Source organism: Mixophyes fleayi, chromosome 1 (genome assembly GCF_038048845.1).
Source record: "Mixophyes fleayi isolate aMixFle1 chromosome 1, aMixFle1.hap1, whole genome shotgun sequence".
NCBI lineage: Eukaryota > Metazoa > Chordata > Amphibia > Anura > Limnodynastidae > Mixophyes > Mixophyes fleayi.
In genome coordinates, this window is record NC_134402.1 from 197993732 (window position 1) to 198115627 (window position 121896).

Consider the following 121896-nt stretch of genomic DNA (forward strand, 5'->3'; position numbering starts at 1 on the left):
ATTAGCGAATTGTGTGTAAGCAGAGAGGGACAGCTAGCAAGATCGGGCTTGCAGTTAGTCCACCACCCAACAGTGGCTAAGACCCTCATCTTCAAAGAATAGAGATAAGTAAAATGAAACACACCAAACACTGTGACACTATTAATGCTGCACATATATCAGAGACTGTGTTACCGGTCAGAGATATAGTGAAAGCTACCAACGTTTCAACAAGTGCACCATCTTAAATTAGTTAACTTCACAAACTATTTAACATTGTCAGGATTGTAATTATTGTTGATTTATATTTTCACACTGTGTGGGTGCATTGTGGGAGAGTTTGGGGCATCAGTGAATAAATGTGTGGCGGACATCTTGTCATTTAGTTATTACTGAACTGTTGCCTTTGATTACTATCTTACCCGATGTCCCATTTATCCCGTTCATAATTTCTTTCATTTATTTCCCCCCAAAACCAAGCCCACCAGAACTTAGCCGATCCGAGTAGTGAGCCTAGCCATCTCGGTACTTTTGCGTGCCCTCTGACTGAAAACGAGGCAAAACGTTATTGTCACTTCGTCAGATCTTGTGAGTTTTGGATTCTATAAGTACCGCTCTCCACAGAGATTCTGCACCATTTCACAGAGAGACACAGAAGGGGCAGCAGGGTTGTTGGCAGTCTCCAGTGTACTTGGGTAGCGTCATAGCTTAAACAGAAAAAGGAGGGGTGGCAGTGTTCTTTAAAGTCTCCAGTGACATTCTACAGAGATATAGCTCACACAGAAATAGAAGAGGTGGCATTGTTCAGTGCTGAAACAGAAATTCAAATAAAAGGGCTGGCAGTGTTTTTAAAAGTCTCAGTGCCGTTGGTCACATAGAAACAGGGGTAGCAGTGTTCTTGTCACTCTCCAGTCTCAGTCATGATGATACTAATCCCTCTACTTTATGTGGTAAAGCCAATGTTCAAGCGTATAGTGGTTTTAAGTCAGGGAAACAAAAAATGTAAAAAATAGCTTGTACCTTTTTAAAGAAAAAAACACCTCTCTAATAATAGTGAAAGTTTACTGTAGAAAAACATAAAATTGCCAACATGCCATTCTACCCAAAATATTAACAAGCATACCAGCATCAGCTAGCTCCCTTCTCTCAGCTAGATCCCAGCCCCTGCAGCCTACGCTGTCATCATCCTCACCTTCATCAGTGTGTACAGCATCCTCACACAATACTAATTCATCCCGCTGGAATCCATCATTACAGAAGTCTCTGTACTTTGATGTAATTTCCGGTAATGGCCTTCCCAGTGGAATTTGTAGTTCATTTTGCGACAGAGCTGTCACGATTTTTGGGCAATTCGTTTACACCAGACCAAATGTCGAAATGTTGTGCTAACTCATCTGCATCACCACTGGGTGTCTTGGGAAAGCTTAGTTTTTTCCTATAAGCAGTTGCCAAAGAAACTGGGAGGGAGGGAGGATGAGTCTTCGTGTCAAGTACCAGTTGAGTTGTCAGCTTGCTAACCAGGAGCTCATTGCTCTCTTGAGCTCTGGGTCAGTTGGAAAGAAAAAGAAGACTTAGCTCTTAAACTGGGATCAAGCACAGTTGCCAAAATGTAGTCATTTGATTTCAAGATGTTGATAATTCTTGGATCCTGACGAATAAATACTTGATCTACAAGTCTGACATAGTTAGCGGAATTGCTTAGTTTCATCTCCTCCTTCAATTTCTCTAGCTGCTTTTCCAAAATTTCTAATTAGGGGAATCACTTGCATCAAGCTTACAGTGTCTAAACTCAATTCAGAGGTGACTACTTCGACTGGTTTTAGCACCTTGCCCAACACGGAAAGTATTCTCCACTGTGCTGGACTAAAGTACATTCCTTCTCAATTTCAATTCTTCCCTGCAGCAGCTGCAATTTCCTACATGCCGTTGCAGAATGCTAAAAATGTCCCAAATTATACAGCTGAGTGAAATCCATCACATTCCCTGTTTTGTTCACACAATCTACTTGGTAGTACAGAGCTTTTTGAAAAATGACAGGGACATGTAGCAGATGCTGTCTGTGGCCCGGGACATTTCGGCATTCTGCAACAGCATGTAGGAAATTGCAGGAGCTGGAAGAACAAATTATTTTGCCCTGCCACCAACTGAAGCAAGAGGTGGTAACAAGGTGGATTTCCACCCTGTATATGCTTGTGAGGATGAAAGAACAACGAAAAGCCATCCACGCTTAATCCACAAGCCATGACATTAGGAAAGATGGGGGAAAATTTTATTCCAGTACAGTGGAGAATAATTTCCGTGTTGTGCAAGGTGCTGAAATGATTCAAAGTAGTCACCTTGAAGGGAGTTCAGACACTGCTAGCTTGAGCAAAGTGATTCCCTTAATTAGACTTTTGGAAAAGCACCTTGAAAAATTGAAGGTAGAGATGATACAGAAGAATTACACTAAGTATGTTGGACTTGTAGATGAAGTACTTTAATCGCTTCGCCAGGATCGAAGAGTTATTAGCTTCTGGAAATCTGATCACTACATTTTGGCGACTAGGTCTAATTGCTATGTCTTCTCTTTATTTCCAACTGTCCCAGATTACAAGAGATGCAATGAGCTCTTTATGAGCAAGCTGACAGCTGAAGCGGTACGTGACACGACGGTGTCCCCTCCTTCAGTTTCTCAGGCTACTGTTGCTAGGAAAAAACTAAGCTTTTCTAAGGGACCCAGGGATAATGTAGATGATTCAGCATAACATTTTGACAGCTAGTCTGGTCTAAAAGAAAAGCCCAAAAATCGTGGCACCTCTGCCTTAACGCCAACTGATCCTACTATCCTACCATCAACATCCAAAGATTGGTGGAGGATTATTTTAACGACAGCATAGAAATAGACATACATACTGGGAGGAAAAAAAGGCAATTTGGAGACCCAAGTACAAACTCACTTTGCAATACCTAAGCTGCCCACCCTCCAGTGTGTACTCAGAAAATTTTCAGCACAGCCGGAAAACCTTGTCGGCGATTGGCGTAGGAGGCTACTTCCTAAAAATGAGGAAAAGATGATGTTCACCAAAATGAACTACAAATTCCACGAGGAAGGCCTTTACTGGCATTTATATCAAAGTACAGAGACTTCTGTAATGGTGGACTCCAGCGGGGATAAATTAGTATTGTGTGAGGATGATGACAGTGTAGATTGCAGGTGCTGGGATCTAACTGAGAGAAGGAAGCTATCGGATGCTGGAATGCTTATTAATACTTGGGTAACATGATATGTTGGCAATTTTGTGTTTTTCTACAGTAAAGTTTCACCTTTATTAAAGATGTGTTTTTTCTTTAAAAAAGATAAAAACTTTTTCTTTACAATTTTATTTTTTTACATTTATGTTACAGAGACTTCTGTAATGGTGGTTTTCTGCGGGATTGAATTAATATTGTGTTAGAATGATGTACACACTGATGAGGGTCAGGATGAGGCTGAAGATGATGACAACAACATCTGTCACTGTAGAGTTCATTGACAGTACTGTTACCTTAGCTGCCTTAAGCCCATTGTTACATTGTTAGCTTTTTTTATTGGGGGCCCAAACAAACCAAGCACTACAGCCAAACAAGTGGCACTCCTTATTGCTGAAGTGCTCTGTTTGTTAAAGTGTGCATGTCCTTTTTAAGATCCATTATAAGGGTGGGTAGGAGGGTCCCAAGGACAATTTTATCTTGCACCAGTTTTCCTTTTAGCTAACACTGTGTGCCAATGTTACCTACAGGTGCTATAAGTGCTGAAGTTTGTTTTCAATCATTCTTTCAATTGCTTCTCTCTCGTACATGTGATGACATACTTTGTATCTCTTGTGTACAAGCTCTCTTAAATCTGGGATCTTATACGGTGGGTCACATTTTAAGTTAAGTACGGTCTCCTCAACTGCGTCTATATATTGGTTTAAATCTCTGTTCAACGCAGCGTATTCCAACATAACAGATTCCATGCTGCCCACATGTTCCATGTCACAGTCTGTCTGAAGAAGATCTAATGCCACTCCAGTTGTAATGTCCATTCCTATGTCTACATAAGTTTGGCAGTTCTTCAGGGATAAGAGGGAGGTATCCAGAGAGGAGAAGGAGATTAAAGATGCAGTATGAGCAGACATGGTTTAATAATGTAGAGTTCATTGACAGCACTGTTGGGCTTAAGGCAGCTAAGCTATTAGTAGCTTGTTTTGTGGGGGCCCAAACAAACCTAGCACTTCATCCACAAAAGTGGCACTCCTTGTCGCCATAGTGCTTGTTTGTTAAACTGTACACGTCCTTTTCAATACCTTACATAAGGGTGGGAGGGAGGGCCCAAGGACAATTCCATCTTGCACCAGTTTTCTTTTCTGCCACTGCTGTGTGGCAATGTTTCAGAGATGTGCTATGAACTGCCATGTGTTTGTGTCGCTTAGCATCCAGCCAGCTTGCTGCAGTCTTGTCCAAAAGTGACCGAAAATAATATTGTGACCTGTGAGGTGGTCAAACTGACTGGAAATGAGTGTTATTGAGGTTAATAATAATGTAGGAAGAAAAAAAAGAGCAAAATTTTGTGATTTTAGCACATTTTAGCAATTTTTCTAAAAAAATACAGATCCAAAACCAAAACACGAACTTAATCCAGATCCAAAACCAAAACCAAAACACGGGGGTCAGTGAACATCTGTAATTACTGCTCACCAGTGTCAGATTATAATAGAAGCTGGTGAGGCAATTGTCCATGGTGAACACACACCGCCACTTCATTTCTTTTTTCTGAGGTGCTGTGATGAAGAAGGTTAAGATCTGCAGGTATAGCTCTCCCTCATCCACTGGACAGGGGGCTACACAGCAGCAATTCAAGCTGCTGCCCAATGATGTGGGCAATGTGTCCCCATATTAGAGATGGTTACTGACCCCCGTGTTTTGGTTTTGTATTCGGTTTTGGATCTGGATTACCTTTGTATTTTGGTTTTGGTTTTGCAAAATCGCCCTTGCGTGTTTTGGTTTTGTTTTTGATTTTGTTTGGTTTTGTTTTGCTATTTTTGAAAAAAATAATTTTTTTTTGGTCTAAAATAACCTAATTTAGTGCTCCACCAGTTTCTTAGATAAGTGAGGTAATTCTAAAGCTAATAAATTATGAAAAAACAGTTTAATCCCTGGTAGGCCATCCTTAATGCGAACACTTGTCTGCAAATTATACAGTCAAACCTGGTTGTCTACCTCTTCCATCTTTGATTATTGGCAATGTAGCCATCGTCTTTGGATGTATATTACACCCTCCACTTGTAGTTGAATATTAAAAAAGCAGCCTGCACAGACTGTGGAGCTAGAATGTAAAATTAAATGGACCACGGAACTTTGGTGGCTATCTAAGCCCCCCTGCCCTCCACTTGTAGTTGAATATAAAAAAGCAGCCTGCATAGACTGCAGAACTAGAAATTGGAATATACAAAGAAATGGACAAAGGCAGTTTGGTATCTGTCTGCATCAGATCCCCTCTCCACTAGGAATAAAATAGAAAACTGTTCAGCCATTATATAGTCTAGAATATAAATAGAAATTAAGAAAGGCAATTTGGTATCTGTCTGCATCATAATCATCAACATCCTCATTAGTGTCCTCGTCACCTCCATAAATCTCCCCCTCATCCTCTTCTATTTCCAAAGTGGCATCCTCAATTTGTGTATCACCGGCTACACTCGGGCTGTTCAGGTACACATCAGCAGAACTGCTGAAAGGGCCCTTCTTTATGGGTACACTAACAGAATGCTCACGATTAGACATACCACCAGTGTCGGACTGGGGTATGAAGGGCCCACCGGGGGACTGCAACACTAGGGGCACACCAGAGGGGGTGTGGTCAGTCATCATAGAGGCGGGACCAGACACTAGAGGGGGAGTGAACTAAAAGGTTGTGTACCGCACTGGGTGAAACCCACATTAGACAGTGAAAGTATTGTACAGTCTAGAGTGACTGATTTTTATGATGAATATATAGTATTTCACTGTAGAAGGTGCACCCTTGCATAAGGAACAATATAACAGCAATTAGAGGACAGAGAAATATGCATAGTGGGGCACGCAGGGGCGGTTTCTGAGTCTCTAGAAACCCCCCCCTGCGCTAACTAAGTGGCCACTGTCCTATACAGCAGCCGCGGCGCTGTCAAAGAAGCGTCCGCGGCGGTGCTGTATTGTATACAGCACCGCCGCAGACGCTTCTTAGACAGCGCTGCGGCTGCTGTATAGGACAGCGCTGGCGAAACGGAGCTGCTCTCACTTAGCATACGCAAGTGTTAGCAAACATAGTGCATTTCAATTGCTGAATTATAATGAGACAGAAATCTCCATTGGCGGCAGTAGGGTTAATATTATTAGTCAGACTGTTTACAAAATACCAGACTATCTCTATCATTCATTCACTCGGCAGCACGGAAAGTGTTTTATTGTAGCTGTAGCCATACTCTGTTTGAAGCTCTGTAACGATCACTTATCTATTACTAGTGTCAAGCTGCATATGGTATAAGAATGTGCCTTAAATAGCACCCCCTGCCTCACGTGGCAGAATAACAGCCACTCCTATTAATTGCTATATTATAATGAGACAGAGATCTCGACTATCAGCTGACAGTGTTATAGTGTCCCTGCATAGTTAAGAGATCAGTATTTTGCAGCGGCAGCAGTATTAGTATGACAGTTGGATGATTATTGTGAGAAACAGCAAAACACAGGGGGAGTGGTCAGTCCACAACAGTCCCGTCAATTAGGTGCTCCCTGCAAGCTCCGCCCCAATGCTGGAGGGTGCGGGGCTTAATCACGGCCGGGCCTACCGGTCTATAGCCCGGCTGGCCGGCAGGCCAGTCCGAGGCTGCATACCACTGTTGGATGGACTCTCCACAGGGATTGGTGTCATTTCTGATTCAGAGCAAACATTATCCTCCAATGCCTTACTGTTATCTTGCAGCTCGGCTTTGATGCGTAACAGTAGTTGTGCACCACTTGTAGGCTCGGTAACATTTTTGGATCTGCCACTAATAGCCAAAGGTGAAGGCCTCATTCTCTCTTTGCCACTGCGTGTGTAGAATGGCATGTTTGCAATTTTTTTTTATCGGCACTTAACTTTTGCTCAGTAACACTTCTTTTTCGCTTCAATACAGTAAAAAATTTTTGGGCTTTTGTTTTTTGCACTGATTTGGAAACACTCTGTTGTTTGACATCGCCTTGGCCAGATGACGTACTGGGAACACTAACATCAGGACTGGTGACAGAACCTGGTTGCTCAGTCTGATCATATGTGGACTGCTTTGAATCTATTCTGAGCGCAAAGGACTTGTAGTGGTAAAAATTATTTGGTAGATACTGCTGACAGATATGACTTTTGACAGCCAGAAATATTTATGCATAATTATGTGGGACACCCCAAAAGCATTTGGGAGTGCCAAATATTAACAAAAAAATAATAAACCTCTATCCTCCTCTCTTCTCTAGCGATTTTTGTTAGAGCAATTGCAAGAACAATATTGTATTCTCTGTCCCTGCTCTAATCAGCCTGTGACTACACCCTGCTCTCTCCCTCTGTCAAATGGCGATGGATTGCTGTGGAGGCGTGTATTTATAATGTTGAAGTATCGCGAGAACCGAGCCCCGAGATCCGACGTCATCATGATGACGTTCGGCCTCGATTTCGATTCGGAATGGGTGGGAGAGTACCGAGCTACTTAGCTCAGTACTCGGATACCCAAAGTTCGGGTGGGTTCGGTTCTCGGGGAACCGGGCCCGCCCATCTCTACCCCATATGGAGCTGCAGCTGTTGGAGCTGCTTTGAAGATAGGCAGACCCAACACTGTCCAACACTGGACACAAAAGAAGAGTGGGGGGGAGCATATGTCAGGTGGAGAAGAGCGGTGCATGCGGCAGGACTATGCAAGTCTAAACCACATAATGTACAACACATTTGACATATATATATAGGGGGGTATTCAATTGTCAGCGAGTTGTTTTTTTTGACCGCGTTAAGTCATTTAACACTGTTTTTTATCATTTTTGAGTGGGTTAACTTTACCCGTGATTCAATTTCATTTTTAACGCTCCGTTTTTTTTCATGAAACGGTCCTCTTGCACCCATATTGAAAGTATAGGATGTGCGAGAAGCAGCCGCGCTAAAAGGTTTTCAATTGTTTTTAATGCGGCTCGTTAAACAGGAAAATATGCTATTTTATCTCTCACCTCTTTGGGGTGTGTTAAAAATAAAAAACCTCTGAAAAGTATTTGAAATCATGTAATAATGTGGAAAAAAATTAAACTTATGTTTATCACTAATGCCTAACTTGTGTAAGTTTATTTTCTTGTGAAAAAAGAATGAAATAAAATAAACATAAAAAAAATAAAAAATAAAATCACTAATTAATTATATTTATGTATGTTTTTGGTACAAATATGAATGTAATATTGTGTTTTGACATGGTATAGATGATTGTATGGTAAAAAATAGTTCAATTAAAAATATGCTAAAGAAAGTACTGTAATGTAGATATTATCAATGTGTAATGCAATCTAATGTATGGAAATGTATGCAAAACCTTTTTTTTGTGTTATACATGACCACGTTAAAACTCCCTTTCACTCCCCTAAAATCTCGCAAACACAATGTTTAACTTGCGGGGGCAGCGTTCCCTCTTTTTCAATTGAATTGCACAAGTTTTCCCACTGCACTAACTCAAAACGGTCGCTATTGCCTTCGAAAAAACCCGCGGGAGATTTTTTTTTTTTATGCAGCGGGGAAAAAAAAACTCGCTGACAATTGAATACCCCCCATAGTGAAGACTGTATGGTGTGAGGGCCCTAATTCACTTTAATTCAACACTATGACCAACATATTATGCCCACCATGAAACAATATAACTCAAAATAAGACCATAACCTCAGTATATGCAGCCTAAATAGAGAAATAGCTTTGTGCAGGTGTTCATACATATAGTAATGTATTCTAATACATTACAATTGTCACACTTCTTTATAAAGCACAACAACCACCACCTCCTTATAAGGCACAGTGGCTATGGGAGTTTTTAGATGGTGTATAATCTTATTAGCAACAGAGTCCATAAAATGTGGTTGTTGGGGAATGGGGGAGTCTTGTAATTACAGGTTATGGCAACCAAAGATCTATAATGTGTTGTTGTTACCTGTGTTGTCTTCCTAAGTTATATTTCTCCATTAGTTGTTGTTAAGAGCGTTTTGTCGCTATCCAATAACGATTGTCGAATCTCGGTTTGTGTTTCCAGCGCACAAATATTTATTCTCAAAAAGTAGCAGAATAATTCAAGAGAAATGATAATAAGTACAGCCGTTACTTAACGCAGGCGCTCTGGATCCAGTGAACAGTCATTCAGTCCTGAAGTCTGTGGTCTAGGTTACTGAACTCTGGATGAGGAGCTGCTGCTTATATGCAAAACGAAATACAGTAAAACAATGCAAAGGTGTGGCTTGCTTCTATTGGTCCAGGTTTCAGGAGGGTCCAGGGGGTTGCAGATCATAGGCTAGTTTAAGCTCAGGAATCCAAAGGAGGGGGTCATCTCTCCAGGGGATGGGTTCTGATCTTCCCGCCAAGATTTGTAATCATAATAGTCCGTAATTCTTTAACATTAATAACTTGCATATGCACTCTGCGATTCCTTCGCAGAGTAAACTGGACAGTCACAAATGTGAAGGTGATTAGTATGATACCACACATGACATGATTCCTTCAACGTGTACCATATGTTTTACTGATATGCATATAACTTATAATATTACACATAAACTCTACTATATTTCGGCATAAATAACTATGTGCTGCAACTACCATTAATGTGTACTATTTTACAAATGTGAGTGTTTGTGCGAATGCATGTAAAAGCGTAAATACTGTTTGTGCCACGTGTTGCGGCTGCGTACGCCCTTTCACGCCATAGCGTGCCATACGCATCCTTTAAAACAAAGACAACCAAGTTTGCTCGATTTTAATTGAAATTACTTTATCCAATTAGCTGACTTCGACATTGTTTAAAGGCTATTGCATCTTACACCATTAAAGTAGGAATCCTAACAAACTGGATCAACAAAGTGGAAACCTTACAAAGTTTATTTTGACCTAGTTCTACAGCACAAGCAATCCTCAAAGCCTCAATGACAGCTTCAATGAAGGGTTCTGCTGAGGAAAAATCGAAATCAAATTCTTTCTTCATGGGTCATAAAAGCTTGGACCCAAACTCCCTAGAGGCGGTGGTGGGTAATAAAATAAAATAAAATGGTCTAGAGAGTGTCAACCACAAACAACTATATTATTAATGAAAAAATATAAACCAATGGAGTGGGTCCCTCTCTCTTTACCCCACCCTGCTGTTGAGCTTACCATGTTGCGAAAAATGCTTGATGTTTATAGCACACAAGGTACTTTGTGCCCTCAATGGACCCACTTGACTTCAATTAAAATAAAATTTCTTTGAAACCAACAGCAGCTGTTTTCAAAGAAAGAAAGTACATTAAACAACAAGCAACTATATTATTAATGAAAAAAATATAAACCATGGAGTGAGCTGGATGAGCCGTGTTAGAAAACGTATATGTGAATTCAGGTTCTTTGCAAATTGGAGCAGGCAGGGGAAGAATAAACAGAACAGAGTGACTTGTCTGTAACACATTCAAACTAGGGATGTGCACCGGCGACTTTTGAGGTCTCGTGTTTTGTGTTTTGGATCCGGATTTTCGTTATTTTTGGGGTTCGGATTTGTCTCGCAAAACACTTGACGAAAGGTCTCGGTTCGGATTTAAGGTTTTGGATTCGGATTTTTTTTGAAAAAAACATAAAAAGTTTAAAAATCAAGTTTTTGGGCTTATTTTCACTCCTACGCTATTATTAACCTCAATAACATTCAATAACAAGCATTTCCACTAATTTACAGTGTATTCTGAACACCTCACAATATAGTTATTAGTCCAAAACGTTGCAACAAGGTATCTTTCTGGACTGCGTAGAGGAGTGGGTCACCACAATATATATTAAAAACCCTGAACTTTTATGATTCGCACCAATAAATGTACCTGGACTGCGTAGAGGAGTGGGTCACCACAATATATATTAAAAACCCTGAACTTTTATGAATCGCACCAATAAATGTACCTGGACTGCGTAGAGGAGTGGGTCACCACAATATATATTAAAAACCCTGAACTTTTATGATTCGCACCAATAAATGTACCTGGACTGCCTAGAGGAGTGGGTCACCACAATATATATAATAAGAAAACCATCAACTTGTATGATTCGCACCAATAAATGTACCTGGACTGCGTAGAGGAGTGGGTCACCACAATATATATTAAAAACCCTGAACTTTTATGAATCGCACCAATAAATGTACCTGGATTGCGTAGAGGAGTGAGTCACCACAATATATTAAAAACCCTGAACTTTTATGAATCGCACCAATAAATGTACCTGGACTGCGTAGAGGAGTGGGTCACCACAATATATTAAAAACCCTGAACTTTTATGAATCGCACCAATAAATGTACCTGGACTGCGTAGAGGAGTGGGTCACCACAATATATTAAAAACCCTGAACTTTTATGAATCGCACCAATAAATGTACCTGGACTGCGTAGAGGAGTGGGTCACCACAATATATTAAAAACCCTGAACTTTTATGAATCGCACCAATAAATGTACCTGGACTGCGTAGAGGAGTGGGTCACCACAATATATATTAAAAACCCTGAACTTTTATGAATCGCACCAATAAATGTACCTGGACTGCGTAGAGGAGTGGGTCACCACAATATATTAAAAACCCTGAACTTTTATGAATCGCACCAATAAATGTACCTGGACTGCGTAGAGGAGTGGGTCACCACAATATATATTAAAAACCCTGAACTTTTATGAATCGCACCAATAAATGTACCTGGACTGCGTAGAGGAGTGGGTCACCACAATATATTAAAAACCCTGAACTTTTATGAATCGCACCAATAAATGTACCTGGACTGCGTAGAGGAGTGGGTCACCACAATATATTAAAAACCCTGAACTTTTATGAATCGCACCAATAAATGTACCTGGACTGCGTAGAGGAGTGGGTCACCACAATATATTAAAAACCCTGAACTTTTATGAATCGCACCAATAAATGTACCTGGACTGCGTAGAGGAGTGGGTCACCACAATATATTAAAAACCCTGAACTTTTATGAATCGCACCAATAAATGTACCTGGACTGCGTAGAGGAGTGGGTCACCACAATATATATTAAAAACCCTGAACTTTTATGAATCGCACCAATAAATGTACCTGGACTGCGTAGAGGAGTGGGTCACCACAATATATTAAAAACCCTGAACTTTTATGAATCGCACCAATAAATGTACCTGGACTGCGTAGAGGAGTGGGTCACCACAATATATTAAAAACCCTGAACTTTTATGAATCGCACCAATAAATGTACCTGGACTGCGTAGAGGAGTGGGTCACCACAATATATTAAAAACCCTGAACTTTTATGAATCGCACCAATAAATGTACCTGGACTGCGTAGAGGAGTGGGTCACCACAATATATTAAAAACCCTGAACTTTTATGAATCGCACCAAAAAATGTACCTGGACTGCATAGAGGAGTGGGTCACCACAATATATTAAAAACCCTGAACTTTTATGATTCGCACCAATAAATGTACCTGGACTGCGTAGAGGAGTGGGCACTGGGCACCACAATAAAATATATAAAAAACCTTCAACAGGTCTGCATTACACTACACATACGGCTGCTCCTCCATCCTCTCCATCATATACATGTTGGAGTTTTAGCGTGTGACAACCTCTTGTTTTTGATAATGTCAGTGCATTTTGATTATTTTTCAATTTGCCCCACACCACTGAATGTACTTTATCTATGATACGCATCTATCTATCTTGACTGCGTAGTGTGGTGGCCCCGGTACACAATTTGGTACCGAGGCCACAATATAATTAAAAAACCCTCCACGTGTCAGAATTCCACCAAACAAGTATCTGGACTGCGTAGTGGGGTGGCCCCGGTACCCAATTTGATACCGGGGCCACAATAAAATAAATACACCCTCAACTGGTCTGAATTCCACCAAACAAGTATCTGGACTGCGTAGTGGGGTGGCCCCGGTACCCAATTTGATACCGGGGCCACATTACCTCCTCCAATTTCCAAGTGTAGTGTTTATAACATCTTAACACTACACTAATTCTAGCACGTCAAAACCTCTTGTTTTAAATAATGACAGGGCATTTAACTTTTGATTTAATTTATTGAATTTATTGGCATTTTCTTTTACTTTTTGAACATGGCAAACGACTGTTGAATGGTCACATAATGCCAAAAAAAAAGTTGCAAGATGGAATTGTCCTTGGGCCCTCCCACCCACCCTTATGTTGTTGAAATAGGACATGCACACTTTAACAAACCAATCATTTCAGCGACAGGGCCTACCAAACAACTGTGGCTGAAATGATTGGTTTGTTTGGGCCCCCACACCAATAAAACAATTCATCTCTCCCTGTACAAACTAAACAGGCTCTACTGAGGAAAGATGTCATCCTTATCCTCAACCTCTGATTCCTCTCCCCCTACAGTGTGTACTTCCTCCTCCTCACACATTATCAATTCGTCCCCGCTGGACTCCACAACCACAGTCCCTCTGTATTGTCTGGAGGGCAGTGCTGTACTTCATTGAGGAATTGATTATTCATTTTTATAAACATCATTTTTTCAACGTTGTGAGGAAGCAACCTCCTTCACCGCTCACTGACCAGGTTCCCCGCTGCACTAAAAACTCTTTCCGAGTACACACTGGAGGGGGGACAACTCAGTTAAAAAATAGAGCCAGTTTGTACAGGGGCTTCCAAACTGCCTTTTGGAGTTCTACCACGTCACTACCTCTAGTTAATTTAGATTGCAAGGCTTGTAAATATAAATACTTTGAAGATAAAAAAAAGCAGGCTGCACAGACTGTGGAGCTAGAAAGTGAAATTAAATGGACCACGTTACTTTGGTGGCTATCTATGCCCCCCCCCCCCCCCGCCCTACACTTGTAGTTGAATATAAATAAAGCAGCCTGCATAGACTGTAGAACTAGCAATTCAAATATACAAAGAAATGGACAAAGGCAGTTTGGTATCTGTCTGCATCAGATCCCCTCTCCACTAGGAGTTAAACAGAAAACTTTTCAGCCGTTATATAATCTAGAATATAAATAGAAATTGAGAAATGCAATTTGGTATCTGTCTGCATCATAATCATCAACATCCTCCTCAGCGCCAGCTACATCAATATCCTCCTCCCAGTGTACAACATTCACACCTTCATTAGCCAAATCTGTAACTGGACTGTGGGTGATCCTTCCAGCATATGCAGAGGGCGTGCTGCAAATGCTGGATGGAGTCACCTCTTCCCGTACAGTGATGGGAAGGTCAGGGTTCACAACCAACAACACCCTTGGACTCGCCTTGGGGATTTGTGATGTCATCTGTTTAGAAGGCAGAGTTCTTTGCTGTTTTGTTGTTGTTGCTGACAGCATAACTCTCTTAAATTTTTTGTAGGGGGGGGGGAGGAGGGCTTAGATCCTTGGGTGAAGCTGGACCACTAGTCATGAACACGGGACAGGGCCTAAGCCGTTCCTTGCCACTACTTGTCGTAATTGGCATATTGCCAACTTTACGTTTCTCCTCAGATGATTTTAAGTTTCTTTTTTTGCTGTTTTTTGAGAACTTGGGCTTTTTGGATTTTACATGCCCTGTACTAGGAGATTGGGCATCGTGCTTGCCAGACGACGTTGATGGCATTTCATCATCTATGTCATGACTAGTGGCAGCAGCTTCAGCATTAGGAGGAAGTGGGTCTTGATCTTTCCCTACTTTATCCTCCAAATTTTTGGTCTCCATTATATGTAGCACAAGATACTGCAGAATGTGTGAACTTGGTAATATTGCAGTACCAATGGACTTATACTGCTGGATTGGTTTTGCAAATTTGGTTATAATTATATATTTTTTTTTTAATTTTTAATTTTTAATTTTTTTTTACTTTTTTTTTATTTTTTAAAAACTTGGGAATAATGGGGAAATAACTATGCCCTTAGAAGCACAGAGCACAGGACACAGCACCACTGGACTGAACAGGACACGGCACAGGACCCAGCAGCACTACGGAACTCAGCAGGACAGAGCACAGGACACAGCACCAATGAACTGATACTGCAGAATGTGTGAACTTTGTAATATTGCAGTACCAATGGACTTATACTGCTGGATTGGTTTTGCAAATTTGGTTATAATTATATATATTTTTTTTAATTTTTAATTTTTAATTTTTTTTTACTTTTTTTTTATTTTTTAAAAACTTGGGAATAATGGGGAAATAACTATGCCCTTAGAAGCACAGAGCACAGGACACAGCACCACTGGACTGAACAGGACACGGCACAGGACCCAGCAGCACTACGGAACTCAGCAGGACAGAGCACAGGACACAGCACCACTGGACTGATACTGCAGAATGTGTGAACTTTGTAATATTGCAGTACCACTGGACTTTTACTGCTGAATGTGTGAACTTGGTAATATTGCAGTACCAATGGGCTTATACTGCAGGATTGGTTGTGCAAATTTTGTGGTAATTAAAAAAAATTAAATTAGTTTTTGGTATTTTTTTAAATAACTTTTTTTTAAACACAGGGGAATATTGGGGAAATAACTATGCCCTTAGAAGCACAGAGCACAGGACACAGCACCACTGGACTGAACAGGACACGGCACAGGACCCAGCAGCACTACGGAACTCAGCAGGACAGAGCACAGGACACAGCACCAATGGACTGATACTGCAGAATGTGTGAACTTTGTAATATTGCAGTACCAATGGACTTATACTGCTGGATTGGTTTTGCAAATTTGGTTATAATTATATATATTTTTTTTAATTTTTAATTTTTAATTTTTTTTTACTTTTTTTTTATTTTTTAAAAACTTGGGAATAATGGGGAAATAACTATGCCCTTAGAAGCACAGAGCACAGGACACAGCACCACTGGACTGAACAGGACACGGCACAGGACCCAGCAGCACTACGGAACTCAGCAGGACAGAGCACAGGACACAGCACCACTGGACTGATACTGCAGAATGTGTGAACTTTGTAATATTGCAGTACCACTGGACTTTTACTGCTGAATGTGTGAACTTGGTAATATTGCAGTACCAATGGGCTTATACTGCAGGATTGGTTGTGCAAATTTTGTGGTAATTAAAAAAAATTAAATTAGTTTTTGGTATTTTTTTAAATAACTTTTTTTTATTTTTTTAAACACAGGGGAATATTGGGGAAATAACTATGCCCTTAGAAGCACAGAGCACAGGACACAGCACCACTGGACTGAACAGGACACAGCACAGGACCCAGCAGCACCACTGACCTCAGAAGGACAGAGCACAGCACACAGCACCACTGGACTGATACTGCAGAACACAGCACAGCACAGCACAGCACAGCACAGAACTAAACAGCACAGCACAGAACTAAACAGCACAGCACAGAACTAAACAGCACAGCACGAGATCTACCAGGACAGAGGACCACCTAACACACCCTCCCTCTACCCTGATCAATGCCCGAGTGAAGATGGCGGCGACTAGCGGGGAATTTATAGGATCCGAGTATCGCGAGATCCGACAACGGGATTATGAGTCAGAGCCTCAGTTTCAGATTTGAATTTGGCGCCAATACCCGGATCTGTCTCGGATCCGACTTGGATCGGCAACGTTCGGGTGGGCTCGGATTTCATAAATCCGAGTGCGCTCATCCCTAATTCAAACAAACAGAGGAATAACAAGGAACATAGTACGAGAACAAGAAGGAGAAAAAACAAGGTCACAGGTATTGCCTATAATACATGTTTCCATTGTAACACACACATTACTATGGATCAACTATAATGGATGACTTGCTATGCTCATAAGGTAGCAACACTCTTGAAGCCTTTGCTTTAATTTCAAAAGTGTTTTGTACAGTGATACTGCTTAATCAGAAGTCATGTTTTTTCCAGTAGCTGATTTATTGCACATGGATACCTGTTTCATGGATACTTATTGATTGCATGAATGTCTCCACAAGTAGAGATGGGCAGGCTCGGTTCCTCGAGAACCAAACCCACCCGAACTTTGCCTATCCGAGTACCGAGCCGAGCAGGCTCGGTACTCTCCCGCCCGCTTGGAATCCAAATCGAGGCCGAACATCATTGTGACGTCGTCGGATCTCGGGGCTTGGTTCTCGCGATGCTTGAAAATTATAAATACCTGCCTCCACAGCAATCCATCGCCATTTGACAGAGGGAGAGAGCAGGGTGTAGTCACATGCTGATTAGAGCAGAGACAGAGAATACAATTCTGATTACAATTCTGATAACAATTGATAGAGAAGAGAGGAGGATAAAGGAGTCTTTTTTTTCAATATTTGGCACTACAAGTGCTTTGGGGTGTCCCCCATTCTTTTGCATTAATATTTCTGGCTGTCAACAGTCCTGTTTGTCAGCAATCTGAAAAATAATTTTTAGCACTCCTCAGTGCTTTTTGGGTGTCCCCCATTCTTTTGCATTAATATTTCTGGCTGTCAAAAGTACTATCTGTCAGCAGACTTAAAATATAATATTTAACACTCCTAAGTGCTTTTGGGGTGTCCCCCATTCTTTTGCATTAATATTTCTGGCTGTCAACAGTCCTGTTTGTCAGCAATCTGAAAAAATAATTTTAAGCACTCCTCAGTGCTTTTTGGGTGTCCCCCATTCTTTTGCATTAATATTTCTGGCTGTCAAAAGTACTATCTGTCAGCAGACTTAAAATATAATATTTAACACTCCTAAGTGCTTTTGGGGTGTCCCCCATTCTTTTGCATTAATATTTCTGGCTGCCAAAAGTCATATTTGTCAGCAGTATCTAAAACAATTTGTAGCACTACAAGTGCGTTGGGCTCATAATGGATTCTAAGCAGTCCACATATGAGCAAAATGAGCAACCAGGTTCTGTCACCAGTCCTGATGGTAATGTTCCCAGTACGTCATTTGGGAAAGGCGATGTCAAACTACACTGTCTTTTGAAATCAGCCAAAAAAACACACACCAAAACTTTTTTTTACCGTGTTGAAGCGAAAACGAAGTGTAACTGAGGAAAAGTTAACTGATGCAGACAGATACCAAACTGCCTTTGTCCATTTCTTTTAATATTCTAATTCTACAGTCTATGCAGGCTGCTTCTTTTCTATTTTAATACAAGTGGATGGGGGGGTCTGATGCAGACAGATACCAAACTGTCTTTGTCCATTTCTTTTAATATTCTAATTCTACAGTCTATGCAGGCTGCTTTTTTTCTATTCAACTACAAGTGGAGGTCGGGGGGGGGGGGAGGGGTCATAGACAGCCAGCAAACTACCTTGGTCCATTTATTTTTTATATTGTTCAGTCTATCCAGGCTGCTTTTTTTCTATTTTACTCCTAGTGGAGAGGGGATCTGATGCCGACAGATACCAAACTACCTTGGTCCATTTATGTTTTTTATATTGTACAGTCTATCCAGGCTGCTTTTTTTTAATTCAACTACAAGTGGAGGGGGAGGAAAGGGGGTGACTATAGAGACAGAAACCAGACTGCCTTTGTCCATTTCTTTAGATATTTAACTATAAGACGATGGCTGCATTCCCAATATGCATAGATGGCGAGGAAGACAATCTGGTTTGTGTGTAGAATTAATGAAGGCCTACCTACCAGGAATGAAACTGTTTTTTTGATAATTTATTAGCTTTACAATTACATTACTTATCCAAGAAACAGGTGGAGCACTAAATTTGGTTATTTTATGCCCAAAAACATTGATTTTCCAACAAAATAGCAAAACAAAACCAAACAAAACCAAAACCAAAACACGCAATGGAGGTTTTGCAAAACCAAAACCAAAACACGAAGGTAATCCAGATCCAAAACCAAAAACAAAACCAAAACACGGGGGTCAGTGAGCATCTCTACATACAAGTGACTTCCTGCTGCATTTTCACGTTGAGCTTCCATAGCTGATCATTTATATTTTTCAGCTTCGCCTGATTTAAACTTAAGACAGGTTCAGCTGATATGGTCACATTCTTTTTCTCTCTGTGATGATTTGCAGAATAAGAATACACTAAAGCTGTGAATCAGACAACTAAACTGTTAGAATACTGATTTTATTTTTATGATTGTTTATTTGTGAAGCAACATAGTAATGCACAGCATATGCGAGAACACCTGCAAGATAGCAACAAGATGAGTGCAGATGTGAAATAAGAATGTGGAGAATTCTGCTCCTGAAAGTACAGGTTCTTTATAGAATATGACAGATAAACACACTTGGGCAACAATAAATCAGCTGTATTCAGTGTGCACAGGTTAAAAAGAATGAGAACATGTGAATAACAAGGATAATAACACAAATGAACCGTAAGGAGAAAACACAGGGTTATGTGTAACACATTGAATTCACAATGGTTAGCAACCATTTGTCGTCTCTGCAGTTATCAGTAACCATTACAGGTGCTGTGAAATAATCTCTGTCTGTTGTAACTCTAGTGAATTGGCTTCTATGTATTTATCTCCCATTTGTTAAAGTTAGATATGCTTTACCGCAAGTAATAGCATACATTTTTCTCACTAATTTGATAAAAACTAACCACAATATTCACTAAACTTTTTTCACAAAATATTAATCTATAACAAAATAGAATAGGGCAAATAGGCTTAGGATTTTTAGGGAGAGGAATATTCTAGATAGATATGATGATGATAGTGGATCATTATCTCCTGAACAGGGAATAAATAATTTCCCTTTATGGAGAAGCCTTGCAATTCCTGGAATTGTTCTTATGCACCCAGCATGTTTGTTATAACCTCTTTCCAGAAGGTTGGTAAGATACATTTAGGTTTCACAGGCATATTATCTCAGTATTTGAGGCAGGTTTTGGAAGCCTTAGTAAGATTGCTTGGCACAATTAGGTTACCATCAAGCAGACGAGATAGGTATTCAGTGAAGAATCCTTTCAGCAAGTTACTGTGTTCCCAGATGTCATGGGGGCTATAGATTGTATCCTTATTCCACTCTAGAGAGATGAGTAAAATTATGGCAAAACTTCACCTTATCAAGTTTTGCTGCAGAATGGCCCATTTCACAGGGGTACAAAGTTATGGCAATACGACCTTGAGTTCCGCATTTGCTTCACCCTTCCACAGACATGCCGTTCTCTACTGTATTGGAAAATTTTAATTTTGTGGAATTCATAGTCCATATTATTATTATTGTTATTATCGTAGATTTGTAAGGCGCCACAGTGCTCCGCAGCGCCGTACAGTAGGAAAAACAGTACATATATAAAACAGAGACATACAAGGCAGACAAAACAAATGTAGACATGAAAACAGAGGGTATGAAGGACCCTGCTCATTAGAGAGCTTACATTCTAAGTGAAAGAGGGTACAGCTGAAACAAGGGGAGTATATGTGTCTCAGAGTGAAGATTGGGATAGTTGTTAGGGTGCATTAGTGTGAATAGTGTTATTGAGGATAAGGTCACTTCTAAAAAAGAGATGGGTTTTCAAAGAGCATCTAAAGATTTGAAGGCTGTGGGAAAGTCTGAGCGTGGTAGGGAAGCAGCATAGGAGAAGTCTTGTAGGCGAAAGTGAGAGGTGGTTACCAGAGACAAGACAAGGCGCAGGTCATCTAAGAGGGCGGGAGGCAGACTATTTGATATGAGATTTGATATGTATGCAGGGGTAGTGTTGTTGAGGGCTTTGTAGATAAGGGTTAGTAACTTGAATTTAATTCTGGAGGACACAGAGAGTCAGTGTAGGGATTTGCAAAGTGGTGCAGCAGATGTGGAGAGGTGAGAGAGGAAGATCAGTCTTGCAGCAGCATTTAGGAGGAATTGAAGTTTGGATATATGGGTGCCAGAAATGCCACATAGCAGGAGGTTGCAATAGTCAAGATGGGAGATGATGAGAGAATGCATAAGAGTTTTGGTAGCATGTTAAGTAAGAAAAGGGCGTATTCTGGCAATGTTCTAGAATGTTTTTAAGGTGCAGTCTACAGGCCTGGGAGAGACACAAGGGAAAGAAAAGAAATGATCAAGTGGGGCACTCAAAATGAACCCTAAGTTTGGATTATAATATATGTATATTGATTACTGTAAAATACTTCTTTATTGATATTCTTTAAAACATTCTCATAGCGAAATATAAAAGGTGATAAATGGATGAAACTGGTGAAATACAACAACTGATAAAAAGACAAACTAAGATTTGTCTTGCCGCGTTGCTACTCTCTTATACCACTGGACTATTATAGGTTATAATGTATGTTGTCAATATTACATCTCCGTGGTTAATGTATTCCTGGACATTGAATATACAGTGATACTAAATATCTAACCTCTAATAATGAGAGTATAAATGAATATGATACCCCCTAAATAATAGAACAGATAAATACCAAGAGTTTAAGAAAACTGGTGTGATTGACATATACCAGTTAGTTGAAATAGGTAAAAAACCCGATAGTTATCACATATAAACCATATATTAGGTGTGAATATTGTAATTTAAACCATTGGGACATATAATAAATCTCCTGGGAAGATACCTCCAATCTATGTATAGATTGGGTTATTATACACCATATACTATATTAATTGTGGCTTAAAGATATTGATATGCATTGTATTAAACCTTTTTACAATGCCCTAAATGTAGGTATATTCATAGGTTCTTATCCCCTCTTATTTATGCGGTTTAGAACTACTATATCAGGACCACAATTAGATAGAATCAACTAAACAAATTATATATTAATGATTATAATTCAATCCATGTCCTGCTATCTTCCTTGTTTCCCCATATAGAAGGATCTGTCTATCTAGTATGTAGATGGTACTATGATACTGAATTTGCCACAGCTGTGTCAGGCTGCTGACTTAGTTAACTAGTATGGCCTGGGAGAGAGTCTGGATGTGAGGAATAAAGCAAAAGGTGGAGTCTAGTGTGACACCAAGGCAGCGGGCTTGGGAGACTGAGGAAATTGGGGTATTATTGACAGTGAGGGAGATATGAGTGTAGGTGGTGACTCTGGGAGGAGGGAAGATAATAAGCTCTGTTTTGGACATGTTGAGCTCTAGTTAGCGTTGGGACATCCATGTGGAGATAGTAGAAAGACAGTTGGTTACACGAAATACAGAAGGAGAGAGATCAGAGGAAAAGATAATGATTTGGGTGGTCATCAGCGTAGAGGTGGTATTGTATGCTGAATGAGCAAATTAGTGCCCCAAGAGAAGAGGTGTACAATGAAAAAAGTAAGGGGCCAAGAACAGAGCCTTGTGGGACCCCAACAGATAGTGGGAGTGGTGGGGTGGATGTGAGGTAGAAATACTAATGGACTGGTTCGATAGGTAGAAAGTGAACCAGGAAAGAACTGTGAAGGCCAATGGAGTGAAGGGTATGTAGGAGAAGAGACTGATCAACAGTATCAAAAGCAGCAGAGAGGTCCAGGAGGATGAGTATGGAGAAATTGCAGTTAGATTTTGCAGTAAGTAGATCATTGGTCTCTTTTGTGAGAGCAGTTTCAGTAGAATGTTGGGGGGGTGCCTTATTGGAGATAGTCGAGCATGGAATGAGAGGAGAGAAAGTGAGACAGGCTTTTATACACTAACTGCTCAAGTAGTTTGGAGGCAAAGGGGAGGTGAGAAATAGGGCGGTAGTTGGAGAGAGAGGCTGGATCGAGAGATGGTTTCTTTAGAATAGGTGAAATGAGCGCATGTTTAAAGGAGGATGGAAATGTGCCAGTGGAGAGAGACAGGTTGAATCGGTGAGTTAGAACTGGGCATGCAGTGATGAATAGGGAGCGGAGACGTTGGGAGGGAATAGAGTCGAGTGGACAGGTTGTAGCGTGAGATGATAAGATGAGTGCAGAGACTTTGTCTTTAGTTACTGGATAAAATTAATTAAGGGTGGATTGGGGAGTGTAGGTAAAGGTGAGTAAAGTGAGTGGGTGAGTGGAATTTGGCATGAGGAAAAATCTTGTTGAATGGTGTCAATTTTGTCTTTGAAATAGATGGCAAAATCATGGGCAGTGAGGGAGGAAGGAGGAGGAGGTGCAGGTGGGCAGAGAAGTGAGTTGAAGATGGCAAAGAGGCGACATTGGTTAGAAGACTAAATGAATATTAGAGATTTGAAGAATGTTTGTTTGGCAATTGAAAGGGCAGTGCTATAAGATGAGAGGATTCATTTATAGTGGAGGAAATCAGGATATGAACGAGATTTCCACCAGTGGCGCTCTGCAGTCCCTGCTGTTCCTCCATGAAGGGGGGATGGCGCCCTACGGTTCGGCTGGGGTGTCCTGTTGCTGAGCAACAGGTTTGCAGCATCCCTGGCAATCCATTGCCTAGCAACGGGACAATCATTTCCTTGCTGCCTCTATTTAAACTCGCCTCTGACACCATTAGGGTGCCAGAGTATCAGGTCTCCTGTCTCTAGTATTGTTTGTATGTTCCTGTTTTGGTTTGACCTGTCTTCCTTTGACTACTCTTCTGGATTGTGCCCATTTTGCCTTCTGTTGTGACCCCAGCTTGTCGACCATTCTCCTTGGATTTCGCTATTTGTCCTACCATTGTGACCTCGGCCTGTCTGAATTCTCTGTGTATCTCCCTTCAGTACCATCTTCTCCTGATTGGTTTGACCCAGACCGTCCTGACTGCTCTCTATCACTACACTAGTAACTGTCTAGGAGGACCGTGACCTGTGTACCCTTTGCAGCTAAGTCTAAACCTTCTTGCAGGGGTGCTTGGTGAACACCAGGGGTACGTTAGACTCCTCACCTCCTAGTTCAGTGATGCTAATACCAGTTAGTGGGTTTCAGTGCATCTTGAGTCCATAGCTCTCTCTGAGCCTCACACTGGGGTTTGGATCGTCGGAAACTATGTGTAGTAGCTGGAGCTGCATTGTCTAGGGCTGAAGTGAGTATTTTGTTACAGAAAGAGGCAGCCTGATTAGGACACGACAATGCAGTCATTGGAAAAAAATAGTTGTTTTAGTGAAAATGAGAAGTGGATTGGGTTAAGAGTACTTGAGTTTTGTTGTATACATGTGTATTTTTGTGCAGGGGGAAGGGCATGAGGTAAGATGAGGCTGAAGGAAAGGAGGTTGTGGTCAGAGAGTGGAAAGGCTAAATTGGAGACACTAGAGATGGAGCAGTAGCGGAAGAAGACAAGGTCAAGGGAGTGCCTATTACAGTGGGAGGGAGTTGAGATCCATTGGGAGAGACCAAAGGAGGAAGTAAGTGAAAGAAGTTTAGTGGCAGAAGAGACAGTGGGATTATCAATGGAAATGTTGAAATCGCCTGGTATGAGTGTAGGCAGTTTAAAGGATAGGAAATAAGTGAGCCAGGCTGAAAAGTTGTCAAGGAATTGAGAAACTGGACCTGGGGGGCGATAAATGACAGCAACACAAAGGTGGAGAGGATAAAATAGACAGTTAGTGTGGACTTAAAAGGAAGAGTATGAGAGGGAGGGTTCAGAGGGTATGACTTGGAAGAGAATAGAGTTGGGGTAACAACAGCCTATGCTGTGAACTTTTAAGCCCAAATTCCACCAGTGAAAAGCATGACATTTCATGATCAAATGTGGAATGAAGTAAATATATTTCCTAGAACAGTTTTGAAAATTTTGCTTAACTCTAGGAATAAGAAGTATTTTCAGTCCTTGAATATCCAAATGGTAAATGCAATGCCAATGTGGCCATTGTAGATTTAATAACAGATTTTCTGTGTTCTTTTCCTGATGCCCACAATTATTATTATTATTACCATTTATTTGTATAGCGCCACAAATTCCACAGTGCTGTACAGATAACTCACTCACATCAGTCCCTGCCCCATTGGGGCTTACAGTCTAAATTCCCTAACACACACAGGCAGACCCAGACAGACAGACTAGGGTCAATTTGTTAGCAGCCAATTAACCTACCAGTATGTTTTTGGAATGTGGCAGGAAACCAGAGCACCCAGAGAAAACCCACAATCTTAGGCAGACCAAGTTATTAGCTAACATAGCAGACTATCCAGTGACTGCCAATTAGGTAAGTGAAATTATATGATATGCTCATATTTTATAGTTATTATAATTTATATTTTGTCTATATTATGCAAAACTAAATCCCAATTTGGTGTGCATTATCCATGGTTGATGTCATTTACATTTGTCTTCCATGGCTGTACACTCTGTAGTAGCTCATCCTTCTACACCATCTGGACAGTCCACAATGAAACCCCTATCTGCACAAGATCAGTAGTAGAATCGCAAGTCGTCTAAAAATATTTGAACAAATCTGGGGGCTTCATGCAGTCTACATTAAGCAAAGTCTTGGTCGCTGCCCTTGCTTGTTACATTATGCTACATATCAGGTTACGATCTGGAATGCCTAAAAATTATGCTAATTATAATGAAGAGGTAGAAGATTACTAACCTGAGGTTACACTAGCAGAAAAAGTACTTGGCTTGGATGTTAAGTTCATGACTATTTCATGTTTATTTTTTAGACTCATTTGGTTGGTTTTTTTTTAGTTTCTCTGTATCATGCTTGGTGACATATTTCCAGAAGATGAATTTTCCCCTAGTTTTCGGTTTCATATTTTAGCAGCTGAAGCCTGGATGGTTGCTTTCAACAATTTTCTTATTATTGTGTGTTCTGTGTTTCTTTCACAGCCCACAAAAACTAAATTGTTGTCCTTCCCCTCACATCACTTTTTTCTCTCTATGTGTATTTAGGAAACACAAAGATACTTTTTCTTAATTCCTTCTCTCTCTTTCTCTCTCTCTCTCTCTCTCTCTCTCTCTCTCTCTCTCTCTCTCTCTCTCGCTCTCTCTCTCTCTCACACTCTCACTTACTTTACTCATTTGTCTTATTAAGAAACCTCTGTTAAACCCAGCGTGGGGTCTCGGTTGACTGGTACTTCCCTTCAATTCCCCATTGTTTTCTAATTTCAGGTTTACAAGCATGTTTACTTATTAACACAAATAAAAGCCAAAAACTTGCAGATTGTCTTGGTTTACTTCATTATATTATCCCAAAACATCATTGAACTATCACAAGATGACAATTACATGATTATTTTAATGCCATCGAGACCATCATAGATCCTTCTAGTTTGGTAGGTTGAAAGTAGGGATGAGCGGGCTCAGATTTCCGAAATCCGAGCCCACCCGAACAGTGCGGATCCGACGGGATCCGAGCACTGTTCGGGAACTTATGGGCGCCAAACAGAGCCAAACCGAGGCTATGACATCCAAGTCTCGCGTCGGATCTCGCGAAACTCGGATGTCATAAATTCAGTGCTAGCGGCTGCCATCTTCATTCTGGCTGCGATCACTCGTGAGAGAGGTTGCAGTTAGGGAGCTCCTGTCCTTGTTTTAATCTTAGTGGTACTTTTGTGCTTTGTCCAGTGCTCTGTTCTGCTGAGTCCAGTGGTGCTGTGTCCTGTGCTCTGTCCTGCTGAGTCCAGTGGTGCTGTGTCCTGTGCTCTGTCCTGCTGAGTCCAGTGGTGCTGTGTCCTGTGCTCTGTCCTGCTGAGTCCAGTGGTGCTGCCTGTGTCCTGTGCTCTGTTCTGCTAAAAACTAAATTAAAAAGTTATACAAAAATAATTGTAAAAAAATATAAAAAAAACATTTTTAAAATACTAGGTACTGCTGTATAACTCCAAGACAGTGGTACTCTCCTGTGCCGCAGATAATTTGTAAAGGCTTTGCCGAGTGTGTGTGGTTTAGGAGTACGCTCTCTTGTGATGCATATAATGGAGTACAAAGATTTGGAGGATAATGTAGGGAAAGATCAACACCCACTTCCTCCTCCTAATGCTGAAGCTGCTGCCACTAGTCCTGACATAGACGATGAAATGCCATCAACGTCGTTTGGCAAGGGCGATGCCCAATCTCCTAGAGGGCATGTAAAATCCAAAAAACCAAAGTTCACTAAAATTAGCAAAAAAAGAAAATTGAAAACATCTGAGGAGAAACGTAAACTTGCCAATATGCCATTTACGACACGGAGTGGCAAGGAACGGCTTAGGCCCTGGCCCGTGTTCAGGAATAGTGGTTCAGCTTCACCCAAGGATCTAAGCCCTCCTCCTCCCCCCCTCCCAAAAATTTAAAAGAGTTATGCTGTCAGCAACAACACAGCAAACAACTCTGCCTTCTAAACAGATGACATCACAAATCCCCAAGGCGAGTCCAAGGGTGTTGGTGGTTGCCAAGCCTGACCTTCCCATCACTGTACGGGAAGAGGTGACTCCATCCACCATTTGCAGCACACCCTCTGCATATGCTGGAAGGATGACCCACAGTGTAGATCCAGATTTGGATAATCAAGGTGTCAAGGAGGCTATTGATGTAGCTGGCGTTGTGGAGGAACTTGACGAGGAGGATGCTGATGTGGTTATCATAAATGAGGCACCAGGGGGGGGGAAACAGTTGTTGTCCATGGGATGAAAAAGCCCATCGTCATGCCTGGTTAGAAGCCCAAAAAATCCACCTCTTCTGTCTGGAGTTATTTTTATCCGAATCCGGACAACAAATGTAGGGCCATATGTAGCTTATGTAAAGCTCAAATAAGCAGGGGTAAGGATCTTGGCCACCTAGGCACATCCTATCATTTCAGCCACAGTAGTTTGGTAGGCCCTGTCGCTGAAATGATTGGTTTGTTAAAGTGTGCATGTCCTATTTCAACAACATCAGGGTGGGTGGGAGGGCCCAAGGACAATACCATGTTGCAACTCTTTTTTTGGCGTTATGTGCTCTTTGGGGCCTAGTTCTATCTCCATCAGAGATATTCCTGCAGGCCATGTCACCGGCACAGCTATGTTGGTGTTAGACGTGCGCTGCATACTCTGTCTGATTTAGCAGAAGCTAGCCATTGGCCTTGATAATCAAATAGGCTTTCCGTGATATTACATTGTCAGGGATTAGGCTAAACAGAGTGTCATGGTATTTGAGATCCTTACCTTACCTACACACAGCGTATACAGCGCTGCTATTTCTTCTATCATATTAATGTTTAGATAGGGTCTCTACATATTAGCACACTCCACTTGCTCACATCACCCAGTGAAGCAAGCGCTATATAAGTGCCAACTTTTATACACGTTAGGCAGCGTCTTTAACGAGAATACAGTATCTATATAATTGTGAGTGCTTTAAGATCTTACATGACCTTTAATCAGGCCACTTTAATCGCTGCTCTATTACAGATCTCTGTACAGTGATCATCATGCATATTTTTGCAGAACCAATTTAAATATATAAACAGGGTCTCCTAGAATACGTACTATTTTATTTAAAGGAGTTTTAAGGGGCATTACACTCTAATAGAGGGACTCATCATTTCTGAATAAAAAAAAAAGCTCTAATTCTTGTTAAGTTCCCAAAAAGAGGAACTGCCATTTCTATTACTACTTTCTTTCTTTCTGTATTTCCAAAAAAGAGGAACTGCCATTTCTATTGCTATGTTTTGTTTTTTTGTAGTTCCAAAAAATAATAACTGCGGCCTTAACTGCTATGTTGGTGTTAGACGTGCATCCGGTGTCCGCCATCCGTGCAGTGGTATTCAGACCAGTTGAGGGTTTTATATTGTGGCCCCGGTACCAAATTGGGTACCGGGGCCACTCCACTACGCAGTCCAGATAGATGCGTATCAGATATTAAACTACATTCAATGTTGGGGCCAAATCCAAAATTAATTAAAATGACCTGTCATCGTCAAAAACAAGAGGTATTGACGCGTTAGAACTACACCCTGTATATGCTGCAGAGGATGTAGGATCAGCCATCTGTAGAGTGGAATTGAGACCAGTTAAGGTTTTTTGTTTTTTTTATTGTGGCCCCGGTACCAAATTGGGTACCGGGACCACTACACTACGCAGTCCAGATAGCTGTGCAGTGGAATTGAGACCAGTTAAGGTTTTTTTATTGTGGCCCCCGGTACCAAAATGGGTACCGGGGACACTCCACTACGCAGTCCAGAAAGCTACCTCGGTCCAACGTTTTGGACTAAAAACAATATTGTGAGGTGTGAGGTGTTCCAAATACACTGGAAATTAGTGGAAATGATTGTTATTGAATGTTATTGAGGTTAATAATAGCGTAGGAGTGAAAAACAAACAAAAAACTAGATTTCAGCACTTTTTATGCTTTTTTAAAAATAAATCAGAACCCAAAACCCTAAATCAGAACCAAAACCTTTCGTCAGGTGTTTTGCCAAAACAAATCAGAACCCAAAACCTCAAGCTAATCAGAACCCAAAACCCAAAACACTAAAAGTGCCCGGTGCACACACTTAGTTGAGAGGTGTAACATGAGTGCACATTATTAAAGAAAAATAAATGAATGTTCAATCCAGTTGCTTGAAGGGGAAAATAAATACATTTATTTAATAAAACATTATTTTAAGATTAAATTACGCAGCGCAGCCAACATGTTAGTTTGGATTAGCTTGGACTTTCATTAATGAACCTTCTGACTATAGTCAGTAAGAGGGAAGTTTATATACCATTTGAACAATGGAAACAGTTCACAAATATACATAAATCATTACAGCGTAATACAATGTACATATTGACATCTGGCTTTTTTGGTCAGTTTAAACAGGTAATATCTTAAACAGAAACTTTACGATTTAGTGTTAAATTAATAAGGATTTAACAACAGATATGATAGTGACATTTCCCAAGACTCTATATCTTTTACATAATACTTATCTTATTATTAATAGACTGAACACAGATTTCAGTCTTATCTGAGAATGTTAATCAGAGCCTCCCATAATCATTGTGTCAGGATTCCCTATAAAAACCACAGAGAAAGTGTAGTGAAATTAAGTGTTTTTTATTAACACCGGTTACACAGGTTTCAGGTTGCAGTACGGTAGGGTATGGCATAATTAGATAAAGAACACAGTGGATAACAGATCCAGAATGCAGTGGTCTGCAGGACTTTACCACAAAGTAGTGGAAATGGCACACAAGGTGCGACAGTCTGCAGAGCAAGGAACTGAAGATTGAGAGAACAGGTAGCAATAATCTGCAGAGCGTTACCACAGGATACTGGAGTAGACACAGTAGCTGAGATGATCTGCGAATAGATGTGCTGGAAACTCAGAGAACAGACAGCAAACAGGAGCCAGGGAACAGGCACAGCAACATAGGTAATTGCAACAGATGATCTGGCAAAGGTTGCTTGGGACAGGGAGGCTTATATAGGCCAGAAGCAGAAGCAGGTGTTAAAGCTTCCAGCAATAACAAGACAGGTAAGAGCAGTCTAAGTACCACAGTGGCCCCTTTGATGGACAGTGGTGCTACAGGCAGGATACAAATATATACAAAGATCCAACAAAGTACCTGCAGACAGGAGCTGCAGGATGCAGGTTGTGACAGTAACCCCTCCTTTAAGTGCGGATTCCAGACGCCCAATTTACCAGGAATGGTCAAAAAAGTCAGAGTCATAGTCCAGAATAGGGCATGTAGTAAAGAAGTTTTCGTGAAGGACGGAAAGGGTATAGTAACCACGCCGCAAGGGAGTTGAAATCCAGAAGACCCTTTCTTCTTCTTTGCTTTTTTTTTATGAGTCTTTTTAGGGACACAGGGTTGCTCAAGTTGAATTGAACATGAAGGTAACTCCAAAGATGGGGAGACAAAGAGGATGGCACAGAAGACATGCAGGGAGTACGACTGAGAGGTGCCGGAGCAAATTTCTTGATCACTGCCTCACAAAAAATCTGCAAACCAGAAAGAATGGGATCTCTGGTTTCAATAAAGGGGCTTGCCCATTCCAGAGCTTTTCTTGTAAAGTTGGATAACAGGTAAAACACTTGCCTTCGTTGGGTATCTAGGAGCTCAGGTACTGATGAATAATTAGGCATACAAAATTTTATAAGAGCATTAAATTGCTGAATACCCGCATTGAAGAAAGGTGGTTGGAAGTCTGGAACAGAAGATGAATTTGTTTTAGCACAAGACTTGGTCAGCTTGGGTTAAACATATGTCTCTGGGGACTCGGGCAGGACACCCTTGACAGAAGACTGAGTGGACAACTTGGGAGGAACCCCGGAATGGGCACACAATTTGGCCGAAGACCCAGACTGGGCGGACGACTTGGCAGGAGGCCCAGAGTGGGTGGACAACTTGACAGGAGGCCCAGAGTGGGCGGACGACTTGGCACGAGGCCCGGACTGGGCGGACGACTTGGCAGGAGGCTCGGATTGGGTGGTAGACTTGGCAGGGGGCTCGGATTGGGCAATAGACTTGGCAGGGGGCCTGGACTGGGCACATGGGTTGGAAGGAGGCCCGGACTGGGCACACGACTTGGACAGAGGCCCGGACTGGCAGCACTGTGAGAAGCCTCAGAGCAGACACCACAGTGAGAAGCCTCAAAGCAGACAGCACTGTGAGAAGACTCAGAGCAGACACCTGTCAGACGCCGTCCCCGTTGATTCCCTGTCAGACAGGGACGGACGTCTGACCTCCCGCTGCGGCTTCCGGCTCCTGCTCTGGCTGCTGTGACGGTCGCACGCGCCCTGCTTCTGTCCAAAGGGACGCTTCATCTCCCTATTATTGCCGCCTCCTGAGCCTACCAATCAGCGGCCCCTTACCTCTAATTAAATCTGGCACTGGCGCCATTAGGGTGCCAGAGTAACAGGTTTACTATTCTGTGTTCCTGGTTCCCTTGCTCCGGTTCTTCCGAGTGTGCTTCTACAGTTCCTGCTCTCCTGCTCTCCATTGTGACCTGGCTTAGCGACTATCCCGTTATCTGTGTGACCCATATTGTACTGCGACCTCGGCTTGGCGACTATTCCTTCGTTTTCCCCTTGGCACTGTATATTCCTGATTGGCGTGGCCCGGACCATCTGACCCTTCTACTCTACACCGGCAACTGGCTAGGAGGACTGCGACCTGCGTACCCTGTGCAGCGAAGTCCAAAGCTCCTTGCTGGGGTCCCTGGCGAACACCAGGGGTACGGTAGACTCCGCACCTACTAGTTCAGTAGTGCTAATACCGGTTAGTGTTTGCTCCATTATACTCCTCAGAAGGCCTGCAGCCTGACACCACTGTGAGAAGACTCAGAGCAGACACCACTGTGAGAAGACTCAGAGCAGACTGCACCAAATGGTAACTCGGGCTGAACCACAAACGATGGCAACTCGGGCTGAACCGCATGGATAGGCAATATCTCTGGAGATGACTGGAGGGACAGGACCCTCTCTGGAGATGACTGGAGGGACAGGGCCCTCCTTGGAGATGACTGGAGGGACAGGACCCTCCTTGGAGATGACTGGAGGGACTGGACCCTCCTTGGAGATGACTGGAGGGACGGGTCCCTCTCTGGAACGGAGTGCAAGGGCAGTGCCCCTTCTGGAACGGACTGTAAGGGCAGCGCCCCCTCTGGAACGGGCTGGAGACAGTGGCAGTAGACTCTGCACTGGAGACAATGGCAAGAGACTCTGCACTGGAGACAATGGCAGGAGACTCTGCACTGGAGACAATAGCAGGAGACTCAGGACCGGACACAGTGGATGGCACCTCAGAGCTGAAGACAGAGGCTGGGACTCCAAAATAGGAGGCAGAGGCTGGGACCCCAGAATAGTAGGCAGATGCTGGGACCACGAAACAGGAGGCAGAGGCTGGGACCTCAAAACAGGAGGCAGAAGCTGGTACCTCGGAACAGGAGGCAGAAGCTGAGACCTCGGAACAGGAGGCAGAAGCTGGTACCTCGGAACAGGAGGCAGAAGATGGGACCTCGGAACAGGAGGCAGCAGCTGGGACCTCGGAACAGGAGGCAGAAGCTGGGACCTCGGAACAGGAGGCAGAGGCTGGGACCTTGGAGCTGGAGCCAGGTACTGGCACCTCGGAGCAGGCGGCTGAAACTAGTGTATTAAACCTCAGCCCAGGGAGCAGAACAAGCTGAAGTGTGGAAATGGGAGGTGCTGTGTAAACAAATCCGTAATGAGGAGGAGAGTAAACTGGAGTCAGTTCTGTAGAAAGTCGTGGTCTACGGAGTGGACAGTCTTGTAAAAAATGTACATCACTGGACAAGTAAAGACATAGTTTATTGGTCCTTCTGCGTCATCGCTCCTCCTCGATCAGGTGGGGGAGTGGAGCACCTGAGAACCTGGAGTTCCTACACTGTGCTTTTTAGTTGATTGCAAACTTGTAGAGACATTGAAAGGTGCCGCTTGTACAGATAAATTTAGTTGTTCCCTAAGTGGATCCAGTACTGGGCAAAGTACTCTTGACTCCACATTATTGCAAGATACAGTGTCTGAAGGGTGTACTGCAGTGATAACTTTCTTCCTGGAAAAAGAATTTGTCACTCCAGATTTGGTATCTGAGCAAGAAGTACTTGTAATGGAAACTGGAAGTTGTTTAAGCACCTTAATTAGCAAAGAGGACACTTAAGAAATTTGAGAGCGTAGCTGGAGAATACCCACTTGGAGCTTCTGGAGAAGGGGAATTTCAGAAGAAATAGTAGCCATGGTCTCAGGACGCTGAATGCTGAGTAAAGCCAATACCCTGGGAATCCTCAAAACAAGTGTGGAAAGCATGCAACATCAGGCTTAATTTAAGGCCATACTGTCAGGATTACCAATAAAAACTACAGAGAGAGCGTAGTGAAATGAAGTGGATTTTATTAACAGGTTTTAGGTTGCAGTACGGTAGCGTATGACAGAATTAGCTAAACAACACAGTGGATAACAGATAAAGAATGCGGTGGTCTGCAGGACTTTACCATGAATAGTGGTGATGGCACACAAGGTACGATGGTCTACGGAGCAAGGCACTGAAGATTCAGAGATGAGGTAGAAATAAACTGCAAAGCGTTACCACAGAATAGTGGAGTAGACACGGTGGCTGAGATGATCTGCGAATAGATGTGCTGGAAACTCGGAGAACAGGCACAGCAACACAGGTACTTGCAACAGATGATCTGGCAAGGGTTTCTTGGGACAGGCAGGCTTATATAGGCCAGAAGCAAGTGTTTAAGCTTCCAGCAATAACGTGGCAGTCAAGTGCAGTCTAAGTACCACAGTGGCCCCTTTGGTGGACAGTGGTACTACAGGCAGGATACAAATATATACAAAGGTCCAACAAAGTACCTGCAGATAGGAGCTGCAGAATGCAGGTCGTGACACATTGCAAACAATGTAGGGAAGTTTGATGCTTACTTGTGGGTGTTAGGCTGGGTACACACTACAGTGTTTCCAGCCAATTATCAGGTCAATCACATGATAAACGACCATTTGGGCCGATATTGCAGTAGTGTGTACGCTGCAACGATTAACAATTATCACTCCAAAGCTCATTGTGTCCTTTCATTTGAATTTTAAACTCGACTAAAAATGTTGTTTACCAATGAAACAATATTGCTCTAATCCTGCAATGTGTATGTACTCGCGACCATCTGTCCGACATTTTCTTATATTTTCTCCAACAGCGACATCTTTCTAGGCATGTATATTTAAATTTATGATGTTGTCTCTATGTCTGTTACGTGATGCGCTGTCAAAATGTCAATCAAATGGGAATAGTGTTCTTTTAATGGCGAAGCAATAATAAACCTGTTTTACATGCTCCGTATGTCATTTATGTGTTTCTTTATGCAAGTGTATACAACATGCATTCATAATACATGTGAAAATACATATGCTCATTAATGTATCATTTACTGATGTGACATGTGTCCATTTCTTCAATTCTGTATTACTATGATAACATTAGTACATATGTATTCTTATACCCCTGTCTATTTAAATTTTTGTTTTATATAATGGCAGAGTACAAATATAAATATATAATTATAACTGTACCTATTGTGGCCATTAATACCTCTATGTTTCTTTCATTTTCTTAACATAATGGCACAGTATGAATATGTGTTTATTATATATATATATATATATATATATATATATATATATATATATATACACACACACACACATATATATATATATATATATATATATATATATATATATACACATATATACATACACACACATATACACATACATACATACATACATACAGATATACATATATACCACCTTTTATAATTGCACCCACTCTGCCCATTAACACCTCTGTGTATTTAAAGTTCCCAACATGATGTAAGAATAGGACTACATCTATCGTTGCAGATAGTACCGTTTACTCTATTTTCCCACTGGCTTGTGGCTGATAAAGAGTCTGTAACTTACTATTGCTGCCCAAACATTTTACTCATTATCTAAAAGTTATGACCAGTAAGGATGAATACAACTATCACTTTCTATACAACTCTAGGGATACCATTTCTACTAACAAAAATCCTGAGTATGGCACAGCAATATTAGACACATCTGGTTGAACCTTTACCCAGATATAGATTACATAAGTACACCAGTATATGCTTGAGAATCCTGCAAGGTGGCAATTGGATGAAGTTGATTTGGTTTACCTGGAAAAAGTTAATCTGTAGGAGAGGTATTGGATGGCTCTATTGGTATTGTCTTCCCGACATTTGTCCTCACTCAAGTAATACCGGACATTGCCTTCCTACTAGCCTGAGAAGAAAAGTCTGGTGCACACCAGTATGCTCTTACCAGCTTGCACATACCTTCTTTACCCAGATTAGTCAGACCATGTGCTGGCTCAGCTAGGCCTGGAAGATACACTCTGGGAGCCACAGGCCTACCTCGTCCATCTCTCCAGGATCCAGAGGACTACTGACCACATCTCTTCACCTTCCAGACCGCTTTTTCTGCAGGAAACACAAACTTTACATTTTAACTCATTTTTGTGTGTTTACAATTTAGAAAAAACATTGATTTGTCGGTTGTCATATTTAAACCTGCTGCCCACTTAACAGCTTTGTCCGCCCTGTTATTACAAACATGTGTGTAAGCTTTAACTTAAATAACAGCTACTTTAGTTGGTAACTGTGTCACTGTCAAAAGTCTTTCATGTAATGTCAGTGTGCTACTCATGTACTGCTATTGTCATAAAAGTTGCTCACCTCAACATCGCCCCCTATCCTAGAAAAGTACTTAAAACCAATGTATATCAACTGATTTACCCTCTGCCATTCACATGCCATTCTCGATCTCACAAGTTCAGTTACTTGGCTGACTGAGGAGGGTAAAGGGGACAGTTTTTATAGTACCTTCGTCATTTATAACAATATCCAGTACATGTCTGTCTGTTATGAAAAATATAAAACATGAAAATTTTACATTTTCTAAAGGGCTGTCACTCATGTCAGGTTTTGTGGCAAAAGTCTTATTCAAATGTTCCACACAGTCATGCATATCTGTATGTCTGTCTAATTCACCTTCAACTAGTCTACTATCTCATTCCACCCTTTGGGCATTTAGAGGCACACTTTGTACATTTTACTCAGGATACATATGTAGTGTAGACAGAACTTGGGAGGGCAGATACCAGATGCAATCTATAAAACTTGAATCATATTTTCACATCAAAACTCCTGCTTAAAATCAGCTGCTTCTATAAGCATAAAAACACAACCTTTAGCTACCTTCGTGACTATGTCAGTGTAGTGTGTGTACACCTAATTCTGTCCATTGTCAAAAATGTCTTAGCCCCGTCGGTGAGACAATATCTCAAGTATTGGACCTTTGCCTGGCATGCCTGTGATCCATGCTTTTGCAACCTCATGTCCTGTTACCGAGAAATGAATGAACAAGTCTTTTGTTTTAAACACTGATTATAAACAAATTAGGATACAGCAATAATATAATAATATTTTTCATAATGGTTGAAAAGATTGAAAACGGTCACGCCAGGTCTGTGTCCTGATATTGAGATTGCCCATAACCCTTTAGGACAGTGTGCATGTATTTTGTACCTCTTTATAAGAAAAGACTGAGGTATTGACAGAAGTGTAAAGAATGGGAAATAAGACAACAAAGAATAATACTGTAGTGACTTGCAGAACAATAGAAAAACAGAAAAGAAGATTTACAGCAAGGTGAGAGCTGGATTGGGCACCACAGGGAATTGGCTCTGAACTATTTCACTAATCCCCTTGACTCTTAATTAATCTAAGACATTTCCCCCATTCTTATTAAATTTAACAGGGAGTTACATCACCCATCCAATCCAGTGTCGTCCATGTAAATGTGTGTGTTATTAATCTGTGCGTTTGCGTCATTACACGTGGTGTACTATTTGCAATTGCACAGTAAAACAATATTAATTAATTTAGTTTACTTCTTCCAATTATTTGACTTTCACAATTTTCTGTGTAGCTACGCAGCACACTTCATTGAACATTTTTCTTTCTGTAAATAGATGTCAAAGTTTTGCTAACCATACCAATTGTTGTTACCGTTAACTACTAACACCGTTTACTAACTAGTTTTATAAACTTTCAATACTAACGTTTTTTATGTTCTTTCAGACTCTCTTCCACCTTCTTTGCTCCAAGTTTTTCACATAGCAGATTTAGGAGTTTCTGAATAATTTGTTTCTTTCAGTGATTGATGTTTCGGTATTTCTTCTTTTGACAGTCGTAGTCATGCTGGTCCAGCACTCTCACCATTAACTCCATCTGGACTCATCGGCTTGGCTGTTTTAACCATCTCCAATTGCATCGCTTCTTCTTCTCCATCTCCTTCCACCCCTTCATCACGTCTTTCATGCATCTGTTCATCCTCCATCTTAACATGTACCGCTGGCGAGAGACTGGCTACTCTATAATTTTATAGACGCAGCTGTAATAGCAGAGTGGAGCATTGTGGGTGAACGTTCATTCATCTATAGCCCTTGTTTTTACTGCTGTGTTGGAAGATTTTTTGCTGAAGTTTCCATAGTATACGAATGGATACAATAATTTATTTACCTTATTTAATCGCTTTTATAGCAAGGTAAGTTCTTTATAACATGAGAGTTTGTATAATTTTTTGGGGTGTCTATGTAAATATCAAAGATATGTTATTTATTTTTTAGGAAAACATTAAAGATGGCATCTGACAAAACTGTAGAGCTCATGAAGGACTTCAATGAGGTCTACAGGTCCCATACTTGCTTGTGGAAAACACAATCAAAAGAGTACTGCAACAGGCAGAGGAGGAGCTTGGCTTTGGATGAAATGGTTAAAATGAACCTTCCTCATTATCCAGGGGCAACTGTAGAGTGGGTCAAGGGGAAGATCCAGAACATAAGAACTGTCTTCAAAAAAGGAACTTTATAAGTTGGAGACCTCCAAAAGATCAGGGGCTGAAGATGTGTATGGAGATCAAGGGTAGTTCATTACCTGACGTTCAACAATCAGATGACATACCGGCAAGTGCCATAATAAGTAAACATGAAACATTGTTAATGCGTAAAAAATATTTATTGTCCATGTGATTGACAATGAAAGTTATTGAATGTATCATACATTATGAATGTACATATATTACAAAAAATGTCATTCTGCCAGGACACAGCACCCTCACCATTAAAATATTTTAAATAAGCCTCCCTGTTTAACTTTGTTAGCCCAACCACTTCACAACCTCAAAGAGGTGTAGTACTCAATAGTGATGGGTAGTTCACGAATGATTAGTTCAATGAACTAATCTTCAAAGTGAACTAAATCATTTAGTTCACAGCTCTGACAAAGATTAGTTCACCAGGAACTAAAACAAGTGGGAGGAGTTAGAGATAAAGCCGAGCAGCTCCAGCAGCCTCACTCACTGTCTCATTCACACTGGCTCTTTTGTTTCTATTCAGCTCTCTCATTTAATACTCATGAGTCAGTACCTCTAAACTACCAAAGGTGGCACTGCTGTGCTCAGACATTGTGTGAGACTCTGGAGCTGATCACTGAGCTATGAGTCATGAGTCATTCTCCTCACTCAGGAGTTCAATAGTTCATCTAGTTCATTTTACTTTTCGAATCTTTCAAATCATTCCACTCTTCAAATCTTTCCACTCACCGAATCTTTTTAATCATTCAGATCATTTAGCTCATGAGTCACAGGATACATTCCCTTCCCTGTCAGCTCAAGACACACTGCACTGCTGAGTGCTGCATGTTATATACTGTAGTTCTGTTTACTGCACCATATATACAGGGGAGATGTATTAAACCTTCAAGAGAGATAAAGTGGAAGCGTTGCCCATAGCAACTAATCAGTTTCTGTCATTTTATAGACTCTGCTAGATAAATGACAGAAGCTAATTAGTCATAATTGCCAACATTATGTTGGTTACGTCTAGGAGTTCCTGGAGCGGGGTATTGGCCTAGGGGGTGGGGCTTCACAAATTGCGTAGTTTTGGCCCCGCCCCCAGTGACATCATTTGGGGTCTTTTTACAGCTGTAAAAATTCCCCTCTAAGGTTTGATACATCTCCCCTATATCCTGATTGCACTGATCTCAATTTTAAAAGCAAAAAAGTGACACTTTTTTTTTATAATACTCTGAATTTGGGTCTTTTTCATTTGCATATTATGGAAATAAAAAATAAAAATGAAAATGTAATTAACTTTGCAGAGCTCAACATGTCACTACTAGTTTTTGTATAAGTGATTGCCCTTTTTAAAATATTAAAAATGATCTGACATATTAAACTTATCTAAACATTTTAACAGGACTATAACTCATCTAATGAGATGTAGTATATATGCCTACAATATATGTAATAGACTAGATCTACGTCTCCAATCACTTCTCTCAGCAGTGTTCCAGAGCCAGTGATCTAACTGAACTAACTGAGCTAAATGAACTAAATGAACTACTGAGTGAAATGAGTGAAATGAACTACTGAGTGAAATGAGTGAAATGAACTACTGAGTCAAATGAGTGAAATTAACTAATCTTTTGAACTAATCTTTTGTGTGAACTAGATCAGAATGAACTAATCTTCAAAATGAACTAGAATTCCCATCACTAGTACTCAACGACAAAATTATTGCAATACTGAAGAGAGCGACATGTAAGAAAGACCTACTTAGCTGTAAACAGACACAGGGCAGATCCGATATGAGGAGAGGGCGACACTTCCAAATTACGTCACTTCCAAACGCGACTTGGACATTTCATTTTTTTAAAGCGGCAATGCACGAACCCATGAAAGTAGTACCTTCACTTTATGGGTCCGTGCATAGCTGCTTTAAAAAGAAAAAGAAATCCAAGTCGTTGGAAGTGACGTAATTTGGAAGTATCGCCCTCTCCTCATATCAGATCTGCCCTGTCTGTTTATAGGTAAGTAGGTCTTTCTTACATGTCGCTCTCTTCGGTATCGAAATAATTCTCTAGGTGTAAGCACTGGCACTAAGGGGAAAAAAGGACACATGACCATGAACAAAGCAACACGCTTACTAGAAAAAAATTATAGAGTCTGCGAACCAGTTAATGAGAAAAGGACCAGTTGAATGTGACCTGCTTTGAGCAACACTGGCAAAATAATGAGAAAGATGCCAGCGGAAATGCGAATGGAGATAGAATGTTTGGTAAATTATATGATTTATAGGGCATGGATCACTTACAAGACACTATTTTGATTCAATCACCCCACACACAGGAGCATGGGCATTTCCGGCTGGTCCAATCTCATACATTCCATCTACTGCCACTCCACAGGCAACATCGCATCATAAGAAGCCAAACAAGTATCCCTCTTGCCTACAGGACTTCTATGAGAAGCACAAGTATGCTACAGTATATAGGGAGTCCGTTATACTTGGAAAGTAATGAACATACCATTATGAATAGCTGGGACAACTGTGATGCATTTTGTTAAACTAAAGTTTTTTTAAAAAAAGTTTTTATATGTTTTAGGTGTGCCCTATTTTACTTAAAATATTCATTTTGCTTTCTCCTCTTTAGTCCAGCTTCAGTCTGCACACCAGGTGGTAATCGTTTACCCAATTAAGATAACCCCGACACACAGCACACCTACATGAGAAAACAAATGAATGAAAAAACGACAGGTATATTGAAATACTTACCTTAAAAACGACTGTGCACATCTCCGATCGCAGCAGAAGCCTGACAGGACCTTCTTCCGACTGCCCAGCTCTCCAACAGTACTGTGTGACGTCGGTGCACCCTTCATGCCTTAAAATTTAAAATGGCAATGTCGGGACCCTGCATGGACACTATTTAAACAGTGTCCCGACATTGCCGCTTTTTTTTCATTCGTTTTTTTATTGTAGGTGTGCTGTGTGTTGGGGTTATCGTCATCGGCGACCCGTACCCCACCCCACCAGAGATGAGTCTGACCCCTCTGACATACAGGACCAATCAGTCTGCCATACGTGGAAGCGCAAGGTTGCCCTAGTTCTCATAAATATTCTTTTTGCTATCCCATCTTTAATCCATCTCTAATGTGCAGAAATAGGATCCATACCTCTCCTGCTATAGGCCCAATTTAGCACGTCTACTATATGCTGGCAATGTTTTTGTTTGTGTGACTTTTAATATGTTGATATGTTTAGTTTCTATTTTAATAAAAAAAAGTTTGTCTTAAATCAGACTACTTATTTCACCAACCTTCAGATATTGTCCATTCGGAAATTGTACAATAGCCTTACAGGTCTCAGGTATGCTCAAACCCATAGCTTGAGGTGATATTGCTGTGCTGTATTTGAGATCAGCCAGTGTCCTTCCTGTGGCCAAAAATCTCAGGGTAGCAACCAGTCTCTGCTCTGCAGATATTGGTCTCTGTAAATGGGTGTCCTCCGTCTAGATGAGTGGAGCAGCTCCTGGAATGTGGGATCAGTCATCCGCTGAAAATTCCTGAAGTCATCTGGATGATTCTTCCATGTCTCCTGTAGCAGGGGCATATGTGAAAAGGAGTCTCTCATCAGGAACCACACTATGGTCCAACAAGTCCGATTCTTTCTTCGTTCCCTCTGGGTCTGTGTTTGCAGTTTTCTTGCCATAGCAAGAAGCAACAAGCCACAAGCTTTTTGTTGGTTTATTGTGCTCCAGGGCCGGACTGGCCATCTGGCTCTTCTGGCAAATTCCAGAAGGGCCGATGGCCAGATGGGCCGGTTGCTAGCTGGCCGACCCCATTGCTCAGTGCACAGACTGTCATGCCGGAATTCGTCATGACAGTCTGTGCGCTGAGCGATGGGGTCGGCCCTACACTTACTGATTGCCGCGCGTACCCTCCTCCCCTCCGATGAATGGATCTGCCGATGACTGTCACATGGGACGTGCACCATGTGATAGGTGCCGTCCCATGTGATAGAAGACACTACAGAGCGCGCCGCGGAGCGCACAAGGTAAGGGGGGGGGTAGTTTGTGTACAGGGGATCTATGATAGGTTTTGTGAGTGTGACAGCGAATCTATGATAGGTTTTGTGAGTGTAACAGGGGATCTATGGTATGTTTTGTGTGTGTGACAGGGGATCTATGGTATGTTTTGTGTGTGTGACAGGGGATCTATGGTATGTTTTGTGTGCGACAGGGGATCTATAGTATGTGTGCGACAGGGGATCTATAGTATGTGTGTGAGGGTATGATTACAGTGTGTATGCAGGGCCATCTTAACAACATTATGGGCCCCTGGGCAAAGCAGTGCACCGGGGCCCCTACATATATATATATACATATATATATATATATATATATATATATATATAGATGTATAGAGATACAGAGATAGAGATAGACAGATGTACTTGCTCAGTGACTCTTGAAGGTTTTTTTGCAGGTTTTTTTTTTCAGGATTATTTATTCTAATTAAGAGCCCTGCCTATGGGGCCCCCTTGACCATGGGACCCCCGGGCACCTGCCCATCGTGCCCAATGGAAAAGATGGCCCTGTGTGTATGTGTGTGACAGGGTATCTATAGTATGTGTGTGTGTGGGCCAGTGTATGACTATAGTGTGTGTGTGTTACAGTGTAACTGTCACTCACCGGACTGTGAGTGCCTCTTCACTGGTGCGTGGCTCTCCAGTATTCCTGCCAGCACCTATCCTGAACCGTGGCCGCCCGCCATCCTGATGGTCTGCGCATGCGCAGTTCCTAAGAACTCTTCTGACCTTTGCTTTTAGTTAATTGGTTGATCAGGCAACGCTCCCTATTTAAAGCACCTGTGTTCATTACCTCGTTGCCTGATCTTGGAGTCTCATTCCCTGTGAGTCTCTGAAGGTGTTCCTGTGTACTTCTCCGTGTCTTCAGCTTCCTGCTGATTCCTGCTCAACTCATTGCCGGTTTCCAGACGGCTTCAAGTCTCCTGTGTTCTACTATGTCTTCAGTTCCCTGCTGATTCCTGCCGGTTTCCAGACCGCTACAAGTCTCCCGTGTTCTACTATGTCTTCAGTTCCCTGCTGATTCTTGCTCTAATCATCTGCGGCTTCCAGTCCGCTATTTCCTCCAGTGTTCTACTCGTGTTCGCTATCTCCAGTGATTCCTGCATTGCTCATCGTTGTTCTACCCATGTCAAGTTCTCTGCCTGTGTGCTGACCCGGACCCTGATTACCGCTACCACTCACCTGTGGTTTCTTTACTTGTGCTGGCGTGCAGCCGCTCAGCTGTTCCTGTATCCTCTCATGGACAGCCTGCTCAACTGAACCGCGGTATGCTTACTTTCTATTGACTGTATTCGTTTACTGCATATCCGCTTGGACTGTTCTCCACTTACCCACGGAATCCGCTATCTCCCTGAGACTGTGTTATTACTCCGCATATCTGCTGGGAAGTTTACCTCTTTGTTCAGTCGTGAGATACATACGCTAATTGACCTTCTGCTATTAGCCTGGATTCCAGTAGTGAATTCGTCTCTGTCAAACAGCGCCTGCCACACCTCTCAGTGTCTACATTCTATGTTTCCACTCATCGACACCTGTACCTATCCCCACCTATAGCAGTGGAACAACTAGCTGTATGCAGACCACTGACTTCCAGTTACCTACCTGCACCAGTAACAAGTCCTCTCACTATAAGCAGTGGTACAACTTGCTGTACGCAGACCACTGACTTCCCCGTTACCTACCTGCACCTGGAACAAGTCCTCTCACTACAAGCAGTGGTACAACTTGCTGTACGCAGACCACTGACTTCCCCGTTACCTACCTACACCTGGACAAGTCTTCTCACTATAGCAGTGGTACAACTTGCTGTCCGCAGACCACTGACTTCCCCGTTACCTTCCTGCACTTCTTCACGTCCATCAAGATCCTCGTGTTCATATCTACCTAATCATTAACCAGATTGCTGCTAGTCATTGACTTTTCTATTTGCATCCTCTCACCATCTGCTGAGTCATATGTTCCGCTAGTCACCCTGCTACCAGAGAACCACTGTGTAACCCACACTACTCTGGTAAGATCATCATCTGGTGATATCCTGGGCAAAGACTCCTAGTGCCCGTGACAGTAACTATAGTATGTTTTGTGTGTGACAGGGTATGACTATAGAGTGTGTATGTGTGTGACAGGGTATGACTACTGTATGTGTGTGGGGGCCGGTGTATGACTATAATGTGTGAGGGGGAGGGTCTTAATATAATGTGGGAGGTAGGCTATTAATCTAATGGTGAATTGCAGGCAGGGGCTAATTATTGGGTGCTATTTTATTTGTGGGGTGATGGTGGGGCAATTTAATAATGGGGCCTAACAATTTGAGAAGGGGTGATTGGATTTTTAATTTAATGCTGGGGTTGTTTGGGAGCTATTAATTGAATGTGGGCTGTTTGGGGAAAATGAGGTCTATTTATTAAATGTGATTATGAGTTAATGCCTGGGGTGGTTGTGGGAAATGGATATATTTATTAAACGTAAATGCTATTTAATTTCTTGCTGGAGTTGTTTGGATAGAGGTAAATAGTTTTATTTATTAAATGGTAATACTATTTAATGTCAGGGCTAGTTGGAGGGAAATTGATGTATTTATCAAATGTGAATACTAGTATTTTAATGTTGGGGCAGGAGTGAGGCCTAATTTTAAAACGTGGATGCTATATTGATTTAACACCAGGGCTAAATCTCATGTACTCATTTTTTTTCCAAATAGGGCATCCAACATTCCAGGATCCAGACAAGCAGCAACTGATCTAAAGACACCAGCAGCCACAAGTGGTGACAATGACAAGATAGGTAGGAGAGACCAGGACAGTCTGCCAACTGTTCTGAATTTGGTGGGTGACTGTCCCGCTTAGTCAGGATTTGGTCTGACTACAAGAACAGTTGGGAGATATGTCCTGCTTCACACTGTACTGCTTGTTAAGGCAGAACTGCGCGCACCTAACAGTAGTGCACACAGTATTGCCTGTGTATTTGTCAAAAATGTGTCTAATAGCCAAATTACATCATAGGAGCCCCCCTGACTTAAGTGCCCGGGCCCCCCGAGCCTTAATCCAGTTCTAGTCAGCAGGAGGAATCTGTGCTTCCACTCCAGGGCAGGACACAGCCTGCAGAGCAAGCCGAGGAGCTCTAAGTTGCATGAGATTTATTAATCTCGTGAGACTAAGAGCTTCCCTGCTCACTCAACAGGAATGTCAGCAGCATTAGAAGCATTGATAAGTACAGTGGGCTAGGGGTGTCATAATGTGTCTGGGGGGGTGACGTAATGTGGATGGGAAGGGCCTGATAAATGTAATATTTTATTATAATGTATGTAACAACGCACCATTTTGACCACGCCCCCAACATAATGTAGCCACGCCCTTGGCGGCGCACCAAATGCGCTGTGGCACGTGTTTTTTTTCTGCTCATCAACAGAGGTGGGCCAGTGTGCTTTAAATGCCATTGCTGATTTTTAGTCCCAGTACGGCCCTGTTGTGCTCATTATATTAAAATAAATTGTAATAATTGTGCAGTTAACACACATATATTGTACACAAAAATGTACAATAGAATGAATGGTGATGGTGTATTTCCTTTTCTGGATTCTTTGTTTGTGGGTGTTGTGTGCACTGAGGTTTAGCCTTTTATTTAAATGTATTTGCCATATTTGCCATATTGCTGTTGAGAGATCATATATCTGTACAGTGTGTGCAGAGTCAAGATCGTTTGAGATGATGGTTATGACAGACAAAAATCACAGCTAAATCGTGTAAAATCATTTAAAAGTCTATAGTGTGTATGCGGCATGCTGAGCAGAACTTCAGTCGTTGGTAAATTACAGAAATTATCTGTAGTGTGTACCCAGCCGTAACTGAATATGGAAATCTATTCAGTATTGTATTTGTACCTTACTTGTGTTTGTACTAACCATATGTGGAAATTTGGGTTTAACCCAGACTGTCTGAAAGAAATGTAATTCTTTCAATATAGGAATCTTGTTTTTATCCTATATATTAATGGCTGATATAGCATCATAATAAAATACCATGAATTGACAATTAAAAATACAAATATATATATCGATTTATTAAAAAATCCACCTTCAACAACATATATATTTTAGGGCACACTCCTGATATAACTAGTATATGCGACAACATTTTGGCATAGATAAAATCTATTATAATGCAACCAAAATTTGCCACTGAAAAATGTAATTAATTATGTATATTTTAAAGTTACAGCTTAATGTTTAATTTATTAACTCACTGTTTTCTCTATACCTTGGGATTGGGAATATCTTCATATAAACATACATAGAATTTGATGGCAGATAAGAACAACTTGGCTTATTTAGTCTGCCCATTGTTAACCTATGGTAACCTCCAACCATGCTTGAGTCTTAGTTCTTTATAAGCAAATCCTTATGTCTATCCCAGGAATGTTTACACTGCTCTACTGTATTTGCCTCTGCCACCTCTGGTAGGAGGCTATTCCACTAATCTACTACCCTTTCTGTGAAGTAATTTTTCCTCAAATTTCCTCTGAACCTACTTTCCTCCAGTTTCAGTGCATGTCCTCATGTTCTAATACTTCTCTTTCTTTGAACCTGTTCCTTTGATTCTGTACCTTGATAATCTATTTGAAAGCTCCTATCATGTCTACACTTTCCCTTCTCTGCTTCAAACTACATATTAAGATCTTTAAGTCTTTCCTGGTAAGTTTTGTGCTGTAGGCCATGCACCATTTTAGTTGCCCTTCTTTGTACTCTAATGTATTTATATCCTTCTGGAGATATGGCCTACAGAGCGGAACACAATATTCTAGATGAGGCTGTAAAATGACCTATACAGTAGCATTATTACTTTTATCTGCTATTGATTCCTGCCCCTGTGCAACCAAGCATCTGACTTGCCCTTCTTATTGCTTTGTTGCATTGCTTACTTGCCATTAAGTCACCTGAAATTGTGACTCGGACACTTAGATCCCTTTGCTACTGAGTAGTTTCCATTAAAATGCCGTCAATACTATATTTAGCCTTTGGGTTTTTGAGACCCAAGTGCATGATTTTGTATTTTTTTGGCATAAACCTGTAGTTGCCACACCCTTGACAATTTCTCTAGTCTACCTAGATCATCAATCATTTGTTTTATTCTCCCTAGTGTGTCTATCCACATCTTTGTGTCATCTGCAAAAGGAATACCTTCCTGTCCATGGCATTTGCTATGTTACCAATAAAAATATTACAAATCACTGGTCCAAGTACATATGCCTGGAGTACTCCGAGACTGGTAACCTTTCACTCCTGTGAATGCACTTCATTTACTACAACTCTCTGTTTTCTGTCCTGCAAACAAGATCTTATCCATTCTACTATCTTAGAATCCAATCCCAAGCTTTAAAAAATCATTTAATAGTCTGTTGTGGGAGAGTGTCAAATATCTTACTAAAGTCTGTTAGGACTCTGATTCTAGTATGTATTTGGCCTGTAGTACCTCTATGCCATCAGAGGTGCTGCTTTTTTGCCTTTGGATATTTCCACCTCACCTGCAGGAGTTAACCCCTTCCCTGATCATCACCTGCACCTATTTCACTGCCTTATATGTCTGCCTCAAACATTGCTCCTTGAGGTTCATAAATTGTTTGCTGCTTCTGGTCCCTATCAGTAATTCTGTGAATTGTGCCTGTTGTTCTTCCGATTATCTGATTTTTACCTGTTCCACCGTTTTGCACCTTTGCCTATGACCCAGATTCCGGCTTCATTTGACTTTGCTCCTGTCTACTCCCTGGTATTATTTGGGGATCTTTCGGCTCCTGGTGCCTCCAGACATCCAATATCTCCAGTCCACTGTCTAACTTGGTAAACTAGAGTCTCCAGCTTCTCATCTTAATCTGGCAATTCAGACGTCCTGCCTTCAGCCCTTAAGTTCTGCTTAACAGCTGAAGAGAGAGAGAGAGAGAGATTTTAACTTACGAGAGTTCGATGCTTCAGCCGCTAAGTACCGCCGTGGAACGCATGTGCGTTCCACTGACAGGAAGTTCGGCATTTGGAACGCAGAACGCATCTGCGTTCCACGGCGGAACTTAACAGCTGAAGCATCAAACTCTGGTAAGTTAAAATCTCTCTCTCCTCCTACCTCACTCCCCCCACCCCCCTCCTTAGATGGGGGGCGCCAGTGCCCTGTCTCGCCCAGGGCACCAAAATGTATAGTTACGGCACTGACTTAAGGCATAATACTGAGCAAATTGTCAAATTCATAAGGGTCACATAAAACAATAGTAAAGGCTTTACAAGCAACTGGTTCAATTAGGAAGTACTTCACAGTGAGGTAGTCTCTTGTCTGGATATCCTACTACCAGCTGTGGTAGCAGTTCAGCCCAGGTGTTACCTTGCTTTTGGCAGGCATGCACCACCTGCAGACAAGTGCAGACTGTACTGTCATAGAATAAACTCTTCCAGGCTACTTTTATACACTATGGGGCTCCCACTCTACGGCGTCCTGGGAGAGGGTGTTAGCTTACCATGGAAGGGATGCAATTGGACATATTTAAAACAGGAGGATCACTTGTACTATATATATGACCTCAGCACTACCCGTCTTGGCTCCACTGTGACTGACCCCACTAAGGCTGACACAGGGCTAATTGTGAAAATACAGGCAAACACAGGAAACAATACTATAATAAGATTTTGGTGTAGCGCATTGCTTTAATCTCCTGGGTCATTGAAGCCAACCTTTCACCCTCCCCTTACTTCTAGTGACCTGTCCCATATATACTGTGTCCAGCAATATATTTAGATACACTATATATTTATACAAGATGAGAGAGCTGAATGCCTGAAATTATTAAGTTTTAAACAATCATAATTTCCCAAATGGACATTGTATATAGTTTGGAGCAGTTTGTAAATGTTCTATTTTCCTCAGGACCTCATGCAGAGACATAGAGTGACTGAGGGGAAGGGTATGTCTCACAGTGTGATTTTTCAATCTGCTACTAAAATCTGCTACTAAAAATACATATTTTTGTGCAGTTTGCAAACTGTGGAATTTATCTACGTAAAAATTGCACATCAAGCAACATTTTAAATAAAAATACAATTTTGTGACCTGAGACGCATACAAATGGTGCAATGTATCATTTCCGGCGGTTTGAAAAGATCACAAGGTAACCCACACATAAAGATAAATCACATGTGTTTTGTTAGAGATCGCGGCGGCCGCGGGCACCGCCGTGACTCTCCTGTGGCTGCTGGTGACGTCCCGGCAGTTGCTACGGCAACCGGGACATCACTTCGGGTTTCCACATCCCGGTTGTCTGGGCAACAACCGGGACACTACAGGCTCCCTGGCATGGCGCCCGGCCAGCTGGCCAATAGGCGGGCGCACACGCGCAGGGTCTCTTAGGTGGTAGCCAATCATGGCTATCTGGAGGTTCAGGAGGCAGGGTCTTTTGGTGGTATGTTTTGCAGCTGAACTACATCGCTATTGGTCACCTGGTAATCAGCTGTTAGGTCACGCCTCTGGACACTTCTAGGGCTCTTCCCTGATTGGCTACCTGGACTATTTAAGGCAATGAGGACTGAGCCTCATTGCCGGTTATAGCGTCCTGTCCTCAGTTCTGCTGCCTGCTTGTTCTCACTCTGCTTGGTTATTATTACCTTTTGATTGACCTCCCGTGTATGACCTTTGCTTGTTCCTGGACCACTGAACCTACGCTTCTGACCCTGACCATTTGCCTAAAAACCGGATTCTGCTCCTCCGCTAATGCACCTGACCTTTCGCTTGTCCCTGGATTTCGAACCTGTGCTTGTGACCTCTGACCTTGGTTTTCCTGGCCGCTACTGTCTGCCAATCACTCCACACCTGGGTTCTCCTTAAGTCAGTATTCGTTACCCGACCCCCTCTCGGCCTGCGGCCAAGTCTGTCCCCACCACTAGGGGCTCCAGTGAACACTGGGCCTTCAGGGCAGACCCCGAGTTTCATTGTACTGGCTTGGGAGTTCCTAACATGTTTTCAGTATAAAAAGGTGTCTGATTTACAGTTAAAAAGGACAAAAAAGGAACCGCACCGGTGCCTGTGAGTTCCACTCGAAAACCGGAAGTTCGGCATTTGAAATGCACAGTGCGTTCCAACTGCCGAACCAAGAAACCGCTCGGCCAAGCTACCGCATCCCCTCCCTACCTGTCGGAGACAGACAGAGGACTTAATCCACCCGCACCTCAACAGCACCAGCCTACTAAGGCATCTAACCAAACTGCTCTTATAAGAGCAAACTATAAGTGCACTCACAGCACCCCGAAATCGCCAACACCGCATCCCACCAAAACACTGGCAAAGCTAGAAATTACACATATATTTATTTTCCCAACATCAGACACCCACAATAACATTAAGCATTGACAACACATTAAATAGAGGAGAACTACTTATCCCCTTTTTGCACAGAGCTATAAACTAGATATTACACCATAATTAAATATCAATCTACACAATTTCACTACACAGTCCCTAGGACAACCAACCCCTTCAGCCTTTAATTATATGGTATAACCCTAAGAGAGTCTAAATTAACAGAGCTACATAGGGTACCACCAATACCATATACTCTCAGAGCTATAAACGTAAGCATTCTTGTAATTACCCCAATTACAAGGCTATAAACACAGAGCTATAAACGATCACAATACCACCCTATAATCCCCAGGGCTATAAACTAGTGATATAAGCAATCAGCGGTACACAAAACCACGCACAATATATACTGCATCAGAGCTATAAACATAAAGCAAAAGAGCTATAACATCCAAAACTGCAAAAAAAAGCTATAATCATCTGCTAAATTCACTAGCACTGAAGTATATTGTCTGTACTGCATATATTGCTACTCCCCACCTCTTCTCCCTCTCCCACACCCTTCTTCTCTCCACCCCAGGTTGCGCCACGGCAGAAACAACGAAACAACAAATAGCTAAAATGCAACCAAAAAAGTAACGAGCACAATTCCACCTCAAATCCAAGCTTATCTCAAGATTTCCATTTGAATCTGGTTGTAAGTACACTCTGCCTACACAGTACTTGCACTATGTGGTCAGAAAGAACAAACTACAGTATATGTACAAGCATATGCGCACTAAAAGGTCACTTCAAAACGCATTAAAATAATGAGAGATTAATATACATGAACAACTCTTAGATTTTTTTTAACATTGAATAGATAAATATGCGTTTAATGCATACTGTACAAATAATGTTTTCTTTTAGTCTATCTTACTGGATTACATGTGTTCTGTAATAGCTAGTGGCACGCAAGCATGTCATTTTTAAAATAATGACTATACCATTGTCAGTCATCCATATCAGCAGCGTCTGACCTATATCAGTTGCAAATGACACGGGTGAAACAAAGCATAGTTACGAGAAACCCAGGACTTAAATTGTACGTATCTGTGTAGGAACGCCCTCTTACAGTACATTGCCTATGTTAGTCCGCCCTTTTCCTGCCCTATTCTGCCTCGCAAGTCCTAGTGGCAAGTGCGTTCTGTAGGGTAAGGTCTGTTTCTGAGCATGTGCAGGATATTTCATGATGTAAGATACTCTATGCAAAAACATCTAAACATGAATCAGGCCCTTTAAATTTTACTTAAATACTTCACATAAAAATATTCCTTTTTAGTTTTGGCTGGTGTATTGCTTTAATATATACATTAACCGTGTTATGATGAACAATATAGTAAGTGCTGAAATATCTCTTTTTTATTACACTTGGGGCTAAATTTATTAAAGGGCATTTTTCTAAATTTACTAAAGGGCAAAACTTGCCCTTAAATACAGAGCCGTAACTAGACATTTTAGTGCCCTGGGCGAAACAGAACACCAGCCCCAAAATCAAATTATGGCTTACAAATTTTCCCATATTTAATAGTAATTATTATTATAAAATTAATATTTTACTGATTTTTTTATATTACTTATGCTATACTATGCATCATATATTTATGTACTCCAAACCCCTGCATCTCCCTCTATTCTCTCCAGACCCCCCCCCCCCCACCCCACCTCCAGACTCCCTTCACTCCAGACCCATCACTCCTTCTCTCCATACACCCATTCACTCCAGACACCTTTCTTTCCAGACCTCTCTCAGCCCTCTCACCAGACCTCTCTCAGAGCCCCCTCTCACAGCCCCCTCTCTCCAGACCTCTCTCTCTCCAGACCTCTCACCAGCCCCCTCTCACCAGACCCCTCTCTCCAGACCCCTCTCACAGCGACCTCTCTCACAGCCCCCTCTCTCCAGACCTCTCTCACAGACCCTTCTCTCCAGCCCCCTCTCTTCAGACCTCTCTCACAGCCCCTTCTCTCCAGACCTCTCTCTCCAGACCTCTCTCTCCAGACCTCTCTCACAGCCCCCTCTCTCCAGACTTCTATCTCCAGACCTTTCACCAGCCCCCTCTCACAGACCCCTCTTTCCAGACCCCTCTCATAGCGACCTCTCTCACAGCCCCCTCTCTCCAGACCTCTCTCACAGCCCCCTCGCTCCGCTTCTCTCCTCTCCTGCCCCCTCTTCTCACCAGCACAGCAGTGTTTTAAATATAAATAAAGAAAGGTAAGCGCTCTCTGATGTGTGTGCAGCACTTTTTAAATAACAATATAAATATGGAAAAGAGAGAGAGCGCAGAGGAGTTGAAATGAACGTAGATAATGTTTATAGCTCCTCCGTGATTGTATCACAAAGAACTGTGTAGATGCACAGAAGCAGTATTCGATTTTGCAGAAAAACAGTGTAACGAAAATCAAAAAGAGATTTCTTACCCTACCTTTAGCCTGTTACACAATTTCACACAAGACAACTACCCCCGGACCAACATTATTGTGTGACAGGATCATTTAGCTTATGAGTCACCCTACCTTTGCAGTCTGGCTGGGCCAAGATGCAAAATGTATACTTAACCTCATGTGTCAATCTCCCATTGTCCCATAGATTGTAAGCTTGCGAGCAGGGCCTTCTCACCTCTTTGTCTGTTTTACCCAGTTTGTTTATTAGTTTATTACATTTGTCCCCAATTGTAAAGCGCTACGGAATATGTTGGCGCTATATAAATAACTGATGATGATGATGATGATGATGGATGTCCCGGGACTCTGTGCATCAATTTGCACTGAGTCCCAGGACTTCCATAGGGAAATATAGGGTAAGAAACCTCTTTTTGATTTTTGTTACACCGTTTTTCTGCAAAATCGAATATTGCTTCTGTGCATTTACACAATTCTACGTGATACTATCACGGATGAACTATAAACATTATCTACGTTCATTTCAACTCCTCTGCGCTCTCTCTCTTTTCCTTATTTATACTAGGGATGAGCGCACTCGGATTTATAAAATCCGAGCCCACCCGAACGTTGCGGATCCGAGTCGGATCCGGGTATTGGCGCCAAATTCAAATGTGAAACTGAGGCTCTGACTCATAATCCCGTTGTCGGATCTCGCGATACTCGGATCCTATAAATTCCCCGCTAGTCACCGCCATCTTCACTCGGGCATTGATCAGGGTAGAGGGAGGGTGTGTTAGGTGGTCCTCTGTCCTGGTAGATCTCGTGCTGTGCTGTTTAGTTCTGTGCTGTGCTGTTTAGTTCTGTGCTGTGCTGTGCTGTGCTGTGCTGTGCTGTGCTGTGTTCTGCAGTATCAGTCCAGTGTTGCTGTGTGCTGTGCTCTGTCCTTCTGAGGTCAGTGGTGCTGCTGGGTCCTGTGCTGTGTCCTGTTCAGTCCAGTGGTGCTGTGTCCTGTGCTCTGTGCTTCTAAGGGCATAGTTATTTCCCCAATATTCCCCTGTGTTTAAAAAAATAAAAAAAGTTTTTTTAAAAAATACCAAAAACTACTTTAATTTTTTTTAATTACCACAAAATTTGCACAACCAATCCTGCAGTATAAGCCCATTGGTACTGCAATATTACCAAGTTCACACATTCAGCAGTAAAAGTCCAGTGGTACTGCAATATTACAAAGCTTACACATTCTGCAGTATCAGTCCAGTGGTGCTGTGTCCTGTGCTCTGTCCTGCTGAGTTCCGTAGTGCTGCTGGGTCCTGTGCCGTGTCCTGTTCAGTCCAGTGGTGCTGTGTCCTGTGCTCTGTGCTTCTAAGGGCATAGTTATTTCCCCAATATTCCCCTGTGTTTAAAAAAATAAAAAAAAGTTTTTTTTAAAAAATACCAAAAACTACTTTAATTTTTTTTAATTACCACAAAATTTGCACAACCAATCCTGCAGTATAAGCCCATTGGTACTGCAATATTACCAAGTTCACACATTCAGCAGTAAAAGTCCAGTGGTACTGCAATATTACAAAGTTTACACATTCTGCAGTATCAGTCCAGTGGTGCTGTGTCCTGTGCTCTGTCCTGCTGAGTTCCGTAGTGCTGCTGGGTCCTGTGCCGTGTCCTGTTCAGTCCAGTGGTGCTGTGTCCTGTGCTCTGTGCTTCTAAGGGCATAGTTATTTCCCCATTATTCCCAAGTTTTTAAAAAATAAAAAAAAAGTAAAAAAAAAAAAAAAATTTAAAAAAAAATAAATATATAATAATTATAACCAAATTTGCAAAACCAATCCAGCAGTATAAGTCCATTGGTACTGCAATATTACAAAGTTCACACATTCTGCAGTATCAGTCCAGTGGTGCTGTGTCCTGTGCTCTGTCCTGCTGAGGTCCGTAGTGCTGCTGGGTCCTGTGCCGTGTCCTGTTCAGTCCAGTGGTGCTGTGTCCTGTGCTCTGTGCTTCTAAGGGCATAGTTATTTCCCCATTATTCCCAAGTTTTTAAAAAATAAAAAAAAGTAAAAAAAAATAAAAAATTTAAAAAAAAAAAAAAATATATAATAATTATAACCAAATTTGCAAAACCAATCGAGCAGTATAAGTCCATTGGTACTGCAATATTACAAAGTTCACACATTCTGCAGTATCAGTCCAGTGGTGCTGTGTCCTGTGCTCTGTCCTGCTGAGTTCCGTAGTGCTGCTGGGTCCTGTGCCGTGTCCTGTTCAGTCCAGTGGTGCTGTGTCCTGTGCTCTGTGCTTCTAAGGGCATAGTTATTTCCCCACTATTCCCAAGTTTTTTAAAAATAAAAAAAAAGTAAAAAAAAATAAAAAATTAAAAAAAATAAAAATATATATAATAATTATAACCAAATTTGCAAAACCAATCCAGCAGTATAAGTCCATTGGTACTGCAATATTACAAAGTTCACACATTCTGCAGTATCTTGTGCTACATATAATGGAGACCAAAAATTTGGAGGATAAAGTAGGGAAAGATCAAGACCCACTTCCTCCTAATGCTGAAGCTGCTGCCACTAGTCATGACATAGACGATGAAATGCCATCAACGTCGTCTTCCAAGCCCGATGCCCAATCTCGTAGTACCGGGCATGTAAAATCCAAAAAGCCCAAGTTAAGAAAAAGTAGCAAAAAGAGAAACTTAAAATCATCTGAGGAGAAACGTAAAGTTGCCAATATGCCATTTACGACACGGAGTGGCAAGGAACGGCTTAGGCCCTGGCCCGTGTTCATGACTAGTGGTTCAGCTTCACCCACGGATCTTAGCCCTCCTCCTCCTTCCCCCCCCCTACAAAAAATTGAAGAGAGTTATGCTGTCAGCAACAAAACAGCAAACAACTCTGCCTTCTAAAGAGAAATTATCACAAATCCACAAGGCGAGTCCAAGGATGTTGGTGGTTGTCAAGCCTGACCTTCCCATCACTGTACGGGAAGAGGTGGCTCGGGAGGAGGCTATTGATGATGTAGCTGGCGCTGTGGAGGAACTTGATGATGAGGATGGTGATGTGGTTATTGTAAATGAGGCACCAGGGGGGGAAACAGCTGATGTCCATGGGATGAAAAAGCCCATCGTCATGCCTGGTCAGAAGACCAAAAAATGCACCTCTTCGGTCTGGAGTTATTTTTATCCAAATCCAGACAACCAATGTATGGCCATATGTAGCTTATGTAAAGCTCAAATAAGCAGGGGTAAGGATCTTGCCCACCTAGGAACATCCTCCCTTATACGTCACCTGAATAACCTTCATAGTTCAGTGGTTAGTTCAGGAACTGGGGCTAGGACCCTCATCGGTACAGGGACACCTAAATCCCGTGGTCCAGTTGGATACACACCAGCAACACCCTCCTCGTCAACTTCCTCCACAATCTCCATCAGATTCAGTCCTGCAGCCCAAGTCAGCAGCCAGACTGAGTCCTCCTCAATACGGGATTCATCCGAGGAATCCTGCAGCGGTACGCCTACTACTGCCACTGCTGCTGTTGCTGCTGTTAGTCGGTCATCTTTCCAGAGGGGAAGTCGTAAGACCGCTAAGTCTTTCACAAAACAATTGACCGTCCAACAGTCGTTTGCCATGACCACAAAATACGATAGTAGTCACCCTATTGCAAATCGATAACTGCGGCTGTAACTGCAATGTTGGTGTTAGACGTGCGCCCGGTGTCCGCCATCAGTGGAGTGGGATTTAGAGGGTTGATGGAGGTATTGTGTCCCCGGTACCAAATCCCCTCGAGATTCCACTTCACTAGGCAGGCGATACCAAAAATGTACAGAGAAGTACGATCAAGTGTCCTCAGTGCTCTAAAAAATGCGGTTGTACCCACTGTCCACTTAACCACGGACATGTGGACAAGTGGTTCTGGGCAAACGAAGGACTATATGACTGTGACAGCCCACTGGGTAGATGCATCCCCTTCCGCAGCAACAGCAACAGCTGCATCAGTAGCAGCAACTACAAAATGGCGGCTCGTGCAAAGGCAGGCAACATTGTGTATTACAGGCTTTAATAAGAGGCACAACGCTGACAACATATTAGAGAAAATGAGGGAAATTATCTCCCAGTGGCTTACCCCACTTAGACTCTCATGGGGATTTGTGGTGTCAGACAATGCCAGTAACATTGTGCGGGCATTAAATATGGGCAATTTCCAGCACGTCCCATGTTTTGCCCACACCATTAATTTGGTGGTGCAGCATTACCTCAAGAGTGACAGGGGTGTGCAGGAGATGCTTGCGGTGGCGCGCAAAATTGCTGGACACTTTCGGCATTCAGCCAGTGCCTACCGCAGACTAGGGGCACATCAAAAAAGCATGAACCTGCCCTGCCATCACCTCAAACAAGAGGTTGTGACGCGCTGGAACTCCACCCTCTATATGCTGCAGAGGATGGAGGAGCAGCAAAAGGCCATTCAGGCCTACACAGCCACCTACGACATAGGCAAAGGAGTGGGGATGCGCCTCAGTCAAGCGCAGTGGAGACTGATTTCCGTGTTGTGCAAGGTTCTGCAGCCATTTGAACTTGCCACACGAGAAGTCAGTTCCGACACTGCCAGCTTGAGTCAGGTCATTCCCCTGATCAGGCTGTTGCAGAAGCAGCTGGAGAAAGTGAGGGAGGAGCTGGTAAGCCATTGCGATTACACCAAGCATGTAGCTCTTGTGGATGTAGCCCTTCGTACGCTTTGCCAGGATCCGAGGGTGGTCACTCTTTTAAAGTCAGAGGAATACATTCTGGCCACCGTGCTCGATCCTCGGTTTAAAGCGTATGTTGTGTCTCTGTTTCCGGCGGACACAAGTCTACAGCGGTGCAAAGACCTGCTGGTCAGGAGATTGTCCTCTGAAGAGGACCGTGACATGCCAACAGCTCCACCCTCATTTTCTTCCACATCTATGGCTGCAAGGAAAAAGCTCAGTTTTCCCAAAAGAGGCACTGGCGGGGATGCTGATAACATCTGGTCCGGACTGAAGGACCTGCCAACCATTGCAGACATGTCTACTCTCGCTGCATTGGATGCTGTCACAATAGAAAAAATTGTGGATGATTACTTTGCTGACACCATCCAAGTAGACATGTCAGACAGTCCATATTGTTACTGGCAGGAAAAAAAGGCAGTTTGGAAGCCCCTGTACAAACTGGCTCTATTTTACCTGAGTTGTCCCCCCTCCAGTGTGTACTCGGAAAGAGTTTTTAGTGCAGCGGGGAACCTGGTCAGTGAGCGGCGAAGGAGTTTGCTTCCTCACAACGTTGAAAAAATGATGTTTATAAAAATGAATAATCAATTCCTCAATGAAGTACAGCACTGCCCTCCAGATACTACAGAGGGACCTGTGGTTGTGGAGTCCAGCAGGGACGAATTGATAATGTGTGATGAGGAGGAAGTACACACTGTAGGGGGAGAGGAATCAGAGGTTGAGGATGAGGACGACATCTTGCCTCAGTAGAGCCTGTTTAGTCTGTACAGGGAGAGATGAATAGCTTTTTTGGTGTGGGGGCCCAAACAAACCAATCATTTCAGCCAAAGTTGTTTGGTAGGCCCTGTCGCTGAAATGATTGGTTTGTTAAAGTGTGCATGTCCTATTTCAACAACATAAGGGTGGGTGTGAGGGCCCAAGGACAATTCCATCTTGGAACTTTTTTTTTGGCATTATATGACCAATCAACAGTCGTTTGCCATGTTCAAAAAGTAAAACCAAATTTTAAAAAATTCAAGAAATTAAACCAAAAGTAAAATGCCGTGTCATAATTTAAAACAAGAGGTATTGACGTGCTCTAAAACTACTGTATTGTTGTTTATATTTTATAAACACTACACTTGAAAGCTTGAGTCTTTCAATAAAAAAGTAACTGTCCATTGCACGAATATTTGCAACAGGGACAATTTTAGGGTTAAGAAAGCCAACTAATAACACTTCGACGCTGTCTGTCTTTATAAACACTACACTTGGAAGTTGGAGGAGGTATTGTGGCCCCGGCACCAAATTTACTACCGGGGCCACTCCACTGTGCAGTCCATATTTAGGTGTATCAGATATTAAACAACGGTGACAGTTGATGCCCAATTTTTTAATTATATTGTGGCCTCGGTACCAAATTGTGTACCGGGGCCACCACACTACGCAGTCAAGATAGATAGATGCGTATCATAGATAAAGTACATTCAGTGGTGTGGGGCAAATTGAAAAATATTCAAAATGCACTGACATTATCAAAAACAAGAGGTTGTCACACGCTAAAACTCCAACATGTATATGATGGAGAGGATGGAGGAGCAGCCGTATGTGTAGTGTAATGCAGACCTGTTGAAGGTTTTTTATATATTTTATTGTGGTGCCCAGTGCCCACTCCTCTAGGCAGTCCAGGTACATTTATTGGTGCGATTCATAAAAGTTCAGGGTTTTTAATATATTGTGGTGACCCACTCCTCTACGCAGTCCAGGTACATTTATTGGTGCGAATCAAACAAGTTGATGGTTTGCTTATTATATATATTGTGGTGACCCACTCCTCTACGCAGTCCAGGTACATTTATTGGTGCGATTCATAAAAGTTCAGGGTTTTTAATATATTGTGGTGACCCACTCCTCTACGCAGTCCAGGTACATTTATTGGTGCGAATCAAACAAGTTGATGGTTTTCTTATTATATATATTGTGGTGACCCACTCCTCTACGCAGTCCAGGTACATTTATTGGTGCGATTCATAAAAGTTGAGGGTTTTTAATATATTGTGGTGACCCACTCCTCTACGCAGTCCAGGTACATTTATTGGTGCGAATCAAACAAGTTGATGGTTTTCTTATTATATATATTGTGGTGACCCACTCCTCTACGCAGTCCAGGTACATTTATTGGTGCGATTCATAAAAGTTCAGGGTTTTTAATATATTGTGGTGACCCACTCCTCTACGCAGTCCAGGTACATTTATTGGTGCGAATCAAACTAGTTGATGGTTTTCTTATTATATATATTGTGGTGACCCACTCCTCTACGCAGTCCAGGTACATTTATTGGTGCGAATCAAACAAATTGATGGTTTTCTTATTATATATATTGTGGTGACCCACTCCTCTAGGCAGTCCAGGTACATTTATTGGTGCGATTCATAAAAGTTCAGGGTTTTTAATATATTGTGGTGACCCACTCCTCTACGCAGTCCAGGTACATTTATTGGTGCGAATCAAACAAGTTGATGGTTTTCTTATTATATATATTGTGGTGACCCACTCCTCTACACAGTCCAGGTACATTTATTGGTGCGATTCATAAAAGTTCAGGGTTTTTAATATATTGTGGTGACCCACTCCTCTACGCAGTCCAGGTACATTTATTGGTGCGAATCAAACAAGTTGATGGTTTTCTTATTATATATATTGTGGTGACCCACTCCTCTACGCAGTCCAGGTACATTTATTGGTGCGATTCATAAAAGTTCAGGGTTTTTAATATATTGTGGTGACCCACTCCTCTACGCAGTCCAGGTACATTTATTGGTGCGATTCATAAAAGTTCAGGGTTTTTAATATATATTGTGGTGACCCACTCCTCTACGCAGTCCAGGTACATTTATTGGTGCGAATCAAACAAGTTGATGGTTTTCTTATTATATATATTGTGGTGACCCACTCCTCTACGCAGTCCAGAAAGATACCTTGTTGCAACGTTTTGGACTAATAACTATATTGTGAGGTGTTCAGAATACACTGTAAATTAGTGGAAATGCTTGTTATTGAATGTTATTGAGGTTAATAATAGCCTAGGAGTGAAAATAAGCCCAAAAACTTGATTTTTAAACTTTTTATGTTTTTTTCAAAAAAAATCCGAATCCAAAACCTTAAATCTGAACCGAGACCTTTCATCAAGTGTTTTGCGAGACAAATCCGAACCCCAAAAATAACGAAAATCCGGATCCAAAACACAAAACACGAGACCTCAAAAGTCGCCGGTGCACATCCCTAATTTATACAGCAGTGTTTTGCTTACCGTACTTCTGTCATCTTCTTCCTTCAGTGCCGGCTCCTCATTGCCTGTTCTGACAGCGTCCTGACGTCATTACTTGTACGTCAGTACGCTGCAGGAGCAGGAAGCCGGCACCCTGCTCCTTGCGCTGCTGTCTTCAATGGGCAAAGTAGTCCTTTGGTGCTGCCACCGAAGGACTAGATTGCCACTCCATCGGGGATGTAACGGGCGGGCGGGCGGACGGGTGTTGCGCCCCTACTAGGCTTGCGCCCTGGGCGGACGCACTGCCCACACCGCCGTCGTTACGGCTCTGCTTAAATACATTGCTGTTTTAAATTTGCCATGCAAAGTTGCAGAATATCGACGAGTTGCAGAAAGCACAGCATAAAACATTTACCCCATGATCTCAACTAATCTGCTAAAATGTGATGCATTGATGGCAGAAATTGGACACACATCCAATACTAACATAGCTGTCATGGCTTTAGTGATCCACTGTGCAACATGATGCTGGCTGTCATACTTGGTTCCTCTTGCAATCGCTCGCTTCACAGACAATTGTTGTTTAAAACTATGCTTACTCTTCTTGGTTCCCTTATGTATAGAAATTTCACCCCCAGCAGCAGCAGTAGCCATACTACTTAAATGAACTTGCTCCAAATAATGCAACAGGGAGATTGTAAGCTTGTTCGGTCTTCTTCCCTACCTATCTGTCTGTATTACCCAGTATTGTTTTCTTACTGTGTTTGTTCCCAATTGTAAAGCACTGTGGAATTTGCTAGCAGTATTTAAATAAATGATGAAGATAATGAAGGGGGGAGATATCTAGATGGTCAACTTCCCTATCTCTAGTCATTGAGGCATCACAAAGGCTACAGATGCCTTGACAAATGTCTGAGCTGGAATAAAATTATTTCCACACACAAGAGGTGGATTTTTGGTCTTTTGCCCAGGCATGACAATGTGCTTATCATGGACATGAGATGGTACCACTGGTTGCTGAAATACTGGGACACATTCATTATCCTCCTCATTACCTTGTTCAAACAGTGGTCAAAGTGGAGGTGTATATGGTGGTCTGCTATATCACCACTTATCCTACTGTTTTCATTGTAAAACTATCAAATTCTATTCACTTCTATTCCCATTACATTTTCCATACCATTACATCTAAATTTCCACTTCGAGCACTGTGTTTAAATATAACACATTCCAACATTTTCAGATCCATAATTTTCCCCCTTATTCCGTTGCACATTAGCAAGTTCCAAAGTAGGATCCTCAGTTTTATATGTATATAGTCATCATCATTACTAGTCATACTGGTCATGCTTTCACATTCAAACACTTGACTTCTAAAATCAAGAGTTATTTTAGCATTCTGATGGCAATCTGTTGGAAAAAATTCCTCATTGCCGATAATGGAGATACACAGTGTATCCATTATGACTGGGTGAATTTCAACATGCACACAAAACTTGGTTGTTCAGAATTTCTTAAAAACTGAGAGGTCAGTTCAAAAGATGCTGTTTGTGGCCAGTAACATTTTTGAACATTTTCAGTATTCAGCAGCCACATGTAGATCATTGTAGCATCTTCAAAAACAATGACGTGCTATGCCACCAACTGAAGCAAGAGATAGAAATCAGGTGGAATTCCACACTTTATATGCGTCAGTGGTTTTCTCAAACCATTTCAATTATGGAGTGGGCCTACTTTGGTATATGTTCTTTTCTAAAATGACAATCCTATCAACCAGTGCTCTGCCTTTATGTTTTAATGGTGTCCTTTACTTTATTAAACTGCATCCTGTCTGCCACTGCTGTACCACTGTTTCATAGGGATCGCAGCCATTTGGCCAATATTGGTCAACATTTTTACAGTTGTGAAGAGGTCATTAGAAAATAGACTGTAAATGAATCTTAATGATATAAATACTAATGTAGAAACAAAAAAAGCACACAATGACATCATTTTACCTGTTTTTTACACATAAGGATTTTGGTCAAGGCCAAAACCAAAACACCAAGGGCTAGATTTACTAAGCTGCGGGTTTGAAAAAGTGGGGATGTTGCCTATAGCAACCAATCAGATTCTAGCTTTCATTTATTTAGTACCTTCTACAAAATGACAGCTAGAATCTGATTGGTTGCTATAGGCAACATCCCCACTTTTTCAAATCCGCAGCTTAGTAAATCTAGCCCCAAGATGGTTTTAGATCTAAAATTAAATCTAAACATGAACACATCTCTACTTTTAACTGTAACTCTGGCCAGTAGCTTCAAATGTCTTAACTTTGAGTTGGCCCTGTTCTAGGGCTTCTAAAGTTTGAATTAGACTAGCAAGACATTTTTAAGTTTTTCATTTGTGCTTTAAATTACTTTACTGTTAGCTACAAATTAAGCAGGATACATAGTTGATGGGAAACTAAAGATTTGCAAAAACAATAATACAAAAACATGTTTACTAGTAAATACTTTGTTACATGCAGCAGGTTTGCTGAGAGAAGACCCATACTAAATGATTTAGCAACTAATATTAAATACAAAAATAAAATAAATCATTAATAAATCTAGGTTTGATATAGGCTTGATATAGTGTATATTTTCACTTTAAGCATTAATCCATTACACCAGTTTATCTGTTTAATGTGATAAATTTATAGAGTCACTTGTATCTGATAAATATACATGACCATTAAGTATTTACTACTGAGCATTTGTCCCTTTTATTCCTCCATAGATTGGGCATTTGGACCAAAGTTAGAGGACCAAAAAGCTGGAGAGAGAAGCTACAAAGATGAGTGTGAACGGCAGGCTGGTGAATTTACATTGAGCATGGATGGAGGAAAAATGCAGTATGGAGACTTGCCACTTCTGGAACGGGACCCAATCCCCACACGCTCAGCACACAGGCCTTCCCTGATCACCTTTAAAGAAACCAGCCGGGGCAAGCTTTTCTGACTGTATTCTACAGAACTACTACTACTACTAAACACTGCACAACTTCAATAGAAACAGAAACTACTTAATTAACTCATGCTTTACTAACTCATTGCATTATTATTGTTTATTTTTAAAGCACCAATGTAATATACACAGCCAGTGGTGGGACTGCATACATGACATGTAAGGTAGTAACAAGAAGAGTACGGTTATGAATTTTGGTGTAGGGGAATCTGCTCTTCAGAGCTCCTCAGAGCTTACAACTGCATTTGAAAGTTTTAAGTAAATCAAAGGTACACAATCTTGTGTTATTATTACCCTATCAGTGACTAAATTGGAAAGGCATAACACTTGACTATTATTGCCATATAGAAATGTTTTTAAACACGAGTGCAGCGTGTGTATACAAGAATTTGTTGTCTTTTCTTGTCATAAGTCATTTGTCTATAAAGTGTCTATTGATGTATACTGTATGTGTTGCCACATGATTTGAAATGTTTTGTTTTGCTTTGTTTTTGGAACTCCACTTGTTTATGGGTCTAACATGAATTATGAGAATTTTTTTACCTGACAAGGTAACAATTGGGTGTAGTTATTCAAAACAATTTGCGTAAGGCTAACACTAGATTTCTGTTTGAAATAGTTGCTGTAGCTACCAGTCAAAGTCCAGAAAATGGATAGTTAACTCATTTACATCCGTACTGAGCCACAGGCTCTCACACTGTCACTATACCTTGTTAGAATGTTATATAATGTATACACTCCAGTTGAACATGCCTTTGTGTCTCTAGTGCAAATCTGAGGCGAAGTCCAATTAGAGATTTTCACCTAAAATAGTACTCATTTTAGTAAAGAGAACAAGTGCTTGTTTGAAAGAAAAAACTAAAACATTTTAATGGGATATGATTAGCCCTTTGCACGCTTTCATGAGTCAGGTTTAGACTTTTATTGCAGATTTTCTTCAGAATCCAGTAAAGACTGTGTAATGTATAAAGACGTGCACTGTTAGTTATAGGGAACATTGCATGTTACATAGTGGTGATAAGTATTTATACAATTAATGAGTGTAAATATATATAATAAACACTGTGAAATAAAGAGTAAAAATAATAACAGTGTGCTATGTAATTTCTTAGCAGTCACTGGTCTTGTTATAGTGCTTTAGTAGCTTGCTACATAGGTCTGGAAGGGAATGGGTTATCTTTTTATTGAAACACCAGGATGAAGTGGATTTTACCCCCTGTGCTGCCATAAAAGTGCAGATAACTGAGTGACTAATGTAACACAGGGGGTGTATTCTATGTGAGATTCAGCATTAGAACACTTTACACTGTTTGGACTTGTGATTGCACCGCAAAAGGTTTTTCTAAAGGATCATCTTGTTTTCCACCATGATCGCTCTCACTACCATCCTCAGTTTGCTGCTTGTTATATCTACAAATGCACAGCAAGGTAAGACAGGTGTAATGGTATGGGCATTGGCTTACACTGCTAATACATGTGAGTGTTGCTTACTGGGAAAAAATGTCTGTTTCTATGCTGAGGGAGAGAACGTTAAATGTGTATTATCCCAAACCACACAGTTTCTCTTTTTGGACTAATAATTTGCATATGATATCCAGAAATCCACATAACTCTACCCAGGGCCGGATTAACCCGGGGACTTTCTGGTCTAGATGGCAAAGGGGGGTTTGGTGAGCGCTCCTCTATATGGTGGTGAGAGATAGGGGCTGCTTAGGGGGATGACAAAGGGTAGTTCCGACCCTAGAGAGATATGTTAAAGATGGTTTCCCCGTAGCGCACAAAGATAGACAGAAATGTAAGAAATGATTTATTGAATCACAAAGCTGCAATGGTTCCCATGCAAAATGGCAATATAAAAGTACATACATATGGTATAAACCAGCAATATTATTATTATTATTATTATTAATTTTTATTTATAGGGCACCACAAGGTGTCCGTGGCGCCGTACAGGGACAAAACGAATTACAATACAAGGTGAGACAGCACAGTACAGTAAACAGTAAGCACAGTAACTCAGTAAGCTCAATGCACAGCTAGAGAGGGCGGGGAAAGGGGGAGGGAGGATCAGCAAACAACGGAGCCCAAGAAGGAGGGCGCGGAAGACAGGGAGACCCCCAGAGGGGACGGGGGAGGAGGGTCCTCGAGGAGGAGGGCAAAGTAGCTGGAGAGCAGAGTTAGAAGTGGTGGAAACAGGAGGAGAGAGGGCCCTGCTTAGAGGAGCGTACAATCTAAGGTAAGGGGTGGACAGACAGAGATGCAGGGGAGAGAGGGAGAATAGTGGGACATGGGCGGGGAAGGGGAAAGAAGGAGGAGAGGCAGCAGAAAAGGTAGGGAGTTAAGTGGGAGACTGAAAGGCTTTAAGAAAAAGGTGGGTTTTTAAAGCCTGTTTAAAACTGGACAGATTAGGGGAAGTTCTGATGGAGGGAGGGAGCTTGTTCCAGTGGAGGGGGGCAGCGCGGGCGAAGTTTTGGATACGCGCGTGGGAGGAGGTAATGAGGGGGGAAGGGAGGCGAAGATCATAGGCAGAACGGTGAGGGTGGGATGGAGTGTGAATAGAGAGGAGGGTGGAGATGTAGGGCGCAGTGGAGTTGGTGAGGGCCTTGTATGTGAGTGTGAGGAGTTTAAAGAGGATTCTGAAGGGGAATGGGAGCCAGTGAAGGGCTAGGTAGAGGGGGGAGACAGAAGAGGAGCAGCGAGAAAGGTAAATAAGTCTAACAGCAGCGTTAAGAACAGATCGAAGAGGAGCAAGATGAGAGTGGGGGAGGCCAGTGAGGAGGAGGTTGCAGTAGTCTAGGCGGGAGATGATCAGAGAGTGGATGAGACATTTGGTGGCATCTTGGGAGAGGAAGGGCCGGATGCGAGCGATGTTACGCAGCTGGAAGCGGCACGATTTAGCAAGAGAGAGGATGTGGGGGCAACAGGAGAGAGAGGAGTCGAGGATGACACCAAGGCAGCGAAGTTGGGGGACAGGGGAGATAGAGGAGTTGTCGACAGTGATGGAGAGGTCAGAAGGGGATGAGGTATGAGAGGGAGGAAAAACTATGAGCTCAGTTTTGGCGAGGTTAAGTTTGAGGAATCGGGAGGACATCCAGGAGGAGATGGCAGAGAGGCAGGCGGACACTCTAGAGAGGAGGGAGGGAGAGAGATCAGGAGAGGAGAGGTATAGTTGAGTGTCGTCAGCGTAAAGGTGGTAGTTAAAGCCGAAGGAGCTGATGAGTTGACCCAGGGAAGAGGTGTATAGAGAGAAGAGTAATGGTCCCAGAACAGAGCCCTGAGGGACCCTGACAGGAAGGGTGGACAGGGGGGAGAGAGACCCAGAGGTGGTGACAGAGAAAGATCAGTCAGCAAGGTAAGAGGTGAACCAGGACAGGACTGGGCCGGAGAAGCCGAGAGACTGGAGGGTGTGGAGGAGGAGGGGGTGGTCAACGGTGTCGAAGGCTGCAAGGAGGATGAGAAGGGAGAAGTGGCCCCTGGCTTTAGCAGAGAGGAGGTCGTTGGTGACTTTAGCCAGGGCAGTTTCAGTGGAGTGAAGGGGGCGGAAGCCAGACTGGAGAGGATCAAGGAGGGAGTGTTCAGAAAGGTAGTAGGTGAGACGGCTGCAGACAAGCCTTTCGAGAATTTTGGAGGCAAAAGGGAGAAGAGATATGGGGCGATAGTTCGAGAGAGAAGTGGGATCGAGATTAGGTTTCTTAAGAATGGGGGATACGAGAGCATGTTTGAAGGGGGAAGGGAAGATGCCAGTGGAGAGGGAGAGATTAAAGAGGTGAGCGAGGTGGGAGCAGGTGGTGGGGGAAAGGGAGCGAAGAAGGTGGGAGGGGATAGGATCCAGGGGACAGGTAGTGGGGGGGAGGATGAAATGAGAGAGTGGACTTCCTCACCCATGGTGGGGCGGAAGGAGTGGAGGGGAAGGTGGTTGGGGGGGAGGAGGGAAGAGTGGGAGGGGTGGAAGGGAGAGTGGAGGAGGACATTTTGAGTCGGATGGCCTCGATTTTAGAGGAGAAGAAAGAGGCAAAGTCGGAGGCAGTCAGGGAGGTGGGGGGTGGAGGAGGGGAGGGAGCCAGGAGAGTGCTGAAGGTGGCGAAGAGGCGGCGGGGGTTAGTGGACTGGGAGGAGATGAGGGATTTAAAGAAACATTGTTTGGCGAGTGAGAGGGCAGAGCTGTAGGATGAAAAAATGAATTTAAAGTGGAGGAAGTCCGCCAGGGAGCGGGATTTTCTCCAGTCACGTTCGGCGGTACGTGAGCATTTTTGGAGGAAGCGGGTAAATTTGGAGTGCCAGGGTTGAGGTTTGGAGCAGCGGGGGTGGTCGGAGTGGGCAGAGCCGACTGCATCCAGAGCGGAGGTGAGGGTGTGATTGTAGAGGGAGACCGCCTGGTTGGGGAAGGCCTGGGAGGAAAGGGGTGAAAGGAGGGTATCGAGAGAGGAGGACAGAGAGGCAGGGTCAAGAGCGTCGAGGTTGCGTATGGACAGAGTAGGTTTGGGCAGGGGGAGGGGAGCAGGAGAAGTGGAGAGAGAGAAGGAGAGGAGATGGTGGTCGGATAGAGGAAAGGGAGAGATGGAGAAGTCAGAGAGACTACATAGGTAGGAGAAGACAAGATCAAGGGAGTGACCAAGGCAGTGGGTTGAGGAGGACGCCCATTGGGTGAGACCAAGGGAGGAAGAGAAGGTGAGCAGTTTGCTGGATGCAGGGTCGATGGGGAAGTTAAAGTCACCGAGAATGATCGAGGGGAGGTCGGAGGAGAGGTGGTGAGGAAGCCAGGCAGCAAAGTTGTCGAGGAAGAGGGAGGTGGGGCCAGGGGGGCGGTAGATGACAGTGACATGAAGGTGGATGGGGTAGAAGAGGCGGATGGAGTGGGCTTCAAAGGAGGAGAAGGAGAGGGAGGGTTCAGGGGGAATGACACGAAATGTACAGGTGGAGGAAAGGAGGAGGCCCACTCCACCGCCTGGGCGGGCCCTAGGCCTGGCGGAGTGGGTGAAGGAGAGGCCACCATAGGAGAGGGCAGCGGGGGAGGCAGTGTCAGAATCGGAGAGCCAGGTTTCAGTTAATGCAAGAAGGTTAAAGGAGTTGGATAGAAAGAGGTCGTGGATAGCGGGGGAGGGCGGGGAGGGGCGGTAGAGGTAGGGCGGGGGGAGAGTATGGGTATGGGGTGAGAGCGGGGAGGCATAGTAGGGAGAGAGAGTAACAGAGCAGTGAGATAATGGGGACAATGAAAAACAGGTAAGAACAATGGCAGGAAAACAATGACAAGGTGGAAGACAATAACGAATTAGGGTGTGGAAGAACAGTACAGTGAGGTAAAAGGACGATGAAAACAGGTAAGAATAATGACAGAACAGTAAGATAATGAGGACAGCGGATAAGATAGTGAGGACAGCAGGAAAGAATAATAGCAGGGAGACAATAGCAACCAGTTAGGGCGTGGAAGGCATGGAACGACAGAAGGAGAGATGATGAGGACAATGGAAATAGGCAAGAATAATTAACAGTTAAAAGGTAGTTAGTTAGTGGTAAGTATAAAATCAGTAGAAACAAAATAATGGCATATAAAATAATCAGGTAGAATAGTAACAGGTACCAATCGAGTTCAAGGTGCAGGCAAAGGAGATGATCCAAGGGGATGAAGGAGAGTCACTGAGAGAAAGACGGTTCAGTGGAGCAAGGTAGTGAGAAGATACCTAGAGTTGCTTGGGAGCAGGACGAAGACGAGGTCCAAGCTGAGGGGGTGAGGCAGAGTCACAGTTCCAGGGAGCTGAGGGGGTGAGGCAGAGTCACAGTTCCAGGGAGCTGAGGGGGTGAAGCAGAGTCACAGTTCCAGGGAGCTGAGGGGGTCAGGCAGAGTCACAGTTCCAGGGAGCTGAGGGGGTGAGGCAGAGTCACATTTCCAGGGAGCTGAGGGGGTGAGGCAGAGTCACAGTTCCAGGGAGCTGAGGCAGAGTCCAGGGAGTTCCAGATCCAGGGAGAAGTTGTGGCGAGTTAGGAGGCTTCAAGTGAGGAGCAGGACATCAGATGAGATGAGGGGGAGCAGGAGCATGGAGGAGGCATCAGTGGGAGACAGGAGAGGAGCCATGGCAGGAGATTGGTGGACGTCAGGAGAGGATAGCAGGCAGGATCAACGTAGGTCAGGAGCACCGTGGTGGGCCGGGCGTGGATGATGGGGGGAACGGCACTTGAGACCGGGGATTCAGACCAAAAGTAGGCCTTGCGGACGTGCAGGCCAGGAGAGGAGTGCAGGCAGCGGGAATGAGGCTGGAGCGAAGAGGCAGTGCTGTGGAGGCAGCAGGACCGAAGAACCTGTGGAGGCAGCTAGGCCGAGGATCCAGGAGAGACAGGTAGGTAGGAGCAGAGGAGGCCGCTGGGCCGGAGCCGGGGTCCCAGGGCAGAAGACACCGCCGAGGAGAAGAGAGCCAGCGAAGAGGAGACAGCGATGAAGAGATCCAGGAGGGAACGGTGGAAGCAGCTGGCCCGGAGCCAGACGGTGAACCAGGCAGGAGCAGCTGGCCGGAGCCGGGGGCTCGATTTGGAGGCACCGCGGGAGGCAGCCGTTTGGAGGATCGCTGACGGAGCTGACGATGAGGAGATCCAGGAGGGAGCGGTGGAAGCAGCTGGGCCGGAGCCGGACGGTGAACCAGGCAGGAGCAGCGGGCCGGAGCCGGGGGCTCGATTAGGAGGCACCGCGGGAGGCAGCCGTTCAGAGGATCGTCGGCGGGGCTAGACACAGGAGTGAGTGGAGGTAAGTGAGGCGGGTGGAGTAGGGAAGGACAACGGAGAGGCGCCTGGCTACTCACTGGAATAGGGAGCCAGGTATTAGACCCCAGGGGAGAGCTCGCGCGGCACGTCCGTCCTCCTCCACAGCCGGAAGTTGATAATATAATATAACTTGCTTCAAATCCTGGATCAGCAATAGTCCTTTTAAAAGGTGGACACGGAGGTTCTGAAACTGAAAACGGTTTATTGAGTCCCAATGTAAAGCGTTAGTCCAAACGTAAATGGGATTTGCAGGCTCTGTGTTTATATAATGACAATAATCCGTGCTAGGATGTAGGTATAGTCGGAACTGTAGTATGGTTCCGGCACAGACAATCTGATATAATAATCAACACAAAGCTGCAACGGTTAACATATAATGCAAGGTGACAACCTTAGTACATCCATATAGTAAACATCAAAATACACTGGCTCCAGATCTTGTGAGAGTGAGACTATGAGTCATAGTCTCAGCTTACTGGTTACTGCGCACTGCGGAAGCACTACAGGGAGTGACGTAAGAGCGCCTGTGGCAGCCTGCAGCAAAGAAAGGCCGGACCTGGACCAGAAGGAATACGAGGTAAGCGCTTGGGGGAGGGAGTACAGGAGAAACGGAGCAGAGCTATTATATTATGCTGTATTATATATATCGGGGACGTGGGGGCTCAAAGTACCCTTAGCCCGGGGGGGCCTTACAGTACCCTTAGCCCGGGAAGGGGGGGGGCTCACAGTACCCTTAGGCCCCCAGGCCTCCATTAAATTAATCCGGCCCTGACTTTACCCTGTTCCAATATCCCATTAATAGGACCTACAATGCACAACATCTCATAATTAAATAAACCAGGATGTATGATGACCATGGGATATCTGGATTTATCACAGAAATTCCAATCCAGAAAATACCTTTTTTTTTGGAACTCCATTCCTATCTGACACTGTTTACTTTTTCATATCACTCACATATTGTAAGTATGAAAGTGACTGATGCTGAAATTAACTGTCACTGTTACAAATTACCTGTTACAAAAGTAATAAAATATAATTTGAAAAATGAATTCAGTTTGGGCAATATAAGTGGGGCAGGTGAGAGGTTGGAATCGTATGTTAGTATGACCCTTCTCTTTTTTCATTGGCATACACATTCTGGGCCTTTAAGGAGAGCAAAGCATAAAAAATGAAGTAACTTTTCACCTTGGCAAAACCATGTTGCATTGGCGGGGGAGGTAAATTTAAACTGTGGGGACAAAGTTATATTTGGGCATGTCCTAGATCAACTTTAAACTTCAGTGTAAAAATGAAGATATCAAGTATTTGTGTCCTACATGAAAAATCAGCAAGTAATTAACTTATATGCAAAATAATACATTGATTTGCACCCCTTGCATTGTAACATGGTTTGTCCAGAAACAAATTACTGGGTTTTTTTTGTTTTGCACTCCTTAATAATTGAGGGTCTCTATGAGCAAATAATGATGACATTTTGATGTAGTTAAAATAAAAAGAGCATACAATAAGAAGAACCTAATTAGAAATAAGTTTACTGAAACAACTACCAGAAAATAATAATATATTTTGCGCAAAACAGTTGTCCTGTAAATATAAGGATTGTCTTTACAGGACAAATGTAACATGTATTGTTTTTTTAAACTGCTCCTCCAATTTTAGGCCAATTTAGATAACTAAATCTGTGACATGTATTCTTTGTGTTCTTAACACACTTAAGATTCTAAATGACTATTTTTGGTCAGTTCTTTCTTTGGATATGAACCGAGCCTGATGCTTAACATTTAATTTTCTAAAATATGCTGAAATCAAATGCATCTACACATAGGTATTTTAAAAACAACTTGCTTTATAAACAGATGATGCTAGAGAGAATAGACTGTCAGTTCCTGGGGACTGGCTATACAGAACATTTGAAAGTGAAAGAATTGAATTAGTCTTTCCCAATCAGAATTTTCAATGGCTTCAAATGGATTAAATCATATACATTTGCTATGTAGATTCTCCTTTCTTATTGTCCATTTTTGCATTTGAATCACCAATACATACCACTCCATAGCATTGTATCTCATATCGTTTTATATGTATCATATATGTCTCAAGATACACGTCAGGATAATCATTTTCTATGAGGCATACAATTAAATAAATTTTATGTATCTTTCTCTACAAACTCACAAACACCACATATCATAAAAATGAACAATAATAAAATCTATAGATATTGATAATTTGGATTTGGTTAAATGTATAATATTAGTTATTGCCATCTAGTACATTGGTTTTAAAATCCAAAGATTGTTTTGGGTAATGTAACCTGAGAAAAACAAATAAATGAGTTACCTCTTGTATGCTTTCATGGTTATCCTCTATGAAATCATAAGCATAAATAAATTTTAGCTCAACTCCGAAATGACAGGACTGACCGCTCCTCCAAAAACCGAAGGATACATTCTACAAAATAAGCTCATTCTTTGTGCAGGGCGAGACTATTATATGAAGGAACAATAAACATATATTACCATAGAACATCAGCAGATAAGGAAACATTTGGGAAGTGCTAAGCAGAATTGAGCATTTTCTTGGTGTACCTCCATTCAGCTTAAACATAGAATCTCCAATTAACAGATAAATTGTCGGGAGGAGATAAAAACAAAAACCAAAGTAATGCCAAAGAAATAAACAGGTATGTAAGCAAACACACAGACTGTAAAAAGCCTACTTCAGAAGATCCTATGAGGCCATATGCTATAGTGATTTGTGAGAATCAATTAGCTGTCTCCAGTCAGCCACCCAAGATGTAAACACCCCCTGGTAGAATGTTTCCTGATTTTCTAGGGAACGGACATTTCTTATGACATATAGGCCTACTCAATGAATTTCAATCCAATCAGCAATGACCCTGAAAGAAGCAGCTTAATCTTTTCAAAAACCTACCGACAGGATCAATGAATATATACTCTGAATTTTCATCATTGCAAAGTGTGATCCACACATGTTCCGTTGAATGATATTTGGTAAGCCAATCTTCCCTTTGTAGAGATTGAGAGAATTTGAAGCACTGAAACTCTCCTTGCTGCCGTTATTGCAACCAAAATGTGCAGTATTATGTTCTGAAGGACAATAGGCAAATGTAATTTCTTAAAAATGAAATTAGGCTTAATTTTCAACACTGCACCATTCAATTAGGTGATAAGATTCTTGTCAGACCAATGCTTATTTTTCTCAATGACATAGCCGAAGCGTGTTCTCTAATAGGCCTGAAACATAAACACTGTTTATTATTATGTCTCTCGCCCCAAATAGATTTGTTGCAACTTGATTATAGTAAGGCCTTTAGTGATTGGTCAGGAATTCTGATAGGTAGAGTTTGGATAACAGAGGTGGTGTAAAACATTTATTTAATACATTAATGTTACCTATAAAATATGCAATTTTTTACCCATGAAGGATTTGCATCTGACCATGTCATGATTTATACTAGTGGGTTGTTTACTCTGTAAAGCTTTACCAATGTTTGGTAACAGTTACTCACAGGTGTCACATTTGGGTCTGAAATACAAAATTTATTTATTTTTTAAGCACATTTAATCAACTAGAAGCCCCCAAAAGTATGCACATGGGGCACAAAGGGATGTACAAATGAACACAAAGATACACACAAAAATTGGAGCAAGAAAAGGACAGACAACCACAATGCAAAAAGAGACACACACATAGCACACATAGCAACAGTCAGCATGCTCAAGATTCAAGATTAATCAACAAGTGCTTAATAAATATTCCCACTTCTGGCACTCTTGCCACTGGTGGATGCAGAGGGGACCAGAAAAAGGTTCATTACATTAAAAGGAGTGCCTCTTTACCTGGGTAAAAGAGTGACGGGATCTTTGCTCTGTAATGTATGTAGTTTTGAATAAACACTCTGACCACTTGGATAGGATAGCAACAGCAGCAGTTGAACCATTTACTTATGAGATCATGAGCATAATTCAAGCAAATTATGTAAATATATTTCTTAGAACACACTCCATGGAACTATAAAGTAGTCCACATATACTACAGCCCTTCAAACTAATATTAAAGTAATTTTATCGTTTTCAAATAAGCATTGCATAGGCGATTGTATTGTGTTTCCAATGCACAAAGTGATTTATTTTAGCAGATGTAAAAAGTTAATAGTTCAATACATGATTATAATATAATACAGTACAGTACAGCCAATACCAAAATATACATACATACATATTGCTGCGCTTGCATGCGATTCGCTGCACTCCCACGGGTACTGGTGGACAGTAGTTCACCCTTGAATACTGTAGTCAGAGAAGACTCCAGACTGGGAGCGTAGCTATGATTATATATACATTCAGTGTTACAGAGAGAACAATGCAGATGATGTGGCTTGCTTCTATAGGTCCAGACTTCGGGTGGGTCCAGGGTAAACAGGTCATAGGCTAGTTCAATCAACCCCCTCAAAGGCTGAGGTCAACATTCCACATGATTCTCCCGGCCAGAAACCAGTTACAACTAGCCCATTAGCATTTTACAGTCTGATATCAATCTGACAAGATATTGCCTAACATCAATAACTAGAGTGTGCAATATGCGATCTCTTCGGTGATGGAACCGGACAGCTGCTAATGAATAGGGGATTAGAATGATATCAGACATGACACATTTCTTATAACCTGAACCTTAAATAACACTAAAGTGTACATATAATCATAATATATAAACTAATAATAAACTAAATACTATCTGCTCATAAATTACTGTGTAACGGAACCAATATGAATATGAATTATATAAATAACTAAATGTTGTAATGTGAGTGTGTACGTGCGTATTTTACCGTGCGATCGCAATATGTCACGTGTAGCGTGGCATACTGAGTACAATCGACCAATAAAACAATATTAACCAATAGACTTTCGTTCATCCAATTATACGACTTTGACACTAAGTACAACCAAAAGATATATGATTGATGCTCAAACAATGGTAACAATATAAAGTCCAACACAACAAAACAAAGAAAACAAGGAGTCCTGATCTTAAATGTCCGATATGGATTAAACAAATATTGCGTTCAACAAGGATTCTAATGCGACAATTCTGTATAACCTCTCTGTTCTTTCATATGGTGGAGTAACCTAATTACCTTGTGGTGGAGATAATCTGCATTATCTCTAGCCCTCTCCCTGGATGTGCTGCAACCTTATGACTACTCTATCGATGATCCTTCATTCGTAGTGTATACTGGTCAGCTGACTTGGCGCTCCCGTTCTGTCGGTGATCACAGGTGGTGTTAATTCCGTGTGTCCAGGAGCATGTAGAGAAAAGGAATATGCAGATTCATCGGGAAACTATAAAACACTCCGTTTATTAAGAATAAAAGTTACACTTACATACAACTTTGTAAGATTGTTAAAAAAAATTATCACATGTGGATCTCTATTCCCATTGCGATTCATCCAAAAAACCTGGACTTTCTCAAGGGAACTGTGTGTTCACATATAATCCATTTAAATACAGACCTAATTGAGGATATCATTGCACATGTGGTGACAAAGAAGTCATGAATCAATATATGCACAATCGGCACCAATTTGAACTGCTTATAATTTAATTAGTCAGATGTATCTATTATGCAAAAAACTAACTACCTTTTTGTAATTAATTAATTTAAATTGTAGTTATATCTATACACACATCCATGTGCATATCTGTATACAATAATCACCAATACAAATATGTGTCAAAAATTATATCTATGTAGTGAAAACGATCATAATACATCAAATGTGATTTCCGTGAGTGTATAATAAATTGATCTTAAATATATATATATATATATATAAAAACAAATAAATAAATAGATAAGTTCAAAGAAAAAAAGATTAGTAATATACAGTTATAATAAGAAAAATGCAATTGGGCATATGAAATTTTAGTATCCTCACTGGAGCTTACATATCTTCTATAGCATATGGTAAAACTGTGCTGTCATGAGATTGAAAATATACAAAATAACAGGACACTATAATAGTTCTAACATTTTCAGTGACCTGATGTGTATGAAGCATATACAATTATCATGATCCCCATCTGTTCCAATTAAGATCCTAATATCTTCACACATTATGTACCTAGAACATATTAACAGCTACTGCAGGTCATAATATCAGATCCACCCACATGTCCAACAAAGAAAAATGTATACAAAACCCCCAAAATTGTGGAAATGTGTAACATTCAGACCAATAATGATCTCATAAATACAGCTAACGTTGTCCTATAATTGATTTCAAATTAAAATCAACATTTAGGCCATGTGGCACAAGAGTTTTCATATTATAAGTCCAACTGGCCTCTTCATGATTAATCTTATATAAAAAAAATCCCCTCCTCGCCAATTCTTTTCTACTTCCTTGATGGCTAAAAATGTAAACCTTTTGGAACATTATTAAGTACAGAATTAAAATGCTCTGACACACCATGTTGTAAACCTTTTTGGATGTTTCGCACATGTTCACTGACTCTTGTTCGCAATTTTCTAATCATGCAACCTATATATTGTAATTGACATTAACATTCCTGCAAATAATTACATTAGTGCTTTTGCATGTCAAAAAAACTTTTATATGGAATGATTCTTTAGTTGTCTTAGATACAACTGTACATTGTAATGTTGTGCAATTGACACACTCACCGCAATAGCAAAATACAGTTCTATTTTGTTTTTGAAAATTACCAAGCCAAGTGTTGGTACCTAGATTAAGAATAATGTGAGTTTAGAGCTTAAATCGAAAGCTTTTTTGAAAATTACCCTTGGTCTGGATGGTAATAGAGTTTCTAAAGTAGGGTCTTTCAATTATATGTGCCAATATTTCTGCAAAGTTTTATTAATCTGAGTAGCTGCAGTTGAATATCTGGTGATCAAATAGACATTATCTGTGTGCGTATCTTTAGTATCCCCAGATTTATATGTAAGGAAGGTATCCCTATCAGTGTTCTTAACTTTGTTGTGAACGCTATCTCTACATCTGTAACATCGTATCCCTTTTCTATAAATTGCTGTTGTAAATTTTGCCCCTGTGCCACATAATTGTTCAACTCGGAACAATTTCTCCAAACTCGTGTGAATTGTCCAATCGGTATATTGACCAGCCAGCTAGGGTGATGATGGCTGCTGGCCAATATATAGCTGTTAACATCTACCTGCTTGCGGTAGATTTTGGTCTCAATTTTGTTATCCTTGATATAGATATCCAGATCCAAAAACTCAATGTGTTCCTTACTGTATTGAGTAATAAACGTGAGATTTCTGCCGTTGTTATTGAGATAATTAATAAAATTGTGTAAGGATGTGTGGTCCCCCCTCCATACAAAGAGGACATCATCAATGTACCTTCTCCACATGACCAGTTTTATGCCGAGCTCGCAACCGTTCTAGATGAAATCCTTCTCCCATCTGCTCATGAATAGATTTGCGCAACTTTGCATGAACCTGGTCCCCATAGCAGTCCCCTGCTTTTGCAGATAGTGGTCGACCTTCAAATTAAGTGGCTGTGAGCTGCCTTCTCTATGGCAATAGGCAGCGCAATAGGCAGTAAGTGGCCCATGAATGGGACAAAATGGGTCCAGTAGCTGCCTGTTAGGAGATGGGACCATGCGCTGAAGTAATTCTTCTCTGATTGACCGGCATCAGGATGTGGTGATTTACGCGCAGCAGATTTTTTGACAGGAAACTCCACTCTAAATGCGCCTCTGCTGTTTAAAGTAGACTTGCTAACTACATGCAATTAAGGCATCCATTTTCATGGGCTAAACCAGTAAGCCATTAGGACAGTTAAGATTATTGACTTCAGGACTTTGTGGACAAGAGTGGGACGTATATCCTTTTCTCCCCTCCCTTGGAGTCTACTGGTTCTCATATGTTACACATTGATTGTACATAATTCATTCGGTTGGAACTATCTCCCTATAACATCCCATTTATTGATGCTGAGTTTCAAGATACATGAACATATACAGTTGTTTGGCTAGACTAACCAATTTTGTTACCTTATATTTATTGATGTTGTATTTTCTCATTATTTCATGTGTTTGGGCTTCATGACTACAGATTAATAATATCAGAATTGTTTATTCTTGATGTGTTATATTTGATACACAATATCATCAGTACTGCGAGCGCAATTGGAACATCTTTGTTTATCAATTTATTATTATTATTATTAATTTTTATTTATAGGGCGCCACTAGGTATCCGTAGCGCCGTACAGGGACAGACAGAAACACGATACAAGGTGAGACAGCACAGTACAGTTAACAGAAAGCACAGTAACTCAGAAGCTCAGTGAACAGCTAGATTAGAGGTGAGAGCCCCCAGCGGGGTAGAGACAAGGAGCTGGAGAGCAAAGTTAAGGTGGTGGAGAACAGAAGAACAACAATTTAGTTGTTCAAGGAGGGATACCTTGGTCCCTATGCTGCTGTAGTAATATCATTTAGCCTGAGATTGAGTGCAGTGTGCACATCCATTCAGTATTTAAACCAGTAAACCTCACATCTATTTTTTAGGAAACAGGGACATCATCCAGGCGCTGTGTGAGATCTGACTTATTTTCATACAGGATTGGTTCCTAGTGCATTGATAGTTCAGGCCACAAAATGGATGCTTCCACCATATGTAGGTGGAAAAAAATACTCAGTTTTGAATAATAAATGTAAGAAATAATTTCAAAGTACCCTGTTTTATGGAGGGAGAGGTTTGTCAAAGAGCAAATAGCTAGTCAACAAAATGGATGGAAAATGTTGAAATATGTTGACAGATATAACAGAACTCAAAATAATGACCTTCAAAATAAACCAGATACAAGTTCAGAATGGAATTATGCAAAAGACTAACATATTTTATAACAGTTGACATGCATACTGTAAATCAACATTGTATAGTGTATTACACTAGTTATATTTTAATATATATGTTTTAAAAATTGATCAATATGTAATACAGGTATACAAAAACAATCACCATAGCTTACACAGATATAAGTTTTAATACATATTAATATCTTAATGTCTATAAGAAAACAATAACAGGGGTAACCCAATCAATCTATCCCTGGAAGTTGAAGTCAGTATAATGGGAAATAAAAAGAATATAAGCTGCCAATACAACAGTTAACTAGTCATTTGTTCTGCTTGAAGTAATGCTGCTACTATTACTACTAATATGCACTTTTATCTATATGTCATTGCCATTGACTGCACTGTTTGGTTTGGTTATTGCTTATACTGTTTTTCTTGCTGTTTTTTTGTGTGGTTTATTTCTGTGTGATGTAATATAAAAATACATATAAAATGTGCTTACTGAAAATTAAGTACTAAACATTTTTATTCCTCCCCACTTGTAGACGTGCTAAAAGCCTCCCCTAATGCAAGTGCTCGTATACTGCAGCCTTGGTTAATTGGCCTAACTGCCGTGGTTGTGTTCCTCTTCATTGTGTTCGTCTTGATGATTGTTAACAGAGTGTGGTTCAAGAAGGATAAGTATGTTGTTGGTTTTTTTATATATTCTTTATTTAATAGTCTGGATATCAATAAAAGAAAGGTACAACAAAAATGTTTTGACAAGTGTTCAGATACATAAAACCACTGAATATTCACATAAAAATATAAGGTCATACCATATATAGAACTCCAGAACTCTAACAGATCTAAAACATGTTAAGGTGCAGGGGCAGAAGGTAAGGAGAAAGATGAAAGGGAGGGGGGGGGGGATTTAAGGACTTTAAACTAGGGAGACCAGAACCTGAGAATGTTGAATAAAAGAAGTGGATCGGGGTCGAGCATACCAGAGAAAGTCTTCCTCAAGTGGGTTCTAGATTAGGCACTCTGGGTGAGTAGAAGTGGAAAGACTGCATTCCCATAATCACTTAACTGAACCATTGTCTGATCAAGGGCAGGCATCTGAGAGCGCCAATGTACTGGAACGACTATTCTAGCCGCATTGTTCAAATGTTTCAATATAAAATAAATTGTATTTGGAGATTGGACTACTTGTTTGGGATAGAAGCCAGAAGCCAGAAGCCTGGTTGAAGCCTTATGCTCAATTGTTTTTCCTGTCAGTCTTACCACTTCTTTCCAGAATGGAATAATGTACCTACACTCCTGCCAGATATGATACAACAAACTGGTTTCCCAATTGCATCTACAGCAGGTTGACTGAACCCTTCGGTTAAATTTGTGTATGGATGTTGGACATCTATACCAGCTGGTTAAGAGTCTATTTTGCGTCTCTACCAATGCAATGCTTAATGAGCATCCGTGGGTGGTTTGAAAAATCTTGGACCAGGATACCTGTATTTCTGCTGAGGATAGGTACATATCCCAGTTCTTAGTAAAATTGACTTTATATCCAAAAAGCTCATCTAGGAGTATTTTTTAGATTCTGGAAATGACATGTGTGGAGACATCAAATTGGGATAATTCCCTACGAAAAGTCTTGGCTTCTCCTGCACACTCAACGAAACGCTGCAACTGAATGTATTCCCAGAACTCCTGGTCCTCAAAATAGAGGATAAAGGTGAAGAGGGTATGGAGATACAATTATGTGTCCTCAAGCATCAAGTGTGGAGCCCATAGTTGGTGGAGCAATCTGAGTAGAGCCACTGTAGAATGTGTAATGGGTTTTCCATAATAGCATTCACCACATCTACCCAATGCTTATCCCTATCTCTCCTAGTTCCTTCCATAACTCTTCCAAGGTACACTGCTTAGTGTTAACAGGGGTAACAGTGTAGCATATTTAAACCTTGGCCTCTCCCCCACTCCAGATAAACAGCCTTTTGAAGGTTGTCAAATAATTTAGGTTGGGATTCTCATCAGAACTGTTTGAAGAATGTAAAGAACCTTGCTTCTCCAAAACCAGGAAAACGTTTGCGAAAACCAAATCCTCAGTTCTCTGAATTTTAGACAGGAGAGGGGAGTAATTCAATTGAAACAATCAAGCATTTTCTCTGGCAATACTGATCCTAGATATCTAATGTGGGAGGGTTGCCATTTAAATGTGAAAGTGGCCTGAAGACCAGCTATCATGTGTTCAGGTGCTGAAGTGTTGACATTGCATAATTGATTTTAAAATTAGATACATTACCAGATTTCGCAAATTCCTCCAACAAGGCAAGGTCATGGCTGGATTGGTGATTATGGCTAGTAAATAATCAGCAAACTAGGCTAGGCAGTAATCTTTGTTATCTATCTTAAGGCCTGAAACATTGTGATTTTGGTGAATTGCCTCTGGGCAGGGCTTCCATACAGATTACAAATAATAACAGCAATAAAGGCCATTTCAGGTGGGTGCTGTGGTAATAACAATGGAATCTGAGAGAGTGCCATTAATTTATATCCAAATCAATGGAGATCTATACAAGGCCAAGCTCCAATATGCTCCAGAAGCTTTCCCATGAAACACCAGTCCTCTCTCTCAAAGACCTTTTCAGGATCCAAAACCCACATCGCCGAGACAGTTTACAATAAGCTTAGCAAAACATTTGACATCAATATTGAAGAGTGAGATTGGCTCGACACATGGGCACATTGAAGTGCCCTTACCTTCCTTTGGGATGACTGTGATGTGGGCTTCCAGGTATTACATAGAGAAGCCCATCTTGTCTGTAGATAGAAGGGTGCTAATTTATCTTTAAAAGTCTTGTAATAGGTGCTTGAAAACTCATTGGGTTAAGCTCTTTCCCAAGGGGAGATAATTTAATAGCTTCATCTAATTCTGCTAAAGCAAAATTAATGTCTAGTACCTCTTGGGGAAGTCTAGGAAACTAAATATCATTTAAATATTTATGGATTTCTTTCTCTCTGCAGAGACGGTAATCTGGGGAAGAGCACTTCAATTATATAATTTTGAATAATAAGACTAGAAAGCCCCAGCCAAATCTTTGTCAGTGTGTCTTACCCTTCCACCTCCATCCTTGATTCACAGTATGTAGAGACTGAGGGCTCTAGCCAGGAGCCTTGCTGGCTTTACTTCCCCAAAGTTGGTATCAGTTTCTGCAACGTCTCAGAGCCAACTTCTATTGCTTAATAATTGGTATATAGATGATGTCACCGACTGCACTTCAACTAACACCTCCAGAGAGAGAGAATGTTTATATTTGGTTTCCAAGACCTTAATCTCTAATTCATAAGAGCTTCCTTAGCCTCTGTTTTTTGCTTTTTTAGAAATTATCCAAGTTGGATGCATTTTCCACAAATAACACACTTGTGTGCCTCCCAAAACATTAGCTTAGAAGTTTCAAACTTGTCATTGAGGCAAATATAATAATATAGGGCAGCCTTCACTTGTGATTTACAGTAGGAGTCTTCATTGAATTTACAGGTCCACTGTTTGGGAGTGGAGTCGGCCAAGTCAATTATCAAATATATGGGTGCCTGATCAGATTCTGTTATCTGATCTATTCATAAGTCTACCACTAAATCTAGATGGCTAATAATCAGGTAATCAATTCATGAATAGCTGAAGTGTGGGTAGGAATAAAAGGTTTAGTCTCCATCAGATGGGTTGCGTAATCTCCAAATATCAGTCGACTGCTGGTCATGAAGATCATGACTAACTGTTACGAGCCGCGGCGGTACTCACAGGCGCTGCGACTCGCTTCCAGTGCCCTCCAGCGTCCCCGGCCATCACCTTGACAACCGGGACGTCACATCCGGGTAGGACCCGTCCGGATCGGATGCTAGTTGTTCAGCGCCGTGTCCCGGGAATGTAGGAAGCCGGGCGCGCGCGCAAACAGTCCCCCAGCCTGCGGGTTAAGTAATTCAATTAGGCTAATTATATGCCGGGCTGTAGATTCTTGCTGAGCTAGGCTTTGATTGGCTGCCATTAGTATTTAAGGCAGGGAGGGCTTAGCCTCTCTGCCAGTTATAGTGTCTTAGTTGTGTACTTTTTGCTGACCTGCTCTGGATACTCTGCTGTATTAATGTTGTGACCTTCTGCCTGTTTACTAGACCTTGCCTGTGACCCTGACCTTTTGGCTTGTACTTTGGATTCTGCTGTTCTGCTCGTGACCTTGACCTTTGGTGTGTTTTATGACTATTCTACCCTGCAAGTGACCCCTGACCTTGGCTATTGTCTGACCAGCCATCACCATCTTTGCTGTTTCCGGGCCTGCGCTGCAGTTTAGTATAACGAACCTACACTACATTGGAGTTAAGTCCTGGGGCATCCGAGTACCTGTGTGTCTAGCTCTACGGGAAAGGCGGCTGCTATAGGTGAAGACCTCCGCCTATCAGTTCTGTAGGTTCATTATCTGATCTGACAGCCTAAAACTAACTTTGTGGGAGTCGCTTAGGAATTCTCTGGAGGCTAAACTGAGTTAGTACACTCCTCAGAGCATTGAAATGAGACATCAGGCAGTCCCACAGTCGAGTGCTCAGATAGGAAGTGTATTCACTGTATTAAATCTATAGGGATGGACTGTAATTAAAGTTATAGAGAGGGGGCTGCAGTGAAGCTATGGTCGCTTTATTGAAAGCTATAGGGTGGCTCTAATGAGAACTATAAGGATGGGGTTGGTGTGAGAGTGATAGGGAGGGGGCTGTAATGAGCTCTATATGGAAGGTAATGTAATGGGAGAGGTATGGAAGGGACAATGGGAGAGTTATGGTGGTAGCAATGAGTGAGATATGGACTGGCAATGAGAGTGATCACTGACCTCTTAATGTTAGACCATAGGAGCCCCCCTGTCTTAAGCACCCTCGGCCTCCAAAAGCCTTTATCCAGCTCTGTTACCTGGGCATTATAAAACATATAAATACAAAAAAGATAGATATTAACTAGTGTGAAACTAGTGTGAAACTGCAAGGCAGATAATACTCTGAAGTAACAATGGGGGAGAACCGCCAAAAACTCTCTCCTCCTCCTCAACTCCCACTAACATGCCTTAAATAACTTGTGCGGTCGTGATTACTGCCATGATCCCCACAAATGAACTGAGTAAGAGATCATACTATGATGCTCTTTTTGTTCTATCAAATGATAATGTAATAGGAGGGCAAGCTGAAATAGCCATGGGGAATGAGCAGTAAACAGAAGACTATGGGGAGTCGGTAGGTAGATTATAACCAGAAGCTCTCAACCTCCCTATTATTTTGGTGCAATCTAGGAGTCAGAGGTGTATGCTCTATTGGCACATTCCTGAGAATAGTAATCTAAAGAACAATAAGGGTAAATATAACATTGCAAAGTATCAAAAGAGACAATTTAACTATAAACACACAACTGTAAAAGGACAAAATAAAAACAAAAACTCCTATTAGTTTTTATTAGGGTAGCTAACCGTTTAGCTAATAATTCTTAAACAGACATTCTAAGACCATCAAGGGATTTTTCAAGGAAAGACAATGAGGCCATGATGGGAGACTTGAGTAACATTATGCTCTTCTGAATCAGCAGTGGAGCAGTGTCTCATTCTACTCTTGTGGCAGTGTAATGAGCTTGCTATTGTGGTTAACTTAGATGATGACTGGGAATAACCAGCGAAATTTATTGGATTGTTAGTAAAAGGCCTTAGCACCCTCCTCTGCTGAAAGGTGGACCATGACAGATCCTGATATACTTGTATGTTATGGGCTTTAAATTATATTTCTTCAAAGCCCAGCGCTTTCTGAAGATACATTCTTTGACAGTATAGTAAAGAACTCTAAAGATGGTATAGTTTATATTTGCAGTTTGTATCATTGTCCAAGATTTCATTAAAAACTTTAATAACAGCATCCACGATTCCCTGGGCAGGAACATCTTCTGGGATGCCTCTAACTCTCAAATTGTTGTGACGACTTCTATTGTCTAGATCAGTGTCCCTCAACTTTTTCTCACCCTCGGCACACTTAAGCCCTTCCCAGAATTCAGCGGCACACCAATAGCAAAAATATACAAAAAAGGGATAACCACAGCAAGTTACAGGAAAGGGGCAGTGCTAGCTCCATACCTAGGGAAAGGAATAGTAGGGAGGAGGGCTGGACTTCTGGGTACAGTGGGAGTGGAAGTTTGGAAAGGAACATACGTGGGAGAGAGGATTTTGTGCTTTTTTTCCTGTTTGAGGTATTGCGTCACGCAGAGCCAGTGCTAGCATATCTGGCGCCCCCCTGCAAAAAATAAATTTGCGCCCTCCTCTTGTATAAATTATTAAGGACACTCATACAATAATATAATGTCTCCTTAAACTTATAAGATAAATTGTAGGAATGGGCAAGAAGTTATTGTCATTTACTTTTAGGTGTCCTGGATGCAAGTCTCCACCCCTCTCCCAAGGTTACAAAACTTTTTCGATTTGAGGTACCCTAAGAGTCTCAGTAATTTTTTCAAGGCACCCCTAGGCCAAAATAAAACATAAAATGTTAAATAGAGGGGACAGTGTCCTCCTTCATTACATTCTTCTCCTTCATAAAACTATGTCCTCACCTTCAGTACACTGTGCCCCTGCATCACCACAGTGTCCCCTTCATCATCACACTGCCCCCTTCATACGGTTTTTCTCCCCTTTGTGTCTCCCTTTTATTGCTAAGCCCTTCATGAGGCTTTTTCTCCCCTTTGTGTCTCCCCTTTATTGCTGTGCCCCTTTATGTGGCTTTTCTCCCCATTGTGTCTCCACGTTATTGTTTGCTGCACCCCTTTATGAGGCTTTTTCTCCCCTTTGTGTTCTCCCCTTTATTGTTTGCTGCGTCCCTTTATGAGGCTTTTTTCCCCTTTGTGTCTCCACTTTCTTTCTTTCTTGCTGCAACTCTTTCTGATCCTTTTGCTCCCGTTTGTGTCTCCCATTTCTTTCTTGATGCGCCCCTATCTGATTCTTTTTCTCACCTTGTTTTTGTGTATCCCCTTTCCTTTTTGCTGCGACCCTTACTGATTCTTTTTCTTCCCTTGATTTTTGTGTCTCCCCTTTCTTTCTTGCTGTGCCCCTTTCTGATTCTTTTTCACTGACTTACCTTTCTATTGCCTTCTTTCTTTTCTTCTGTCTTTTTTTCTTCAAGTTCTCTTCTTCTTCTGTCTTCCGTCGTGGCTCCTCTTCGTGCACTCTTCTCTGCTCCTTTTGCAATGAATGTAATGTCATCATGCACGTTGCATCCGATATTCATTGCAAATGGAGCAGTGAGGAGGGCACCAGCTGGTGGACAATCAGGTTAGTATATATATATTTTTTTTAAAATATTTTTTTTTGGTCCGGCATCAATGCACAGTGATCATCATCACACTGGTTGCGGACCACTGGTTTAGATCGTCAAGTTTTTGTGGACTTCTGAGAGTGTTTTTGCTTGTTGGGCAATTATTTCCCGGAATTTATTCAAACAAGACTTTGTGGTCTCTTTTTTTTCTTCTCCAAGGATATCACCTAATCAGAGACCTGATTGGATTGTTGCTACTTGTGTTTGCAGGGTTTCTTGGATCATAAGTTCAAAGGCATGGAAATCCTGCTTAGTTGGGAGCGTTTTAAGACAGCGGAGGATTTCTCCTAGAACACCTCAGTCTCACTGCACAGGAGAAATATTGGATGTTGCCTCACTCATTTCTTGGGAGTCTGATTGTAATGACTATGTATGTAAATTAAATGAAGTCGTGGAGGGTACATTGGCAAAGAGTAGTTGGAATGCTTTTTGCATCCTTGACTCTCTTGATTACCCAATATCCTTTATAGATGTTCCCTTATTGTTGCTCCCCATTTAGATTCACAGAACATCCAGTGCCTGCACATGAAATATTAGATACGATGGGTTTTAAAATTAAAAAGTCATCAATGCAGAGCTAAAGTTAACCAGGCATAGCGCCCAGGGCCCAAAACCAGAAATATATTTCTTGATTACCCTCTCTTGAGGAGCTAAGGGGGCTGATATACTTAAGGATCTCTACTAGAGGGACAGTCTTCCCAGGCTGATAAAGCCCAATACCAAAGGCTGTTGAGTTCCAATTTGCTGTCAGAATGTGGTGCTGTTGAACATGTTACTGGGAAGAAGCAGCACTCAAAGTATGAGAAAATCTCTTTTTTTATGTGTGTGATTGAAATGAGTTTTTTTTACGAGTGTGGCTGATAATTTTGCTGATAAATAGTGGGTGTGACAGGATGGACCTCCTATACCACCCTGTTTGTTGTGCTGCTGAGGGCCAGTTGGGCTTGCATTGCCACCATCCCCTTTTCTTTATCTCAAATGTGCCCTCTAACCACAGTAGGAGGGATTTTTGCTGCTGCCATCACTAGGCTCCTTAGTGGCACCTACAATCGCGTCCTTCTGGGTAACTCTCACTGCTAGTGTACCCCCTTGCTTGTACACCTGACCTGATACCCCTGACCTCTTGCCTTCAGATCATGGTTGCTGTGAATGGTTCCCTCTGGTCTATCACACTGGTCAGAGTTGCATGATAGCAGGCAGAGCGTTGATACTGGAATGCTGGATCCCAACCTCAGAACAGACGGATTACAGATTAGATTGGGTCTAATCTGTAGGTCACAGGAATTACAGCAGGTAAGTAGGCATCAAAGCAGGTTCCTTAAGCAGTGATGTTTATTAGCTCAGGAAGTCCTAAAAAGGACAGTTACACACACATTGTTTTTAGGTATTAGTGATATCCAGAAAGTACAGATGGAATAATACTAATACATGGCCAAACAGTGCGCTTTTTATACAGATTTACACAGATATCCTGGCAGGAGGTAATCCATCCTCCTGCCCCTCTAACCAATCCAGGTGCTTCATGAAGCCTGCCCATAAATCAGCCTGGAGGGGTCCAACACCTTTTTACATTGCTGATAGAGGCACCACTATGTCTGAGGTTTTCTATTGAATGTTTACTATCAGGATATAACATTTCTCTAATCTTGCTTTTAACATAATTTACTTGCGAAATTCACATTCATCTGTGATCATTTGCATAGGAAGTCTAGCAAGTAGAATTACCTCTTCCTGTCTTTCAGGCTCAACAGGTCACTCAGCAATGAATAGGTCTAATTAACATGAGATTACCTGTCTCCAGACAGTTTGCAAACCCAAACATGATGTCACGGGCACTAGGAGTCTTTACCCAGGAAATCACCAGATGGTGGCTTACCAGAGTAATATAGGTGGTAATAGATACTCTGGTAGCAGGGTGACAACGGAACAGGAAGAACAGCAGATGGTGAGAGAATGCTCAGGAAAAGTCTATGACTAGCAGCACTGGTAATGAGTATATAACTGTACACGAGGAACCAGATGGACAAGGAAACGTGAGGGTAGTCAGTGGTCTGCGTATAGCAAGTTGTACCACTGCTATAGTGAGGAGGAATGTCCAGAGGTAACGAGGAGGCAGTGAGAGTCAGCGGTCTGCGTATAGCAAGTTGTACCGCTGTCTAGGTGAAGGAATGGAATCCAGGTGGAGGTAGATAACAGGGAAGTCAGTGGTCTGCGGATAGCAAGTTGTACCACTGCTATGTGAGAGGATACTGGAAACTGGTGTCACAGGGAACAGGAATCAATGGTCTGCATCTAGCAAGTTGTACCACTGAAATATATATGTGAGGAGAGCACGAGGAGATGAATGCTATGCAGAGTATACACCGGCACACAGGACTTGATCCCACGATGATATCACAATACAAATGATAACAGAGCAGCACTGCTAAGGTATACAAAGTCACAATAACAATCCAGGCAAATAGGAAACAAAGTCAATGGTAGCGTTAGTCTCAGTGGATAAAGGACTCCGGAGGAGAACACAACTCAGTCCAGCTAGATATGCAATCACAAGCAAAGTCAATGAGAAGTATGCATACCACGGTTCAGGAGAGCAGGCTGTCAGAGAGGCGTGCAGGGATACCTGAACGGCTGTAGGCTGGCAGGAGGAGAGACCACTGGAAGGTGGGAGCGGTAATCAAGTTGGTGCAGCGCACGGCAAGTGAACCAGCATGAATGAGGCAATACTCTGGAAGCAGTAGTAAAAGGAATTGGAACATGAAGAACACGGGAGAGTTGAGGCGGTCTGAACTCCAGTAGCAGAGATGGAAGCAGCGGAGCGCTGACCCGATGAACACAGGAGAGTTGAGATGAGCTGGAACTCTGTAGAGGCAATGGAGGCAGCGGATAGGAATCAGCTGGCTGCAGACACGATGAACACCGGGGAGTTGAGGTGAGCAGGAACTCTGTAGAAGCAACGGAGGCAGCGGATAGGAATCAGCTGGTGCAGACACGATGAACACAGGAGAGATGAAGTGAGCCTGGAAACTCTGTAGAAACAACGGAGGCAGCGGATAGGAATCAGCTGGTGCAGACACGATGAACACAGGAGAGTTGAAGTAAGTCTGGAAACTCTGTAGACACAACGGAGGCAGCGGATAGGAATCAGCTGCTGCAGACACGATGAACACAGGAGAGTTGAAGTAAGTCTGGAAACTCTATAGACACAACGGAGGCAGCGGATAGGAATCAGCTGCTGCAGACACGAGGAACACAGGAGAGTTGAAGTGGTCTGGAAACCACAAACGAATAACAGGAATCAGCAGAAGCTGAATACACGAGGAAACACAGGAACACCTTCAGAGGCTCATAGGAATGAGACTCCAAGATCAGGCAACGAGGTATTGACCTCAGGTGCTTTAAATAGGGAGTGTTGCCTGATCAGCCAATTAATGAAAAGGAACAGGTACTGAAGGCTTGAAAGGGCTGCACATGCGCAGACCCTCAGGATGGCGGACGGCCACGGTTCCTAAACACACGAGAAGTAGCACTCACAGTCCGGTGAGTGACACATGATATACAGTCTCAGAAGTCAATACATTTCAATACCTCAGAAATTAATGCATTTCTTATACAGAAATACAATACAATATAATAAAATTAGTACATTTGCAATAATGTACAGAGGTGCCTGCACCACTAATTTAAATAAATTTGTACAATAAATTTTTGTACGTGATCCAGCCACAAATAAGTTATTTATAAGTTAAGTTAATAGCAATAAAAGTTGTTTGGGCCATATTTGGTCCTCCAAGTAGGTAATGTTAGTCGACACTGCCCTGAGCTAAGGTAGGATATATGCTAACCTTAGGGGTGCCTTACAGTAACAAAGAGAACGGAGCTAAGATGGTAGAAATGGGCCCAAAATGGTCATGATTTATTTAGCTACTGTGTGTGGTTGCCAGAGGGTTATCACATTAAAGCAGCCAGGTTGGGTCTCCCGGGGGCCCTGTGGAACACCTGTTGCTGAAGGATAGTATCCGATCTGCATGTCTCTGTATTAGTAGTAAACCAATGGGGAGGAGGGAACCAACATGGATCTTGGGTCTCATCCCATCAGTCACTTCGATCAGCTGTTTACGAGGATAAGCAGCAATATTCCTTCTGCACTGATGATGGTACCTGAAATGTAGAAATCAGGAGTGTATAATCACTCCTTGTCTGTCCCAAAGTCAGATGGATTGACAGTGGCTGGACAATGTCTGGGAGCTGTGTTGTCTAGGTTGCTGGCACTGCCGCTCTCGGGTTCCTGACCGAGTCAGGCACTAAGTGCCAGAAGTATTCACAGACCTATGGTTTGGTCTCTGGGTCAGAGGTCAGAGTCCACTAATGGTGTACAGTAGACCGTGTACATGTAGTTGGGCTTTCTGTAAAATGGTAGCAGGACAGCAGCCCACAGAACAGATCTTTGGTGGCTCAAATCAGTTCAGCGACGTACCCAATGTGTACCCTAGCTGTTGGTAGGTAGATTGGGATAATTGTTACTCATGTGAGCTGGGTGAACTCAGATGACAATTTATTTGGCCAGAGCTTAGACTAGCATTTGCACCACAAATGACTACCAAGCCACGCTCCAAGATATATATGTTTTATACTCTGTGCAAAATACTGGTAACCTAATACAAATGACAGAAATACAATTATTTGCAACAGTGAAACCTTTTGGAATCCAAAATATTCTCATTTAATTGACACAGCCAATTCACCTGTAACTTAACTAGTTTTAATAATAAACACTAGTAGGTTATTTATTATTATTATCTGTTATTTATAAGGCGTCACAAGAGGTCCACAGTGCTTTACAGAGAATATATCGGAAACAGGCAAATCAATGAAGGCAAAAAACAGTACAATAAAAATTTAGGAAAAGCACAACAATATAGATAGAACAATGGAATGGCAAGGATTAGCATAACTAGAACTGAGGGCACAGGGAGGGGGGGATAACCTCTCCCTAAAACATGAGGCATGGAAAGACGGAGAAATGAAAGGGAGAAAACAGCATTAGCTGAGCCTGTATCCAAATAAGTTGGTGCAGCAATCAGGATCCTTGACTAAGAAAAGTAGGAAAGGCATTGGCATTCTGGTGGTAAAGGTAGTGGAGAAAGGAGGGCCCTGTTTGTGAAATCTTACAATCCAAAGGACGGGGCAGACGATGGAAACAGAGAGGGTGCTACAATGGGAGTATTGGTGAGTTAGGAGAGCTTAAAGCCCTCTAGAGAGGTAAAGAGTCTGACTAAAGGGGGAGTAAATTCCGTGGAGGTGAGCAGCACAGAATAATTTTTGGAGGTGAGAGTGTGAGTAGGTCATGAGTTAGGAGGAGAGGCAGCATTCATTGCCAGAATGAAGAAGACAGATGGGAGTGTGGAGGGAGATGAGTTTAGAGATGTAGAGGGGAGAGGTTTTTGTTGGGGTCTTATAGGTGAGGGTAAGAAGTGTGAACTGGACTCTTTAGTGGAGAGGGAGCCAGTGAGAGGTTGACAGAGAGGGGAGGCCGATGTAGATGGGAAGCAGCTTGGAGGATAGATTGTAGTGGGGAGAGGCAGGAAGAAGTGAGACCAGTGGGAAGGTGGTTGCAATAGTCCACACCAGAGATGACAAGCAAGTGGATTCGGGTCTTAGTTGCTTCCAGTGTGAGAAAAGTGTTTAATCTTGGAGATGGCTCAAAATTGGAAGCGGCAAGATAAAAAGATGGATTGAATGTGGGGAGTGTTTCTACTACTGTTTCACAGTGGTTAGCAGGTGCGGGCTGGGAGAGGGATGGCCGGGGGGCACACAGGCACCCGCATCATATGACAGGGGATGCTGCCGCGTCATTGATGACGCGGCCGCATCCCCTGTCATGAGATGCGGCCGCCTGTGCGCTGACACGGCCGCATCTGATATGTTTTTTGGATCCGGGGGGCGGCCGGCCGGCCTACCCCCCGGCCCTAATAGCCGTCTGACCCAGCGGCCCGGGGGGGCGTTGCCCCCCTGCCCCCCGGGCCAGCCCGCCCCTGATGGTTAGTGATATCCTCCAGTGCTGCTCGGCAGTATGAGTAGTATCTGGTGCATTCTGAGTGCTAAGGTTGCTGAATAAATCTATGAAGGATACTTATAACGGCGGATACATCGGAGAGGGATGTGTTATAGAGTGAAATATCCAGGTTAGGGCAGAAAAGGGAGGGGATGAGGGGAGAAATGCGTCCAGTGAGGTGGAGAAAGTATCAGGGTCAATAGCATCAAGATTATACTTGGGAGGGTGGGGAGGTGAAGGAGGGAGAGTCTGAAGGAAAGGAGATAATGGTCAGAAATGGGTAATGGGGAGTTTTTGAAGTCAGAGATGTTGCAGCGATGTGTGAAGATTAGATTGAGGGAGTGGCTACTAGAGTGTGATGGAGAAGAAGTCCACTGAGAGAGGGCAAGAGATCTGTTTGGAGCCTCCTCGCTAATCGCACCAGCTCACACTAATATACTTCATGTCCTGGCTGCTGCTTGACAGAGAGGATGCTTACCTTCTACCTTGGAGCTGCCATGCTGCTTGCGGTGGCTCATACTGCCTCTTCTGTCTCAGCTTTTGGTAAACAGCCGGAACGCTGTTCTTTTCTTCTGTCCCGACTGTTGCATAGCAGCCAGGATACTGTTCTTTCTAGGCAGCCAGGACGCTTTTCATTGTGATTTCAGTCATGAGACTGCAATATACCAATTACTGTGGGGAGCTTGTCTCCTATATAACCCACTGATTAGCCCTCATTAGTTTACATGGCAGCAAGGGCTTAGCCTCCCTGCCGTTTATAGTGTTCTTGCCCAGTGTGTTTTGTAAGACCCTTACAATGTATATCTGATTAAAACACTCTTATGTGAAGAAACGTACTAGAATCAGTTACTAACTGGGAGTGTCATGTACACTAAACTGAAAATGGTTGTTGCCATTTTACCACAGGGTTGGATCTCATTATCCTAGATACAAAGTAACAAACATTGTTCTGCTGCTGTAATAGAAGTTGAAAATCTGAACTGATTAGAAATCACAGCTAGTTACCCACAGATCTAATGATTTAAAGAGCTGTTAACTAAAAGTCTGGCTCTATTGTCTGAAGTGATACAAACCCATAGTTAATTATCTACAGGGAGGCTGTATAAGGAACTGCAGAGAGAATATGCAGCTGGTAACCAGTAGAATGATTGCACTAAGGTGGCCCCCTAGGGGCGCACGGAGCATTTTTAAGGGGGGGTTTCCCCTCCACCAAAAAAAAAAAAAGCTCAGTTTTAGGCAGCACTGTACTATCAAGCAGCCGCGGCGCTGTCAAAGAAGCGTCCGCGGCGGTGCTGTATACAGTACAGCACCGCCGGAGACCCAAAACCTCCCCCTGCGTGCACCACTAGAGGCTTAAGAAATATCAAGTTCGGCACTAAGACCCACAGCTATTAATTTACAGAACTGCAAAGTGCTGAATATGAACAGTATCTCTGAGCTGACTGCCCCTACTACACCAACAATACCCAGTTAGTGATAGTGTCCACCCTATTTATAACATATTAAAGAATCCAATAATCAGTGCTCTATTTTCTAGTGAAAACGTTATCATAATGTTTTTAATTACACTACTGTGCATTGTTCTTAATAATATTTTTACTGGGCTTAAGATCTACCCTAATCTGTAGGAAAAGACCTCTTGTAAACACTTGGGACATTCTTTACATTTTTTCCTAATAAGAGTTCATTTTTCATTAGTGGATAAAATGCTGTGAGTTGCACAGACTTGATAGTAGGCTTATGCTGCACATTCTTAAAGTACACATACAAAATGTTAGTACATTCATGGGCAAACAGGAAAAATATGTGAAAATAAAAATATACATATTAATATCCATATCAATGGTCAATGCATCCAAGACGAAGATACCCACATGTTTTCAACATTGTATCACCTGAGTGCAGATTCCACAGACATATGAAAATAAACATAAAATATTGATAATATAGTGTAGTATTTGTGACAAAAAAATTAGTGCTTAATCACTTTTCCAGAGTGATTATATAGAAAAAACTTCCACATGCACATAGAAACATGCCCCTCGTGAGTGTGCCTACTTTAAGGGATGTGAAGAAACATTTTGGGCCTGATTCCATAAGGAGATAAAAGCAAAAAAAGGGGTACATTTGATCCTAGACAAAACCATGTTACAATGCTAGGGGTGCAAATTAGTTTATTACTTTGCTCATAAGTTAAATACTGGCTGTTTTTCATGTAGCACACGAATACTTGATAGCATTATTTTTACACTGAATTTTAAAGTTGATCTGGGACATGTCCTTTCACCACTATAAATATGTCCCCACATTTTAAATTTACATCCCCTCCAATGCAATATGGATTTGCCAATGTGCAAAGTTACTCTTTTCTTTTTGCTTTCCTTTCCTTAATGAATTAGGCCCATTATGACAAAGAGCAAAGGGGGACGTCTCACTGTTATACTCTGGAACACTCCCTGCTGAATCCGTTTACTTTAATCAGAACTTTAAACTGCATATTAGTGTATATTGCCATCCATCAACATAGATATGGCCAAATAAGCAATGTGTCAATTCTCCGACAGGTCCTCAAATGTCATTAGAAGTAATTGTAATAAAAATAAAGAAGGAATCACATAGTGCATTACCCCTTTTTTATTTAAATAAACAAACATATACAAACTTTTAAAAAGAACTAATCATACATAGATGATTCCTCCCGGTAAACAGTAAAGTCAGTCTGCCTACCAGAATTTGAAGGTGTTACAGCTGATAAGGCTAAAGCAGTATCTTTCAGGGGCCCATATGAACTGCTTAACAAGTCTAGTAGGGTAGATGTCCTCCATTTGTAAAACTGTTTTGCCACCAATGTGTTTCAACCGACTAGCAGCCTATTTCTAGGCGATGACCATGAACTGAGTTTGATCCTCATTTTGATCAGTGATCTTTTGTTGTTTGTTTGTTTGTTTTTGGGGAGCAAAATGGATGCAGTCTCACACGGCATATTGCTAGTGGCGAAAATGGAACCCACACAATTGTATATTTTACTACATCATTTCCAGGTTTGCCTATATTTCCTATCAATGAGTATACAGCAGCTATTCAATTAGAATGTTTAAATTCAGTTTTAAAAATTGATAATGTTAAATTAAGTACTTCACAAAATAAATACACTAGCCCCTACTGTATTTATTTTCAATGTTTGGATATTACTGAATAGGAATGCAAAGATCAAATCTAAAGAGCTAAATAATTTGGTTGACTCCATGCAAATTAGAAGCAAAAAAAAGACTACTGTTTTCTTGATAAACCCAACCTAGGGTAAATGTATCAAGCTCCGATTTTGAAAATCCAATGATTTTCTTGCGGGTGTTTCATCTCACAGATGTATTAAAGTGAGAGTTTAGGTAAAATCGCCAGAGATGTGTTTCTGTCAAAATTTCCAAAATCGATTGACATCAAAGTCCCGACTGTTCGCCATTCTAGCTATACAAGTCTCAAATGTATGAAGCTGCGATTAAGCAAACTCTCCTGAGTTTGCTTTAAAAATCACTAGATACAACATGCTGCTTCCTAGCTGCGAGATTAGTAAACACATCACTGCTACACTACCCTGTCTATAGAGCCGGAGGTCCATCAGTTGTCAAAAGTTTAAAACTAGAGAAAAGTTTTTAAAAAAAATGTGTGGGACCCCTACTGCTAGTTGCGTGAATATTGGGGAAAAATTTGCATTTGGTCCCCCTCAATTTCATGCAGCCAGCACTAGGCAAACCAACCGTTGTGGGTGGCAGTATAGCAGGGGACATGCGGCAGGGGTTCCCCTGCCATAATGACAACCAACCCCAGGCTGTTCAGCGCTGGGCTGGATTCCCTAGGAAGAAAAAACGAGCGGTCCTCCCCTCTAGGAAGACCCTGCCCAGTACTGAAAGCACTAGGACTCTTCCTACCCCAGTGGGCTGTGGGTAGTAGGGTAAAATTGACGAATTAGTAGTTAAAAAACAAATAGACGCTAATTTTTTGAGGAACTATAAGTCCCATCCAGCCTGGATTGCTCTAAACAGTGTGAGCAATTTTTTCCCCGTTTTTCACACAACCAGCACAACCAGCAGTAGGCTGACAGCACTAGGGATATTAGTGCTCAGGTGGGGGGACCCCACGCTTTTTTTTTTTTTAAAACATTTCTCTAGTTTTCATAATCATCACCATTTATTTTTATAGCGCCACTGATACAGAAAACTGATTCACATCACTCCCTGCCCCATTGGAGCTTACAGTCTAAATTCCCTAACACACAGACAGAGACAGACAAGAGAAGAGAGAGAGAGAAAGAGAGACTAGGGTCAATTTTAATAGCAGCCAATTAACCTACTAGTATGTTTTTGTAGTGTGGGAGAAATCGGAGCAAATACAGGGAGAACATGCAAACTCCACACAGATAAGGCCATGGTGGGGAATTGAACTCATGACCCCAGCGCTGTGAGGCAGAAGTGCTAACCACTTAGCCAACTTGCTAACTTTTGACAACTGCTGGACCTCCGGCTCTATAGACAGACAGTGTAACAGTGATGTGTTTACTAATCTCGCAGCTATGACACACAGGGAGAGTTTGCTATACACAGGAGAGTTACCTAAACACAGGAGTGTTTGAACTCACAGCAAATCGCCAGAGATGACCAGCGATTTTGAAGATCTGCTGACTAAAATCGTAGGTTATCACCCGCGATTTCAAATGGCTGAAAAAATTGGACCTTGATACATTTACCCCCTAGACTGATTAAACACTAACGTACAGGATATAGTAAATGTAATTTAATATATCCTGTATGTGCTAGTCTATTTATTTTATGATATTAAGTGGTATTATAATATGAACCTTAATCCACTTTATTATTTTTTGTGTTTTCTAGGGTAGAGAATGATGATGAAGACAACGCAAGAGAAAGGTAGTGCTTACATGATACACCGTTACTGAATATCACTGACTTTATGCAGTACTATATACTACCAAATATACTGGCATGCCTTAGAATTTTACATAAGTGGTAAAAGACAACTAAAACTAAAATTACAACTTTAATCCAAATGAAACATTTTCTTTAACATATGTTATCACAATTGGAATTAATGCTGGCCACACACACACACAACTTGCCTGTGTTGGGATGGATATGGGTTTCAGTAAAATGACTGCAATGTCCAGTATGAGTTACTTCCCTCACCAGGAAGAAACAAACATAAATGAGATAATATTTTCACTTGGTGATTCACTTGGTGATTCACTTGGTGATTCGAATGGCCTGTTACAAGAAAGTCAGATCTGGAAACAAATATGGAACTACCCAAGTGTAGTTGTCCTGGGGAACAAAGAAATATGAAGGTTCTTAGTCAGTTGTTACATTCATATTTGGTCCACCTGCAGGGCCGCTGGAAGGTTTCACGGCACCCTAGGCAAATCTTCAGTCTATCACCCTGCTCCCCCCAATGCTCTCTTCTCAGCCACTCTCACACACACTTGACTTTTGAAAATAGTTGAATGCAAATTCTTTATTTATTATTCAGGGACAAACGCAGGCTTTCTAGAGATGTGTTTCCATGCTATGACACTACAGTTGGCATGACCATCATGCATAAGGAGTGGATACCATTTTAAAGAGTGCTAGTTTGCTCTTGAATCGCTTCCCATCCGCTTCAAATACATGGGTACTACTATTTACCTTTATGAGTAGAGCTGTGTGAAGCAGGACATACCTCACAACTGTCTTTGCAGTGGAAAGAAAGTCCTGACACAGGCACCACCATGACACCACTATTAAATAGCCCCACTAATAAATGAATAGATCCCACCCACCATTAAATGATTAACTCCTTGTTAATCCAATAGCTGAGAAAAAAAAATATTTTGCTCTTTGATAAAGTTGTTGTTACAAAGATTCTCAGAAACATCACAAAATGAATCTCACAAACCCTTTGTGCAGAGTGACAGAGTCAGCATTGAGTGACTTTGAAATACATTATGGGCCTGATATATTAAGGAAAGTTAAGGCAAAAAAATTAGTAAGATTGTAACTTGTCAAAACCATGCTGCATTTGTAAAGGAAGAGGAAAATTTAAAATGTGGGAACAAATATATAGTTGGGGTACGGTATATCGTAGATCAACTTTAAAATTCAGTATAAAATAAAGCTATCAAGTATGTGTGTGCTACCAGGGCCGTCTTTCCCATTGGGCACAATGGGCAGGTGCCCGGGGGCCCTGCAACCCAGGGGGGCACGTCTGAGGCAGCAAAAAAAAAAAAAAAACCTGAAAAAAAGAAAAAGAAATGACAATACTTACCTTGCGGTCAGCTGGCGATCCGGCTCCCTCCATGGTCTCCTCCTCCTCCGTGCGGCAGTCGCATTGCGGAGCGCGACAGAGGAGGAGGAGACCATGGAGGGAGCCGGATCGCCAGCTGACCGCAAGGTAAGTATTGTCTTTTTTTTCAGGTTTTTTTTTTGTTTTTTTCCTGCCTCCGACGTGCCCCCCTGGGCTGCAGGGCCTATATATATAATCATTTTATATATATATATATATATATATGTCACAGACGTGACCTTAGTACCTGCAAGTATTGGCACTACTACACCAGGAGGCGCGGAGTCTAACACGCCGCTGGTGTTCACCAGGGACCCCCGCAAGGAAGTTTGGACTTAGCGGCAACGACGTGCAGGTCGCGGCCATCCCAGGTAGCTACTTGCGAGATATAGAGAAACACGTAGTCAAACAGGCAGAGTCAGGAACCAACCGGGCAGATGAGGTACCGAATCAGGAGACAGAGAATGGTCAGCAGGCTGAGGTCAAAACCAGAATATCAGGATGGAACAAAAGGGAGAATCCGAAAGCGAGGTCAGGAAGCCGGGTCAAACACAGGAGACAAGAACACTATACTGCAATGCTGGAGACTAGACAAACCAGTTGCTCTGGCACCCTAATGGTGTCAGAGCAGGCTTTAAATAGGAAGCAGTAACTCCTCATTGGTGGGCAGTGGATCGGCGGTCAGCTGTTCTGACCGCCGACAGGAAACTAGAAAGTGCGTCCCGTTGCTATGGCGACGGGAGCGCCTGCGCACCGCGTCGCCGGAAGACGCGTCCCCGTTGCTTAGCAACGGGGCGTTCAGAAGACGGACGTCCGTCCCTGCCCGAGGAGGAGGCGCAGGGACGGCGTCTGACAATATGTATGTATATATAGGGGCCCCAGTGCACTGTTTTGCCCGGGGGCCCAAAATGTTGTTAAGAGGGCCCTGTGTGCTACATGAAAAAACAGCCAGCATTTAACTTATCTGCAAAATAAAAAACTAATTTGCTTACATTGAATTGTAACATGGTTTTGCCCATGAGAAAATGTACTCCTTTTTTGTTTACTTTCCTTAATGAATTAGATCCAATATTTTGAAATGTGGTTTGTGAATTTGTTACAACAACCCAGTAGACACAATGCTGTATGCAGACTTTGTTACAATATCAATTGTAAACAAAACAGTGAAATGTCTCCCTGCCATTAAATTAATAGCCCAGGCCAGCATCTCAATTACATTAACAGCCCTCCCCCAACACACACATACACATGATACACACATAGACACATAGGGACACGCCTTTTATAATGCCCTGTCAACAGAACAATCATATCGGTATGTATCGGTTTGTGTTGGAGCAGTTGTTCACCAGAGTTACCACTTGAGATTCTCAGTTTGACTTTGATCAAAATATTGACATGGACTGCATGGTGGGAAAAATGTAATGTATTTCGGCTGACTGAGGACATCCACATACCTGCATACACTGACACTTAGCCATGGAGGTTGCAGTCATGGTCAACCACTGTGTAATCGTTTCAGCAAATGTTATTTCTCTTTACAGCTGTTATACGGTTCCTTATGTAGTATTTTATAGCTGACCAATTTTGATCTTTCAGTGCTGATGGTTCTGCCATGATGCATGCAATGTAATTATGTTTTGTGGGTACCTGGTATGTTTACATAAACATGATCATGCGCTTCTCCACAGCTTGAATATCATCCCTGTCCCAGGTTTTACTCCTCACTTTTTTACAACCTGAAAAGAAGTACAGGGGTCCATTACAAATTCCTAAAAAACTGAGAAGGCTACATGCTTTTGCATAGCAAAAAAGTGCTCTACACTGACCTGTGGAAGTCTTGGCTGGGCACTGGTCCGTCTTGCCAGGTCCCTACACCATCTGCCTTCTGATGGTGAAGTGTCAAATGTTTAACCACTTATATCATTATTAGGGGGTAGCTCATCATCCAACCTGTCACTCTGTAGCTGGACTGGTTCTAAAATGAGACAGATATGTAAATGACTGAGGTAGAAGTCAAAACCATACATCAGACACAAGATTTCCAACTGACCATCTGGATCACTCTTCATCTCTTCTAAATTTTTGACTTTGAATTAAACCAGTGGAAGACAGTGTTGACAGTGTTTTGGGATTTTTAGCCTCACACTCTCAGGCAAAGAGGCATATGTAATTAGAGCCTCTTAAATGTGACAAGGCAGCTGGTCTGGCAAGCATATAGACATTTTGGGTAGTCACTCCACATACTTCACACTTCTCTGCAAGAAGTTCAATTGCGCCTTGCATTGCTGGTGTCAGCAGGATTGAAACTTTTCTCCCTAGTTTTACCTGGATTTCAATCTGTGTGAAATGCCGGCAGAGCTTCTTCCTAAGCTCGGAAAGCTCTAGGGTAACATCTTCGTGGAGATACCAAATATCTCTTGAAGAGAAGGTAGTCAACAGTATATTGGAAACCTCCCTTTCCTTCCTTCGATTGAACAACGTTACCCGTGCCAGGGTGTCTTTTGCGAGCAATGCCCAGTTGTTAAGCATAAGCTCAGTGGATAAACTGATTTGGTATACTTGCTGTTTCTCATTGAGATACAAGTGCATCTTTTTTTACATCTTCAGAGAAAGGTAAGAGTTGAAACATGTTTCACTTCGACTCCTTCAGAGATTTGAATGCGGCCAATGAGATCAACTCGTTCCATCTTTTCTCATAGATTTTCTTGATGTTGTATGCATTTTCAACCACAACAGTGCAGCTCTCCATCATCGATCGGCACTCCACAATGCTTGTAATCTTTTAAATCTATAATATAACAATTTGACACATCCACCAATGGCGCTGTAAATACTTATATCCGTAATACCAAATAATATAATGGGTGAATAATATAATAATCTATGAGAGTTCATTAAATATCAGATATATAGACATCAGTCCTCCTTAGAAGTAAAATTCTTCCACATTTGGACAATTTTCAATGTTCAATCTCCAATTTCATATCATATATGGAAGATGTGTGAAATATCATATTTATACTATAGAAAAGAAAAGAAAAAAGCATCTCATTGTGTATTATCATTTAAAAAATGGTACTGATTTATTGAAGAAAATATGTAAAAATACATTCATACACCGTATCTCAAAATAGAATAAAATCCTCCACAAAAGAAGAAGTGGCCACCTACTATAATAGACTGATGGTCTGGGCATCTCAATATAATGTATTGCTCTGGATTCTCTCAGGGTTTGTCTCGAAACTGCAGAGCGAATGACGGTCAGAACGACAAAGCAGATGGATCACAAATTACCCAACGCGTTTCGACCTGCTGGTGGTCTTTATCAAGGCATATGTCTAACATGGTTCTGGTCCATCTTTTATTGGGGCATCAAACATTTGCAAACCAATCATTTCAATCAAAAACAACTTATTTGAATAATGCATCATAAATAGAATTATTTGCTCAAACAGACTTACAAATATTTTCACGCTGCTGTGCAATTCTTCAATAATGATAAAATACAGAACATTCATTTTTTCTATAATGAAATATTCCAACATTATTCCTATCATGTGATTGGTAAAAACAATAATATTCAAGTCACATGATCGGCAAGAAACCACTACGTGCAATGCATCCTCCATAAAGTTTTCTTTATAATGTGGAATATTAATATCGACAACATGATCATATAATTCTTCAAATTGGCAGATGTGCTTTATTTCCTTTTATTAGTGGAATAACACAATTATGTTCCGATCAATAAGAACAATAATATTCAAGTTACATAATAGGCAGGGAACTGCTATGTGCAATGCTTCCACAATGGAGTTTTCTTTATAACGTGAGATATCAATATCAACATGGTATTCATATAATTCTTCAAATTGGTAAATGTGCTATACTTCTATTAGTAAAGTAACACAATTGTGTTCCGATCACATGATCGGCGAGGGTTTGTAAGTAACAACACAATATTATAAACTGGTCCAAAGGAAATATACCTTGGATACTGAAGGAAATTGGCTGTATTTAAACGCTATAAAATAAATGTAATTAAATAAGGTAATTTTCTAGGACGCGATTTGCATTTGCTAAACTGGAAACAATTACAGAAACTAATCAAGTTCAAAGTCTGAATTAAGACCGTTTGGTAGCAAGGTATATAATTTCTGGATCCAGAACATTTCTTTCTTAGCTAATTGGTGAGAGTGGGCCTGATTCATTAAGGATCTTAACTTGACAAACTTCTTATTTCAGTCTCCTGGACAAAACCATGTTACGATGCAAGGGGTGGAAATTAGTACTGTTTTTTCATGTAGCACACAAATACTTGTTGGCTTATTTGTACACTGAAATTTAAAGTTGATATTTGTGTGCTACATGAAAAAACAGTCACTATTTAACTTATGTGCAAAATAAAATACTGATTTGCACCCCTTGCATTGTAACATGGTTTTGTCCAGGAGACTGAAATAAGAAGTTTGTCAAGTTAAGATCCTTAATGAATCAGGCCCTGTGTCTTTATCCTTCCAATCTGGTTCTATAATGCTAATTCCCATAAAATCCACAATACATTTCCGGGAACATGTATGTAACTCCTTAAAATGGTTGGATAAGGGATGAGTTGTTATACCCTTCTTGATGTTATTTAGATGTTCCACCAGCCGAATTTTCAAAGTTCGTGTAGTACAGCCAACATAATATTTGTTACATTTACATTTCAAAAAATATATACCATTTTTGGTAAGAAATCCAAAAGTCCCAGCGCAAACACATATCACCAGAAAATATATATATATAAATGAGAGATACCAATCGGTGCAAAAAAATGACAAATTATTTAATATAAATCACATTATATTTTAAAAACAAACATGTTAAAACAAATTAAAATAAATATGCAATTTTGTAGCTATAGCATATAAGTGTAGTATAATTCAACCAATACACATTGTGCATTGTGAACACACCCTCAGGTGTTTATAATGCACCATTTAACAATCTATGGGTTGTCGCTTTTCCATCTTCTAGCTGTAGCTCATTTCCAGATATATCTGTTTACATTTTATTTTTATAATAAATTTTTGTAGCGCCCAATCTTCTTGTATTTATAACATTTTTGCTGTTACACGTGATAAATTGGTCAATTTTCTATTTATTTGTACTTTGAACTCTGTAATTCTGCTCTGTTTATTCTCTGAATATGTATTCTTGTACATTTGACAGATTCCACATCTATGGAACCCTATAAAAGCTATAGGTTTTTTCCTATTAATTACTGTTCCATTCACCAATTCATCTTCCAAATTCTTCGCTTTTCTATATATAAACTTCCGATTGAAAGGAAGAAAAGGTCCTAGGGTCTCATCTTTCTTAAGAATCATCCAGTGTTTTTTTATGATTCTCTCTACCTCTTTATATTGATGGGTGAATCTGGTTGTTAAGGAATATTTGAAAATTTCCGAGATGTCTTCTTTATTTTTAATTTGTTCTAAACATTTCCTTCTATCTAGTATTTTACTTTCTCTTTCGCTTCTTCCGCAATAGGGGCAGGATATCCCTTGCATATAAATTCTTCTGATGTTTTCTCCATTTGAGCAATAAATTGACCATAAGAAATAGAGTTTAACCATTTGTGATGATGTTCACTCGTGTTTGGAATGAGCGCTTTGGAATCAGTTGGTTTTTTATATAATTTAGTGTGTATATTTTTGTCTTTTATGTAGATGGTTAAATCAAGAAAATTTACGGTCTCTTTACTAATATCAAAAGTCAAATCAATATTATAATAATTAAGAAAATTACAAAATAAATATAATTGATCTTCATTACCCTTCCAAATAAACAAAGTATCTGTTCACATTCCACGTTATAAAGAAAACTTTATGGAGGATGCATTGCACGTAGTGGTTTATTGCCGATCATGTGACTTGAATATTATTGTTTTTACCAATCACATGATCGAAATAACGTTGGAACATTTCATTATAGAAAAAATGAATGTTCTGTATTTTAGTATTATTGAAGAATTGCGCAGCAGGGTGAAAATATTTGTAAGCCTGTTTGAGCAAACAATTCTATATATGATGCATTGATCCAATAAGTTGTCTCTGATTGAAATTATTGGTTTGCAAATGCTTGATGACTCTGTAAAAGATGGACCAGAACCATGTTAGACATATTGCTTGATAAAGACCACCAGCAGGTCGAAACGCGCTGGTTACTTTGTGATCCATCCGCTTTGTCGCTCTGACTGTCATTCGCTCTGCAGTTTCGGGACAAACTCTGAGAGAATCCAGAGCAATACATTGTATTGAGATGCCCAGACCATCAGTCTAATCTGGTAGGTGGCCACTACTTCATTTGTGGAGGATTTTATTCTATTTTGAGATATGATGTATGAATGTATTTTTACATATTTTCTTCAATAAATCAGTACCATTTTTTTAAATGATAATACATGATGAGATGCTTTTTTCTTTTCTCTTATATGGTATGAATATGGAATTCCAAACATCTTCCATATATGATATGAAATTGGAGATTGGACATTGAAAATTATCCAAATATGGGAGAATTTTACTTTTAAGGAGGACTGATGGCTATATATCTGATATTTAATGAACTCTCAGCAATTATTATATTGATCACCCATTATATTATTTAGTATTACGGATATAAGTATTTACCGCGTCATTGGTGGATGTGTCAAATTGTTATGCTATGAATGTTATTAATAGGGCTGTCGAGTGACAGTCCTGACACTCCCCAAAGGCAGCAGTATTAGGAGCGCTCCAAAGCTATTCACTTTACCGCATCATCTTTTGCATCTATGCCCGAACTTCAGTGCCAGCGAGTGTGTCTTAAATGTACCTCTCTCCTCATCATAGCCAGTGACCAGATTCACCGTGGCTACTACATGTTGTCACACATTGCACCAGCTAACCTGCATTTTGATCACTGTTCTTACGTGTTTTCCTTGGTTTTCACTCCCTGCATTTGCTTGCTGGTCTGAATAGAGCATGTGCACACCTGGGGGTAAATGTATCAAAGTGCAAGTTGGCCAGCGTGTTTAAATCACGGAAAAAATGTATCAAGCTGCGATTTTGAGACTCATGTTCAAAATCGCTGGTCATCTCTGGCGATTTTGAGCGATGTAAACACTCACGAGTTTAGCAAACTCTCCTGTGTTTGGCAAACTCGCCTGTGTTGTAACAGTGAGTTGTCAACACATCACTGTTACACTGGCCCTGGTTAAAAGTTAAAGAATAGATAAAAGTAAAAAAAAAAAAGCATGGGGTCCCCCCGCCATTTATGCTTAACCCTAGTGCTGCCTGACTAGTGCTGGTCCCGTGAAAATCGAAGAAAAAATTTTGCGTGGGGTCCCCCCGATTTTCACTTTACCAGCACTAGGCAAACCAGCCAGGATTGGCGGCACTATAGCAGGGGTCCCCCTACCATAATGACTAACCAACCCTAGACTGTTCAGCGCTGGGCTGGATTCCCTAGGGAGTGGGGTTCGCTGAAAAAAACGAGCGGGCATCCCCCCTAGAAAGAACCAGCCCAGTGCTGATAGCACTAGGGCTCTTCCTACTACCCCTGGGCTGTGGGTAGTAGGGTAAAACGGCGAGAAAGTGTTAAAAAAACAAACTGACACCAATTTTTTTTGTGGAACTACAAGCCCCAGTCAGCCAGGCTGCCCTAAAAACTGTGGCCATGCTGTTGCTTGTATAACTACAAGCACGGCAGCCAGGGCATGTTGGCACTTGGAGAACCACAAGTGCCAACATGCCCTGACATCCCTGGCTTGCTGGGACCTGTAGTTCCACAAAAAAAAAAGTTTACAAAACAACAACTCCCTCATAAAAACCACATATATTTATTGAAAATAAAAACCCCACAATAAATACACTAACCACCCTCTTTTTAACCACATCTATTTATTAAAAATAAAAAAAAAAAAAATACTCACCAAAGATGTCTTCTTTCTTCTTCCAAACGTCCAGGCTTGCCCCAGTCCCTTAATATTTATACCTCCAATCTTGCCGGCTTGCCCCAGTCCCAGCCATTTTGTACCTCCAAAAACTATTGAAGAAAAGCAGGAACACTTCGGCCAGAAGGATACCATATTTGTAAGATCCCGACTCTGTGTACTTGCTTGAAGAAAAATAAAAAAACTCCTTCCCCGCCGCAAACACCTCCTAGCTAGTAGGAGGTCCGAATCGCAATGACCCTACGTTGTTTGCGTAAGTTTAAAGTACAGTATAATGTGATTTTCCCACGCTAGTGGGAAAATCACCTAATACTTTACCTAGAGCTTACGAAAGTAACATAGCTCATTGCGCATGCGCTACGTTACTTGCGTAAGCTGTAATACAGTAAATACATATATATTATATATATATATATATACAGTAAATATTATATGTATGTATGTACTGTATGTATGTATGGATGTAGTTTTTTGTTAAATATGGATGTGAAATTAAAGTCACATTATTAATTATTAATAAAATGTTTACTTTTTAGCATTGTGTTGATCTGACTAGTCTCTGCGCTGTCTATTGCTATTTATTTTCATTCACTATTTAAGGCTACACAGCCTAGCTGATAAGTGCACTTATACATTTGTTTACATAGATATTGTTATTGGGTATCTTTCTAACAAATAAGCTATTCTAAGAATTTAAACCCATACGGTGCGCCAGTGATTCGGTTTAGATTAGAGAGTTTCTTTTTACCTGCATCTCTACCAAGTGTCTAGATCTTCAGGTCTCCTTACCTGTTAGGACGCTGTTCTCTCTGGCTCCTGTCTGCACATTGGTATCCTGTGTTACCTGTTCCACGATCAATACCTGTAGTATTATTGCAAGAACCTTGTGCCTCATCATCGGTCCCGTCCTCAAGCTATTCACTTTCCAGGGATATCAGTGTATCAGTTCTCTGCAGTTCACCACCTCTCAGTTAGTGTCCTGTGTTACCTGTTCCACGATCAAGACCTTCGGTATTGTTGCAGGAACCTCGTGCCTCATAATCAGTCCTATTCTCAGCTATTCGCTTTCTAAAGACCTCAACGCTTCGGTTCACTGCCGTTCACCTGAACCTCTGCATTTATCTTCCAGCAGGCCTGCCCCCCTCCCCGTTTCCATCTCACCCTGCTCTAATCCCCCTTAAAGGACGGCGACCTGCGGTTAGAGAGCAGCTAAGTCCATATTCCCTTGCGGGGAACCCTGGTGAATACCTCTCTACCATTAGACTCCGCACCTCTCTGGGGGTAAGTCTATCTAGAGCGGGGCTTCGAGGCCTATTCCAAACTCAGGCTCCGTGACACATGCAGAATGTTTGGTGGGGCAATAAATTCTTCCATCCTCTCCAAAGGCTTAGCTCTTCTGGCATGTAACAGTAGTCTGCCCATTTCTCTAGGCTTCTGATGGATATATTTGTGTCTGCCAACATATGAACCAACCCCGTGCGTTGTAGAGGTGATACTCCATTTGCATGATGGAGTATCTCCATCGGCATGATGGAGCATCACCATCTGCATTTTTGACTGTGAGTAAAATTTCATCTGAGGTCATGTTACTCAAGAGCTTCCTAAAGCCACCACTGTTGTTAGGTGGAACAGGCTGAGCAAAGGCACACAGGGACTGTGGTTTTTGCCAGGGTGAGTTTTTTGCCGCTTTGATTTAGCTTATCTATCTTCATGTATCACCTCCGGTATTTTATTTCAAACAAGCCTTGGCAGACTGCACTGTGCATGAAGCCTTCACAACCATCTCCTTGTTTGAAAGTTTGCATGGGATCAGAAAGCCATGTCCTCTCCTACAGGGCCACCATTAGGGGGGTATAGGGGGTACCGTTGTACCGGGCCCGGGCTCTCCAGGGGGCCCAGTACAACAGCGCAACACAAACTTACCTGGGGGCCCGCTGTCTTGCAGTCCGCTGGTCTCCACTACTCTGCGCTGATGTCTTCAGCCTGGCTGTCACCATGACAGCCAGACACCAGAATGCGATCGCAGGGGTGGAGGAATCATTCCCCTGCAATCATGTGATCTGCCTGTGACAGCCAGGCAGCTGCCAATCATGATCGCAGGGGAATCATTGCTCCGCCCCTGCGATAATGTGATCCTCCCTTGTCACTGATGGTGTGGTGTGACCTGACGTCACACCACTGTAGAAGAAGAAGAAGAAGAAGAAGAAGAAGGAGACGAAGAAGGAGAAGAAGAAGAAGGAGAAAGAGCAGCGAGCAGCAGCTGCAACACCTCTAACTGTAAGTATATTTTAAATTAGAGATGAGCGGGCTCGGATATCTGAAATCCGAGCCCACCCGAACGTTGCCGATCCGAGCCGGATCCGAGACAGATCCGGGTATTCCCGCCAATTACAAAACTGAAACCGAGGCTCTGAGTCATAATCCCACTGTCGGATCTCGCGATACTCGGATCCTATAAATTCCCCGCTAGTCGCCGCCATCTTCACTTGGGCATTGATCAGGGCAGAGGGAGGTTGTGTTAGGTGGTCCTCTGTCCTGCTATATCTCGTGCTGTGCTGTGCTGTGCTGTGCTGTTCAGTTCTGTGCTGTGCTGTGCTGTGCTGTTCAGGTCTGTGCTGTGCTGTGCTGTGCTGTGTTCTGCTCAGTCCAGTGGTGCTGTGTCCTGTGCTCTGTCCTTCTGAGTTCAGTGGTGCTGCTGGGTCCTGTGCTGTGTCCTGTTCAGTCCAGTGGTGCTGTGTCCTGTGCTCTGTCCTTCTAAGGGCATTGTTATTTCCCCATTATTCCCCAAAAATTTATTATAAAAAAAATAAATTAAAAAAAAATATCCAAAAACAATCCTGCAGTATAAGTCCATTGGTACTGCAATGTACAAAGTTCACTGATTCTGCAGTATAATTCCAGTGGTACTGCTATATTACAAAGTTCACAGATTCAGCAGTATAAGTCCAGTGGTACTGCAATATTACAAAGTTCACTGATTCAGCAGTATAAGTTCAGTGGTACTGCTATATTACAAAGTTCACTGATTCAGCAGTATAAGTCCAGTGGTACTGCAATATTACAAAGTTCACTGATTCAGCAGTATAAGTCCAGTGGTACTGCTATATTACAAAGTTCACTGATTCAGCAGTATAATTCCAGTGGTACTGATATATTACAAAGTTCACTTATTCAGCAGTATAAGTCCAGTGGTACTGCTATATTACAAAGTTCACTGATTCAGCAGTATAAGTCCAGTGGTACTGCAATATTACAAAGTTCACTTATTCAGCAGTATAAGTCCAGTGATACTGCTATATTACAAAGTTCACTGATTCAGCAGTATAAGTCCAGTGGTACTGATATATTACAAAGTTCACTGATTCAGCAGTATAAGTCCAGTGGTACTCTCCTGTATATAATTTTTAAAGGCTTTGCCGAGTGTGTGTGGCTTAGGGGTACGCTCTCTTGTGCTACATATGATGGAAAACAAAAATTTGGAGGATAAAGTAGGGAAAGATCAAGACCCACTTTCTCCTAATGCTGAAGCTGCTGCCACTAGTCATGACATAGACGATGAAATGCCATCAACGTCGTCTGGCAAGCCCGATGCCCAATCTCCTAGTACAGGGCATGTAAAATCCAAAAAGCCCAAGTTCTCAAAAAGTAGCAAAAAGAGAAACTTATCATCTGAGGAGAAACGTAAAATTGGCAATATGCCAATATGCCATTTACGACACGTAGTGGCAAGGAACGGCTTAGGCCCTGGCCCGTGTTCATGACTAGTGGTCCAGCTTCACCCAAGGATCTAAGCCCTTCTCCTCCCCCCCATACAAAAAATTTAAGAGTGTTATGCTGTCAGCAACAACAACAAAACAGCAAAGAACTCTGCTTTCTAAACAGATGACATCACAAATCTCCAAGGCGAGTCCAAGGGTGTTGGTAGTTGTGAAGCCTGACCTTCCCATCACTGTACGGGAAGAGGTGACTCCATCCACAATTTGCAGCACACCCTCTGCATATGTTGGAAGGATCACCCACAGTGTAGATCCAGATTTGGATAATCAAGGTGTCAATGTTGTTCATCGGGAGGAGGCTATTGATGTAGCTGGCGCTGTGGAGGAACTTGATGATGAGGATGGTGATGTGGTTATTGGAAATGAGGCACCAGGGGGGGAAACAGCTGATGTCCATGGGATGAGAAAGCCCATCGTCATGCCTGGTCAGAAGACCAAAAAATGCACCTCTTCAGTCTAGAGTTATTTTTATCCAAATCCGGACAACCAATGTATGTAAAGCTCAAATAAGCAGGGGTAAGGATCTTGCCCACCTAGGGACATCCTCCCTTATACGTCACCTGAATAACCTTCATAGTTCAGTGGTTAGTTCAGGAACTGGGCCTAGGACCGTCATCAGTACATGGACACCTAAATCCCTTGGCCCTGTTGGATACACACCACCAACACCCTCCTCGTCAACTTCCTCCACGATCTCCATCAGATTTAGAACTGCAGGCCATGTCACCAGCCAGACTGAGTCCTCTTTTATACGGGATTCATCCGAGGAATCCTGCAGCGGTACGCCTACTACTGCCACTGCTGCTGTTGCTGCTGTTAGTCGGTCATCTTCCCAGAGGGGAAGTCGTAAGACCGCTACGTCTTTCAAAAAACAATTGACCGTCCAACAGTCATTTGCCATGACCACAAAATACGATAGTAGTCACCCTATTGCAAAGCGTATAACTGCGGCTGTAACTGCTATGTTGGTGTTAGACGTGCGCCCGGTGTCCGCCATCAGTGGAGTGGGATTTAGAGGGTTGATGGAGGTATTTTGTCCCCGGTACCAAATCCCGTAGAGATTCCACTTCGCAAGTGTCCTCAGTGCTCTTAAAAATGCGGTTGTACCCACTGTCCACTTAACCACGGACATGTGGACAAGTGGTTCTGTCCAAACGAAGGACTATATGACTGTGACAGCCCACTGGGTAGATGCATCCCCTTCCGCAGCAACAGCAGCAGCTGCATCAGTAGCAGCATCTACACAACGTCTGCTCGTGCCAAGGCAGGCAACATTGTGTATTACATGCTTTAATAAGAGGCACAACGCTGACAACCTATTAGAGAAAATGAGGGAAATTATTTCGCAGTGGCTTACCCCACTTAGACTGTCCTGGGGATTTGTGGTGTCAGACAACGCCAGTAACATTGTGCGGGCATTGCATATGGGCAATTTCCAGCACGTCCTATGTTTTGCCCACACCGTTATTTGGTGGTGCAGCATTACCTCAAGAGTGACAGGGGTGTGCAGGAGATGCTTGCGGTGGCCCGCAAAATTGCTGGACACTTTCGGCATTCTGACAGTGCCTACCGCAGGCTCGAGGCACATCAAAAAAGCATGAACCTGCCCTGCCATCACCTCAAACAAGAGGTTGTGACGCGCTGGAACTCCACCCTCTATATGCTGCAGAGGATGGAGGAGCAGCAAAAGGCCATTCAGGCCTACACCGCCACCTACGACATAGGCAAAGGAGTGGGGATGCGCCTCAGTCAAGCGCAGTGGAGACTGATTTCCGTGTTGTGCAAGGTTCTCCAGCCGTTTGAACTTGCCACACGAGAAGTCAGTTCCGACACTGCCAGCTTGAGTCAGGTGATTCCCCTGATCAGGCTGTTGCAGAAGCAGCTGGAGAAAGTGAGGGAGGAGCTGGTAAACCATTGCGATTCCACCAAGCATGTAGCTCTTGTGGATGAAGCCCTTTGTACGCTTTGCCAGGATCCGCGCGTGATCACTATTTTAAAGGCAGAGGAATACATTCTGGCCACCGTTCTCGATCCTCGGTTTAAAGCGTATGTTTTGTCTCTGTTTCCGGTGGACACAAGTCTGCAGCGGTGCAAAGACCTGCTGGTCAGGAGATTGTCCTCTGAAGAGGACTGTGACATGCCAACAGCTCCACCCTCATTTTCTTCCACATCTGTGGCTGCGAGGAAAAGGCTCAGTTTTCCTAAAAGAGCCGCTGGCGGGGATGCTGATAACATCTGGGCCAGACTGAAGGACCTGCCAACCATTGCAGACATGTCTACTGTTGCTGCATTGGATGCTGTCACAATAGAAAAAATGGTGGAGGATTATTTTGCTGACACCATCCAAATAGACATGTCAGACAGTCCATATTGTTACTGGCAGGAAAAAAAGTCAGTTTGGAAGCCCCTGTACAAACTGACTCTATTTTACCTGAGTTGTCCCCCCTCCAGTGTGTACTCGGAAAGAGTTTTTAGTGCAGCGGGGAACCTGGTCAGTGAGCGTCGAAGGAAGTTGCTTCCTCAGAACGTTGAAAAAATGATGTTCATAAAAATGAATTATCAATTCCTCAATCAAGTACAGCACTGCCCTCCAGATAGTACAGAGGGACCTGTGGTTGTGGAGTCCAGCGGGGACGAATTGATAATGTGTGAGGAGGAGGAAGTACACACTGTAGGGGGAGAGGAATCAGAGGTTGAGGATGAGGATGACATCTTGCCTCAGTAGAGCCTGTTTATTTTGTACAGGGAGAGATGAATACCTTTTTCGGTGTGGGGGCCCAAACAAACCAATCATTTCAGCCACAGTTGTTTGGTAGGCCCTGTCGCTGAAATGATTGGTATGTTAAAGTGTGCATGTCCTATTTCAACAACATACGGGTGGGTGGGAGGGCCCAAGGACAATTTCCTCTTGCAACTCTTTTATTGCCATTATGTGACCATTCAACAGTCGTTTGCCATGAGCACAAAGTAAAACAAAATTAAAACAAATTCAACAAATTAAACCAAAAGTAAAGTGCCCTATCATAATCAAAAACAAGAGGTATTGACGTGCTTGAACTACTGTAGTGTTTATAAGTTATAAACACTACACTTGAAAGCTTGAGCCTTTAATAGAAAAAGTCACTCTTCATTGCACGAATATTTGCAACAGCGACAATTTTTTGGTTAACAAAGTCAACAAATAACACTTCGACCCTGTCTGTCTTTCACATACTTGATGGGATCTCAATGATGAATGCTCTGTACCATGGTGGTCTAAAACAAGAGGTATTGACGTGCTTGAACTACTGTAGTGTTTATAAGTTAGAAACACTACACTTGAAAGCTTGAGCCTTTAATAGAAAAAGTCACTGTTCATTGCACGAATATTTGCAACAGCGACAATTTTTTGGTTAACAAAGTCAACAAATAACACTTCGACCCTGTCTGTCTTTCACATACTTGATGGGATCTCAATGATGAATGCTCTGTACCATGGTCGTCTAAAACAAGAGTTATTGACGTGCTATAACTACTGTAGTTTTTATAAATTATAAACACTACACTTGAAAGTTGGAGGAGGTATTGTGGCCCCGGTACCAAATTGGGTACCGGGGCCACTCCACTATGCAGTCCAGATAGAGGCGTATCAGATATTAAACAACGTTGACTGTTGCTGCCAAATCATAAATTAATGAAAATGACCTGTCATCGTCAAAAACAAGAGGTATTGACACGCTCGAACTACACCCTGTATATGCTGCAGAGGATGTAGGAGCAGGCAGCTGTGCAGTGGAATTCAGACAATTTGAAGGCGGAGGTATTGTGGCCCCGGTACCAAATTGTGTACCGGGACCACTGCACTATGCAGTCCAGAAAGCTACCTCGGTGAAACGTTTTGGACTAAAAACAATATTGTGAGGTGTGAGGTGTTCAGAATAGACTGGGAATTAGTGGAAATGATTGTTATTGAATGTTATTGAGGTTAATAATAGCGTAGGAGTGAAAATAAACAAAAAAACTTGTTTTTAACACTTTTTATGTTTTTTTCAAAATAAATCCGAATCCAAAACCTTAAATCCGAACCAAAACCTTTCGTCAAGTGTTTTGCGAAACAAATCCGAACCCAAAACCTCAAGCAAATCCGAATCCAAAACACAAAACACGAGACACCAAAAGTGGCTGGTGCACATCCCTATTTTAAATATTTTATTTTTCAGGTTTTTCTGTTTGGGGGGGGGGGGGCGCTCATCGGGGGGATGGGGGAGCTCATCGGGGGGGGGGGGGCCCGGCCCGTACTGGGCCCCATGATTTCTGATGGCGGCCCTGCTCTCCTAATCACTTCACAGCTGTGTGCAAAGTTCCTCTGTTCCAAAGATGTGCATATTGCATGTACCTTTCTTTCAAGTGCTTGGGAAAATTTCATGGCGTAAGCTTTTAATAAGGGTTTCTCACAATACAGGCAGTACTGCTTTTTGCTATACACCCTGCTGCCATCAATTTTTAGGGAAACTGTTTGGACGGAGATCACATCATCTCTGTCTTCTGTGTTCAAAACACTGCTGCCATCAAATAGAGAATTATTGTGCATAGAACGTGCTGCTGTGTTTCTTTGCCTTGTTCCACTGCCCCTCAATAGTGGCGCATCACCACTGCTATTGCCAGTGTCTGACCCACTCTCCTCTGAAGGGTCAGGGACATACTCGTCTCCACTGCTCTCCAGGCTATAATTGGTACCCACCAGTGGGCTGTGTCATCACCCACTGTCCCCACTTTTCTTTCAGCAGAAGGATGCGACCGTCTCTTATTCCCGTTAAGTATGAAATGGCAGGAAAGCCACAATCTCCTCAATTTCAGGCGTACACAGTTGAACACTGACATTCAGTCGTGTCGCATACACACTGTCCCCTCCACCTCAAAAAAACACACACTTTTGGTCCAACAAAAGTGTAAAGCGGGGACAAGTAGGATTTTAATGCCGAATGTTTTGTCAAGGTCGTCTGCATTGAGTAACTAAGAAAGCTGTACAGTGGCCAGTGGCTTTTGAATTTCCTTCAATTAAGCACCACAGCTGTCACCACCATGGAATTAAAGAAACTCTTCAGTTTAATGCCCAACAGCCTCTTACCAAGTCCTGGCACCCTAGGCAAATGCCAAAAGCTGCATGATGGTAGCACCGGGCTTGCCCACTTGAAACTTTCATTCAAATGTCCCATGAAAATATATCCACATAGTTTACATCACCAATAGCTACATGTTTTCTCAAATGTACTGAAATCGAGGAGCCCAAATAGTTTCCTGTGCTACACTTGAGACCAAGGGTATACAGAAATGGCTCAGTCATCCACATAGCAACTATCCCAACTTTGATCATTTTCATATACTCCAGCCAAATAAAGTAAAAATGCTTTTACCAATAATAGTTTGCCTGTTCCAACAAACTGCTATTTAACATGACATTTGCAGAAGACCTCTTGTTCAGAAAATATCTCCTGCCACTGATTAAAAGTGAGTGATTAAAAGAGAATTGCCAGGTACAGAGGCAATATTTTATGAATGGAAGTTAATGGTTTTAGACTTAAAAAGAACTCCACTGAAGAATTCCATAAATATATGGATAATTTTGATGTGCGGGCAGAAACATCTGCAGAGCAAATCAGGCAGAGTACACACAGAGGACGCAGGGATCCTGGGTAAATATTGGGAAAATACTTATTATTTCTACAGTGCTTTGAGATATACAAAATGTTTCCCCTTGTATTAAGTGCAGTCCTTGCTTTTACCAGGGGTGTTGTGCAGGGGAGGTTCCCGTTTCCCAGAACCCCCTACCCCCATAGTGCAGTTGAATCAGGAGTAGCCTGCTGGCGGTTACGAAGAGACTGGAGACCTCAACAATGAGCAGTGCTCTGCCCATCATTCCAACATAAGAGATAAGTCTCCTTGGCAATACTCCGCCCCTTCACTGCATCATAGTTGCAGAGACCAGAAGACCCTGCTCCTCGCCTTGCAATTGTAGCCTAGGTCAACAGTATTTGAAAATCCCTCCCTCATTCTGTCTCAAGGAATGGAGCCAATCAGGAAGCATGGGTTGGCAAGTGGGTTACGATCAGTCAGGCAAATAGATCAATACCTCATTGATAGGCTGTATCTACTAAAACTAAATTACAACAAATGTAATTGTACAAGATTATGCTATATATATATAAAGTATTTTTTACAGTACTTTAAAATGTATTGATTTGTTGCAACAGAGCAAAGGAGGATCCAAACTTTTGTTAGGGAGACAATTTCCAAACTGAGGACTGCACTGTAGAACTATATCACCCAGCATAAGGCTGTCATGGCATGTTGGATCATGAGATGGGGTAGGACTGAAATTAGTGCAATAAACTATGTTGTGTATTTTGCCCAGTCACCCTGAAGTCACAGCCAGCACATGCCTACACTTATAAGTAAAACTAAACTTGGCAAAAAAGTGTCTGTTGCCGGCTAAATGCCGTCTGTATGATTCTTTGCTTTGATCCAAAATGAAGTGTTTGGAAACCCGCCTCTAGAAATCCTGCATTTTCCCTTGTGATTGTACCAATGTACCAATGATTGTACCACTTCATCTCTTTGATGCTCACAAGAACATAGTAGTTACAGTGTGTCATTGCTCACTGGGCAATTGTCAGCAACTTATTTGAATGACTGATGAAGAATGTTTATCTCTATATTAAAAAACTATGAATATGAATATTATCTGGCTGTGTATTGAGGTATGTTTTGGTGTATCCACATAATTATATCTCTCTTGTTATATACTACCTGTAGAGTTAACATGAACAGTTATGAAAATAATGCTCTTGATGAAGAAGAAGTGGAATATAAGAAAGAAAGGAAGGAAGAGAACAAGGCGGCTATGGGACAGTGGACAGAAGATGAAAATAAGGAACAGAAAGTCACCCCAATGTGATACAATTTACTCTTGTACTGTTACTGCACTAGGACATCCATATAGGCACAGCAGAGATGTACAAGATATACTCATGCATCAAGCTTTTTCTTTTACAATCTATGCTGAAAGTGATCAAAGAATTTGTATACTAAATAATAAATCATACACATTTGATTTACATTTTATGTGAGTTTTAAAAAAAATAAATGTTATGAAACAAAGAAGCTGTATTTCTGTTCTTGTGTATGAAAGTCCTTCCGGTATTATGGGGAAATGTTAATGGCATGATGATCATAAAGTCACATTCCTTGGATTAGTATTACTGTCACTTGGGGCAAAGATTACTGTAATAAAATAATATTCTAGAATGTAGAACTACACTGAAATTGTCAGGAATTCCAGTCTGTAATGTAGTAAGGATTGTAAATGAAAATATGTGCAACCAGTAAAATGTGCCTGACAGTACATATAAAAATAAATATATACAAAATGGAAATTGGAAGGCAGAGCACCACTGACACTCATATAGGCTTATTAAACAGGCAGCTCCACTGAAATCTATTGTGCATTCAGAAACACACTGGGCCTGATTCATTAAGGAATGTAAATGCCTATATGTGTTATATATTTTATTTATTTTGCATAAGATTGCTTTGCGCATGCACAGTAACAGACTACATGTCGTTGAACACAAATGCATGCAATTCATCTTTTAATGCAAATGACACTTCCAACTGCTTACAATTTCAAGGGCTGAGCGGGATAAGGAAGGGGAGTTTGCATGTAAGCAATGTACAGTAAGGGCGTCAGGGCCGTTTAACCCTAGGGCTAACTGGGCTACAGCCCAGGGGCCTCGGGCATCCAGGGGGCCCTTGAAAGTGCTCAACAGCATTATTGATCGGTCAGGGGCGCCCCCGGCGCGATCAATGCTGCTGAGCACTTTTACTGCGGTCCTTCCTGGTCACGCTGTAGTCTCCATACTGAGGAGATCTCGCGAGTCTCACTCTCACGAGATCTCCTCAGTAAAAACTGCAATGCCAGAAGGAGGTAAGTGCCTTGGGGGCTGCTCGGCTCACCGGGGGGGGGCTCGGATCATGGAGGGGGGGGCCTCACGGGGGAATGGAGGTCCCCTTAGCCCAGGGGCCTCCATTTCCTTAATTCAGCCCTGAAGGGCATGCTAAGGTTGAGCACACACACATCCATCCAGTTCATTCTCTGGGCATCTCTCGGGTACATGATTTTCAGCTGTATCACTTGCACCAGTTATAGGGCAGGTGTAAATGCTGATTGATAGTAATGATGGTCGCATATGCTGCCAGAACATGTGATTGCAATTAAGTGCAACTGTAAAACTGCATTTTATGTGCAGTAGGCATTAATAGAATCCTGATATATGTATTTTAAGTAAAAAAAAAAGAAAAAAATCCAATGTATTTTTATTATTGATAATATCATTAGCAGGTGTTAAAGTAATTAATATTTTTTATATATACATATGCATTGTGCGTATTCTGCAGTGTGTTGTATCTATCTGCATATGGCATGTGGCGTATAGGCAGAGCGTACTAATACCAGAAAAACTTGAATCAGACGCTGCTGCATGCACTTGAGTTTGGCATGCTCTTACTGTACATTGACTTTGTGCATACACCCATTCCCCACTCTGTTTCAACCCTTTGCCCTCCAAGAAGAATTGGACGTTTCTGCGTTCTATGTCATATGGCCCAGTTCTGGATATGAGCAGAGTAATTGTGCACTTTATCCGCAACATATTGACAATTTCACTCCTTAATGAATCAGGCCTGTTGAGTAATTATCCTTTCTTGACAAGATATTTAAACATGCAAGCAAACTGGATATGTTTCTTTAGGTATAGGTGTATCTAAGGAAGTTCAGTTACTCACAACTGTGAAGTAGCTGCAAGTTTGATTCTTAGTTTACAACAGACAATTTTATTTCAAGCATCAGGAGTTATTCCAGTAATTGGTAGCACCCAGCATAAAGATTTTTATTAGGCAACATAATTTTTGAGTGGAATTAAACTTTAATGGATCTATATATAAATTGTCTCTGAAATATACTACAAACATAGTTTTGTAGATACAATAATTTTACTAATCCTAAGCCATATTTTGTGGTCTGTTTTCATGTTTCAAACTGTCTTCTCTAATAATAGTTTAAGATATAAAAGGTTATGTAAAAACTGCCTAAAATCAATGAATTAAATCAAAGGTTAATGAAAAACTGCCTAAAATCAATTAATTTCATTATGCACAAATGTGGACCTCAGCCATACATAGGTGAATACCCATGTTCTGCTTTTGAGAACTGTACATTCCATCCATACCATAAAAATCTGGGATAAACTTGTTACCTTACTGAGTATCCTTCTTCTCTGTCCCCAATCTGGAGACACACTCTCCTCACTTTCATCATCATCACCATTTATTTATATAGCGCCACTAATTCCGCACCGCTGTACAGAGAACTCATTCACATCAGTCCCTGCCCCATTGGGGCATACAGCCTAAATTCCCTAACACACACAGACACAGACACAGACTAGGGACAATTTAATAGCAGCCAATTAACCTTCCAGTATGTTTTTGGAGTGTGGGAGGAAACCGGAGCACCTGGAGGAAACCCACGCAAACACGGGGAGAACATACAAACTCCTCACAGATAAGGCCATGGTCAGGAATTGAACTCATGACCCCAGTGCTGTAAGTCAGAAGTGCTAACCCCTTAGCCACCGTGATGCCTTTGGGAAGTAATAACATTTAAAATTTACCCAAGATGGTACTTGGTCCCCTCTAAACTCCAAAACATATACACTTCATCCTCCAATTTGGAGGCAATGCAAAAGCAATGGTACATTTCTGCATGTGTGGTGGAATTGCCCTTACATTTTTTATTTTCTGGTGAAAAAATCTTAGATCTGATAGAGTCTATTAGTGACATTCATTTAACTGCTGATCCCCTCCTTTCCCCACCAACTCCCAACCCCTATTTAAAATAGAGCTACAGGCCCGGAAGAGACTAATATATTTAATTTCTGGTGTTCTCTAAAGGCGGTGGTGCAGGGGGTTGCCATCCAGACCGGGGCTAGATTGAAAAGAGCGAATGCACACTGCCAGAAAGAGTTAGAAATCAAGCTTCAAGTGTTTGAAGCTCAAAATAAGCCCCGCCCATCTAAAAAGATTAAAAAGTAACTTACTCAGGTAAGGGCCCAACTACAGAAACTACTTATGGCTAGGACCCAAGCAGCCTTAAACAGATTGCAGCAAAAATTCTACGTGGCTGGGAATAGAGCAGGGAGGATGCTAGCGCGTAAACTAAGAGGCCGACAAGCTAGGAACAGAATAAAATATTTATCGTTGGGAGGGGATCAGAAAGCTTCTAACCCCAAAGATATAGCTAATATATTTGCAAAGTTCTATGCCACCCTATACAATCTGAAGGATGATCCCTCTACGATCCAGCCTAATAGTAAAACCATAGATTCCTTCCTCCTGAAACAGCCATGACCTTAGATGCCCCGTTGACACAGCCTGAAATTGAAGAGGCTATCAAAAAGTTACCAAAAGATAAAGCCCCAGGCCTATACTAATAATTTCTATAGTGCCTTCAAGTCTGACTTAGCCCCTATTCTTATGCAAGTGTATAATACTGGTACTGAACAGGGGCATTTCCCTAAAGAGATGCTCGAATCTCAGCTGATAA

General features: G+C 41.9%; 1 protein-coding gene and 1 long non-coding RNA gene across 3 annotated transcripts; both read left to right on the forward strand.

Moving 5' to 3' along the window:
* Positions 1 to 37697: 37697 nt before the first annotated feature.
* Positions 37698 to 41177, forward strand: LOC142147881 (uncharacterized). Its single transcript, XR_012690834.1, has 3 exons — positions 37698 to 38012; positions 38095 to 38446; positions 40961 to 41177. It is a non-coding gene; the product is annotated as an uncharacterized LOC142147881 (long non-coding RNA).
* A 24198-nt stretch (positions 41178 to 65375) lies between these two features.
* SMIM24 (small integral membrane protein 24) lies at positions 65376 to 118397 on the forward strand. 2 transcript variants are annotated; one of them, XM_075190035.1, is made up of 4 exons: positions 65376 to 65548; positions 80293 to 80428; positions 98054 to 98089; positions 118050 to 118397. In XM_075190035.1, exons 1-4 carry the CDS (start codon positions 65488 to 65490, stop codon positions 118189 to 118191), a joined length of 375 nt encoding a protein of 124 aa, XP_075046136.1. In that variant the 5' UTR covers positions 65376 to 65487; the 3' UTR covers positions 118192 to 118397. The 2 variants fall into 2 exon arrangements, with proteins under 2 accessions (XP_075046136.1, XP_075046143.1); XM_075190042.1 differs by lacking the exon at positions 98054 to 98089.
* Positions 118398 to 121896: the final 3499 nt, after the last annotated feature.

What these genes read in the sequence shown, in the direction of transcription:
- SMIM24 (XM_075190035.1), top strand. Translation starts at nt 65,488, where the DNA reads ATGATCGCTCTCACTACCATCCTCAGTTTGCTGCTTGTTATATCTACA. An exon ending in ATCTACAAATGCACAGCAAG is followed by an intron (nt 65,549 to 80,292) that starts GTAAGACAGGTG and finishes CCCCACTTGTAG; the next exon opens with ACGTGCTAAAAGCCTCCCCT. An exon ending in GTGTGGTTCAAGAAGGATAA is followed by an intron (nt 80,429 to 98,053) that starts GTATGTTGTTGG and finishes TGTGTTTTCTAG; the next exon opens with GGTAGAGAATGATGATGAAG.